This window comes from Pygocentrus nattereri, chromosome 28, assembly GCF_015220715.1.
Source record: "Pygocentrus nattereri isolate fPygNat1 chromosome 28, fPygNat1.pri, whole genome shotgun sequence".
Classification (NCBI taxonomy): domain Eukaryota; kingdom Metazoa; phylum Chordata; class Actinopteri; order Characiformes; family Serrasalmidae; genus Pygocentrus; species Pygocentrus nattereri.
This window is the reverse complement of record NC_051238.1, coordinates 23,401,913-23,514,614: the sequence shown is the minus strand read 5'-3', so window position 1 is coordinate 23,514,614 and position 112,702 is coordinate 23,401,913. Positions and strand designations below refer to the sequence as shown.

The following is a 112,702-nucleotide window of genomic DNA, read 5'->3' as shown; positions in this document are numbered from 1 at the left end:
TCGTAGCTCTAGTTCTAATGAAGCTAAATTTGGACTCCAAACGTGTCTTGGATGATCAACTACATCTGGCGTAAGTGGAAAATTGCGTAAATTAAAACGTGTTCAAACTTCCAACTGCTGACAACACACTATCTGAAAATGTCCTCATATGCATTACCAGATGCTGGCTAGGATTATGCCAAGACACCATAAATTACAACTAGCTCACCAATGAAGTAACCAGATTTACAACTTAAGTTTTAATCTCTCCGTACAGTGTTGCTGCCCTTTTTATGGGTTTCTAGGAGGGAGGATGAATGATAATTGATGACTGTCTTTCAACTGTTGCATGTGGCTCACTCCATTACACAATGAAAATACTGTACTGCTCCATCAAGTTTTCCACAGGCCTGCTGTTAACGGTCATTATTGTTTTAGACTTTACAGTATTTAACTGTATTTTGGAAAAACGGTACACTACTGTCAGAATTCGACTGTATTTTTACCGTGATTTATTACTATGAGGGAAAGCAACAGAAATCTCTCCATTGAGCGGTTTTATTCAAGCAGGCAGTCTCGTGCGACTGCTTACTAAACGACTGACTGCAGCTCCGAACTGTTAGCCTGAACTATGCAAAAATATGCACCTTTCCTCATTAAACCTGCTCATCAGACTCTGTACGTCGTGATGTTATGGACAGGAGAACTGGAGCAAGGAAAGGATTTCACTCATTCAGTAAACCATGCAGGTCATTCAGTGGAAAGGAAAGACGCAGACATGTCAGGCGTAGAAAATAAGCGGCGCAAGGTTATAAGGTGCATTCTTCAGTGTTATTTATAATGCAAACATACACTCTCAGAAAAAAAGCTACGACACTGTCACTGGGGCAGTACCCCTCTTGTCACTGTGGTGGTACCCTCAGGGGTACATCTCAGTACCTTTAGTCAAGTTGTACTGACTCCACACACCCTGTCTCACCTCCAGGCCTTTTATTTTAATGTTCTGATTTAAAACATTTGTTTATGAAAAGGTACAAATGTCTACTTTTCCACTAGGAAAAACTCATGGACCTTAAAACCACTGTTGTACCTTTGAGGGTGAACTTACATTGTTTGTGCCTTGATGAATGAATCACGTACCTGCATGGTGCCTTTATTTGTAACAGTGTATACAGCAGGTAGGAGTAGAGTGGCGTTGAATTATTTATTATTAATTAAATGCAATTTAATTATTGAGATGTTAATGAAGTCATTATGAGTGTTTTGATGGAATAAAGTAAATTGTAGAGAAACTTACCCATTCAGATTTCTTTACAGTGACGGTTACAGGAACCAGGGATGGCAATGGCAACAACACAAGGATAGCCTTTTTAATGATTACCCAAAATAACCAGTGAGCCAACAAGTGTCTTCTGAGTTTTTATGTGTAATGTCAATAATGCTAAAACAGGGGTAAATTTACAGTAAAATCACTTTAGGACAAAAGTTTATATCACAACTATTCAAACCAGTGTTTCAGGCATCAAGCAATCCTGACTCAGCAAGCTTCTCTAGAATTGTGCATTTTACTAATATCAGTGGAATTCCCCTTTAATACAAATCGCACATATAAAAATACTTAAGTAAAGAAAGCAACAGGCCAAACATCTTCAAAATGGATCATCTTTGCTTTATTGTCTTTATGTTCCTGAACATGAAATATACTTTCTCCTTTACCACACAAGCCAGATTAATATTTGTTGTGCATGTAACAAAATAATTAATAATTTCAAATTAATATATTAATATTTAATAAACATTGTACAGGACAGACGATACAAATAACATACAATGTAATTTACTGATCAGTTACAATTAAGTATGTGGCAAGGACAAGATGTTATTAGATTACATTAAAGGGCACATACCTTTCATTTCTCATGCATTTAATTCTTGTCCTCATATCTACTTACAATATTTGTGTGGTTTTGTCTTCCAAAATGATTCAATTGAGTTTTACATGTTTTTTACTGTGCCTTTAAGACTCACATATGTAAATAAGCTCTGTTCTTATTGGCTGATCTGTATTGTGCCTCCCTCAAAAAGCAGTCCAGACTGGAACACTCCTTACTTCAGTGTAAATGGGGGGGGGGGGCAAACTACTCTAGGTAGTACTGTAGATAATGTGGACTTCAGCAATGTTTGCATATTACATCAAAGCTTTTTATTTAAAAATGAATAAGGACAATTATGTGTTCCTTATTATGGGCCCTTTAAGCTTTGCCGATTAGTGGATTGAGCTTCGTTCGGTTCATATAGTATACAAATATAGTATCTTTGTTCTCTGAGAATGGTAAAGATAAAAAATAGTAATGAAATTCCCGCTGATATTTCAGGATGTGGAAAATTAGTCCCACACCCTAGTGTACAACGTTCCTACAGGATACTGAACGTTTTCACTGCCTTTTCTTTGATTCAGTGATCTCACTGGTTCCCAGCCTCAGTCCTGTCGTACCTTTGCCCATCATATTCTACCACTTTCTGTGCTCTAACACATCTGATTGAACTAATCAGACTCATCTAATTAAGAAGTCCTTCCTGACTTAAAGTGGGTCCCCACTAAAACGTACTCCTGGTCTTCCCTCTATCATTAGGCCGCATATCTTTGCTCATTATGTGAAGCTTCGCAGCTGTGCTTGTCGGAGCTCCTGATTGTAATGTTAAACACAGGTGATGGCAGGATGACGGTGGGAGGGCGGAGGCAGTCTGACCTCCTCACCCTTTTTCTGGATGCTGCTGGAAAGCTCTTCAGGAAGAGGGTGCAGTTAATGTGATGGGATATCCTGATACCGCCACTCCTTTTCCCTCTCAGCCCCATTGTTCCCACAGCCCCAGGATGCTCCATGATGGTGGAATATTTGTGCAGATTGCTGACAACAGCATGGTCAGTGCCAGGTACTGATGCGAAGTTCTGTTCAGTTTCCTGAACCGACTCTTTCAGTGATTCATTAATTCACCAGTGAAGTCAGCTGTATTCACGTCCTCAGGTTCAATCTAGCGAGTGAACACTTCTCACTGATAGGGCTGGAAGGCAAAAAACCACATAAGAAAAAGAAACAACTGGCATTTTAAATAATGATTGTACATAATGGGCCCACATCTTACATTATATATATTTTTGGTTCTATGCTGTTTGTTCTATGTTTTTGGTTCCATGTCAAACTCTTCCAAACTCATCTCTTTATCTGTGCTTACATTATGTCAGCAGATGACAAACTGGATGTTCCATTATTTCTCAATTAATAGAATTAAGGGCACCACAGTAACGGCAGCGTACCCCAACAGCCAGCAGAACGTTCTGTCAAGAGTTCTGGAACATTCCTCCAAAAGCAGCCATACTTTTTACGATCAACTCCAATTTCTTTATGCCCAAATCTTTTTGAGTTTTATTATCTTATTAGTTTTTTATTGTAACAGAAAACAATGTTATTAATTCATCAAACCGCATATGAAGTAAATTTAAAATAGACACATCATACTAATGTATGCAATTAAGTTTAACGATGCATTTGAAATACTGGAAATCCTTCACAATATATATATATATATATATATATATATATATATATATATATATATATATATATATATATATATATATAATTTTATATATATTCAGTGCAAAACTGTAACAAGCAATAATAAATAGTATGCTATAAATACATATTACAGATATATTACCATATATCTTTCATTCCAAGTTCTTTTTATCAGTCAGTACCGATGGCTAAAAACATTCAGCATCCATGTACTTAATTGACTCAAATTATGCACATTATAAAATCACAACACAGATTGGCTGAAATGATCTGAGTCAATTGACAGATTGCGGATCGTGGGTTCCATGATCTATTCTAATTGCTCACACCTAGTCACCTAGTTTTTAATTAGCGCTGATTGGCAGACCCTTCACAAATTAAATAAGGCACAAAACATTCAACAAGCAAAAATCAAAAAATTTAGGACAGGGCAAAAAAGACTGGTAAAGTTGTGTAAAGTTAAAAACACCTGAAGACTAATTGGCAACAGGTCAGTAACATCACTAGGTAGAAAAAAGAGCATCCCAGAGATGCTGAGCCGTTCAGAAGTTAAGATGCAGAGGGGTTGAACAATCTGTGAAAGACTATGTGGGCAAATAGTGCAACCTTCAAGAATAATGTTTCTCAATGTAAAATAGCAAAGAACTTGAGGATTTCATCATCTACAATACACAATATCATTAAAAGATTCGGACAATCCAGAGAAATCTCTGTATGCAAGGGACAAGGCCAGTAATAGCTAGCCAAGATCTTTGGGCCCTCAAGTGGCACTGCATTAACAACAGACATGATTCTGCAGTGGAAATCACTACATAGGCCCAGGAACATTTCTGAAAACCACTGTCTGTAAACACAACATCACTGCATCCTTAAGCGCAAGTTAAAACTCTACTATGCAAAGAAGAAACCTTATATAAACTGGACCCAGAAACGCCTTCTCTGAGCCTGAGCTCATTTGAGATAGACTGAGGCGAACTGGAAAAGTGTTCTGGGGTCTGCCGAATCAAAATTTTAAATTCTTTTTGGAGATCATGGGCACTGCATCCTTCAGACCATCAGTCTTATCAGCACACAGCTCAAAAGCCAGCATCCATGACGGAATGGGAGTGCATTGGTGCATATGGCATTGGTGACTGGCACATCTGTGATGACGTCCATTCAGATGACAACTTTTTCAAGGAAAGCCCTGCTTATTTCAGCAAGACAATGTCAAACCACATTAAAGCAGTAAGTGTGCTAAACTGGCTTACCTGCAGACCAGACCTGTCACCCACTGAAAACATATGGCACTTTACGAAACAGAAAATACGACTAAGAAGAGAAAACCCTGAACTGTTGAGAGGGTGAAATCCTATGTCAAGTAACAATAGGAAAACATTTCACTTTGAAAACTACAGCAATAAGTCTTATCTAACATGCAGGGTGTTTTTAATATAAGGTGATGCAGCTCAGTATTAAACTTGCTCCTGTCCCCACTTTTTGTAACGTGTTACTGGCATCGAATGCAAAACGGGACATATTTTTCAAAAAATAATTTCTCAGTTTCAACATTTCGTATGCTGTCTTTGTACTATTTTCAAATAAATATAGAGCTTAAATGATTTCTACACAATTGCATTTTGTTTTCCTTTGTATTTTTGCACAGAATCCTAACAAATACATAAAAACAGCAAACAGCAAGCCTACACACACACACACACACACACACACACACACACACACACTGTGAGCTCAAGCATTATGTAAGGTAACTTATAACTACTAAAGTACTTCTTTACTACTTAAAGTACTATTCAGTTGGCATTAGTTTTACATCAGAATGTGGAGTAATGTAATGTGCATGACCAATTTGCACACGGTAAGAAAATGACAGAGATGGGAAAGGCTACTAAAAATGTATGTGCTGTCGTCACACCAAGAACATTTCAAACACAATATATTTGGCTACACAATTGGAAAATATGTCCAAACATTTAATTTAATCGCAATTTCATTCACCCTAACCATCTACCTGGATGTTTTAAGTAAATGCTCATAAGCTGTGGTTATGCCTCTAGTTTGTTCTATAGTAGGTAAACTCAGAGTCTTAGAAATAAAGTTTGCAAAAAGTTCCTAAAACATCTTTACATGTGCCTAAAATCACTGAGAAACAATGGTAATACCTTTCCTCTCCAAGTGAACTATTGTTGTCCAAATAATAAGTCCAATGTAATATAATTATTATAATTATTATATTTTCAAACAGCAGATCAGAGGGACAGTGAAGGTGGAGCAGTTTGGAGATAAAGCCAGAGAGGCCAGGTTGAGATGGTTTGGACATGTGTTGAGGAGGAATAGTGGATATATTGGGCAAAGAATGTTGGAGATGGAGCTGCCGGGTAGAAGGAGAAGAGGTAGACCTCAGAGAAGGTTTATGGATGTAGTGAAGGTGGACATGGAGATGATTGGTGTGAAAGTAGAGGAGGCAGTGGATAGGGCAAGATGGAGGCAGATGATCCGCTGTGGCGACCCCTAAAGGGAGCAGCCGAAAGAAGAAGAGGATGATATTTTCAAACAAAAAAGTGACAGTACAGATTTTCCAGATAAGAATACGTTTATAGAGCTCATAGCTAATTAAAATGCTGGACCTTCTTGAGCTCCTTCAAAAGGGCTACCTTATTTAGAGTTCAGGTACGATAAACACTTTGGAAGTGAGCGGGGTTGGTCAAAAAAACAAAAACAAAGGAGGGTCAACAAAACAAATCGACAGCTATTTCAGCAAGAGACAAAAGCAAAGGCATTACACTGCCATCGGAGTCCACTGCGGTGCTGGTGCAGGGCCAGGATCTCGCTGTGAGGCGCAGCAACATCTCACTCAGATGAATAAAAAAGGGCTGCATATTAAAGGACACAGATGGCATGTTAGCGCGAGACTTCAGCTGAACGACAGCGTGTCCTACCCTGTGATGTTATGCTGTTGTTTTTTTTTTTCTTTGGTCGCTCAACACTAGTGTTACCTCCCTTGAATATCACTTCTGTGTCATTATGTGTCATTGTGGTTTGGTACAGAAGGCATCTCTCACAAAGACTGTGTGGCTACAGCCGGGTGGATTTTTTTCCCCCCACCGAACATCACAGAGAGGGCCTCACTTCAATAGCTTTCTGGCACTGCCCTCCTACCTCTGATCCTGTAATTATGGCTTGCCAGAGACATTAACGTAATAAGTCATTGGGGCAGGATAGAATAACAGTGTAAGCACACTTCAAGGGGAGTCAAATGAATACAGATTTCAAGCATAATTGCATGAAAAATCGCTTTTTTTTTTTGCTTTTAGTTAGAAATGTGGATTTAGATCTTTTATCTGATAGTGCTGCTCCACAGTCAGAAGGCCTCAACTTGACTTTTGCATCCCTGCGTATATGACAATCAGTTTTATCAACAATTCATTCAGCTACAAAAGGGAATAAGGTTTTGTAAGCCAATGGCAAGATGTCATTTGTTAAACTGAACCAGTGGATAGGCCTCTGAGCCGTCTCTTAAATGTTTCAATACTGCCCCCTTGTGTAGACCCATGCTACAGTGAATAAAGCCATTCATTCAAGGTCAATAGCAGGAAACATAACCTGATGACCAGTCCACACTACCATCTGATTTTGAGACTGTGTTGGTGTGAAATGGAGTACTGACGTATTAGTGCAACAAAATGAAGCTGAAAGTTACTGTATTTTGACAGCAACAAGCAGAAATTCCCGTTTTTTTAGCTATTCAGGCCAAAGTCGTGACCACAAATCATAAAATAATGGCTTGAGATATATTGCTGCCCAGCATGCCTTGACCATTTATAACATCTGTTAGTTTTCTCCAAAATTAAACGCTTCTCAGGTACAGTACTTTTTTCCTTTACACCAAAACTCTGAAAAGCATTTGTCATGAATGCGCAAATAAAGGTTTAGCAAATGTCTGACTTCCAAGTAAATTCCCTAAAGAAATTTTTCCCACTTACTATTACAAACACCTGACGCAACTAGACACCCTACATTTGATATCACTGTATGTTTCACCCATGCCAACCCATATGAAAACAATTCAAACTTTTTTTTAAAGGTAAAATATGAATTTTGTAGAGATTCAGAAGCCTGTACGACGTCATGCTGTTGTGAATGTATGGGTGCAATGCAATGCAATATTTATTCTGGATCATAAACTACATCTTTAATAGCTCAGTGACCTACTTCTGACCAGACAACTGTTACACCAACTGCCACAGAGAAAATGTCCTTAAACCATCTTAATGTTGATGGCATGTCAGGCCCTTCATTATTCATAGGAAGGCTGTCTGTCCCATTTATTTCAGCACCTCTTAATTGAGCTTGAAATGCCCTTTCTGCACTTCCCCTGTGTCAAAGCCCCACCAAGGGTACGTGCACAACGTCAGACAGTATACAATATTTAATAAGCAGAATACAGACTGAAGGTTCCTTCAGGGTCATATCCAACACCAAAATTGTTAATTGTATTTACAGTACCCCCTGCATAATTTCATATATACTTTTTGCAGGTGCTGGTTCTGATTTAATGACTTACTGCATAATTAGGATGTGATGACTCAACATTACATTTAGCTTAACTCAATCAAATATATTAACTATGGTTAATGTTCAATGCAATATTTAATTCAACAGATACAATGCATATAGAAAAGAGGATTAACTGACTAGTCAAGTCTCATAATTAGAGACATTCATATTTATATTAAGTAATTATCATGCTGCTATACCATATTGAAAGAACTCCAGCTAATCTAACTGGCATTATTTATTCGTGATTTTGGCAAAAGGTTCAAGTATTATGTCATGTGTAATGTATGTATGTTGTGCAATAAATACGTTAAATGAGCTCATTTATATATCAAGTTATATAATATATACTATTTCCTACTGGAGATTTACTGGAGAATTTGCATATATTTCTGCTGACCACATTCATGACTGTATTTTTAAACTGAATAATATAATCACTGGTGCTGCTTCATGCAAAATAAGGCTGTAAGACATGCCACTCTCTTACTCTGTGCTGCAGCACCCCACCAATTAACCTTCCAGTTGTGAAATGTCCTGCAGCACAATATGCTATTTGGGTTAATCTGGGAAAGGTGTCCTTGACTCTTGACAGCATGTCTCTATGGAAACAATAAACTCTATAAAGACACCAGAAAAGCAGCTGGAATTTCAGTTAAAACCTATTTAGATATTTATTTGGATTTTGTCTGGTGCTGTTGGCATCTTTGCTGCTTGGGTGGTCAACAGAAGACCAGCACAAAAAAAGACTCCTGGAGTTACAAAGTATGGATCATTAAAGTTAAGACTCCTGCGTTTACTGAAAATGTAACTGGAATTGACCTCTATCAAACCAGAAGGCATACTGCAGAATTATGAGTAGGATTATAGTCTAGGTCCAGTGATGACTTGAATGAAATCGGTTGATCCAACATATCCTTAACCAAGCAATTTTTGACCTACTTCATTCAGTTGTTGATGATGCTTTTATATGTGAGTAAGATTTAGGCAAGTTCACTTACATTCTATGATCAATTATTCAAAGAAAAGAGGATATACACTCAGCGGCCACTTTATTAGGTACTTGCTTGTAAAAGGTTGGACCCCCTTTTGCCTTCAGAACTGCCTTAATTCTTTGTGGCAGACTTTCAACAAGGTGTTGGAAACGTTCCTCAGAGATTCTGGTTGGTTATTTGAGTTCCTGCTGCCTTTCTATCATCTGGAACCAGTCTGCCCGTTCTCCTCTGACCTCTCACATCAACAAGGCATTTTCGTCCACACAACTGACCGCTCACTGGATATTTCCTCTTTCTCGGACCGTTCTCTGTAAACCCTAGAGATGGTTGTGTGTGAAAATCCCAGCAGATCAGCAGTTTCTGAAATACTCAGACCAGCCCGTCTGGCACCAACAACCACGCCACGTTCAAAACCCCTTAAATCCCCTTTCTTCCCCGTTCTGATGCTCGGTCTGCACTTCAGCAAGTCGTCTTGACCACCTCTACATGCCTAAATGCATTGAGTTGCAGCCGTGTGATTGGCTGATTAGCTATTTGTATTAACAAGCAATTGAACCTAAGTGGCCAGTGAGTGTATCATACCACACTATGGGCATCTCTTTGTTTTAAATAGCCAAAAACATAGCCTACATGCACTTGAGCTGCAGTAATTAATCATCACCCCTCAGAGGTTAAAAATGTTCTTCCTGGTCCAATTTTTTTTTTTTGGACTACAGTCTTTCCTGCTCCAGTCCTAACCCCTCTGGATGAATCTGAAATAGCTCACCTATGCTTTGAAGGATTTAAAATATGGTCTCCTGCACCCACACAGTGCAAATTATATCTAATAAACAGCCATTTGGGATTCAGCCATATTTATATAGTTCCATAAACAAATTGTGTATTATTTTGGTGTAGAAACAATAATTTCATTACTTACATAGGACACTATTTAGGGTGTAGCAAGCCATTTGAAATTCAGCCATAGTGTTGTGTTACCCCTGCTTTAACACACTTGCGCCATTTAATTACCTAATTATCAATAGATTCTTGCAGCAGGGATAACACAGTGCAGTGCAATGGCAAACTCCAATATTTGAACTGGAAAACTACATTGTTTTTCCATCCACAGTAATGCATACAGGAAACAAAAAACTCAGGAATAGTTACACTGCCTTCAGGGTTGAGAACCTGGCATAAATAATAATGACTTGGCTCTCAAGTGAGAAGCTGGAGCTCAGAATTGCATCACATTGTTTAAGCTAAACTGGGAGAAAAATCTAGACGCCTCAATGAAAAGGAGTATTGTTAGCAACATTAGTGATAGGATATGTTGCCCTCTCAAAACAGTTAATACAGTAATGGTGACAGAAACCAGGGGTCATAATGTCTACAGCGCAAAAATGCCCATTTTATTTACTTTCCAAAATGACCAGTGAAGCTACATATGCCCTCTAATGTCATACATGCAGTGCTAATAATGGTTTTATAATGGTGAATAATAAATATTAAAATGTATTCATTTTCATTCTTACAACTAAGACATTGCCTCCGGAAACATTAAGGAAGGGGAGAATATTTACAAATCACTATCCGGACTAGAGGAACTATTAATGTCCACTTACAGAGGGACAGACAAAAAAGGGACTATGTCAAAAATGATGAGGAGGTGGACGCATATGCGGATAAAAGCAAGATTTATTCGGGGCAAATCCAGGGTCATGGTCATAACAGTCCAGGTTCAACAAGCCAACACGGAGAAATGGAGGGACAGACATAACGGAATAAACACGGACTGAAACACACAACGGAGGCCGGAATTACGAAACACTAGCATGCAAAACAGCACAAACAATACATCCAATGCAAAGACCAGCTAACACAAGGGGCAAACACAAGGCTTAAATTCAAACAGGGATAATGACAGAAAACAGGATACAGGTGGAAAACACAGGTGGCAACAACCAGGGACGGAGTCAGAAAACAAGGGGGCAGGACCGGGAGGTAAACAGACGCACATGGAAGACGGGGAGGGGCCAATCGTGACAATATGATGGAGGGAGATTTTACTTACTTACTGAAAACTTTCCTACTAATAGCAAAGAAAACGATAACCACAATGGAAAGATAGGGTTAAAAAATGTCTTTATTATGGAGAAAATCACAGCAAGATTACAGGCAAAAACAGGTCATCATTACTACAAGCAATGCCGGAATAATTGTAACCTTTTCCTACTGTTTCCGAGCTTGAGGTGCAAATGTGTTGCTACATGATGTTAGAACTATTAGCCTCGATTGGCCCAGACTAATAGTCCTACTCCAATACTGACACAGATACTTCACACAAAAAGTGGGAATTCTTTGTACTTTAAATAGTAAAAAATAGTAAATATGTTTGCCTCAAGGTGAAGGCTGCGGCCAAGGCAGGAGGGAATTTGTTAGTGCTAGTATGAAGGGTAATCTTCAGTGCTCTGACATGCAAATTTGAGATGGTCTGAGCAGACGGTTAGACACGCGTCACGGCACACTGATGTAAACAATGCGCCAGGTTTAAATCCAAAATTCAAAGACATTCATTTAAATTAATATTTTAATATAAACTAGTGCTGCAACATCTCACCACTTGTAACTGTTTTTTTTTCTCCAAATGCCGTTTACAACAGCCAAGAAACGCAAGCTTCCTTGCTGCATCCTTGGCTCGGAGACACGTCTATGTACCTTAACCATGAGGATGAAGACCTACAAGCTCTGCTGAGGAAAAACATTTGAAACACATCTTAGTATAATGGACAAACCTAATGGACAAAGCCGGGCCTTTAGCTTTAACAGTCACAGTAGGAATGTGGAACGGAGCCAATATTGGACACTCTGAAACCCAGCTGGCCCTTATCATGCGTGCTAGCTGGGCATATCTACCTGATTAGAGTGGACAACAACGACAAAACTAGAGGCTTTCAGGTAGCCTATCAGTGTAACAATGACGGATGGCTGACTGGAGAAGACAGGCCCTTTCCCCTGCAATATGCTAGTGGCATGCAAGCGATGCAACCAATTGGCCTTTAAAGAATCTGCTATAAAATTGAATTAATATAAAGTAAAGAAGATGAAGGGTTCACCTTGAGGTCCTACTTTTTTTAGCTTCACAGAAACTTTTACAATTATAAAGAACAATATTTCTCTAGGATGATTCCTGACCATACAAATAACCCTAGGATTCCTTTTCAACCAGTGATAGTCTCTTACATCCCTCACCAGTGAGAGGACCGTAGATTATCTGTCAAAATGTGAAGGCTTTGCCTTGTTTCTCAATAAGTTAAAGTTAAAATTAGCTACCTGTCCCCTTCATCCAGTCCCAACATCCTTTTCTAAGGGTGTCTTTGAGAGTCTCTGCTCTGGATATAGTAAATGCATTGCTAGAAACTGCTTTCCAGATCTACAAGACCAAATTCCAGAGAGTAATTTGGACAGTTTTAGACCAGTCTCTGGTGGAAGGATGGAAAAGCGGTAAGTTCTGCTTATGTGATGCTGACCGTTTTGTTGTCTACCAGGTCTTGCACAGTTGTTAGGAGTCCCATTTTGTCAAACTTTTAATAATATTTGAATTTTGATATTGAAATCTTCTGTTTTTAATTATTTTCTTTTTATTTCCCTTCCATTAGACCATTGGAATAAATGCAAATAAATGTGAAAAGTAGCAGAAATTTCTTGTTTTCAGAAAAGCAGTGGATGTCTTGTGAGTGAGTTTGAAGACCAGCGTTTGGCTCAAGATGTCTCCTAAACGCCATCGCATGGTTTGGGCAGCGCACCTGATTTAACTTCATTACTGATTTGCAGAGCCAGGCACTGAATGATATTGCAATTATTAATGAGCTGCCAAGAGAAGAGATTTGCAAATGATTAAATAAACACATTGACAAATGCAAAATCACTACTTATTGTATTAATGCAATTTATTGCTGAACTTCATTTGCTCAGTTTTAGTCAACTGAGAAAATTAGATTTCAAAAAAACTGTTTATTTGGACAGAAAATACACTAAAACACTATATGAATATTAATACATTAATAAAAAATACACTAAGATTAGAGTATTTGTACATTGCTGTAAATTTGCAGATTGTTGATAGCTTGTATTTATAAAGGCCATTTTGACTGGTATGTAAAGTAAAGGTGGTCTCTGACTTTTGCTGCAGTCAGTGATGTGTGAATATATTTAATAAAGAAAACAACATGATTCTTTACATTTCTACATTAAATAGATTTTGAGTTATTTAAAGTCAAAACATGGTGTAATGATCCAAAAAACAGTTTCATTAAAAGACTGACATTCTTCTAAAATAATCCTTAACCAGTTTGGCAGGATTGTGCCATTGTTCTTTGCCATTGTTCATTGTGCATTACTGTTCTTTAAAAAATGATAAATGTGGTGAAGTAATTTTGTTTTTATCATAATGAAATGCAAAGCAAAGCAAAGCAAAATTTATTTATATAATGCTTTTTACAACAGATGTTGTCACAAAGCAGCTTTACAGAACAATCAGTATTACAGAAAGAAAAGAAAAGAAAATCCGAACCCCCATGAGGAAGCCAGCGGCAACGGTGGCAAGGAAAAACTCCCTAAAGGGGAAGAAACTTTGAGAGGAACCAAGACTCAGAAGGGGAGCCGATCCTCCTACAGTCGACAGCAAACATTGTCTGCAACATCTGTCTGCAAAGTCGTTTTCATCAAAGTCAGCATGGTGTGATCAATATGCAGAAAGCTGTGTTGTTTAATGCGGTGGTCTTCAACCCTGGACCTGGAGATCTACCTTCCTGCAGAGTCCAGTTCCAACCACACTCTTGATTGGCTTCATCTGATGCATCAGTGTTAGGTAGCATTTCTGAAGCAGTTTGGAACTAAATTCTCCAGAACCGCAGAGTAACAAACTCTGCTCACTTGCTGCACAGCCAGCATTTCATTCTCCAGCTCCTTGTTTAGTTCCAGCCAGTCTGTAAAGCAGTTTACAGCCCATTTTGTTTAGCAAATGCTTGATTTCGGGCTAATTCCCAGTTGTTTAGGTGTTCTTCTGTCACAGCTTGCTCAGTGGCAATTCTGACAGTTTCAGAATTAAGTGTAGTCTCATCTTCAGAGTCTGACCAAATCAGCTGTAGGTCAAACGTAATGTAAACTGTCCATTTTCTGTTTGTGTGCAAAGTAAGAAGTCAAAGTGTTCAAATGGCTTGAGCATCTCCTACGTCTGGCAAAGTCGTTGCTTAGCAACAATGTCTCAGTGGAGTGATACAGTGTTAAGTTAAGTTAAGTGATACTTTTTTGATCCCACAACCGGGGAAATTCCACCTCCGCATTTAACCCATCCGTGAAGTGAAACACCACATACACACTAGTGAACACACACACTAGGGGGCAGTGAGCACACACTTGCCTGGAGCGGTGGGCAGCCCTGTCCACAGCGCCCGGGGAGCAGTTGGGGGTTAGGTGTCTTGCTCAGGGACACCTCAGTCATGAACTGTCAGCCCTGGGGATCGAACCGAGAACCTTCCGGTCACAGGGCCAGATCCCTAACCTCCAGCCCACGACTGCCCCAACATAGTGGTGAAAAAACACTAGAACGCTTATCAACCAATCAGCTTGCGTGGCTGGAACTAACTGTTGTGTAAAGTATTTTATATCACAGAATAGACCCCTGAATATGCTCATAGTTGTGTGTAAAGTTCAGTGAGTATTTTAGAAATATCAGAAAATGTGACTTTTTATGGCACAGCAACACTTATTCAGGTCATTCAGGAAAAGTTTCAAGATTCATTATTTATGCAAAAACTACTACATTTTGAAAAAAAGTGCCAGAATGATAATGCCTGTCAAATTTGATTTGAAATGAAAATTTTGGGTGGTACACAGTTAGACCATTAATTCCAAAGCCCATTGCAGAAGCTCATAAATGAGACACATCTTTTAATCTCTCATAATTTTATGATTGGACTCCTTCAAGTTCTACTGTTCTTACATGTTTAATATAGTTTTATTTTTTAATCAAAATAGCTGCCATCAGAAACATAATATCTATTTCAGTTCTAACGCTATGATATTATTAGTATTCTGTATTCTGAGAGGTGATTTTTCATAGTAATAAGTGAAATTTGTTTGAACGTTATTCTCAAGTGGGTTGAAGTCTGATTGTTAGGAAACTTGTTTTTTATTTATAACTGTGCATAGCACAACTTCAACTTCACAGCTTCCCAATCCTGCTGTCTCATGACAATAAATAAGAGATTTGTCTGTCGCATGACTTTGCCAAAATGGAAGCTGAACAATTGCTATTCTTGTTTGTGCACTCATCTCAGCTCTCATTTGTGCAGAAAGAAGAAAGAAGGCAATGTTCTGATCATTTTCAGACTTCACTTTAAAGTATTCTTGTGGTGGAGATCTTGTAGAGTCCCTTGGAGGAAAGTCTGACAAAAAGGTAACCTATATTTGGTGTATTTATGTATTATACACCAATCAGGCATAACATTATGACCATCTCCTTGTTTCTAACACCTCAGTGTCACTGCTGGACTGAGAATAGTCCACCAAGCAAAAATATCCAGCCTGTGACCATAGATGAAGGACTGGAGGGTGACCGTCACAAACTAGTAGATGAGCTATCGACTCTTACTTTCCATCTACGAGGTTGTCTGACAAGGTAGGAATGTCTAAAAGAGTGGACAGTGAGTGGACACAATGTTTAAAAACTCCAGCAGTGCTGCTGCGTCTCATCCGCTCAGACCAGCGCAACACACACTAACACACCACCACTACGTCAATGTCACTGCAGTGCTGAGAATGATCCACCACCGAAACAGTACCTGCTCTGTGAGGGTTCATGGGGGTCCTGACCATTGAAGAACAAGGTAAAAGGGGGCTAACTAAATACGCAGAGAAACAGATGGACTACAGTCTGTAACTGTAGAACTACAAAGTGCAGCTATACAGTAAGTGGAGCTGATAAAATGGACAATGAGCGTAGAAACAAGGAGGTGGTCACGATGTTATGCCTGATCGATGTATAATATTATCACCTACATTGCTGGGAGGTTTGGGAGATGGGGTGTCCAAAGGTCCGAGACCACTGGTGAAAATGCTTCAATTTTGCATTCCTTTCTACAACCCCAATTCCAATGAAGTTGGGACATTGTGTAAAACAGAATACGATGATTTGCAGATCCTCTTCAACCTATATTCAATTGAATACACTACAAAGACAAGATATTTAATGTTCAAATGGATAAACTTTATTGTTTTTTGCAAATATTCACTCATTTTGAATTTGATGCCTGCAACATGTTCCAAAGAAGTTGGGACAGGGGCAACAAAAGACTGGGAAAGTTGAGGAATGCTCAAAAAACACCTGTTTGGAACATTCCACAGGTGAAGAGGTTAATTGGAAACAGGTGAGTGTCATGATTGGGTATAAAGGGAGCATCCCTGGAAGGCTCAGTCGTTCACAAGCAAGGACGGGCGAGGTTCACCACTTAGTGAACAACTGCGTGAGCAAATAGTCCAACAGTTTAAGAACAACGTTTCTCAATGTGCAACTGCAAGGAATTTAGGGATTTCATCATCTACAGTCCATAATATCATCAAAAGATTCAGAGAATCTGGAGAAATCTCTGCAAGTAAGCAGCAAGGCAGAAAACCAACACTGAATGCCCGTGACCTTTGATCCCTCAGGCAGCACTGTATTAAAAACCCACATCGTTCTGTAACGGATATTCCCACATGGGCTCAGGACTTCAGAAAACCACTGTCAGTGAACTCAGTTCGTCGCTCCATCTACAAGTACTAGTTAAAACTCTGCCATGCAAAGCGAAAGCCACATATCAACACCTTTGGTTTTCTGTATTGTTGGCTTGTGGCAGCTGACAGCTTTTATTAAAGCTTTTTTTATTAAAAATAAAATTCAAAATTTTATTACAGAAAATAATAAAGGACCCCGTCAAGCTTAAAACTGTCTTATGGAATGTCCAGGACCCCCTCAGCCTCTATTAAAACCCTGGCCTCCTTTCAGTTTGCTGGGCCACCATGATTGTTGTTGTTCTGTTTGTTCTCGTCTCGTCCATCTAGATGTTCCTCTTGGGCTCTCATTGGCTAGTGCTCACCCCCGTTCTTGCTGTTTCAGAAATCTCTGCCAATAATTTCAAACACTGTCTGAAAATATCACACAGTCTGTGACAACTCACAGAACCTCTCACAAACAAGCAGGTGTTACACTTTACACACACACACTGAAGTTTAGCAGAGATAATTTCCCAACCTCACAATTTTGTTGTCAGCACAGCATTAAATACTGGGGCCCATATACTCTCACAGGACACTTTATTAGGTACACCTTGCTAGTAAAAGGTTGGACCCCCTTTTGCCTTCAGAACTGTCTTAATTCTTCATGGCAGACTTTCAACAAGGTGTTGGAAACGTTCCTCAGAGATTCTGGTTGGTTATTTGAGTTCCTGTTGCCTTTCTATCATCTGGAACCAGTCTGTCCGTTCTCCTCTGACCTCTCACATCAACAAGGCATTTTCATCCACACAACTGACCGCTCACTGGATATTTCCTCTTTTTCGGACCGTTCTCTGTAACTAGAGATGGTTGTGTGTGAAAATCCCAGCAGATCAGCAGTTTCTGAAATACTCAGACCAGCCCGTCTGGCACCAACAACCACGCCACGTTCAAAGTCCCTTAAATCCCCTTTCTTCCCCGTTCTGATGCTCGGTCTGCACTTCAGCAAGTCGTCTTGACCACCTCTACATGCCTAAATGCAGTGAGTTGCGGCCGTGTGATTGGCTGATTAGCTATTTCTGTTAACAAGCAATTATGTACCTCAGTCTTTTCTTCATTTGGTACAGTGGAACAATGTCACCTCATAGAGAAATTGCATTATAATTTAGCTAGATTTATTAATCACTCTGTAGAAGCTGTAAATGGCATTAACAGTGAGTGAACTGCTTTAAGCTTGATGGCAGGGCAAAACAGGACTGCTCTGGACTTGTTGGAGAAGGAAGGTGGGGTATGTCATGTATGTCCCACCTAACGATGCTCTGGAAGGTAACATCACTGTGGCTTTAAAGAAGATGAAAGATGTTGCTGAGTCAGTGGTTAAGGATGAAGTTATGGGTTCGGTGTGGGGTAGTTGGTATGGTTTGTTTGGGTCTTTAACTCCTTACTTGTCTTTTATTGCACCTACTATTGCTGTGGTTTTGATTCTGGTCATTTGTGTTCTTTGTCTTCTTTCTTGTTTACGCTCTTTTATCAGGCAAATTGTAGATCGTAGCTTTAACTATTCCTTTGCTGTCATAGCTGATCCCGCTATGTACACTGGTGTTGCTTGATCTGTACTTTATCGTATGCAGTGACTCCATGATTCCTTTGGAATCAAAGGGGGGACTGTTAGATCCTAATGTATATATACAGTGCATGCTCCTGATCAACGCACAATTGATCATGACTATATCATGACCTATGGGGTTCAGGCCTGTGTCACACAGAGGCCTCAGCTCATTTTTGCGCGTCTATATGGTCAGTTGTAACTCATAGTGACAACGTTATCTGATCAGCAATGTTCTAACACTTACCCGTTGTTTAGGCTCCATGTCCTTGGGGGCCCTTGTCCACCTATAACTCTTGTTTCATCCAATCCTCTCTCTCCATTGTCTTGTCGTATGATCATGCGGTGGTCATGCCATTTAATATAATATAATATAATATAAACTGTGCTATTCTCATCAATAAACGGGAAAAGCCTTCCGAGTACAGACCTAGTCTCTGTGGTCAGTTGAGTTTCCCCCAGCCGGCTGGACTCTCAGGAGGACGGAGGGCTTCTTCTACGTTCACAGCTTTGGTATTAAGGTCGAACCATAGAACCTAAAACCATCATCAAATGGTTCTAACAAATATAAATGCTGTCACATGCATTTACGTATGAAAATTGTAAAAAAAAACAAAAAAACAACTGCATTTTTTGGTCTAGTGTTTTAGTCATTATGCTATTTAACATTTTAAGTCTAGGACAAAGATTGTGTTGAATATGGCATAAACATTATTTAGAAGCATATAAAATGAAACAGATTGCATTATTGTGAGTCCAGCAAATGCATTTGAATTTTTTTAAAGATTCTTTTTGGCCACCTTGACTTTATTTGTTATCAACCCATATATATTTATATTTTTTTGTTTATTTAACCCCTAATACTAATACTACTACTAATTCAATTCAATTCAACTTTACTGTATTATACAATACAGGGTGGTACAGTATAACGAAACACTATGGGGCTACTTTTCCAGTGCAGTAATAAAAGATGCATAGTAAACAGTGCAAAGACAAAAGACAGTAAGAGACACACAGAATGTGCAGTCAGTAGGTACAGGTATCAAACGTAGACAAGATGTGCGTAGGCAAGTGTTATAGGTGTACTGGACGTATAGACAGTTAGTTAATAGTCAGATATTCATGTGTATCAGGTATATAGACAGAAATGTGCTGGTGAACTGCAGTACAGTACAGTAAATGCAGAAGCACTAGTGGTGTAAACAGTGATCTGTATATAAAGTGTACAGTGCAGGTAGAGAGTAGCAGCATAATGTTCAGGTAACATCTTAAATAAACAGTAACAGTATAAATATATAAATATACTAGAAATAAGGCCAGAGATGAAGTGCACAGCATACAGTCCTCTGAGCTAGAGGAGCTCAGTGTGTAGTGTGCTGGTTGATCAGGCTGATCACCCATTATAATAATAATAATAATAATAATAATAATAATAATAATTCATCAGTGAAAGGTGTGTTTAACTAGTCACAGACTTAATGTACCTTTATAACAATAATTCAGATTAGAAGACTAAAGTAAATATTAATCTAACTGACGTATTATCTATAAATCAGGCTGAATGGCAGTGGTGGACAGTAACTGAGTAAATGTAATTAGTTTCTGTACTTAAGTAGTTTTTTCGTGTATCTGTACTTTACTTAAGTTTTTCCATTCTGGGCGACTTTTTCCTTTCACTCCACTACATTTCAGAGTCTAATATCCGACTTTTTCCTCCTACATTTTGAGAAATCTGTCGTTCCTTTTGGTTTCTGTGTGTATAAAAACGTAACATGTCAAAACAAAAGAAGCGCAAAGCCAGAGCACCAATCAGGGCCCAGCGGTCACTTTGTTCTGAGCTGGTTTTGACCTGTTGGTCATACCGACCCAGTGCAGCACGTGGTTCAACGTCAGCGCAGCAGCGTAAAACTTTGGGAGAGTCTGTTCAACATAAATGATGAACTAACCTAACTTTGTGTAAATAGAGCTCAATATAGAAATATGTCCACATATGCAGTCGAGACTGACGTGTTTCTTTTTTTCTGAATTCATACAAACACTTTCATTTTATAGTAAATTAGTTTTGGTTAGTTTATATTTATTTGTGATCCTGAGTTTATTCAACTTGTAACTAATTTACAAAGTAATCTGAAACTGCCACTCGGTTCTCCCTGATGGAAACTGTTTACCTTCAGTGTTTTGTGCTTCTGATCATTTTAATAGACGTCAGCGTCACTAATTAATGACGTTCTATTAAAAGACTGGTTTACCAAGAGAGACGCTGGAGGACTTTCACCTGAAATGAGTTCATGAAGCCAGTCTGGTTATAAAAATGATAACAGGACCAGATCAGAGCCAGAATTACTCTTTTAGTACTTTTACTTTATACTTAAGTACATCCATCCATCCATCCATCCATCATCTTCCGCTTGTCCGGGGTTCGGGTCGCGGGGGCAGCATCCTAAGCAATGAAGCCCAGACCTCCCTTTCCCCAGCCACTTCCACCAGCTCTCCAAGGGGGATTCCGAGGCGCTCCCAGGCCAGCTGGGCGATATAGTCGCGCCAGCGTGTCCTGGGTCTTCCCCGGGGTCTCCTCCCAGGTGGACTCGCCTGTGACACCTCCCGAGGGAGGCGTCCAGGAGGCATCCTAACCAGATGCCCGAACCACCTCAGCTGGCTCCTCTCGACGTGAAGAAGCAGCGGCTCTACTCCGAGTCCCTCCCGGATGACCCAACTTCTCACCCTATCTCTAAGGGAGAGTCCAGACACCCTGCGGAGGAAACTCATTTCGGCCGCTTGTATTCGCGATCTTATTCTTTCAGTCATTACCCAAAGCTCATGACCATAGGTGAGGGTGGGAACGTAGATCGACCGGTAAATCGAGAGCCTTGCCTTATGGCTCAGCTCTTTCCTTACCACAACAGACTGGTAAAGAGCCCGCATCACTGCTGACCCAGCACCAATCCACCTGTCAATCTCCCGCTCCCTTGTACCATCACTCGTGAACAAGACCCCGAGATACTTGAACTCCTCCACTTGAGGCAAGAGCCTATCCCCGACCCAGAGAGGGCTCTCCACCCTTTTCCGCCTGAGAACCATGGTCTCGGATTTAGAGGTACTGATTCTCATCCCAGCCGCTTCACACTCGGCTGCAAACCGATCCAGCGAAAGCTGACGTTCGCGGCCTGATGTCCCCAATAGGACCACATCATCTGCAAACAGTACATTTGAAGGTAAATACTTTTTCTCAAGTGGAGGTCTAAAGGGTAATATTTTACCTTGGGTGTCTCTGCTTTAAAAGCACGGCGCGGTATTTGGGCTGCTTACATACTAGTAACCTCTTAGCCCAGAGCTCAGAACCTCGCACTGGATCAATCAGTCATTCACAGTCAACTTCTTGCGCGTCGCATAGTTATCAGCCGAGAACTCCAACGACCACAATGCACTGCGCTGGAAACACCTCGCCAAACGCCTTGTCCACATCAGAGCGCAGCGAGCTGTTCCTGCCGCACACGATGCGATGAGTGCAGCCCGTAACTCCCGTCATGGGGGGGTACACGTTACTGTTACACACAGCCCGCTGCCCTGCGAACTCGTGAGGTAAGACCTCGGCGTTGCACCTGCCCCTTCGCGGCCTTGTGCATGGTTCCTGTCCGGGGTCTGTTGGCTAAAGTCAGCCAACAGAACACAGCAGAGGCGGGTCTGCGAGGATATTTTCAGCGTAGTCAGCCAGCTAAGCTACCAGTACCAAGGCTTAGGTAAGCACCAGTTGGCTTTCCAGGAGCTCGCTCGCTAGCTAACGTTAGTATGACCACGTCTCTGTAAACAGGTGACACAGAGAGAAGCGACATCGGTCAGCAAGGTTACAGTGATCATATTAACTTGTCAGCACCCTTTTGAAGCGGCACAGTAGTTGGAGCTCTGCTGTTATTATTGGTGTTGACATCTACCTGTCTAGCTAGCCAGCTGCTGTTTTGGTCAGACGAGTGTCACACCCGTGGATCAACCCGCGGGGCTGCTTTGCCTCACCGGAGCTGCTGAGCCGGTCAGTGACCGACCGAAACGGCTAACCAGAGCATGGCGTTCTTTAGTTTAGCACGCCCGGCTGAGTAGAGCGACCTACCGGGTCTGAATGAAGTGTCGGTAGCTTGTAGCTTGTAGCGCTGACAGCTAACCTAGGCTAGCTACGCTAGCCATCCTGACGCGAAGCTCGCTAGCCGTTTGGGCAAAGTAATAGTTTAACTACGCTGCATTGCTTGACGTTAGGTAGCTGGCTAGTTTATACAGGTATTTAGGTAGCTAATGTTCGTCGTGGCTGTTCAGTGACACAGAACAGTTTTCAGCCTCTTGTCAAATTCATTACTTTAGCTGACTTAGCCGGAGTGCTATTCCAGTTAGCAGCGCCGTCACGTCATCACGTGATGTAACACACGGCGCTTGCCTGTGTAGTTTCTGTGTCGATCAGCTTCCCAACTCCAGTCCAGGAGCCGCGTAACCTGCAGCCTTTAGTCTTTTACCTGCTTTTGAACGCATTTAGCTAAAGAAGGACCTGATCACGGACGTATGGTGCGACTCAGGTGCTGGGAAAACTCAACTCTGAAGGGCGTGTGGGCAACAGTAGCTGGAGTTGGGACCCACTGGCCTAGACAGTTGTGTCCAAAACTTATTATATAGTCCAGAATATATTATAGTTATTATTATTATTATTATTATTATTATTATTATTATTATGATGATGAAGAAAGCTGTTGTAGTCCCTGTAAGACAGCTTGGTAACACTGGCCTAGACAGTTGTGTCCAAAACTTATTATATAGTCCAACATATATGTTATTATTATTAGTTATTATTATTATTATTATTATTATTATTATTATTATTATTAATATTATAAAGAAAGATGTTGTAGTCCCTGTAAGCTAGCTTGGTAACTCTGCTTGATCTGTAATTGTGAATCTGTTAACATTAGTTTAGAACAGCCCTGACAATGTTGAGTCAAGCCAGAGCATTTTTTATTTTTTTAACGGATCATTTTAGTCCCAGTCGAGGTTGTTTGCCCATATTCTTATTATATAGAAAGATAGATTTGACAAAGAAAGGTGGATGTAACAAAGTCATGAGTTGTTATATATGTGCCAGCTTTGTGTTTATTGATCTTTTTGTTTAATCTTTTAGGCAGATATCAAGGACACAGTTGTGGAAGACCATGACATTGCTTGGGTTTCTCTGTGATGTCCGTCAGTCTTTGGATGCAATTTGAAATTTAAGCGTACTGAGGACGATGAATCTACACCAAGTGCTCACTGGGGCTGTCAACCCCGGGGACAATTGTTTCTCTGTGGGGAGCATAAACAACGTACCTTTCACGGTAAGGAAGCCTTGTGGCTCGTGGGATACGCTAAATGTGAATGTGATTCCAGAGTAATTGCACAGGGCACCATTCCCACAAGCTGTTGCTCTGAGGATTTCATTCTGCTGCGTGGACAGAAATCAATATCTGTCTATTTTCTGTGTCTCCGTCCTCCAGGCTGTTGCCTAGGTGACTTTCTGCCCATTCATGACATGCTTTGCACAGTCATCCTTTCGAGTACATTTCATTCTAGGCCATACGTTACTCAAAGGCGAGCCTCATCTGTAACATGCGTTTTCATTTAGGTAATGGTGGGTGTCTTCAGCGATGCTCTGCTGTGAAAGTCAAAACTTTCCACTCTGCTGAAGAGCTTTTTGCTAATTTTGTTTCTGTGATGAATATTTATGACCGTGAGGGCAGTTCTGTGTTTTTATTTATTTATTTATTTATGTATTTATTTATTTATTTTTGCTAGATTTTTCACTTGTGTGTATCAAATAAACATTCATGTCGTCTTTGCTCCTGTGACAGGCCTATGCATCTGGTTGTGACATTGTAATCTTGGGGAGTGACTTTGAGAGGCTTCAGATCATCCCAGGTGCCAAACATGGGAACATCCAAGTGGGCTGCGTGGACTGCTCTCAGCAAGGGGGCCAGGTAAAATTCTTGTTTAATTCCTTGCCGTGTAACAGGTGGGTGTTGCCTGTCACATTTTCTTTATATAACCAGTGCGTTAAAAGGCACCAAAGTGCTTTTTAATGTGACTTTTCCTGGAAAGAAAAATTGCAGTGTTACTTCAGTAGTTCCATAGCTAGGACTTTGCCTCATTCAGCAGATAGTCAGCAGACTATGGTCATTCAGCAGATAGTCATTTGGTCTTATTTTAGGCACATTGGGAACTTTACTCAAATGGAGCTTTTGTTTGTAAGAAAAGTAGCTCTACAACCCTCATCAGTGCAGAATTTAGGCTTGTGATTGGTGATTGCTTGGCAAATCACCACTCTCACTGTAGCCCCCAGTGACAGCACCCGCACTTTGAAAAAATGTTTACTGTTTAATTTCATGGGAATCTTAACAAGACACTAGTATTCTGGCACATGCGCATAATTTAACTTTTTAAACGTGTTGGGGGATGTGCATTCTGACCAGACTTGATATTTGAGTATCCGTGAAGGTCAGTGAACAGATAATCAGTCGACCACTGTAAAAGAAAGGGAGCAAAAAAGGAGGAAAATGGACAAGGGACAGTAATGTAGGCCTCACATTTTTATTTGACCGCGGTGTTGCAGAACTCCGAGGAATGCATTTAAAAACCTGTTTAAGTATTAAAAAGATACCTGAAGAACATTGGTAGTTTTTCACAATGGATGAGAAACTGAAATTGCCTCCTCAGATGAGCTGATGAACTAACAGAGCTAACTGACACAACACTGGATGTTGATGGAGACACTTGTCCTCTCAGGTCAAATGTCCTTAGCAAAGTCTTTGTGATAAAATGAAACGGATACCCAGATGGCGATTTCGGTATTCGAATGCTGGCGCTTTAAACGGTTAACCAAGCACTTGAGTACCTGTGCACATCCCTCCTCTGGACTGAGTTGATATTCATAAATAACCATTAGAAATAGAGTACAGCAAAGTTGGCTAACTACCACTGATCACGTGCTTTTGTTGTTGTCAGAGCAAGAATTAGAAGTGGCCACTGTCTTTAAAAAGCGACTGTAAACACACGGCTTAATGGAAATGTTGTGGTCCAGATCATAAACACATTCAGTGAATTTGTGCAGGGATCATACGTAGGCCGTGGTTACCGCTTTGGATTGTGTTGCCTGTTAAAAGACATGAGATAAGATGAGTGATACATGGCCATGGCTTATAATAGACATAAGCCAGATGTGTCACTCTGTCTCAGAGGTGAGTGGCTCAGTATGACTCATTCTTGCGTGACGGTGTTGTATCCTTGGCAGGGTCTCCCACGTTAAACCTGTACTTGTACGCACTTGCTGCCATGTCAAACAACAAAAGAAGGAATTAAATGTAGTATGAAATTACATCGTATAATCAGGATCAGGATTAGGGATTAATTCTGTGAGAGTGCTGTAGGACAGTCATTGTGACTAGCTCAGAGCCTTGAGAATAAGCCATTATTCAGAGCAATCATTTTCCTCTAAATAGCACAAGCTGTCCATTAATTCAAGAAATGTACTGGCTGTGTTTGTGTACTAGTTTATGTTGTGCGCATTTCTCATGAAATTAAAATTGTTTATCGTGACACAATTTTATTGAAATTGAGGGATGGCGAAGGTTGAGGCTGTGTTAGTGTTTAACACCTTTTAAAAGCCATTTGTTTCATTTTGTTGCCAACAGATAGCTGCATCCTATGGAAACATTATTTGCATATTTGAGCCTATGCAGATCAGCCCAAAGGAAAAAATACAAACGGTGAGTTTATTGTTACAACCAGATTTACAGTGATGACCCTTTTTGCATTTCTTGTGCTGTATTGACGCACATTCCGTATTAAATTTCTACAGAAGCTGAATTACCATTGGCAAAAAACTGGTCAGTTCGTTTTGGAGTCTATAGCACACAACCTTGCTTGGAATCCCACAGGTACACGAGTGTCTATGTATAGATCTGTCAGTGTTTGCTTTCGTTCCTTTAAACCTTTGTCCATTTTTGTTTCTCTTGTTTACACGTCTGTAGGTACTAGTCTCTTGACTGGCTCAGGTTGCTTACAGTTATGGTCCAATGTGAATTTCTGCTTTAGTGCTGAGGGGGAGACGAGTAGCGATCCTCCGTGTTCATGGAGGTGTATATGGCAGTGCAAGTAAGTTGTTAATGGAAGCGCTTGAAATTTGCATGTGACTGAATCGTCTAGTTTGATTACATCTGGGGTCATGGTGCTGTTAAAGTTTCTGCATATTGCCTTTTATTGTTGTAGGACTGCTTCACCTATTCAGCTAATGAAGTTTTCTCCAGGCGGAGAATTTTTTGCCACTGCAGGGCAGGTTGGTACCCTAACCTCCTTCATATTAAGAAGCTTGTAGCATGTTTGCTATTCACAGTAAACCTTGTCTGAGAAACTTAAGGGTCATCTTGCATTTAGGATGACTGTTTGGTGAAGGTGTGGTACAGCACAAGCAAGTGGCAGTCAGATGCTGTGAAGCTTTTCTCTCCCCCTGAGCTTGGCTCTCAAGGGGAGATGGACTTCTCCTTCATCTATTTGGCTCACCCCCGTGCCGTCACTGGCTTCTCCTGGAGGAAGACCAGCAAATACATGCCCAGGTTTGAATCCACAGGTTTTATATACAAAACAAAACCAAGGGTTAAAAATGCACAAGCACATTGTGATGCATCAGTCTAAAGGAGGTTATTCAGCTGCAATGATTTCAGAGCATTACAATTGATTTTACTTTTACTGTGTTCTATAAATGTGTGATCATTTTTGGGCCAACATAGATTTTCAGAATATTCCAGAAAAACTTTATTGTATTTTATCAATATAGTTTACAGTGTAAATACATTCTGAAGTCACATTTTATATTTTCACATTTTTACATTCTAAATGATCTAAAATCTATGGACACACCAAATGCAAGTAAAATTTGCTGGTGGAAAATGCCAGTTCACTTGAAATGGGAAGGATGTGGGGACTTCCCTTCTGGTAGTAGTAACTGGTTTTGTTTTGCGTCGAGATCATCTAGGTTAACTTCAACCCTCAAAAGAGCGAGCTGTGGTATCTTATTTCTGAAAAAGACTAAATGGATAACTTGCTTCCGAGTTAACATAATTACTTATAGCATACAGTTGCAAAAACGAGTTAAAGCTGCTCCGAATGAGATTTTTTATTTTTTTTGTTAAAATGTAAAAATGTCACAATTCAGTCAGAAAAAAACGCATGTGCATGCTCTGCTTTCTGTTTCCCTGTGAAGCCTGATTTTGGACTGTCATTTCACTTTTTAATGGCATACACACTGGCTCAAAAAGAAGGTCTGACTTTTGTCTTTAATGCAAAATGCAAATTAAAAGTCTCCAATGCAAATTAAATCCTCAGATGACATTTTGTTCGAGTTTTTGTTCGAGTTCTCTTTGAATCATCAGATTCATCCACCTGGGGATGTCCAGATTCCCAAAAGCTACATAGTGTAGCTATGCAAATTGCACCACGTCTCGTCCACCCATACTGATTTTTGCACCGCCCATTGAACACGAGGCAACAGTCTTAATATTGCTTTCTTAATTGTGTCCTAAATAGAGACTTCATGTTGCGTGGAATTGTTTCCTAAAGAAATCAGTCAAAGTGAATTGTTTTGAGGTCAGAGAAACACACATCTGCAGTCATACCAGCAAGTCAATTAAGCGGCTTCCTCTTTGCCTCCAGGGGTGCCGTGTGTAACGTGTTACTGACCTGCTGCAAGGACAGTGTGTGTCGGCTATGGGCAGAGACCCTGCTGCCTAGCGACTGTCTGCTGTCTGGACTAAGGCACAATCACAGCAGCAGCAACAACAGCGATGCACTGAAGTCCAACAACATGAAGAAGGCCTTTTGTAATAACAAAGGCCAGAGTGGAACACCACTAGAGGTGAGTCACACCCCTCCCTTTGATCAAAAGACTGAGTAAATGTAGTCGCATATTGGATAATTTATACAGTTACCTGTGTAGAAGATTGGGGCCAAGCAGACTTTGCTTTTATGGCTGAACTGATCATGTCAAATTATGCAGTGGACTTTCAAAAGCACAGTGCAGTTTCTTTCATGTTCTTTCATGTCTGTGTTATTCTACAGAGAAGCTGATTTATAGCAAAGACCGTCTGATGGCTTTTGTTTTTTACTATCGCTGAGATTTCACTTTTATGTTGGAAGTCAGAAAAGAGCTTGTTTGCACTAAAAGGACAGAAATGGATTCATACACTCCTGTGCACAAAAATGGGCCAAGCCCAAAATGGCAAGTGTTTCATGGTCTTAACAACAGATCATTAAACAAATAGACAAAGTATGGGATATTTTTCTCTTCAATTTCTTTCAATTTTGAAGACTTGTGAGTAAACTAGCGGACAAACTTACAGAATTAAGTTTTCCACACAGTGTTGATGGCTTCAAGCAGTTGAAAAGCTTTGCCAGGCTAGTTTGTTTTTGATGTGATACTAAATATTCTCTATAAAGTTTAAATCTGAACTCCAATCCAAAAGCATCAGTTTGGCTTGAGCCATTTATGTTTTCACGGGAGTGTAGTTTTAAGCAAAAAGTTGGCTATGGATGTGGCATTTTTAGGAATTCTTCAACATGAACCTGAAAAATAGAATTGACATAATATATAGTTTTTTTTAATAAGGGTCACAAAGTCCTATTGGCTGTAAACTAAAATAGGAGAAAGTGTTTCATAATGTTTTCTAACTACCTAACATAATAATAATAATAATAATAATAATAATAATAATAATAAAAAAATTACATATGCATACTATGTTTTATATATATATATATATATATATATATATATATATATATATATATATATATATATATATATATATGGGTTGCTGGAGCCTATCCCAGCGGTCATTGGGCGGGTGTTTTATATACTCAGTTTAATTTTATGACACTCTTAAAAGTGATAGCAGTGGTATTGAATGAATATTGAAGATTTGGTGGAGTAATTCCATTAATTCTGACACCACTATTTATTCTCACCATTCTTTATCTACCACTATGTTCTGAGTTGAATTCTTGAAGGCAGATTTAAGTAACTGTCAGCCTAAATTAGGTTAATGCCTAAGTTAGTTATAGCTAAATAAAACCATGCCCACTCGGTGTGCTGTTAACTGTTCATGCTGCACCAGGTTTTTCGTTTGAATGGTTCTACTTACGTTCCACACTCTATTTTTGCCTTTAATAACGTAAGCATCAACCTAGGCAAATATTATGTAACATGTTAGGTAACTGGCCATAGCGTCATGTGGTTGAGTAAAATCTCACTAAGATGTAAATATTTAGCCTCGGAAAAATGAATATTTTCAAGCTAGATGGATAGTAAATATGCATCAGGCCATATAAAGAACTATGAAGATGTGGCTTATGGGCTGCTAGTTTAAAACCCCTGTTTTTTTTAAACCCCTTAACATACTGATTCAAGTAATACACCCCATTTCCAAAAACATTCAGATGTTGTCTTTGTACTCTTTTCAATCAAATATAGGCTTTAAATGAGTGTGCATCATTGCATTCTGTTTTTATTTACATTTTGCACAGCTTATCAAATGTTGAAACTGAGAAATTGTGTTGTTTTTCGCAAAATATGTGCCCATTTTGAATTTAATGCTGGGAAAACATCCAAAAAAAAGTTGGGACAGGGCACACAGAAGGCTGGTAAAGTTGTTTGATGTTAACAAAAACACCTGGTTGAACATCTCTACTAATAAGGTTAATTTGGCAACTGGTTAGTAACATTATTGAGTATGAAATGAGCATCCCGGAGAGGCTGAGTCTTTCAGTAGTAAACGTAAAAATAGCAAAGAATGGGCATTTCATCATGTACAGTACATAATATCATTAGAAATCTCTGTATGCAAGGGAAAACTAATATTGCCTGGCTGTGATCTTAGGTCTCTCCGGCATCTTTGCATTATAAACAGAAATGATTGTGGAAATCAGTGCATGGGCTTATGACCACCTCCAAAAGCCACTGCCTGTGAACACAGTTCATTGCTGCATCCACAAATGCATGTGAAAACTCTACTGTGCAAAGAATAAACCATGTATAAACAGGATCCAGAAACGCTGCCACCTTCTCTGGGCCTGAGCTCATTTCAGATGGATTGAGGTGAAATGGAAAAGTGTTTCCGTGGTCCGATGGATCAAAATTTTAAATTCCTTTTGAAAATCATGACCTTCATATTCTCCTGTCTAAAGAGAGGAGGGACCATTTGGCTTTTTGCACAGTTTAAAAGCCAGCATCTGTTATGGCATTAGGATGAATTGGTGCACATGGCATGGGTAACTTGCCCATCTACGTTGGCACCACTACTTCTGAATTATAAATACAGGTGGTGGAGTAGCATATGCTGCCATCCACAGCTTGTTTCAGCAAGAAAATGCCAAAGCACAAAACAATCAGACAAAAGAAAAATGGTTTTATTAAGTTTTCATTAAAACTGTACTAAGATACAAAAATTGTGTCAATAAAAATGTCAAAAAGTAGTCCCTAAAAAGCAGTGACTGAAATTAATATATCTGGTTTTAATGTTGTCTCTAAAAAATTCTAGTCATTGGCAGTGGCAGACTGGAGAAACATAAGGCCGGGTTATAAGGACATGGGATGTGTTAAATTTAGGGGTCCTAACTTTGATGTAATGGGAGGACTGCATATCATACTTGGGTACAGATTCTAGCTGCAGTAGCTGATTTAAATAAAGTGGAGAGTAACCAAGGAGAACTTTATAAATAAGCATACACTAGTGCATGTTATGATGAGAGAGGGCAGTTTGACCAGCGGGAAAAAAAGCAGTGGTGCATTCTGAATGGGGGCTTCGCAACAAATCAGATAGCAGAATGAGGAATTATGTTAAGCTTTTGAAGCGTTCCTTTGCAAGCCAGTCTATAAACAAGGAAAGAATGGACATTTGAACAGTCATCCATTTGGCAGCAAGTGTAAAAGAAGAATGATTTATATAGAAGACTAAGTTTTAGTTAACCCTTGATTGCAGCATGTTGATAAGGTGAGAAAAGGAAGGTGCCCTGTCTTACCAGATTCCTAAGTGCACGCTCTAAGGAGGTTCCATCTCCAGTCAGAGGTTAAATAGATTAACGAATATTGCTGGACAGTGTTGTGTGCAATCAATGGCAGATGCTGTGTGAGTAAAAACTTTCAAAAGGGCAGTAACATCCATAAACTGAACAGAAACCAGACCGTGCGGTGGAAGTTTCTCCAAAAGCTTAGAAATGCATGATAAAATGGATACAAGCCTGTAACCGTTTAGTCAGCCTGATCGCCACCCTTAAACAGAGGACGTACAGTGGCTGCCTTCCAGTCTACTGGTAATTAAGCGGTTCTAATTGAAAGATTAAAAATCTCTGTTAAAGGCAATGAATTGGAGCTGCAGTGGTGAAAAAGACGAGCAAGTCTGTCTGATTCAATCGGCTTTTTGGCTTCCAGTGTGCAGTTCCTTTAAAACTTTTTTCTGCAAAGGGTTCTAACTGAGAAGCTGCATGAAAACGTTGTTTTTCGTTATGAAATGAAAAATACAACAAAGCAGACTCTGCTGAGCAGCTGAAATCCTGTTAGAAGTAAAATAAATAAATAAATAAAAAAAAAATCACTTTCAAAACTACAGCAGTTGGTCTCCTCAGTTCCTGAATGCTTACAGGGTGCTGTTAAAAGAAGAAGTGATGTAACACAGTGGTAAACATGGCCCTGTCCCAACTTTTTTGGCGTCAAATTCAGAATGGGCTTATATTTTTCAAAAACACAATTTCCCAGTTTCGACATTTGATATTTTGTCTTTGTACAATTTTCAATTAAATGATTTGCACGTCATTGCATTGAGTTTTTATTTACATTTTGCTCGGAATCTCAACAATAATAATAGAATAGGCGAAAGCGTTTATTATTTTTTTCCAACTGGTAAACAAGCGAAACGTGTTTTGTAGGTATGTTCAAAGATGCTGGTCTGTTCTGTTTATTTCACTCAGCTGAACTTGACTGAATCGTGGCGAGGGCCGATCAGGTGCGCGGCCCAGCTTTCTCACACAGGGCTGCTACCTCATCAGCAGAACAAGCATTACACCCACAGGGCCATCACCCCTCATGCCAATGCTCTGTGCCACTTCCACATTGCTGCTAGCATCAACCCGGCGACAGGTAAGTGCAGCATCAGCTACTTTTGACCTCAGTGTCAGTTTCAGATCCCTTTACCCTCCATCCACTTTCTGCACTTCAGTTTTCATTAAATCCAAGCTACTTATTTTCATGATTTTCTTCTTTTAGCTGTAGTTTTTGTGATGTGTAATGATGAACTGGTGGAGAAACAGTGGTGGTGGTGTTTTTTTTTTCTTTCTTTTTTTTTCTCTCTGTTAAGAAGTTTTTGAAATGGCATTTTCTGGCGTTTCTTTAGTTCAGTGCGACTTGGGTGGGACTGAATTTGGTGCAAGTGACGGATCAACCAAAGTACCAATAAGCATTAGAGATATGTACACATCAGCTACTCATGTTCCTCTCCCTCACATAAAATGATGGGTGTTCTGCTGCTCAGAGACCCAAACAAAACTCCCAGCAAGTACATTTATTAAAGCTTTTTCACATTTGTTAACTGTGCTTTTATGAAGTTTTATTACACCAGTGCTGTAGCTTACCTAGACACTGCTTCGTCCTTGTGTTAGTCACCTGTTACAGGATCCTACTAAGAGCGATTTTAGCTTCATTTAAGAGAGGTTGATAGGCGTGGTCAGCCTCAAATAACAAATATAACTATGCCGAATCATAACGAGCTTGTGCGATCTCCATTTCAGGAACATGGCCCAGCAGTTAGTTAGATAGCTATAGGTTATAGATATAATGTTAGTGCTGCTTTTGTTAGTTAGTTTTCTGTCTGCTTGTCTATTTTCTATTTTCTATCTGCTTGTCATAAGATGTAAGCCTAAAATGATCATTACAAGCTTGTTCTCTGTTTTGAAGAGCGAGAAGAGCATTTATCCATTACATTTTTAAATATACTATTGAATTGTATTCGTTTCTTGAATTTATCGCTGGAAAACACTTCTCTGTGGCATGTCTTCAATACTAAAAAAAAATAAAACATTTTGGAACCATGTTGGCAGGGTCTTCAGCATTACTGAAGGGGGTGTACTAATTAAAAGAAGACAAAAAAATTGAAGGAGGTAAATGGTAACATTTTAAGAAAGGACTGCTGAGTTAATGACTAATGAGCTGGTCTTGTGAAATGAATTCTCTCCACAATTAGTCTTTCAGTTATGTATCTGAGGGAGATGTTTGCCTTGGTGACTAGGTCCAAAGCTGGACAGATTGCCGGAGTGTGCGAGGAAGTTCTTAAGGTGTGGTTCTACCACCGTGACCACACACATTTGAAATGTCAGCTGAATTTCAGCAGTGAGAATTCTGGAATAATTTTCTACCTAGTGCTGAAGTGCAGATCTGCTTGAAAGTTTAAGAAGTCCAGTGGTCTTGTCAGCGAATATAATTCTGATTTTTATAGACAGCCCATAATTTTATTTGTAAATATGTTAATTTAGATGTCAGGTAGATCTGCGTGTTTGGTTATCTAGTGGCAAATATGCTGTGTTAATCCAGATATCCCGTTGCTGCCCTCCATCTCGTCACTGAGTGGATCAGATGAGGAGGAGCCTGGTGGACCTTTTACTGTCCATTGGCTCAATAACAAAGAGTTGCACCTCACTCTCACCATGGAGGTGTTTCTTCAGCAGATCAGGAGCAGTTTGGAGCAGCAGAACCAACCACAGGCCAGCCAGGCTGACGAAGGTTTGTACTAGTCATGTATAGAGTTCTCACGTTTGATGCCTTTTGAAGACATTTTCTCAATACGTGGTGTGTATCATGATATTTTATGTTTCTTTAAGGACTGACGGTAGATAATTGTCTTTGTACTGACAGTAAACACGTATTGTGCTGTAGTTTATTACGCTAGTGGTATCTCCCTTACCTCGAGTTGATGGTTGAGTTTGAGATCACCTTTAATAGTAGCTCATCTTACATTTCAGAATAACCTTCCACACATTGGTTATCTAGATCAGAGGTTCCCAACTACTAGGCCACAGACCAGTACCAGGCAGTGGATCGTTTAACAGTGTAACTGCTGAAATCTGCTATTTTCATACTATAATATAACTAATAATAGTATTCAAGATTTTTTGTTTTTTAATTTTTTATTTAAGGCCTAATTTTTCCCATTAAATTTCATGGACATCTCGCAGTAGAGAATCACCGGGAGTGCCCCATCGTCAAATATATACCAATTTAGGAAATGTGTGCTCCCAGTGTGAAGTATTTCATGCAAGCCCCTCTGTATTCAGTAGCATTAACATGAGCCACACTTCGCAACCAGTGCAGCAACTTTTTGGCATCATCAACCACCAAGCAACCCCCGCCCCTCCACCATCCGGTCTGTGAAAGCCATTGTGTGTTGGACATTGGTGCACACTGTTAACAAAGGTTGGGAACCCCTGGTCTAGATGTTTGGGGCACACTCTATAGCGCATGACGGCATGTAAGCCAACACTTCTGTGTTGAACCAAGTAAAATAAAACTTTCTTCGTTCACGGTACAGACTTTGATGAGGAAGGCAATGCTGTAAGCCCTGAAGACAAAAAAGGAGAGGTGAACATTGATGCAGCCTCCATCCCTCTTCCCAAAGCTGCGGTGGAACATCAGGTGGATGTGTTGCTGGGTGACTGGAACAGGGGAGCAGACATGCTCTTCAGCATCCACCCAATGGATGGCTCTCTGCTGGTGTGGCATGTAGACTGGCTGGATGAGTATCAGCCCGGAATGTTTCGTCAGGCACAGGTAGGGGAAACTGGTTACTTATTTTCTTATGTACATTATGCCAGTAGTCCTCATGTAAAATGGGATTGTTAGGATTGTTTGTGTTTTAATTTGCCTGTGTTTGCTTAGTGACTCAGTATTTTCATCAGGAAACATCTTAGTCCCCTAAGTAGGGGGTTGATGGGTTAAGGATGCCAGCAGAAGTTATTTAATACACACATACAGGCATATATTTGTTTTTTAAATTCACTTTGTTGCCTCATCATGGCTTGTGAAATGAATTTCTTAGTCGTTGTTCCTTTTTTTCGTTTTTGGGCATCACTGGCTAAAAGCAGATTCTGCTGGCACAATTCTTCACAGTTTTAAGGCTGGGATTTAAGTTTTATATATATATATATATATATATATATATATATATATATATATATATATATATATATATATATATATATATATAGTATAATATATATAAAATAATATATATAAAGTGGCTGTGAGAATGAAAATATATATTCATTCTCACGGCCACTTTATTATGTACACTTGTTCAGTTGCTTGTTAACACAAATAGCTAATCAGCCAATCACAAAAGGGGGTCCAACCTTTCACTAGCAAGGTGTACCTAATAAAGTGGTGTGTGTGTATGTATGTATGTACGTATGTATGTATGTATATAGCCAAAAGTATTCAGTCACCCATCCAAATATTCCACAGTCAACTGTCAGTGGGATTATAACAAAGTGGAAGCGATTGGGAACGACAGCAACTTGGCCACAAAGTGGTCAGCCACATAAAATGACAGAGCGGGATCAGCGGATGCTGAGGGGCATAGTGCGCAGGGGTCACCGACTTTCTGCAGAGTCAATCACTACAGACCTCCAAACTTCATGTGGCCTTCAGATTAGCTCAAGAACAGCTTAGAGAGCTTCATGGAATGGGTTTCCATGGCCAAGTGGCTGCATCCAAGCCTTACATTACCAAGCACAATGCAAAGCGTTGAATGCAGTGGTGTAAAGCGCCGTCGCTGGACTCAAGAGTAGTGGAGACGTGTTCTCTAGAGCGACGAATCACGCTTCTCTGTCTGGCAATCCGATGGGCGAGTCTGGGTTTGGTGATTGCCAGGAATCGGTACTCGTCTGACTGCATTGTACTAAGTGTACAATTTGGTGGAGGGGGGATCATGGTGTGGGGGTGTTTTTCAGGAGTTGGGCTCGGCCCCTTAGTTCCAGTGAAAGAAACTCTTCATGCTTCAGCACCAAGAGATTTTGGACAATTTCGTGCTCCCAACTTTGTGGGAACAGTTTGGGGACGGCACCTTCCTGTTCTGACATGACTGCGCACCAGAGCACAAAGTAAGGTCTATAAAGACACGGCTTGACTGGCCTGCAAAGAGTCCTGACCTCAATTGGTTGTGACCTGAATTAGAGCTGAGACTACGAGCCAGGCTTTTTCATTCAACATTAGGGTCTGACCTCACATGCGCGTCTGGAAGAACGGTCCAAAATTTCCATAAACACACTCCTAGCCCTTGTGGAAAGCCTTCCCAGAAGAGTTGAAGCTGTTATAGCTGCAAAGGATTGGCCAACATCATCTTAAACCCTATGGATTAAGAATGGAATGTCACTCAAGTTCATATGCGTGTGAAAGCAGACGACCGAATACTTTTGGAAATGTGTGTGTGTGTGTGTGTATACGTGTATATGTATGTATGTTGTGTGTGTGTGTGTGTGTGTGTGTGTGTGTGTGTGTATGTATGTGTATATATACATACAATTCATGCATTTACAGCATTTCGAAGCATATATTTTTCCCTCTCAAGCGGTCCCTATGACCCTATGGCAACTGATTTTCTGATCAGTTGTGCACTGTGTTGTTCTCCTCATCTTCCCATCACAGGTGTCTTTCGTATCCCGAATACCAGTTGCCTTCCCCACTGGTGATGCCAACTCGCTTAGCCGTAGTGTGGTGATGTACGCCTGCAACAAAAATGTGGACCTGGCCATCCAACACGGCCGCCAGCGGCCCGCGGGCTTGCCCCGCTCCTCCTCAGTCTTGATTGGACTAGGCCAGAGCAAGCCATGCTCCAACAGCCTCCGCCTGAGCATTTTCACCCCTAACGTGCTGATGATCTCAAAGCATGCAGACGGTTCCCTCAATCAGTGGGCAGTCAGCTTCGCTGAAGGCTCAGCATTCTCGACTGTGCTAAGTGTTTCACACAAGTCCCGCTACTGCGGCCACCGCTTTCACCTCAACGACCTAGCCTGCCACTCACTACTGCCCTTGCTACTCACCACCTCGCACCACAATGCCCTACGCACCCCTGAGGTGGAAAACATCCTGGCCCAGTCCTTACCTGGCCCCGCCTCCTCGGGCCGGAAGACCCGTGCAACCCTAAGCGCTGTGTCCCAGGATCCAAATGCGATCTATAGTGAGCTCATTCTGTGGAGGGTTGACCCAGTCGGTCCTCTCTCCTTCTCAGGGGGCGTGTCTGAGCTTGCCAGGATCAACTCCCTTCATGCCTCGGCCTTCTCCAACGTGGCCTGGCTCCCAACCCTCATCCCCAGCAATTGTCTTGGTAAGGGTATCTCCTCTTTTTTGTGACCAGGCTCACTCACTCACTTACTCATTTGCTTTTAGCAAGCTGAAGGGGAGCTATTACCACTAAATTTACTTTTCTATGCACAATTACGCACAAGGGAAGTGTTGTTCCTTCTGTAAGCTTCCCTGTACATGATGCAAAAGGCTTCAAGTGGCCTACATAAGCGTGCAAATGCAAAATGCATTCAGTACTTGAGTTGCAGTTGTTTAAGACAGCTGTTTACTGGTTTTGGAAATGTTCACTTCATCAGAATAAGGATATTTCAGCTATGGTGAGGAAATGACCACAGGCAAAGGAGTTCTGTGTATGAGTGGCACTTTTCATCTTTCTTGTGTTGTAAATTCCTGGAACATTTCCACATGAGTTCTTGTCTAATGATTGCTCATTTATTTTGTGTTTGTAAGGTGTATATGGCAATTCGCCAAGTGCCTGCTTTGTCGCAAGTGATGGCCACTTCCTGAGACTGTATCAGGCAGTTATTGAAGCCAAGAAACTGCTGAGTGAACTTTCCAATCCTGAAATATCAGTAAGAACAAGCTGTATATCCAGTGTGGCCTGCTGACTAACTATGATTATTAAAAAAAAAAAAAAGCCTCAAGCTTAATTTGTTTTATTCTGTTCAGAAATATGTTGGGGAAGTGTTCAACATCATAAGTCAACAGTCTACTGCAAGGCCAGGTTGCATCATCGAGCTCGATGCCATTACAGACTTTGTACGTACAGTATATCCTCTCACACTCACATAGCAGTCACATAGAGTAAAGAACTATACAGTAGTTGTGGTAAATATTGTTGTGGTTAGTTTCTTGTTTGAATAGATAATTATGGCACTGTTCGACAGAAATTATAGTTTATATATGGGCCTTTGAGCCCATTTGCCACTGCTTAGGCTTTACGCTGCTTCTTAATGTCTTCACAGCAGGGAAAGGAGATCCAACTGTTACATGTATTTGAGGAAGACCTGATCTTGGGAAATGAGAAAAATGATGAGTGTTCACAGGAGCTCCCGCCTGCCGAGACTGGTAGGGAGCCTTTTAGAAATTCCATCTGATCTTTGCCAACCTTCTCTTTGACCCTGTGAAATTGAAAATGCCCATGTCCTTCACTTAGTCTCTAGCCCGGTACTCTTCTCGGCACGTTTCTTTCTGGTGGTGATTGAGTTTACCCAGAGCAGAAGATCGCTCCTGCATATGTGGCATCTGCAGCTGGCAGCGGTTCCTGTTGCTATTGGTGCGTATGTGATTTTTACACTGAAAACAAGCTCTTTGTAGTTTGCCCAGTAGCCGTTTATAGAGTGTAAACACATTTTTGCTGACTATTGATGCAATTTTTTGCAAAGGTTGTAACAAGGTGTTTTTTTTGTGATTTTTTAAATTATTGTTTTTATTTTTTTTTCAGAGGAGACCTCAACCCCTGTTGATAAAGACACATCAGCTTCGTCAGCCATCAACAACTTCAACTTTGAGTCTTTCAGCTCTCCATCATCCCAGAGATCTAAGTTGAGCAGGTCCAACCTGCGAAGTGCATGTCGCCTCACTCTGACCAATGAGAGGGTTTTTAGTCAGGAGCTGAGCCTTCCAGAGGGAGTTGAAGTTATACGCGTAACTCCAGCAGCAGGTGTTGACTGATGCTTTTTGTCTCTGGCCAGGGCCATCCTAAAATAGTGAAGCATATCACTTGATGTTTTGGAGCTCCTCTTTAGCATGCAGAGTATCTGTTAACCACAAATCAGTTTTGATTAGCTAAGCAATTTGTTTTATTATGCATGTGCCACAAATGATTCAGTGAAATCTAATTGTTGTAAGGAAACACGATTAAATCCCTTTTGCATTCATTGCAGGCCACTTGAGCTCATCATCCTTGCAGCCAGCTGGACGAGCTCCGTATCTTCTTGCCACGTCATGTTCTGATGGGACTGTGAGGTTTTGGAGTTGTAGCACAGCCTCTGACAATGATGCTTCTGATGAAATTGCACCTACCTACTTCTGGGAAGAATGGCCTTTACTGGTGGAAGAAGGTCTAGCTAATACCAGTGCAGTGAGCGTTCCTGGATGGCCAGTGGGCGTCAGCTGCTGCCACACTAGCCGAGTGGCTGTGGCCTATAAGGATTTGAAACCTCAGGGACTTGCTAAGGAGCCCCTTATTCATGTGAGTTTATTCCAGTGCGAGTCCACGGGGGGGTCCCAGTGGATGCTGGAGCAGACTCTTAAAGTGGATAGTTGGGGAAGTATTCCTAACAATGCCTCTGATAAACACCTGATTGTGCCAAACTTCCAGGATGGTTTGGTGGGGCATAAGGACTGTTTAGGCACCAGTGGTAAAAGTCTTGTTCACCTAGATTGGGTTTCTAGAGAGGATGGTTCTCACATTTTGACTGTAGGTCTTGGATCTAAGCTGTACATGTACGGGCCACTTCTGGGTAAACCTCCGGAGCTGGGCCTGTCGGACAGCACCAGGGAGTGCTGTTCCTCCCGGCTTGTTCTGTTACGTGTAGTGGACTTGGTCTCCTCTGTAGAGGGCTCCTTACCCATTCCAGTGTCCCTGTCCTGGGTTAGAGATGGTATTCTGGTAGTGGGCATGGACTGTGAGATGCATGTCTACTCCCAGTGGCAGCCACCAGCTCCAGCCAAATCAGCACTGACCACATGTGATACAAATGTTGGCAGTGTTAGCTCACTTATAGCAGCAGTGAGGCAAGAGGCGGTAAGTCTTCAGCCTCCTAAAAAGACTCTCACCAGGTCTATGACCAGTCTAGCACAGAAACTTAGTGGTAAAAGGACAATGTATGACCTTCCAGCTGAAATGGAGGACTACGGCTTATTTGAGACTGCACACCACCTGTTCCCCACCCTTCCTCAGTATCATCCAGTGCAGCTTTTAGAGCTGATGGACCTGGGAATGGTGCGACGAGCCAAAGCCATCCTGTCTCATCTGGTCAAATGCATAGCTGGAGAGATAGTGGCTCTGAAGGACACCTCCATCAACCAGGAGCGGCGTTTACGATCCCTCACAATCAGTGCAAGCGGCAGCACTGCCAGGGATCCCAGAATGTTTAACAAGGCAGAGAATCCAGACTACACGGAGATTGACTCCATCCCACCTCTGCCTCTGTATGCTCTGCTTGCTGCGGATGAAGAGACAACCCCCAAAGCCAAAGACAAAGCGGCCAGCATCAGTGGAGACAGTGGCCACAGCTCCAGTCGGACAGACACCTACGACGAACTTTTCCAAGCCACCACCATAAGCATGGATGATGTGGATCCTTTAGATGGTGAGGAAGATGATTCTAATGCCAAAGTCATCGATCTGTCTCAGTATAGTCCAACTTTCTTTGGCCCAGAGCATGCTCAGGTTCTGTCCAGCCACCTGCTTCACTCCAGCCTGCCAGGCCTGACACGAATGGAGCAGATGTCCCTCATGGCCTTGGCTGACACTATCGCCTCTACCAGCACAGACATCGGGGAAAGTCAAGGGAAAAGTCAAGGTTGATACCTTTTGCTTACTAAAAACTTACCTAGCTCCAGGACTGAAGGGCCATGCACTGAAGAAAAAAAGTTCTTAAATTCACACGAATCCAAAATGTAATCAGTTACACACAAATGAAATATTATTAATTTTAAGTATGTATTAAGTAAGTTTTTATAGTGTGTAACTTTTTCATTCATGTTGAGCCAGTGTACTTATTTGAATCAGGTACATTTAAAGCATTTTTTTTTTCCAGTGTAGTGCAGTTTCCCTGCTTAGACGCAGCTTTTTCAACTCAACAGTTAGTTACCAGGGGTCATATTACAGAAACCTTAAGTCTAAAATTTTATCTTATCTTGTCTGTTTAGTCACCATGACAGAAGCTGTACAGAACAACCGTTCTTAAGTTCATAATCTCATCCTAACTCCTGATAAGAAAACAGTATTACAGAAACATCCTAATTTTCTAAATTCTGTCCTAATATTATGACAACCCCAGAGATGTCTTAACATCTGTTTTAACCGTCATTGTTTTATGCAGTGACAGGCAGCAAAGTTCACTGTAACTGACAAAATGACGTTACATTTATGTACATTGAGAATGGTGCTTTGACAAAGGAGTTTCAAAAGCATTTCAAAAGCCTCAGGCACTTATTACCTTTGTGTGTTAATGTCAGTAAAAACTTGTCAGATAAAATATTACAGTGATGGTGAATAATGAGGAGACAGAGCTGAATGTTTTGCTGTTTATTAGGCTCATTCAGCTAAAGCGTTTGGGGAACTGAAACTGGGGAGCTCTGATAAAGTGCTTTAAGTTCATTGCATTGTAGTTTTGTTTGACCTGTTTTTACATTAGTAATGGTAGCTGTCGGAGTAACTTGACTGTTTTGATTACGTGTTTCAGCTGTCCGCGTATGGTTGGTTGCTAGGTAACAGACATGATCGTTGATTATCGATTTTGATTGACTAAGGTAACATTTTCTAACTTTTAGATAAGATGCTGTAAGTGTCCTAAATTAAGACAAGATTTGCTTTTGTAATATGAATTTGTGAAAAAAAAAATCTTGAAAACAAAACTCATCTCGACCCGTCAGATCTTAAATTCAGGTCAAATGACGAGGTTTTTGTAATACGGCCCCTGGTTTCAGTTATCAACACTAAAGAGTAACTAAGTCTCTCAGAGGAAGCATTTCAAATCAGACCAATTTTAATGACTCTGTATGCATCTAAAGCAATGAAAAGTCATTATTTTTGAGTCTTTTTTTAGCTCTGTCATTTATGATTTTTTTTTTTTTTTTTTTGCCATTTTAAAAATGTTCTGAAAAATTATAAATTGTCTAATGTCCCTCTTAGAAACTGAGAGAGAGGTTCAAAAAGCAGTCGTTTTCATTCTGCTGCAGCTCAGACCAAATGTTTCCGCAATGAGAGGTGCAGGAAATTTTTATCAATATTTTTAATTTCCATTACCATTTTAAAGTTCTTTGAAAAGACTTAAAACTGAAAATGCTATTTTTGATCATTTGGTCCGAAAATTTTTCAATGGCCAAAATTCCAGTGCGTCTCTATGAGGTGAGTTTGAGCAGAGAGTTCATTGAAATTGGACGTCCTCGATTAATATCAGTCTGCTTCTCTTTGACTTTGACTACATACTTTCTAAAGGTGCTTAACCAAATGTCATACCGTAAATCAGGTGGAGAAACGCTGGATGAGTGCGGTTTAAAATTCTTGCTGGCTGTTCGTTTGCATACCTTCCTGCTGACCTCGTTACCTCCAGCGCATCGTGCACAGCTCCTGTGTCAAGGTACAGTTGCCGAGCCAAAGACCGTATGCGGTGTTTTGGTTCTAGTATTTTGGAACACAAGTGTTTTAATTGAAACGAAACACTTCAGGATGATTGTCTTTGTTTTGATTTGATCGTCTCATTGAGGGACGGCTTTGCTGTCGCTTCAAATGTTGCTTCACTGGGTGGGTTGTGCTAATTTGAGGACTCGCAGCTATACACAGCAGTCAGTACTCCTCATTTCTGGCCTACAGGATTGTCTACCTGTCACTACGCCTGGGCGTTTCACTCTGAGGCTGAGGAGGAGCTGCTCAATATGCTTCCTGCCATGCAGAAAGGAGAGCCCGCCTGGCCTGAGCTCAGAGGTATGGGTGTGGGCTGGTGGCTGAGAAGCACCAATAAGCTTCGCAGATGCATTGAGAAGGTTAGTGCAATCAAAACAGTTGATAAAAAAAAAAAAAATCTTGTATCTAGATTTATTATTTTTATTTATTTATTTATTTTAAATATGTAGTTTTCTCTAATGAACATGATATATCTGGCTGAGAAGCTGTATTTTAGGTACCTTATTATGTGTAAATTACACTTTTATGAGTAGGAATATCTTTTTATTCCTGCCAGTCATTGAATCACTTCCGTCCTAATTCCTACCAGGTGGCAAAAGCATCTTTTCAGAGGAACAATGATCCCTTGGATGCAGCCCTGTTCTATTTAGCTATGAAAAAGAAAGCTGTGGTTTGGGGACTTTACAGGTATGCCTTAGCTAAACTCTTTTATCTTACTGTGAGATATAGGATGAAAAGCTATCTTCTGTCTGCGTTGTTTAAACTCACCAAGAACCTCTGTCATCTGAAGGTCCCATAAGAATGTGAAGATGACAGCCTTCTTCAGTAACAACTTTAATGAGGACCGATGGAGGAAGGCTGCCTTAAAGAATGCGTTCTCTCTGCTTGGAAAGCAGCGGTTTCAGCACTCGGCCGCCTTCTTTCTGCTGGCAGGCTCCCTCAAGGATGCTGTTGAGGTAAAAATGTCCTTAGGACTGTCATTGTTTTAGATAATACAGCCGCCTTTTGCAGTGATGCACTTTACCCTTTGAATTCAAGCAGGAAATTAGATCTTTTATTATTTACTCAAGCTCTCAAGGTAAAGACATTTGTGCTTTTGCTTAGTGTGTTTTAGGCCCCTTGCTGCTGGAGGATTGTTGTCAGTAATGACATGCCGTTTGAAAAGTGAATGACTTGAAGGATATTTTAACATGGCTGTAACTGGGGGCAAAATGTGCCACGAAGTTGAACTTTTTGGTTCTGTGTAAGATGTGCTTTGCATGTGTTGTCTGTTGATATTGCAGGGAAAAGTGCTAAGAGGTGTCTTTGTGTGAAGTTTTATCCCCTGTACCTATTGTCTTTGTGTCCTTCTGTGTGTAAACATCAGCAAGAAATCGTTTCTACTAAACTACTGCGCCCTCTCTCAGGTTTGCCTGGAGAAGATGCAGGACCTCCAGTTGGCCTTGGTCATTAGCAGATTGTATGAGTCTGAGTTTGAGACATCTTCCACCTATAAGAAAATCCTACAGAGGTATGTGTTGGGTCAGGACCACCAGATCCCAATGCATCAGGATCCATTTCTGCGTAGTATGGCATACTGGGTTCTAGATGATTACAGTAGAGCCTTGGATACTTTGCTGGAGCAGCCCAACCCAAATGTTGACGCTTTAAACCAAGGTAAGAATTGATACGGTGTTACAAATTTTCACTTTTATTTCTAAAGCTTAAAGTTACTTAAATCTGTAATTGCATTCTAATTACATTGCATGTGTAAAGTAGGGATGTGCCGATGCGATACTCGATTTCAGACAGATACTGAAAAATACCCCTGGATTAGGTATTAGAAAAAATAAAATATAATCTGATATGATTCATTAGCCTAAACTATGACGTAGGTGCTTAACTGAACCTTAAGCGAGGTGTCCCAACCAGGCCTGTCAATGAGAAAACAAAACCAAACAGACATTTGATTGTGAAAATTAATATTTAAATGTGACAAAAGCAGCATTACTGCAATTTTCTGCTCTGCAAGTTCTTCCCTGTGCCTGGGCCACTGCACCGAATGCACTGTATGATGGACAGGAGTCACACAGCATCGCTTTTGTGATCAAAAATGAAATGTAGGTCCATCTGATAATTCAACAATCAGATAATTCAACAAAGGCTGTGTGGCAGACGGTTCACAAGCCGTCTCGGCTGCAGAGAGAGTGATTTATACTCCAAGCAATATAAAAAGCCCTGTGCTGAAATACTTCAGAGTAGTGCTTGAAGGTCTGTAGATGACAAAATTGTGAACCCTTGAGAGAAAGTTGTATAAAAAGTTGTATAAAAGTTACGTAAGTTACCGTTAGCCTACTGTTCCAGCACTAGCAACCTGAGTGCACATCATATGCACCCAAATGCATCTGATTCAGTTCCTCCTCAAAGTCCTATTCCCTCTGTTAAATTATAGTTGCAGGCACATGCTTCCACCCAGCACTGATACGATGCACTGAAAACAATGGAAACTGAAACAATGGAATGCAATGAACACACAAACAATAGGAAGTGAAATGAGTGAAAAACGTTTATGCCTCAATTTAATAATCCAGTCAGCGGTAAAGCAAAGATTTACGCTTGAACCCAACTAGTTGCACTGTGGTTTGGTGCTGATTTCTGCTTAGCGAATATAAGTTCCTGAGGGTTCATGAACGTGAATTTGGGGGGCAGCTGAATTGGATGCAGTTCTGTTGTTGTGTTAGTTTGCCCTCTTATGGACAGAATGCACAAAAATGGATATTCAAATGGTTCAAACCTGTGTGCTCATCGTTTTTGTCAGTCTTGACGGTCCTTGTTATTAGAAGAATGAGCAGCATGTAGCTGAAAAGTGAGTGAGACGTATCAGCAATGCGATCATCAAGTCAGATGTGTGGAGTTAGTAATGCAGCTAACTTGATATCATGTGTGATAACTACTGTACTGTGCATTTTATACTGGAAATGTGATTTTTAAGTTGTAAGCTGTGGTCTGCATTACAGCCTGTTTTTGCTAGGTCATTGAGTGACACATTTGCACAAATTTGCGCTTAAAACTTTGGTTAAGCATCCAGTGTGCATCCAGACAGATGTATTATTAACAGCTTAGCTGTTTGAGAGGGGAAAAAGATTGGATTGGTATCACTATCTGCAGATACCCAAGGTTGCGGTTTCGATTGCGGTGTTTTTTGAACATGAAAAAGTGGCATCGATCCATTTTGTGCTTTTACAAAAACATTGAAACCTGTGAACATGAGTTATCTGTTGGCGGAACTCCTGCCTGATTCTGTAAATAAGTATTTGTAGGTTTTTTTGTCATTGCTGTGATGCAGAAACCCTGTATCTCAATTTTTGATGTTTGTTTGTTTGTTTGTTTGTTTGTTTGTTTTTTTTTTTTGCATAATTTGAAAATGGTTATCTTTTGCATTGTGCTAAAATGATGACTGGACTAAATTACTTGGGGGGGAAAAAATCTTGTTACATTAACATCCATTACAGGATTTAACAGCATGTGTTTGTCACCTTTTTTAAGCCACTTAAATGGAGTTAATGGATTAAAATGGAGTTTGGTAAATCTGGCAGAGCATCTGTTTTGTTGTAACTTGGGAGTGAATGTTGGGGTACTCGTTCAGAAATAGTGTTCAAAGTCTGTAAAATGCTGTACAGGCCAGCCTTACTGGGACCTTAATGTTTTTGTGGGCGTTTTATGTTGTTTATGTTTATTATTTCTTCACGTTGTCTTTCTCAGTGTAACCATGTTATTTCTTGCAGGAACCACTGCCGTTTCTCCTTGCAATCCAGAGGTTTTCAACTTCTACACCTACCTCAGAACTCACCCGCTACTGCTTCGCCGCCATTTCGGCTCCTCAGACAAAGCTAAGGTGGGATTGACTGCGGAAGGTCGCATGGCTGACTCCGTTAGCCTCATCGAGAGGAGACTGTTCTTCACAGCTGCTTATGCTCACTTACAAGCCGGTTGCCCCATGCTAGCTCTAGAAGTCCTCTCCAAAATGCCCAAAGTTGTCAAGAGATCTAAGCTGCTGCTCACTCTAGAGAAGCCTTCACCTTCTTTTAGTGGTTCCGGCAACTCAGCTGGCCAGAATGGCAAAGACCAGGCCTCTGCACTGGACTGGTCCCAGCCTATGCTTAATGGGCTCGAGTCCATTTCAGACACCTTCTCCTCTCCCAGAGAAGACCACAGCCAGTCAGACTCTGTGCTGAGCTTCGACTGGAGCCAGCCGTCTATGACCCTGCAGGATGAACCATTGGATTTGAAGTGGGACAGTGACAAGGAGGACTCTGAAGATGAAGAAGCTGGACTAGCCATGAAAAACATCAAACCGGAAGATTCCACCGTCATTCCTGACTGTGCTGACTCTACCTCTGCTTCCACAGATGTGGTGGACAGCTCCCTGCTTCTCTCTGAAGACATCCTGGCTGCCCGCCTCAAGTTTAGCTCTTGTCTGAAGATACTCACTGCTGAGCTGCGGACGCTTTCCACAGGGTACGAGCTTGACGGGGGCAAGCTGCGCCACCAGCTGTGCCATTGGTTGGAGCGGGAGGTGGTCGCCCTTCAGAGGTGCTGCGGTTACAACCCTTGCCTCCACCAGCTTGTTGGCGGCATTTCGGCTGACCTCAGTCAGGTTGGTGGTAGTGAAGATGAGCAGGAGGCCCAAGGGGCAGCTGAGCAGGCCAGAGCAGTGCAGCACAGACGCAGACTCTGGCTGAAGAGGAACCAGCCTCTGCTACGCATCTTCCTCAGCTATTGCAGCCTGCATGGCTCCCATGGGGGAGGGCTGGCCTCTGTTAGGATGGAGCTCATTCTGCTGTTGCAGGAATCCCAGCAGGCAAGTTGCTTCATCAGACAGTAGCTGCGAGCACTGAGTGATTAGCTTGTATTAATGAATTGGTGCTTAAAATAAAATCAAAGCAGAAATTAAAATTGTAGAAGACTTCTAGAAGAAAAGAGATTAACTTGTGGAGTCCCTTGGCCAATGGTTCAGCATAAAATTGCCATTTTATTTTTTTAATCAGCTTATTTTTTTAGTTGTTTTGCCTTTTTAATATTCTAATTTGCAATAAATTTAATGCTTTATTTTATGCTATTTGACCACTTTGTTCTCTAAATCAATCAGTTTTATGGTTCTACATTTATTTATGTATATTTGTATCTTCCTGTTAAATTCTACTCCGTTTTCAGTGTCTTGCTTCTGGCATGGGATAAATTAGCCATATCGTAATTACAAAATAGTGATAATACATATCTTGTACAGGTTAATGCGTTATTATACACTACTGTGAAAAAAAACAAAAACCATTAAATAAATCAAGTCAGAAAGGCATTGAGTTTTTCATTTCAGCGTCTGGGAAAATGTAGATAAGCGTGTTTAACAGAAAATTATACAGAAGCCAACAGCTAAATATAATTATTTAAGTAAGCCTCATCATCCTGCATGTCCAAACTTTACCTTTATTACAGTTTCTACCTACTTAACAGTTTTTCAAAGAAATGTGCAAGGATATTTTTCCACACCTCCAAAGTTCAGTCTTAAAAGTTGGTTGCATTTTCTGCTTCTCACGATCCAAATAATCCCAACACCTTCACGGATGTTGACGTCTGGAGTCTGAGGTTCTCTGTTGTTCTGAAAAGACCAACAGCCAGGATTTTAATCTTTTTTATTTTCTTAATATTGACTTCTTGTCAGCTTCACATCCTTTCAGAGCCAAATTGAGAACACTTGCAGAATTTATGAGGACTTCTGCCACAACCACCCCCCCCCCCCCCCCCATACTTGCACTTATTTTCCTTTGATTTTCCCTTTCCTTATGCAAGTGGATTATCATGCATCCGATCTTTAGAAAAACATAACTTGCACTTAACGACTGTTTGACAGGAAAGTAAACAGAAGGGAGGTCTCAGACCTTAGACCTAAGATGGGACACGGGACTAAGCAGGATATAAAAAGGTGTTGTAATTTACATACCACTGTCTGGCACAAGATTAAAACATCGCCTCTATAGTCTCAATAGACTAATTTATCTTGGAAAGAGTTTCAGTTCTAGAAAACTGCTCAGAAAGTGTTGGTAATGGGCAGAAGTATGACAGTTCCAGCACTGGCTGACAGATGGAGCTGAAACACAGGGCTCTGAGGAACCTGTCCTCCTTCCTGCAAAGCTTCAAACAAGCAGCCAGACGCAAGCGCCGTCTGAATACATGCAGCGTCAGGCCCGGCTGTCACAGAAATCAGCGGCCTCCTTTGATTAATCCTAATTGACTTTCTGTTTCTGTCTCCTGGTGCTGACAACAGGGCTTGTGAAAACTGAGTTAGCAATAGTGGAATTTATGATTGTTGTTGTTGTTGTCATTGAATATGAATTATCTATGTATTTTTGTGCCTTTTCCAGCATAGTTTTTTTTTTTTTGTTTTGATGAATTGTACTTTCTAATTTATACATATTTATTTATTTCCTTCAGGATGACAGTCCTCAGCTTCCTGTTCAGCAGCAAGCCTTAGTTCCTCTCCTGCTGGCCTGCACAGCCAGCTCCAAAACGGTTGTGGCCAATCCCATAGTTCATCTGACCAACCTGACACATGACATCTTGCACATCATTAATGCACTGGACTCCCCTCCCCACCCAGATGTCATTAACAATGAGGTAAGGTGGTGTTCCAGAAGATGCATGTTTACTAAGCCAGGAGACAAATCTCAGTTGATGTACTTTGAGGTTCTAGTGTAGTTTCTGCTAGCACATGAAATTCAGCGTCAGTTTTAAGTACTGTTGACAAGCTCAGATCACAGGACACATCTAAAGTATGTTTGTATTTTATACTGGAGGCACTCTGACCACATTTCAACTTTGGTTGTTTCCAAATGGAGTACATAGTGGCTTTTCTTGGTGAAGAAATGTGTTTTTGATGTTGTTGCTGCTGCTGTTGTTGTGATAGTGTGTTAAAAGCCCACTTCAGGTCTCCTCTGGCTGCTAATTTATTTTGAATGTCTGCTCTGCTTTCAGATCTACGTGATGCACACGCTGGCAGCCTCCCTGTCCGCCTGCATCTATCAGTGCCTCTGCGACAGCCACAATTACAGGTGGGTTGAACTCTGTGGTCCACTCTTCTCAGCCACAAAATTGTCTCTTGGAATAGAGCACAGTGAGAAGAACTTGAAAAACGTTATCAGCGCTTTTAGTCAGGCCTGTATTTTCTGACCCACTTTTAGTCCTTCTGTTGCTGCTGACTCGAGTTTTCAAAAGACTTGATATTCCTCTTGTTAAAGTGCATCTAGCAAAACTCACAGTGACACAGTACAGAGGTTTCAGACTCTCAAGTCGGTTTTGCTGTGAGGCTCGTGAAGAGCAGTTGACCTTCGAATGTCAGTGTCATGTGATGCTTCAGTCCCTTTGGCTGGCTCATAACATTTTTCAAGGGAGTGGATTTTCTTTGACGTGTGAATAGTATTTTTGAGGATCTCTACACATGTGTGTTCAGATTAAATGTTAAATCTCCTGTTACAACTAAGACTTATGTCCATTGTCCTCAATTTGTCTATAGTATACCATAAGGAATATAACTAATGGGGATACTTGGTAATTTGATAAACTTGGTCTTGGCAGTTAAATTCTCTCTTACACTAGAAATGTTTTTTTTTTTTTTTTCCCCCAGTCATATCAACCAGTTCACAGGAACAGTGTACCAAAGCATCCTCCTTTCCCATCAGCACCCTGTGCGAACCATCAGCATGGATGAAGCTGTCCTTCCCAACACCTCACCAGCACAGTGGCCTGGTAAACTACAGCCATCAGTTCTTTTTGGATCTATATAACCTGGATGGCCAGAACAGTTTCAATTCCTGTTCCAAGTCCAGGTCCTTTGATTTGTTGGGCTAGTAAACATCATGGCACGCTGAAATTAGCTTCAGGTACAAAGGTACAAACAATAAATGTACCCTCAAAGGTACAACAGTGGTTTTAAGGTCCAGTTGTAAATGAATGAGATTTTCTCAGATGTCTGTATTTGTACCTTTTCATAGCCCAAATGTTTTAAAACAGAATATTAGAATTAAAGGTGTGTGGAGTCAATGCAACTTCAAAAATATAGTTGCTCTGCATTGTTGTAGTTATTTTCCTTAGCTAAAGTTACTGAGGATGTACCCTTGAGAGTACCACCCAAGTTACCTTTATTCCTGAGTGTAGCTGTGGCCTCAAAAAAATATGCTTGTGCCTAGACATCTCACCAAATTTCATGTTCCTGTGTCTTAACTTCCCATAGGTGCTCTATTTTTTTTTCTTTTTTCTCTAACTATTTCTGTGATCCATGTTGCCCCCTCCAGGTATCAGTGCTTTAGTTCGCCTCCTGAGCGCCGCGGGAGAGGAGAACCAGCCGAGTTTGGGGGTGCTGCTTTGTGAGATCCTCACTGCCGTCTACCTCAGCTTGTTTGTGCATGGCTTGGCCACCCACTCCAGCAACGAGCTCTTCCGCATTGTGGCCCACCCACTCAACAGCAAGTTGTGGGTGGCTGTGTTTGGTGGTGGAGCTCGCATTCCTGTGGTGGACAAAGCCAGTACACCTCCAGGTTGGTTTCTGTAACTTTTTTTCTATGCTAAGCATTGTGTAGTCATGCTTCAGTAGGTTACAGAGTGAAATTGTCTTGTTTAAAGACTGGGAAAGGCCTTTTCTGATTATGTGTCTTGAAAGTGGTAGGTACGTTTGGTAAAACTACGAGTGCTTTTGACTTGGTTTCTGGGGCAAGCTGTTGGTGAGCTAGTATAACACTGTGTGGCCGTATGTGAAGCTGTTTAGGTCTTTTCACTAGGCCAGGGGTGTCCAGTCTTATCCACAAAGGGCCGGTGTGGCTGCAAGTTTTCATTCCAAACGAGCTGGAGCACTCCTGGTTCCACTTGTTTAATCGATCGCTTAGTTTTCAAACAGCTGATCATGTCAATCCTTCTTTATTGGAATGAAAACCTGCAGCCACACCAGCCCTTTGTGGATAAGACAGGACATCCCTGCACTACACGAATGTGTAGTGGTGTGGCCACTCGTGTGGGGGCTGTGATAGGCTCGAGCACATTTGTGATGCAAAAAACTGCTGCGTAGCGCCCTATGAGTCACTTTTTTGGATGTACTGAGAAAGTCTTTGCTTACAAATGAAAAATGTAAAAAAAAAAAAAAAATTGCTCTTTAATAACACATTTGATACAAATAGCAGTCTGTATAACTTTGATACCATCCAAGATAAGTTAGGCATTAAAAACTCATTTTTAGTGCAGGTTTTTTTTTTTTTTTTTTTTTAAATCTGCTGATCTTGTTGCTGTGCTAGTTGTTCAGCTGCTCCTGTGCTTTGCTAATGTGTGTAGAGGAGAGGCTCAAATTCCTTATAGCTGTAATTTTGTCAGAATAAACATATCTGCTGTTTGTGCTGTTAAGGTTCAAACTTTATAGAGAACCAAGTACCAGTGCAACAAATGCCTGCTCCAGTATTCAGATTATCCGGACCAGACCTTGGGACAAACAGTCAAATTGATATTTATTGATCGGGGAGGGGGAGGGGGGGGGGTAATTGATTTGGTGCCTGGTGTAGCACAAGTACAGAATATTTCTCATAGCACAAAAAGAACTTTGCCATTCAGGTGCTAGAGGTGAGGTGCATCAGAGGTGTTTCAGCTTCTCCAACACTGTTTTCCTTTTTGTTTGTGTCTCTAGCTCCCGTACATTATTAATGCACGTATTCAGAGTCTCAAAGCTTGTCCAGTAAGCATGTTACTGTTGCCAGTGACAGTTTGTGTTCATTGTGTTTGTGCCAGCCATGGCAGAGAACCAAGAGCGGAAGCAGAGGCGCTTTAGGATGCTTTCTTCCAGAAGCAGCTCCAGGGAGGTGCCAGACAGCCCTGCCAGCCCCAGCCCCAGCCCCATAGTAGAGCAGGAAGCATCTGTCTTTAAAGAGCGTTTTGTGCCCCCTGAGCTCAGCATCTGGGACTACTTCATTGCAAAGGTACAGATGTGTAATGTTTTAAGCAGTCTTACCTATATTTTTAGCTCTGCTATCTTTGCATGGCATAAACTCTGTGCTCTTCATTTGTGTGATCTCCCAAAGCCTTTCTTGCCACCATCTGCAAGCTGCGTCGAGTATGACTCTGAGGAAAGCCAGGAGAGCGAGGATGAGGACGAAGAGGAAGAAGACAAATTTGCAGATGCATTTGACACCAATTCTCCACTTGAAGAACATTCCAGCAACAACTCGTACAGGTCTGCGGGGCTATGTTTTTTAACAGTGGGTCGTTTTATTTTGATGTGATAGTCATTGTGAATGTGTTTTTTCCTTTCTACTCAGCTGGTGTTTGATGCGTTTGGCCATGGTGCAGCTGGTGCTGGTTAACTTGAAGTCGTTCTATCCCATGGCTGGCCATGACTTACTGGGTAAGACCTAGGATCACTGGATTCTCACAGTGCCAGTGCACCATTTCCAGTGTTCAGTGAATTTAGTCTCCTAGCTTGTGCGTGGAGGACTGTTGTGGTTAAAAGGTTACAACTTTTAGGGAGCGTAAGATTTCCTGTTTTCTTGTCTCTAGTGAGAGATTAACGTGGTAGGATTGTTTCATGTATTTAGGCTATGTGGTGTGAAAGTTTAAGTTCTTCAAAGCACAGCAGGCATGGTGAGATTTTTTGATAAACCCTTTAAAGGGTCTTTATAATGGAACACCAGATTCTCTTTACTGTATTGAAATCAAATACAGTAAGGAGATTTTTACAATCATAAAAAATATTAAAGTTTCAATGTGTAGTTCAGTCTTCATTTTGGAAACTAGGGTGCAAAAATAGCTTGTTTTGGATTCATTGTTTTAGTAATTTCATGAAAAGCCAACACGTTTATGTAGCTAACTCGAGCTATTCTTATTGCATCGTTGTGAAGTTGTTTAAATGCAGTAGTTTTCAAGTATTTGTTGTCAAAAAGGTCATAGAAATGTTTAGAATGAGATGTTGCGGAAAAGATGCTTAGTCAGTCAGTAGACTTGCTTCACAACCATCTATGATTTTCACTGTTTGATAAGCATCATGGGATATTGTGGGTAAGGGAGTTTTTATTTTTGGTTTATTCTCTGTTGTTTGTCTTTCAGATCTGCCTGTGTGCTCCCCTCTGTGCCACTCTGTACTGAAGACTCTACAGCGTTGGGAACAGGTGTTACTAAAGCGACTGGAGATTTTTGGAGGCCCTCCATCTCAATATATTTCTACACAGCCTACGGACGACACCATGGCATCCGGCCCTGCTCTTCTCAGACACAAGGCTTTGTTCGAGCCCTCAAATACACCTTTCAGGTCTGCTGTAGTAAGGTGGTCTGGATCTTTATTGATCACCGAGTCAGGCAGCTATGGCTTGAATGTGTTCTAATGGCCTGCATGCTTTGGTCCAGTGGTCCTGGGAATACTAGTGCTTTACATATATTGATATTCTCTGCTTTATCACAACTAATCCAATTATTCATCTAATTAAAAAGCAGGGAACATCTAGGACTTGGGAACTGCTACTTCAGGCTACTTAAAAAGTTCTAAAATAAAACTTACAAAATAGTGGAGCAGTTTTAGAAGATGTCTGGTGTGAGCAGGGTAGGGTTTTGGGGAAAAAAAAGATTCTAGATTTTCTAAATATTTTATTTTTATCTGATTATCTTTGGTGAACTGCTAATAATGGTGCACGTGTATTGACAGTGCATGGTAATCACACAGGTCCCGGCATCATTCTGCTCTTCCTGTTAAGAGACTGTGGCAATATCTGGTTAAACAGGAGGAGGTCCAGGAGACTTTCATCCGCAACATCTTCACCAAGAAGCGAGATCAGAACGAGGTACTCGTCAGTCTGCATGCTTTCTTATCTGTATGGTCAAGAGTTATGGCATGGTTTTGGTTAAATAAACAAAAAAGGTTTTCAGAGATGCAGTATAGCTACCTAGACTATATCCCCGACTTTTTTGTTATTCAATACTGACATTTAACAGATTAAACATGCAAAAGAATTAAAGAGAATGTATTCCCGAAAGCTGGGTCTACTCTACACTATTTTAGTCTGGTTTTAACACCGATTTGCCAATTGGAGGCGTTCCAGTGTTTTTGACAACCCAAATGTTTGCGAGTCTGGTAGTCTGAGATGGTCAGTAGTGTAATTGTGCGAATGATTAAATCAACAGCTAATGATGGAGCGAGGAGAAAGAAAAGATGAAGAGACGTGTGTGCAGGCTGCGTGTACAGCGAGGAGCTGCTTGTTTAGGCAAAGAGTCACTCTCTTCACAATTTATAAGTCACCTGTCAGTTTGCTGTGAAATATTTCTCCAGCTTTCGCTGTGATGGTGTTTCTCAACACAGTATTCATCCCAGTTGCGCTTACATTATATTATACATAAAGGCACAAATGGGTCTGGTGCAGTTTAGCTTCATTTGTGTCACGTGATAACGAGGTTGATCTGGGATTTAGAGTGCTTTTTCATAGCTGAAACTCATTATATACGTTATACCCTCTTCTTTTCTTAATCCTCTGGCGTGCGTCCTCGTGGAAAAAAGTGTGATCTCCAATTTTGAAACATTTCAGTCATGAATTTTAAGTCATGTATTATATACCCAGCTTAAAGAGCATTTTTTTGTGTGCCATCACTTTTGACCATTTAGTACTTTTTATCTGTTGGTACTGAGTATTCATAATGAATGCCCTTGTAAATTGTGTGTAATTCGTTTAACCTGTTTTTGGCTATTAACAGTCTAATTCTACATGTTGATCTGTCCCATTCACTTGCATGTTTCACCACATATCTTTGTCTGATGTCTTGTGACTTTTTTGATCGATTAAGTCGGTTGAGGACTGCACTGACAGTATGAAATATTCAGTGATGGAGGAGCCGGGCCTCAATCAGGTACTGCTGGTCAAAACCTTAAGGAGGCATTATGCACTCAAGCTTGGTGTTAGTGTTTACAGAAATCAGTGTGTTTTTGTTGTGTGTTACATGCAGGTTCATATTATATTTGTGTTTGCTAGGAACATTAGGAAGTTTGAAGTCAGTAGAGGGTTTAAAGGGCATGCTTAATCTTAAGTTTGCGTGCATGTTTACAGCACCGACAGCTACTATCATTGACAAAGTTCAGATCTTACGTAGTTACGTTTATCTGAGGGGCCCCAGTTGATGATTACCTTTGTGTGGGTACATTAGCGCACCATGAACCTACATCTCCATATCACTGTTTTAATGTGCAGTGAGGCTCACAAGCATAAAGCTAACAAGAATATTACATGCATACATTTTGAACACGCGTATTTTCTGGTGCGATTATTGTATTTTGCAGGTTTCCAAACACTGCAGAACAAAAGACAATGAAACATTTAAAAAGCAACTGATTTTGAAATCAGATCTCTGACTGACGTCCTGCAATTTGAGGTGTAATGGAGATTTGATCAAAGCGCAACGGTACAGAGAGTCTAAACTTTAAAAAAGATCTCAAACGCAAAACAGTTTCTTGCATACTTTTTAATAACTTGAAATTATACAGTTTTAATATTTATTTCCCCTCTTCATTTGAACAAATGTATCAAGTTTATCTTATATCTTATCATATTTTCCATACGAATATTATAAGTTGCCTGTGTACTTTTCTGAGGTGGTGCTGTGGATTGTTGTAGAGTTCCCAAGGCAGAGTAGACCTCATAAACCAGACAGATAAATCTATGTATTCCCAGCCTAACCAGGTCTGCTAGACAAGATTGAAACATATGAACCGTCAGTGTTATCGCATAGGATTGTACTGCCCCTTTCTAACAAGCATACTAAAGCAGATAACCGCCCTTTATCCTGCATCCCCCACACCCCCCCCGCCCCCCGAGCCACGTGCAATGACGGCAGCTCTCATACCATCAGTTGTTCACTCTTACACAAATGTGAAGATTACTGTAGTCAGAAGTTAAATGTTAGTGCCCTGGCAAGGCCTGAAGATGATTCCTCTCATTCCCACAGATTGAGGCAGATCTGGGTTACCCTGGAGGAAAAGCGCGCATCATCCACAAGGAATCTGACATCATCACGGCCTTTGCCATCAACAAGGTGCGGGGATGGCAGGCGAGAAGCGGTGACATTTTCAGATGAAACAGTGTTCAGCTATTAGCTCAGCGGAGTGGGTGAAGTCTTAACGAACTGTGTTATGCGTTCGCAGGCCAATCGTAACTGCTTAGTAATCGCCTCCACCCACGACATCCAGGAGCTGGACGTATCCTCCATCCTGGCCACTCAAATACTGACGTGGGTTGATGATGAGGCAGAGACGGAGGTGAAAGGGTAAGCCAGGTCGAAAGAGTCTCATCCGCTTCTCCAGTGGGAGAAATGCTTAATTTTGGAAGCTGCCTTTAAAACACGAGAAAAAAAAATTATTTTTGTCAAAGCTGCACTGGCAAAAAAAAAGAATGTGTGATGTGAACTGTGGGTGGATGGAGCAGTGAGGAGTCCCACAGCAGGATCTGAAACATTGGTTCAGATCTTCTCTTCATGACCATTCATCATGTTCTTAAACAAGGCATGCATTATCATGCATCTCAAGCGGAGCTGCAAGATAGTACTCATCTTTTTTTTTTTTTTTACAATCAGTATTTAGCCGCCACATTATTAGTGAACTTTAAAATGTTCTGATGAATAAAACGTAGCCTCAGTGTACTTAATTCTTGCTTTTGTCTGATTAGGGACTGTTGTGATTTCACCATGACTTTGGATAAATATGGATTTATCCAAACGTATTTTGTTGCAGTTAGTCATGTAGTTCAGTTTATGGAAATGGGTCATTTAAAGATGCCTTATTATAAAAAAATAGGAATAAATTGATGCATAGTATTTATATATAATAGGGCTTTCAGCTGGGCTCAGAATCATTTGCTGAATTTGGCTGCAGTAAATGACACAAGGGGTGCATCTTTATAAGGACATGGACACAGTATAAAAAAATAAAAATAAGCACAGCAGCCTTAATAATTTGAATGGATGTTTACATCTACATTCAACAGTTTTTTGGTTTTTTTTGTTGTTGTTTTTTAATATTCATATTTTATTTTCACAGCCCTAATATATACATGGATATATGTAAATGACAATGTAAAAATCAGCTACTGCTTTTGAATGCTTGGATCTTGTAGAGAACTACAGTTAAATATTTGCTTCACCCGGAATGGCCAAATGTTCTTTATATCCATCAGGCCTTGCCGCCCAGTAACCACTGTTTACAGTAACAACACTTCTTATCACTTCAGCATGAATGTGTGGGTTAAACTGCTGCATGCTGTATTAAACTAAGGTGGTCATGTATGAATATGTTTATGCTTATGACATCAGGACATATTTAAATGGGCTGTCTTTGCCCCTTAGTTGCCGTGTTGCACTGTATAAATCGGGGCCTGAATGATTCTGAAATTAAGTGTTTATATAATGCATCAAACTTTTTTTATTAAAAAAAAAAGGGATTCCTTGATATGGATCTTTTTAAATGAAACAGCAAATGGTTGTCCAGTCTTGCATGCCTCATTTGGACTTGCATTGTCTCTTATGTATTTTAGAGGCGACGACTTCTTGGTGGTCCATGCCCGGGACGACTTCAGCACTTTGCATGGCACCACGCCCTACACCAACAGCAGCCCTGGTACTCCCATTAACATGCCATGGTTGGGCAGCCTCCAGACAGGCAGAGGAGCTGCCATGGTGAGCTTCCCATAATGGTCCCTTCCTTTGAACCTCTGTCTCTCCACTGCCACCTCATTCTCTTCTGCAAGTGGGACTTGTACTAATCCTGTGGTTTTTGTATAATAATAGGGTTTGGCATGCAGTGTGCCTTATGGGTTGTCACGGTTTCGCATTCATATTAATGTCTTTGGCCTTAAAGCCTTAGTTGAAATGTCAAATAGAGCCTAATTTTATAAACCATGTCTCCTTAAGCTATAGTTTCTTTTTGGAACTAACATAGTCTTTTGCCCCCTTATGTAGCTTATCAAACGGAACATTAACAACGTGAGGAGGATGACGTCCCACCCTACCCTTCCGTACTGTAAGTGACACCAGGCCTTTCTTGCTGTAATAGGATGACAGCGAACCCCGCCAATGAGTTCCCCTCATGTGCCATGTATGGGCTAATCTTTTTCCAGTGTGAAAGACAAATCCGCTTAAATAGTCTCATTATCCTCTATGTGCGCGAATTCTGGGTTCTGGGATTTTTGGATGAAATTACATAGGCTGCTCAATAGGCAGTATTCTTCAGTGTGATGCCTGGGACGGTGATGGCAGGATCTTCTCTTTGACTGCAGACCTAACTGGAGCTCAGGATGGCAGCGTGAGGATGTTTGAGTGGGGCCATTCCCAGCAGATCACCTGCTTCCGGAGCCCTGGCAACTCCAGGGTTACTAGGATTAGATTTAACTATCAAGGGAATAAGGTAAGAGAATATATGTCTCCTGTGTTTTAAAGAGCGAGTGCGCCAAAGGTGTACAGTTTCCCCCCCTTATCCCAAATGCAGTTAATCAGCCAAGACATGTTTGGTGTCCAAAACATTTTTTTTTTTGTTTTGCACTTGAGCTACAAGACTAATGTAGCTATCGAATCATGGAAGCATACAGACCACCAGTTATCATTGATCAAACTGCATATTGAATCATATTGCTAGGCAGTAAGGTTCAAAATGTGTATTTTTAAGCCTTTGGTGATTGGGGGGGAAAAAGCAAAAAATGCCTTCAGGAAACTTGCATAAAAAAAACGAATAAAATATGTGGTGTTTAATGAGGCACTGTAATTCACAATGTTGCCTAATTTTGTGTATTCAAACAATAATTGTGAATTGTGTTGTAAATAATATATACAATGCTCAACCCTGAAGAATAGCCTCGGGCCACACCTGGTTGTTAAGCAATTTTAGATGAACTTTCTTCTTCACAACATACATTATAGCCATTTGTCTTGGCTACTGTTTGTATGTCAATATCAACAGTATTCTGTAATGTAGTATCTAGATTTTTAATGTTCTTGTCTTACATTTTGAGTAATAAATACCTTTTTCTCCTAGTTTGGTATTGTTGATGCTGATGGAGCACTTAGTCTCTGGCAGACAAATACATCTGGAAACACGCCAAAACCATACCTGGTAAACTGAGTGCAATCATTTCCATCATTTTAAGTGAAAACACTGAGATATTATTTTTAATATGCTCTTATGTTCTTCTGCAGACTTTGCAGTGCCATAATAAAACGGCTCACGACTTTGTGTTTGTGGGTTCCTCCTCTCTCATTGCCACTGCAGGCCTTTCCACGGATAACAGGTACACATTGCATGACTGGCGCTGCAACTTTTCACCCACAGGCCATAAGATCACACCTTTGCCCTGTTGTTTTTTCTTTATACGCTTCAACACCTTGTTACTATTCAGTCCAGCAGAGCAACAGAAAGCAAACTTTTCTTCTCTCTCTCCTCAGAAATGTATGTGTGTGGGATACTCTGGTGCCTCCGACTAACAGCTTGGTTCACGGTAAGTTAACAGAAGCACGGCTCCTCTGTTATACAAACAGCACGCACCCTCACATGAGCAAGCACACAGAGTCACATCTGTCTAAATAAATCAAACTCCGAAACCTCACTGACTACGTCTGCGTGATTACAGGCTTCAGCTGCCACGAGTCTGGCGCCACTGTGCTGGCTTTAGCTCCTAAGCAGCAGCTCCTGATCAGTGGCGGGAGGAAGGGCTGGATCAGTGTGCTGGATCTCACCCAGAAGCTTCAGCGCCAGAGCTTCCAGGCCCACGACTCGCCTGTCAAAGCTCTGGCCGTGGACGCCACCGAAGGCTACTTCATCAGTGGCTCAGCTGAAGGCAACATTAAGGTAGGAATTTAAGGCTCGACTGAATCTGGGATGGGTTGCGGTTTTTTAACTTGAAGGTCATTTAGTATGATAGTCTACGTTTGGCACTTGGTGTACTTTGGTAGCTTACATTAACCGGTATCAAATGATCAAGGAGATGTACTGGGCTAGTTATTAGGCCTGGCTGGTAAAATAATGATCATGTCTTCGGTATTTGTAATCCATGTTTGAGGTGTTTTTGATAAAGCGATGACGCCTTTCTGTTCCCTAAATCTGATATTAGCAGAAAAGGCTTAAATTTTTATTTGCATGATAGGAAGTTTAGCCATTCACTCGTAGCTGCAAAAGCCAGTTAGCCAGTTGTGACAGGTAGGAGTTGTGATAGACCAGGATAAGCCCATCTGTTTGTGGTGTTCAATATTCAAGATACTGTTCAGACCTTAAACTGAGCATCAACAAACATGATCAGTAGTTATCGATCAGTTATTGAATTATATCGAACGTGTGTGTGTGTGTGTGTGTGTGTGTGTGTGTGTGTGTGTGTGTGTGTGTGTGTGTGTGTGTGTGTGTACCTGTTTATATAATATATACACACATACACTTAGCATATATGCACATGTATGTGTAGTTCTACAATACAGACTGAAAATCATCTGTTGCTCTGTGTGTTTTATCCCCCTTTTTACTCTGTTCTTCTGTGGTCAGGACCCCTGCAGGACCCCCACAGAGCATGTATTATGGCGAGTCACTCTCAGGACTGCAGTGACAGTGTGTTTGGGTATGTTGTGTTGGTGTGAGTGGATCAGACACAGCAATGCTGCTGGAGTTTTTAAACACCTCAAAGTATAGTTCAGCAAGTTCACTAAAAATATCCAGCCAACTGGGTCCTGTGGGCAGCATCCTCCGACCACTGATGAAGGGCTAGAGTATGACCAACACAAACTGCTGCGGCAGATGAGCTATTGTCCATGACTGCATCTACAAGGTAGACCAACAAAGTCGGTGTGTCTAATGGAGCAGCCAGTGAGTGAATACTGTTTATAAACTCCAGCAGCACCTCTGTGTCTGATCCATTTGTAACAGTGCAACTAACATACCACCACCATGTCCGCGTCACTGCAGTGCTGAGAATGATCCATCACCCATGTAATACCTACTCTGTGGTGGTCCTGTGGGGGGTCTGGCCATTGACAAGCAACAGTAGCAACAAATGGACTACATTCTGTGATTGTGTGTACATATATATATATATATATATATATATATATCTAGTGTATGTGTGTATATATGTGTGTGTGTGTGTGTGTGTATGTATATATATGTGTATATATATATGTATATATATATATATATATATATATATATAAAATCAACTGTGTTGCCCAGCCCCAATGCAAACAAAGATTGTTATTTATCAAATAATCCTAAAGACCTTGACCTGTGTTGGTTTAGCAGTGCATTTGCTCATTTGCTGGTTTATTGAGCAGGTATGGAGCATGTCCACCCAGTTCCTGTTGCACACCTTCCCAAATGAGCACGCCCGGCAGTCACTCTTTCGGAACCTGGGCACAGGTGTCATGCAAATTGAGAGCGCTCCGGGCAATCACGTCTTCTCCTGCGGGGCTGATGGCACCATGAAAATGCGGGTTCTCCCTGATTGCTTCCGCACGTACAGCAACAATATGAAGAACGACGTCAGGTTCATCATGTAGCACATTGTCAAGCATGGAACCACTTTTGCACATGGTAAGACGAGCAATATGAGGCACTGGGGTGGGTTGAGGGCAGGGGGGGGTGGGTGGGTGTTGTTTGTGGGCATTTGAAGACCTAATCAAGTTCAACACTTGTAACAGTGAGTGTTCATTGTTACGGAAGTCTGAAAGACTGAGTAATACAGCAGGAACTGAATCATTGATGATGAACTGAATCATTGATTGATGAAGAAAAGAAAACGTTGAATCATTGATTGATGAAGAAAAGAAAACGAAACAAAAACCCCTGTGTGTCCCTTGAATCAGGATCCAGGCTAGAATCATTGCATTTAAGCACAGCATAGGAAACATTCCCTTCTCTTCTTTTTAAATATATTACATCGGATATTAAATCACACTCAGACATATTTAACAGAAGTAAGCCTTAAATAATCACTATTGCTAAGCAGTGTTGTGATTGTGGTTTAGACTAAATTAGTGATAAGTGTCCTTATATTTATACCTAAAATACATCAGACTTGGACCTCAGTGACACCAGAGACTTATTGTTTCAAGTGAGGTTTGTGAACTCATTTTCATTCTGTGGCTTAAAGCTTTGGATCCCTTCTTACATTTACCTGTGTGTACTAGTGTCTGCTTGTATCCTTAATAGTGGTATGAGCAAGGTATTGTGTATTATTAAGAGGAAACAGTATTTAGTTAGCTGAGGGCTCGTCAACTGCACATTCTGAGCGTGTACAGTCGTTATGTATTTCAACATAGGCAATCATAGGTTCAGGTTTTTAAGTTTTTTCTCCAAAAAATTATGAGTACACTATAACTGTAGTCACTGTAGGTGCAGCATTTTCCTGTCCAGCTCCTGGAATGGCCCTGCACTGCATATTTTTCTGCTTCTTTTCCTGCCCTGTGATACTCATTTTAACCCAATGAAGGTTTTTTTTTTTTTTTAAAAACAAGCTGAAGAATTGAGTCGTTTTGTTGGGAGCAGGGACAATGCTATAGTTTGCAGGACAGGGGTGCCAAAGGACCAGGATTGATGAGCACTGCTCTAGTGAGAAGTGTGAAGTGTTTTTTTTTTTTTTTTTTTTTTTTCTCTCTTTTCTCAAAGCACTTTGTTTCAGTAGAGTTAAGCCACAGAAATATATAATGTATCTGTTAACTAGAAGAATCATTCCATTATCAATTTATAATAAATGCTGTTGCCTCCAATGAAAATATTTTGCAGATTTTGGTCCACTGGTCTCTGGCTGACAGCCAATTGTCTCTAGATTTGCTTGGAGAGGTGATCTTCAGTGCCAGTCTTGGAGAACTACAGTGCTGCACAGATTGTTCCCTGATTCAACACCTCTGCTAATTAAGTCTTTAATGAGTTTGTGTGGTTGGGGAGATCATTTAAACTATGTCGTGCTTTGGCTCTCTAGAACTGGGAATGAGCTGTGCTGTGCTAGAGTTCTCTTTAGGAGTAGCAGAACTGAGTGATGTCCTGTCTCCGTCATGCTGCCAAAGTCAAAAGCTCATCACTTCTATGCCTTTAGCTTATCATTTTGCGACTTGTTCCTAGAAGTGAAGGTAATGGGTGCATATTGATGGCCCACAGTGAAGTAGTTAGACTGATTTTGTCAGCCTAATTGTTTATCAGGACTGATCTGTAGTCAGCCTTTGCACAAGAATCAACCTTAATGGCTGTAAAAATGTATATTAGCTTTATTTTGGGGGAAGTGAGTGAGAAGAGTGTAATAAATAATTTTATTGCCTATGTAATATAGAGTACCTTGATTAAGTACCATACAACTGCAGTCTATACAAAACATTTTTGTTTAACCCAAGGCATATTTATCACTAGCGTGTCACTCACGGTGGCTTTTTCAAGTAATTAAAGTTTGGCATACTCTTGTTCTTAGAAATGCCTCCAAGCCGTCTCTACCCCCCTCTTCTTTTTAGCTATCGCCATGAGATTGACCCCATGCACAAACTTCGCACACTGGTGTCTTTCATGTACATTTTAGACGCAGTAATATTTATCTCCATTAGGGTTTTTTTTAATTTAAATGATGGAAAAAATACCAAACTAGAAAACATCTATTTCCTTAACAAGATGGAAATAATCAGCTGTAGTTGTAATGTGTAGCTTCTCAAGCTTTTCTCTAACCTCTGAAATGTGAATATACACAAATAAATCTAATTTTATAATGAGTATAAAGATTATTGTAAATTGGAGTATGTAATATACATCTGATGTAATGGTATAATAAATCAACTTGGTGCAACATTTACAACACGTGTGTTCGTATAGTTTTTGTCCTTCAATGACTTGTGTAAATTCTCTACAGAGCCTGTTATGTAGCATAAAAGTGAGATTTATTACAAATTAACAGCACATATTAAACATATGCAGTACTTTTAATTACACATAAAGGTAAGGTCATGGTAAGTAGTATTAGCATCTTGTGGTAAAACAGATTCTCTATGAATTATTTTTAAAAAATTTTTAAAAAGTTTTTTTAATTGTCAAGTCAACATTAGGCCTGCATCAGAAAGATGCAGAAGAATGCATTAATTACATCATTGAAAGACATGCTGCCAACAGAGAAACCATGTGTTCAACTGAAAGCGAGAGAGATCGCACGATTACCTGACCAGGCACAAGTTATGGTTAAAATCAGGTCAGGTCAACTGTACCACGTTACACAAACTGTGACAGTGTAATACAGTATGGCATTAAAGATCCTGCATGTTTTAGCTACATTCTCCCTAACATCTTACCCAGAAGAAATCAGTTATGAGAGAACAACTCTATGTTCCAAATCTGAGAAGTTTAAGTCAGAGCTTTGTTTTGATTTGGATTTTGTAGAAAATATTGGGCACTCTCATTGCTATGTTAGATTTTAGATCTCATTGCCCAAAATGATCCTAGAAATGACTATCACTGATGCAGACTTCCTGACACACTCACTTTTATGGAGGGTGCATCTGCATCGCTCTCAGGCATTGGATGGGTGGAGGCTCACAGCTTGGCATAATCCTTCAGTATCATCTCCAGCTTCTGGCTCATCATGATATTCCCTCTGACCTTCAGCTTGCCAGCAAAAAACGCCTATGGGAAAACAAACAAACAAACAAACCCTCATTGATCTCTGAAAACCAGCATTAATTCAGTAGATGAATGATGACATTTGCACATCTGGGTGAATCAAAGTTCATTTTCCCCTGGCCGTTCAGAGACAAAAACAAATGCTGGACCGCCAATACCTTCTGAGGGTTGAGTTTCCCCATCACCACTTCCATGAAGTCCTCATCAGCTACAATAAAAGTCACATCAGCCTTGCCAGTATATGGACCCTTGTGGAGGGCACCATTTCCCGTCTTCAGATCTATGGCTAGATGTACAGATGATATCAGTGATGTTGGGAAAATAATAACAAATAAAGAAGCTGATCGTACACTAACGGGTATAAAAGATCTTTTGTTGTTCTGCAGTGCAAATTCTCTAGACGATATCATGCATAACTTTGTTTACTTTTATATTGCTGACAACTTAGACTTACTCCACTGTGCTGCTATCTTTCCTCCTTTCGTGATTTCCCATCCAAAAATACCATTAACTTTCTTCACAAGTTCAGCACCAAGGTCTTTGATCCGTCGGCCAATCTCAGCAAACACTAAATCACTCTGAAGACCCCCAGCCTATCAGAAGAGGCAGAACTGTGATTATATAACATTCTTTCCAAGTTCAACAGACACAATGATTTGTATCTTTTTCTTTAATCATTTCCATCTTCAAGAAATAATGTTAACATTCAAAAGGAAATGATGCCTTTTACCTCTGCTGGCACTGCATTAACGGAAGCACCTGGAGCTGCATGTAAATCTATATATGCCCCAGACAATACCACAGCTCCTGTCTCCTTGACCTAGACAGCCAGAGCAAATCAGTGAATGATTGTGACAGCAGGGATTGCACGTATGATGAAACAAGAACAGCATTCCCTGTAGCTCGTTTTAGTCCCCTTCAGAGACCACATGTTTTCAAAAAGAAGCAAGTTTCTTTAACCACTTCAGCTTTAGGCATTATTGAGTTATTAATCCCAGGGCACATCACCCAGTAACTATTATGAATTATTCAGTAACTACTAAGAAGCCTGTATGTATTATGTTTTGAGAGGGAGTGAGGAGCCTAGACCCAATCGATCCTAAAGAGCAAACCAAGCAATAGAAAAAGATCAAGCAATTTGGGTTTGTTAGTTTGAAGTAGACAGAAAACGTGATGAAGCGCTTGCTCTCACTTTACACAGTAGGTGGATTCTGTTCCCCTCTTTCCACATTTCTGTCTGAAGACGCTGTCCTGGTAGCACAGGCTTCACAAACCGCACCTATCCAGAAAAGGGCAGACGGAAGTTGAAAGCAATTCTAGATAAATTGCAACACAACACTGAAAAACAACAACCATCAAAGAAAATGTCATAAAAGCCAAATAAGTGTTAGGGACTGACAAAGTTTGTTACTGATAGCAATTTTAAGGAGCATAAAATGTTGACAACCATTAACACTGGCTTTTAAATGGAGTTTGATACGTTAGTGTTAAATAAAATGTTTAAAAGTTGAGATACCTCAAACAAAATTGCTACAGTACACAGTAATGCTAAAATCATCTGTTTGCCTTACCTTAATGGACTTGAATCTGGAAACATCATTGCCAGCATACTGCTTCAGAACGTGGCGGGCAGCAAATCCAAAAGAGCACAGTCCGTGCAGAATTGGGGCTTTGAAGCCTGAAATTGTAGACTGGTGTTTAACCAAGCTTACAAGCTTTTGACAAGCTCACATTAGCACAAACAATATTACTGTAGTTGGCTCAGAATATGAACCTATCAGAAATCTCACCTCCCATTGCTGCAAAGCTTGGATTTATGTGAAGTGGATTCCAATCACCACTTAACCTGTACAAAGCAGCCTGAAATGTAGAAGTACAGCAATTGACACCGAGTTAAAAAAAGAGATTCCTTTCCTTATATTTTACAGTACTGTGCAAAAGTCAGAGGCGACCCTTGTGTTAATTTCTAGGGAAAATGACCGTCAAGCACAGATCTGATCTTAAGATCTGAGGGAAAAAAAACCCCACAGGTCATTCTGTAGATCTTTCAACTGTGAGAAGACCATTCAGCACTAAGGGTCTGAAAGGATCTGTGCCTGTCAAGAAGCCATTACTGAAAAAATGAAGAAAACGTGAGAAAAATGAAGAGAACACAGAGCCTAGACATCTGCAATCTGAGACGGACTTTTATGGACTGCTGACTAGAAACGTGAAATTAGAATTGGAGATCAAAAGAAGCAGAAAATCCAGTTCAGAATATTTGTTTTCTTCTCCCAAAAAGTTCTCATTTTACAAAGTTTTATTCTGAAAACAACAACATACATCTATAAGTTTGTTTGCTATTAACTGAAGATGCAAGCTCGTTTCATCTTAAATGCAAATGCCGAATACAGGGTTCCACCGCCCCCCTGTTCACACTTCAGAGGATGCCACTTCTAACATCTTTTATACCATTGCATACGAAATCCTTAGAGAACTTCAGACATCCAAGTGTGCCCCACATCTTCTTACGTGGATCATGTTTACCATCATTCCCTCAGCCTTTTTGAACTGGTGTGATGCCATTGTAGCCCACCATTATCATCAAACTCTTACCTGATCTCTAGAGGTTTCGTCTTCCACCACCGCATCTGGCGCTCTGTTTGGAGCAGGAACTGTTGACTAGGGTGGAGATGAACAACCATTTTCTATCAAGAAACTAATGCTAAAATCATTTACAAAGCTAGAACACAGAATGTTTATTACCACAGCTTTATCTGAAGATCTCTTTCCTCCAAAACCTCCTGCACCAACAATGAACACTGAGAACTGATTGTAGCATACCAGCTCTTGGTTGCTGTATGTGTGAACTGCAAGAAAGAAAAGAATCATAAATTGCCTGTTAAATCAGTTTGGTGTTATTTTTATTGCTATTTCTAGCATAGCTCTTGAATGCAGGCCATCTCAAATTAGTAGTTCTCATGTACATGCCTGATTAAATACAGTAAAATGGGTAAAGAAATTCACCATCCAAGAGTATGACTGCACCAGATCCCTTGTCGAGAATATCTGCTATTGATGCCTTTGAAGTGAGTGTTCCTAGAAAGGAAACATTAGTTACAGAGACAGTCAAAAGCAACAGCAACTGATTATAAATGTCTTGGGGAAAGCAGCCTTACCTGAGGTGGGCAATGGTTTGTACAACTCAAGGTACTGCTCTCCATGCAGAAGCTATGGAAGAAAACAAGATTAAAGATTCTACTCACTTTGCAGTACAGCTATGATTCATATACATGATTTACCCAGTATGGATGTAAAAACCCTATAATTCGGGTCAGCGTGAGCCAGAAATCATAATACATTTACTTTCTGCAGAGCAGAAGACGCTTCGGCAAGTAAACGTTTTCGATTTAATGGAAGATGATGTGGAAACAGGTTTAAAATGATCAGGCCTATAAACAAGTTACACAGTGCAGAGCCAGAACAACTAAAATTATATCACTGTCTGAATACTTATGCATCTCACTGTAATAATGGGATGGAAGCAAGAATGTGCAAGAATGATGAAAGAATCCAAGTGGGCCCCTGTGCTCATCTATTCAAGCAAACGCCTTAATGAGATACATAGTAGCTGCATGCATATTACAAATCACACAGCTGGAAAACATTGAGAGGTTTTCTGTTGCTCACCCTGGTGGGGTCAAAGCTGAGCCCTGGAACAGAGCTGAGACCTCCTTCTAGCATAGAGCTTTGGGCTGGGATGACACCAAAGGTGGGCAGGCAACTGAAGTCATCATGGCCTTCGTAGAGGAATTTGAGTTGATCTGGATCCTTGGTGGACATGCCCACTCCTAGAGCATAGAGGATGCAGTGCATGTGGGTGTAGGTGAAGGTCATTTGTGGAAGCACCTTCCCCACAGCCTCTGTCTACAGAAATACAAGGATGAATGTCAACATTTTAAGCATTAAAAAGCCTGAATAATCTTGGGCTCACAGACTGTTCAAACTCGAGGCAAAGGCGCATAGATCTTTTGGAAAGTGTAAGTACGAGTAGGCAATGGTAAAACCGCCACATGGCATTGCGAAGACTAAAGTTTAATACAGTACTGTGCATTAAAAAAACCAAAAATATGCTACATACTTTGACGTATGTTATTGATTACATTACATGCGATCTTGGAAGTGATCACACTTCGATGCGATGCTCCATGTTCCTGAATGCATCAGCAAGCATTAGAGAGGAGAAGCATTGCAACACCTGTCCGGCGCCTACCTCATCGCTCCTACGCAGGCATAGTGGCTTGTTCAAAGCTCCATATACTTAGTAGCTCATTGCAAGTTGTTTTGTTCAGACTGCGTCGTCCTAACGAGTTATTACAGAATATTCAGTGTCTCTTTTGAGTGAATCTCCCTGTAGCTTCCATTCTTTTGAGGAGACTTGGAGGAATATTTTTCCACACCTCCAAAGTTCATTCTTAGAAGATCTACAACAACCAATTTCAATTACACATTTAGACTCATCAGTCCATAAAACCTTACTGCACATATCAGATGTCCAGTTTGGTGTTGTGCAAATTTGTGCATAATTTTCTCACAGTGGGAAGATGGACAGAAACACCTGTGTATTTTGGTGTAGATCTGAAGCGAGAGTGGAGCCTGACTTTCTCCTCTCATAGATGAAAGCTTTATGTACTGTTTCTACAATAGTGACAGTTTCGGTGGTCTACCAGGCGGTCGTTTTGACTGAAAATGAAATAAATGAATGTCTTTTGCACAGTATCTTAAGTGTAAAAAACTGGCCGTGCATGCATTTAAAGTATTGTGGATTTACAGAAGACTGAACTCACAGGGTTGATGCCAGATCCGGTTGAGGCCATAGCGCTGGTTGGATTGGCTAGAATTCCTTCCCCATCGTCCACTTTTGACAGCACCTCCACCAGTGATTGCAATGACTCTTAATGACAGATCGCAAAGGGATGGGATATTAACTCTGCCACCCTTCTCATACAGATAAACAAAGCAACATGTTCTTCCAATAAGGCACAAACAACAAGCACTACAAAGCCATGCTAATGAGCCTTCTTCCAACTCTGCCGCCTCCATGCAACACACCCTGAGGGAAGTTACTGCGAGCAGAAGCAGAGAAGAGAATGTTGTGGCCTTCTTGACTTCTTTTTCTTCTGACCTCCGTAATTTGTAATCTGCTTAATCATTCTTTTTTTAAAAACCTGCTTAAAGATCACTGATGGAAATCACCATGTACTTGGATTATGTGTAAAATAGCAACATTAGTTCAGAAACACAAGTAGGCCAAAGAGTCATGGGTTAGCCCACTTCAATATTTACCTTGTATATTAGCTGGTTTTGTGGCGTCGGTAAAGTCACATATCTGGTCCCATTTGTCCCGTACATCCTCTGGGCTCATGTTCTGGTTCTTATGCCGGACAATTTTGCCCAAGGTCCTCTCCCACCGCACTTGACCCACATACAATTGAAACATTTCATTAGGGCAGTGGTCAACAACCCTTGTCTTGTAGATACACCTTCCTGCAGAGTTCTGTCACACCAGCTAATTAACCCATTCAAAAGTTCTTCATTGGCTAGATCAGACGCTTACGTGGTAAGCTGGTGGGAAAGCAGCATGTCAAAGACACAGGTCAAAAGGAAAGTAGATCTCCAGGAGGAGACTTGGTAGCCACTGTATTAGAGCCTAAAATTTCTTACACATTCTAACAAAAATATAGACTTAAATGTAATTTCACTTACATTTACCAATCCAGCCAGCTCCAACCTAAGGAGAACAGTAATAAGAAATGTCTGGAATTGGCAAAATCAATAGCAGTGCATCAAAAACGAATTAAATTCACCACCACACACCTCAAAAAGGCTCCCATTCTCCTTACATTCCTCATGGCACAGCCAAAGAACAAGAGGAGCCACATATTCTGCTTTCAGTGAGTCCAAGAGATCTGAGGAAGAAACGAGCACCACACACTGTCACTCACAATTAGGAGAGCACAATAGGCAACTCGGAGTAATACACATTACAGTGCTTAATATCCAGATTCAAAATGGTCTATTCAGCCACAAGCAATGAAAGGTTATTTGACACTTAGAATCATCTCTTGGTGCTTTTCTTTGTTCTAAAGAGAACAGCAAGTGGCAGCTGCCACAGAGGAAAAAAACGAATAGCTGAGGAAAGCAAAGAGGATGCTGCATCGCTTACAAAGCCTCGTCAACCTTTGTCTTTCTGTTACAAAAAAAAAGATGCCAACCAAACACTTAAAACTGTATTTAAAAAAAATAAATAAATAAATACACACACACACACACACACACACACACACACACACACACACATAAGCAAACTGAGGCAGACATACAAAAATTTAATAAAAATACATGTTTACTGTGCTGGCAATCCATGCCTTAACATTTTTTGTACTGCAAAGCTTTTACAAAACTGAGCGTCAACCAATATTTCAGTATATTTCAGAAAAGGACCTAACCTGGTGGCATGACCGTCTGCGTGAGACGTGAGCCTGCTGTTGGGGCGATGGTATTGCAATGGATATTGTACTTCTTTCCTTCAATAGCCAAAGTGTTGGCCAGACCCAGGAGGCCTAACTTGGCAGCGCTGTAGTTTGCCTGACCAAAGTTACCATAGATCCCAGCAGCTGATGAGGTCATGATGATTCTGATGTATTGGTCAGTGGTGTAACAACACAAACAAAGCAAAAACAGAATTATGATCACCAGTACTTAATGCTATTTCCTTTTAGTAGCAAATCTGATATTCTGCACTACCACTTTTATGACATTACCTCCCAAACTTTTGGTTCTTCATATGATTCCATGCTGCACGGGTGACTAGGAAAGAGCCCCTCAAATGCACTCTATGAATGAGGTCTGAAAACAAGAGAAAACTCATTGAAACAGTTACTATTGGCCAATCAGAATCTGCATGATAACAGGATCGTTGTCATTATAATAATAAATATGTACCCCAGTCCAAGTCACTGGTTCTAGCGAAAGAACGATCACGCAGAATCCTGTAGAGAAATAAGTAGGATGAGGGGGAAACGTCTGTATATAAGCAATCAAAACTTAACCTAAATGAAAACTCTATCAGTAAATCTATAAAAATTATTTCAGCCTCACAGCCAAGTTATTAACTTACCCAGCATTATTTACCAAGATATCTGGAAAGGAAAAACATATTAAAACACAGTAAGTGACAGCAGTCTCCTAAAAGTGTCCACAGAATGTTGTTTTTAAATCTAAGAATTCATTATGTTCATTTCATACAGGATTCAAATCTAATTATTCAATTAACATATTTCATTGCATAATTACATTAAGATTCATCTCAGGTTCCAGTCTGAACCTGCACCTTATATTTGTTTCAATGTAAACGAATGAAAAGTAGTAACAAAAATATAAAATGTTCTACTTACAAACATAAATGTGGTAAAATTTGCATGTTCAACATCTCCACGTGTTTCCACAATTAATATTAAATTATACCAAGCTTTTATCACCTCTGGCAATAACTGGGACTTGTAAGGACACTACAAAGCCAAATGGGGCAGGCTGTTTACAAACTGATTCAGAGCCACTAGCATAATGAGAAAAAGACAGAAATACCTATTCTTCCAAATGTATCCAAGGCTGTTTGGATTAGCTTTTCACCGTCCTCTACTGAATCTGTGAAAATAAGCAATTACACACATGCACGAAAACAAATTAACAAACAGTGTATATATTTTTTTTCTTCAGCCGAGTCTTTGATATCCAAAATTTTGGGAGTATATTACATAGAATACAGTATAATACACACATTCCTAATCCCAATCCTGGGGACCCCTCATACGCATACCTTCCATCATCTAACACACCTGATTCAGCTCACTAATTAAGCTGCTTACCAGCTGTGTATTATACAGTAAACTCAAAGTCAGTATAGGGTCCCCATGACTGACTAAACCACAACACCAACAGTAAAAAATCCTTATGACGTGCAGAGTTATGCATACTCACCATAATTTGCCACAGCTTTGCCACCCTTAGCTTTTATCTCCTCTACCACTTTATCAGCAGCCGCTGAACTCTTCCCACCTCCTTTAATATCTCCCCCTAGGTCATTCACTGTGTGTGAAATTGAGGTCACATGGTCAGACAAATGTCTATGAATAAAGGGTCTGGCTAAAATAATATGGAGTGAACTAACTTAGAATAAAACCCACCAATGACAGAGGCTCCTCTCTCACCAAAAGCCAATGCATATTCCCTCCCAAGGCCTGGAGGAAAAAAAAAAAAAAAAGGTCACGTTGCATCTTGTTGTTTGTATTTGGCACTGGGTCTTCTTGACTGTTTACACAAAAACATGCATCTTCACATGAATAATTGGGGCTCTGATATGCGAACACGAACACACACACACACACACACACACATTTTCTAAACCGCTTATCCTTCTGGGTCACAGGGGTGGTGTTGGAGCCTATCCCAGTAGTCACTGGGTGGAAGGCAAGGAACTCCCTGGACAGGTTGCCAGTCCATCACAGGGCAAACAGACAGACAGACACACACATTCAAAACACTCAGTCACACCAAGGGGCAATTTATCATGTCCAGTCAGCCTAACTGCATGTCTTTAGGCTAGGGGAGGAAACCGGAGTCCCCGGAGCAAACCATGCAGACATGGGGAGAACATGCACACTCCACACAGAAGGGACGCTGGTCGCCCGGCAGGGGATCCGAACCCAGCCCATCTTGCTGAAAGGCGACAGCTCTACCCACTGATGTAAACAGACATTATTATTAATTACAGCCCTCATCAAATAATCGTAGAGAGAGGGAATGTCATTCTAAGATTTTGCAAATATTAGTTGAATCGGTTTCTAAAGCTAGTTAGGTGCAGTCTTAAAGGAGATGGTTCTTCAAGGGTTCTTCTACAAACTACAGTTCTATACAGAACCATGAACACTCACAGAACTGTTTGCATGCTTGGCTTCTTTGTACCATGAAAGGGTTCTTCAGACTTATGGACAATGTGCTGTACATGGTTCTATATAGAACTTCTTTGAAAAGGGTTCTTCTACTGTTACATTGTTCAGCTTGTAGAAGAACTAGAAGAACCCTTTTCAAGAAGGTTGTCTGTAAACCCACATACGACACATCCTACATCAAATCTGCAATTAAATAAAGAGAAGACAGAGGTTCTTGTTATTGGCAGTGATTCACAAAAGAATGATGTTCAGACTTATTTAAATCAAATGAATCTGAAGGCCAAACAATGTGTTAAGAACTTGGGCGTCACTTTTGATAATGAGCTCAGCTTTAAATCACACATCATGACTACATGCAAGACAGCTTATTTTCACCTTAGAAACATCGCTAAGGTCCGAGATATGCTCTCTCCTGCTGATAGTGAAAAACTTGTCCATGCATTCATCACATCAAGGTTAGATTATTGCAACGCTGTTTTATCTGCTCTCCCAAAGAGCTCTATCTCTCACCTACAGCGAGTTCAGAATGCTGCTGCAAGGGTCTTGACCCGGAGAAGAAAGAGAGATCATATTACACCTGCACTCCACTCACTGCACTGGTTACCTGTCAGTTTTAGAATAGATTTTAAGGTTCTGGTGATGGTTTTTAAATGTCTTCATGGTCTTGCTCCTCTTTACCTCAGTGAAATGATGGTGAGATATGTTCCTGTCAGGTCTCTCAGGTCTTCAAACAGTAATCTACTGGTGATTCCTAAAACCCGGTTAAAGATTGGCGAGGGTGCTTTTAGCCACTATGGCCCAAAGCTTTGGAACTCTCTTCCTGAGGAGCTAAGAGGCATTACATCCCTGTACAGCTTCAAGAGTAATCTTAAAACCTTCCTGTTTAGATCTGCTTTTAGTTAAGAAACTTTTGTCTGTTCTATCTTTTTCATTTTATCTTTTTCATTTTTTCATTATTTTATTTTGTCTCCTTCTATCTTTATTTCTTTTAATGTGTTTTGCTTATCTTTGTTTTCTTTTTATTTATTCTGTAAAGCACTTTGAGTTGCATGTATGTATGAAAGGTGCTATACAAATAAAGATTATTATTATTATTATTATAAAGTGAAGAACCACTTCACAATGCAGAGTACGTTTTGTAGTAGTATGCTTTTTTGTGTGTTCATTGTTCTACGTAGAACCACTGTCTTTACTAAGGATAGTTTAAAGAACCATCTTTTAAGAGTGTACCACTAAAAAAATCATCACATGAAAATGCACAGTATTACTCGTCTGAGCCCAATAACCTATTACCTACTGCAACTTGCCCTTTGCTCTGTACACATCATTTATAGCTGTCTCTGCTGCAACGTTGAGAAGCTAACCTGCCTGAAAACTGTTAAATGAAGTCTGAATGTCTGTTTGACACATAGTACATTATTTGAGATTCACTCATTGGACATAACTTATTAAACGGACGTTGTGACCCAAATATTAGCATTTAACATGTGATTTGTTTGTTATGTTGCATTTTATTGCAATAAACTGCACAACTCAACCTCATCAGATTGACAGAATTTTCATGTGCATGTCCACCAGTGTCCTTTCACTACAATAGCCAGCATAACACAACCACTGAGAAACCCTACGTGGGGTGGGGGGGTGCCAGAATGTAAGTACTGGAAACACAAATTCAGAATACAAAATTAAGTATCAGTGTTCAGTACAAGTTACAGTTTCTAAAGGTGGTATTAATGACACAGGTACAATGGTTATCAGTGGTTGTTTGTTAACTGTTTTAAAAGCAGTGCAGGGCATGTAAAGACACTCTACAGAAGACTGGACTCATGGTAATTTACATACACACTGTTAACTGAAAACCTCATATCTTCCCACTCTAAAGTTACATTTGTAAGATTTTCTTATTGGGATGCTGCGAACTGTTTCCTTATTTCAGGAGACAGAAGTGGGATTATAGGAGCACAGTATATTCGGTATTCAGCCATCACTACTTGTTCAAAGTATTCTGCCCAAACCTGCTAGCTCGGATCAGGGATACAGCATTACCCTCAATCAGCCGTCAACCTCAGTCTTTTCTGTGTGCTAAAGAAAACATTCAGCCTGCTTGCAAAAAAAAAAAAAAAAAAAGCCGAACTCCCTCAGTATCCACCTTAAAGCACCTTTCAAAATGTATGTCTACACTCACTTTATTACTAGTGAAAAGGCTGGACCCCCTTTCGCCTTCAGAACTGCCTTAATTCTTCATGTCATACTTTCAACAAGGTGTTGGAAACGTTCCTCAGAGATGTTGGTTGGTTATTTGAGTTCCTGCTGCCTTTCTATCATCTGGAACCAGTCTGCCCATTCCCCTCTGACCTCTCACATCAACAAGGCATTTTCGTCCACACAACTGACCGCTCACTGGATATTTCCTCTTTTTCGGACCGTTCTCTGTAAACCCTAGAGATGGTTGTGTGTGGAAATCCCAGTAGATCAGCAGTTTCTGAAATACTCAGACCAGCCCGTCTGGCACCAACAACCACGCCACGTTCAAAGTCCCTTAAATCCCCTTTCTTCCCCGTTCTGATGCTCGGTCTGCACTTCAGCAAGTTGTCTTGACCACCTCTACATGCCTAAATGCATTGAGCTGCAGCCGTGTCCTTGGCTGAGTAGCTATGTGTGTTAACAAGCAACTGAACAATAAAGTGAACCAGGTAGTGAACCACTACCTAATAAAGTGGCCGGTGAGTGTACCTTCAAGACATTATTTCTAGTGATTAAACCACTAAATCTTGTTTTTGAAACTACTCCAGCACCGCTGTGCAGGGCGAACAGGCGTGTTTACAGCAGATGTAGTGACGGCGGTCTCTTTTTATTTTAGCCGGCGTGTCCCTTTAAGTCAGATGGCTAACTTCATAAACAGCTCACAAGCGTTGGCGCTACCTGCTAGCGCTCTGTGTCGTTTGTGCAGCGTTAAGTGTCAGTCTTGCAGCTTTCTTGTGCTTCTTTTCGGGATTTGCTGTCAGGCAGTGGCGTTTCTCATTCTTTCATTACCGAAAGCCTAGCTAACTGTGACTTTCTGCGTCCCTGCTAACGAGCCGTTACAGTTAAAGGGTAAGCCAGCTAGCGTTAGCCACTAGCAGCAGGCGCAGATAGCTTTGAAGCGAAGTCCCACCAAATACAAGCCCCTTCTGAGGTCTGACCACCGTCTTCTCGACTCACCTCCACCAGCCCCCGTGATAAGAACCACTTTTCCAGCGAAGGACAGAGGCGCAGCCATGGGGAACCACTGCAGGCGGACGGACGGGCACAGTGGCCGTTAGTTTACCTCGACTCTTCACCTACTGCCTGCAGTGCGCGTCACCGCCTCACGTCATTTTAGCAGCCAATCAGAAGGAGCCTGTGCCGCTTTGGTCCAAGCGCTGTGTTGTACACCGTGTGCGTGGTGGTTTGCGTCCAGCAGCTGTAGCATCAGCTGGACGTCTGAGGTGCAGCAGTTTGGGTTAATGCAAACAGAGGTGGCTAAAGTAGCCCAAACCCATCCTTAAACAAAAGCATTTAGTGAAGTAATTACTCAGTAATTACACAATCACTAAGTAATTACTGAGAGAAGCTACCAAAAAACAAAGAGCAATAATAATCCAGTAACATCAAAAGTACTGAGTGAGTTCTCAACAGACCTGCAGCAACTGAAAATACATTTGTTAGGTTCTTTTGTAGCCTTTTGGGATCCTCTTGGCTTAAAATGAAACGATAGGCCTAAAGTGAGGAAGTGATGGCAGAGTGCTGTCCAGGTGCCCGGGTGCTGCCATCCACAGAACAGAAGGAAAAGACGTCAGGAACTAAATTTGAATGAGGAAAACGAAGACAGTAGATTCCCTTTAGCACAGATGTATTTGAGTGTAAAGGTTAGCATTTGAAAGTACTCATAAAAGCACAAACACACACACACACACACTCCAAGCCACTTCTCCCTCAGGGTCATTGGGGGGGTTGCTGGAGAAGAAGGCAGGACAGGTCACCAGTCTGCAGACAGGCAGACACACACACAATCACACCTAGGGGCAATGTAGCATGTCCAATTGGCCTGACTGTGTCTCTTTGGACTGTGGGAGGAAGCCCACACAGACACAGGGAGAACATACAAACTTCACACAGTGACGATCCCGGTCGCCCGACCGGGGAATCGAACCCAGGCCCTCCTTGCTGTGAGACGACAGCGCTACTCACCGCGGTACAAATACATCAAAATGTTTTTTAATATCTCATAAAATAGCAGTGTCCCTGTTGTCACTGTTGGCATTTTAGTTTTAGCTTGTTTATTCTGTTTTTGCACTTTATTCATGGTGTCCAGGTCCTGATATTTAGCAGCAGTCTATTGCATTTGCTGGGTGCTTCAAATTGTTTTCAAAGAACAGATTAAATTCTATAAATATTAAGTAAATTTTATATCATTTGCAGCACTATATAAGATCCCCCCTTCATTCCCCAATTTTATCTTACTTATTTTCCAGTCAAAACAGCCTTTAAGTGCAAGTTGTTAATTTTTCAGGCGATATGTCTGAGAAGATTAGAAGTAAGATTATACATACATAAGCAAGGGGAAATTCAAATGAAAGTCAGTGAAAAAAACAGAAGTTTCAAAACTGGGGAAATGGAGCTCCTGACAACCATGCAAGACCTAGTAGACCACCAAAACTGCCACCATCGGATAAACGTCTGTGAGAGACAGGAGAAATCCAGCTCCACTCTTCCTTCAGGTCTTCCAGTGTGTGAAAACAACACTATTGGTCTGAAAGAATGTGTAGCAATCAAAAAGCTGTTGAGAAAAAAAGAAAATGATCAGGTGCTCTCAGGTCAATGAACTGGCCGCTCCAGACCTCAACATCACCGAATGTGTTTGGATCGAAAAGGACAGAACGTGTACTACAGTCAAGGTTAGACACACTAAATACTGAAAAATATATATATTGTTGAGTCTCTTGTCTGATTTTCTGTTAAATATTACACTCACCGGCCACTTTATTAGGTACAGCCATTTAATTGCTTGTTAACACAAACAGCTAATCAGCCAATCCAGCCGATTTCCACACACAACCATCTCTAGGGTTTACAGAGAACGGTCCGAAAAAGAGGAAATATCCAGTCAGCGGTCAGTTGTGTGGACGAGAATGCCTTGTTGATGTGAGAGGTCAGAGGAGAACGGGCAGACTGGTTCCAGATGATAGAAAGACAACAGGAACTCAAACAACCAACCAAAATCTCTGAGGAACGTTTCCAACACCTTGTTGAAAGTCTGCCACGAAGAATTAAGGCAGTTCTGAAGGTAAAAGAGGATTCATCCTTTTGCTAGCAAGGGGTACCTAATAAAGTGTCCTGTGAGTGTACATCTTGTTTTTCTTAATGCTGGGAAATGAATAACTTAACGGTACATAAGGGCCGTTTTAACTGGAATTTGAATAAATGATGTGCACAGTCTTGTATGTAATCTGAGTCAAACACAGCCAACATGTTTCAATTGGGCCTCCGCCACGTGCATAATCATCTTGTCAGAATTTATGAGGATTTATGAGGGTGGGGGGTGGTGGGGGGTTGAGGTGGAGAGGAAAAGAGAGCAGGGCAGGACAGTCCACTGGCCATAGCATGTGATCCTGTCCCTTTTAGACCTTACACACTCATTCTCTCTAGCCTTTGCTTGCTGCCCTGCAAAGATGATGTTCCTATTTTAGCCTAACAACTGTTCCTCTCGTCTATTCCTCCAGGAAAACATGGGACATGACCCGCAGTGCTGGGCAGACCACTGACAGTGAGCAGCCCAGAGAGACGCTGGATTAACGTTAGTGTCACAGTTTGCTCTGTCAACGCTTTTTCCTCGCTCAACGACAGTTTATTGGCGATTCACGACTTTTAAAACGTGGCGTTTGTTTGAGGAGCCTGCTGTTCGACCCGTAGTCCACAATGTGGGCGAATGCGAGTCGTTCAGGAGGAAAATAACAGGGAAAAGCGGCTTGTTCCAGTGAATCACCCCTGAATACATTTTCCTCACGAACGCCACTTATTCACGGTTCCACTGGGCTACTCCGACCCCGAAAACGGGGCGAAATATAGAAAAACGACTCGTTATTTGCTGTCAACCCGATATTTTTGCGATTTCTCTCACAATTCAGGAGCGCGACTCGTTCCAAAATGCATCGCCGTGTGTGCGCATGCGCGAGTGGCAGGACGCTCCCCCCCCCCCCCCCCCCCCCCCCTCCCCTCCTCCTCTCCTCCTCCTCCTCTCCTCAGCTTCTCCTGCAATGTGTGTGAAGGAGGGAAGCGGAGAGGAAAAACACGGCGTTAAAATGCGCGGAGAAAGTGCGCCGAGGGCGACGCGAGGGTAACGGCCGCGCTCCTCTGCGATTCTGGGGGGCTCTTCTCGAAGCATGTCAGGGACGGCACATGGGGAGTCGGAGGGAGTCTCCAAAGTTCAGGTGAAACGGCAGATCAAGACCATCGTGGAGGATCTGGAATGCATCTTGGGCGACTTGAAGGATGTGGCCAAAGAGCTGAAAGAGGTCGGTGGCTCAGACCTGAGTGCTGAGGGGAAGAGACAAGGCGAAACAGTCAGTGTGAGGATTTCTCTCTGATAGCTACCTGTGCGCTAGAGCGGCGGGCATCCTAGAACAGCTGGGCTTGTAATGAGGTTGATCAGATTTGCAGTGCGTGTAGAGATCCTGCACTCCTGCCTGCTAACCGAGGCCTTGACTCAGACCGCCACTCTGCTTGTTGAAGGTTTCTCTTAACTCCTTGAAGGGATGCTGAGTGGAACGTGTCGCGGCTTTGTGTTGAACTGTCATTACACTGACCGGCCTGGTAATGAAACTCTGCGTAGCCCCGTTCAGGTCTGGGGAAGGTCTGTCACTCAGAGCTCACCCCGTGTTGACAGCTGTCTGTCTGGAGCCCCTCGCCCGTGACGTTACGTAGGGTTTAGGATAGGTTGATATTACGTTCAGCCAAGTAGTGCTTTGTTTTGCCTTGTTGTAGTTTAATGTATGACGAGAGCACGTAGTAGTTGGCACGTGTTATGTTACATATAGTGATATCATAGCCTTGTTATGAGGCCAGAGTGAATGAAAATGAGCTGCCACACTAGGCCTGTTGTACTCCTGCCACTATGGTTTAAGATGTAACACTTCCACATATCTATCTATCTATCTATCTATCTATCTATCTATCTATCTATCTATCTATCTATCTATCTATCTATCTATATGTGTGTGATGTGTGTGTGTGTGTGTGTGTGTGTGTATAAAGAGAGAGAGAGAGCGCAATGTTTTAGTAAACCAAGACCACTACACGTATGGAAGCTTACCCCTAATGCACTGAAAGTGGATTGTGCTGCCTGCCATACCCAGCATGAAAGCAATAATCTAACAGTATTCAGCACTGCACAGCCTTCATATTGTTTTGCTGGCAAAGATTATGTTTAATCGTACCGTAGAGCCACATTTGCAATGCAAATGTCACTTGCCCACTTCATCCTCAGTGTGTAGGAAGACAATGTACAGAACGTTGTAGAAGGAGGGGCAAATCCTGCAAGCTTCTAACATCCCAGCGTTATTATTATAGCCAAAGATCTTATGTAATTGGACAGTAACAAATAGAATGACCCCTTGAGACAGTGAAACTGCTTTGACGCTTGACATCACTGAAGTATTCACAGCAGATGTCTTGTTATGAGCCATTGTTTCTGAAGAACACTTGCGCATCGTGGTACGACCCGATGTGGCTGATGTCGTATAATATTAGATTGTAACACGCAGAACCCCTAAACTATTCTTGCTTTGCTACCACACGCTTAAGAATAAGGTACCGAAACGTTCTTTGGAGCAATGCCGTCGAAGAAACACTTTTATCTCCCTAAAGGCCGTATTCGAAATTAGGTGCGTTAAGAGAACCTCCACATAAATTAAAAGGATCTGAAACAATTGACGCATTTTCCCTAGAATTGCACCTTCCAGATCCAAGATTTTGTCTTTTTCTGCTTTTTTAAAGGTTGTGCATGAGATAGACTCCCTGACATCAGACCTACAGCTGGAGGAGGAGATGGCCGACAGCTCGAAAACAGACACACTGAATAGCAGCTCCAGCAGTACCACCACCACCACTACAGCCTCCAGCATCGAGAAAATCAAGATCTACCCTGAAGACACCTTACTCCGACCTCCGTCCGTTAACCCCGGCGTGCTCACGGTCCTGAAAAGGCCCCATCCTCCTCTACCACCTCCACGTCTGACACCACTCAGGGCTGGGGACCACAGCAAGAGCCTGTCCTCAGGGAACCTAGCCAAGGCTAACGGCACGCTCATGCGGAATGGTGGCTTCCCCACCAAGCCCATAAACATACCCAGCAGAGACTCGGCTTGTGGGCCTAAAAGCGTGACGGAGAAAGAACTGACACCAATGCCTCTTTTGAGGCACAAAAAAAGCCGGTGTCCCCAGGTGACACGGGAGCGGGTGAGGTTTAGTGAAAAGGTCCAGTATCACGGCTACTGCCCGGACTGCGACTTACAGTATGACATGAACAACACGGATATGCACTTACACACGGAATTGATCGACACCAAGCTAAGCCCTGTCCATCAATGCTCCTCTTTGGCACCGGCCCACGTCCTGATGGAAAATGGCGGCCTGAGCCTCAGTCATAGCTTTCCCCCTTCGACTCCACCTTTTGTGCCTCATCACCCGACTCAAAAACCACAGAAAACCATTCTACGCAAGTCCACCACAACAACTGTTTGATATATAAGTCACCCCTGAATTGACATTTTGTAATCTTTATATTTTTTATTTGATGTCATGAGCACTTTCTACTCCAGTGAAAATGGATTACCTGAAGATTGATAAAAAAAGATAAGGACAGGGAAAGAGGATGAAAGTGACGTCTGGCTTACTTCACCGGAACTCCAAACGGAGTAAGTGAACGGTGAGTGCTTTTGAATAGACTCAAAGCCTCGAAGAGAATCCATTCTATTAAGTCCCAGAAACATCCATTAATGCACTACATCTGTGGAAATAAGAGACAGGCAGAGAGAAAGAGACAGCGAGAGGGGAAAGAGAGTAGGGGAGGAATATGAGGGGATTGCAAACACTGCCAAATCAGTGAAGCAAATGCATGAAACATAAATACGTACAACGGTCTATTCTGCTGCGCTGCCATTGTAGTTTTGCTTTGTTTATTCATCCTGGACTATGGAACAAATATTGGCCAGTGGGTAGCGGTAGGGCAGATTAATGTGGTGAATTCGGTCCGAAGGGGAAATAGTCACAAAATCAAATAACGCCTTAATCAAATCTTGCCTTAATCCTTTCACGTGCCTATCTTCTCACATACACAGCTATTTTACAAATCATTTGGAATCATGTCAGGAATTGTGAATTATATATGAAGTTTCAGATGATGTCATGTATAGAGGGACCTTGCGTTACATGCAGAATTCACTCAGGATGATTCTGACCTCGAGCCAGACACTGCGGTCATAAAATATTTATGCGGTCTCATAACAATCCAACTTGCCTGTGAAAACAGGACATTTTTTGAGGGTGGTGATCTCCATTACAGCTCTATCCTAGGTGTCGAATTGAACTCTCACATTTGATGAGGGCACTCTGACATCTTAGGCAGGTGTCCAAAGGACTTCATTAAAGGGATGTGTAACACCGTCTAAGTCCCTGGACCATGGCCATTTTTGTCAGCCTTCTGTTTCACTTTAGACAAGACACTTTCATTTGTAAAGGGGGCTGTTTAGCTCTGATGCCTGCACTTGTGCTTATCAAAGTTAGACATGTGACCATTTAATCGACGTTTTTCCATATCCTTCAAAATGGTAACTTGACTAGAGAAGGAAATAACTTAAATCTTCTGCTCCAATGATTCTGATGTCATCATGCATCTCTTCTTTTATCGAATATTAACGTAGACAGATTTTACTCTAAGTATCTGTGGACTGTTTCTTTTAGTCTATTAATCATGAAATTGGAAGCGATTGGTATAAAATAAAATAAAATAAAATAGAAAAAGAGGAACTTATAGTAGGGATGCACCCATATGGGAATTCTGTGCTGATGCTAATATCCAATAGTGAAAACCTATCCGCCATAAAAATGAATTAACATAGTGGGGACGATATAACTGGATCAACTTTACAGAGAAAAGCATATTTGGGTTCTTGAAGTTTTGCCTAAATGTTTTGCTGTTCTTGAGTATAATGAATAAATCAATCAAGCAGTCAATCAATCAATCAATCAATCAATCAATATCAAAATCGGTTTGAAATATCATATCTAATTATTTGTCTGATGCTGATAAATTTGTAAACCTATTATCTGCAGATCCTGAAATGCTTCCACTATCATTGTGCATCCCTTTACATTTTAATGTAAGTTATTGTAACAGTCTTTTATTCTAAATCGTTTGGAACTATTTCCTTTAGTCCATTCATCATAAAATGTTCACACAAACGGGAATGCACCAATATCGGAATTCTGGGCTGATGTCCGGTATTTTTCATGCACGTACAGTACTGTGCAGAACTCTTAGACACCCAAGACACCTTTTCAAAATCTATTTATTTGTGTAGTTTGTGTTTATTTGCTGAGAAAAGTGTTAATATTTGAATAAACAAAATTTATACAATATTAATTGATAGTTTTATATATATATATATATATATTTCCAAGCCTCTCCTCGAGGAAGCCCAGTATTATATGTAGTTAAAAAGCAGCTCCTGGTTTGACCAATCAGTGCTCAGTAAATTGAGCTCATGATGTAATTGATGATATTAACGAGTCTCTGTGGCGGCTGTGAAGGTGTCCAGGAAAAATATAGACCCAAGAAATTCTTGTTACGTTTTATTGTTTTTCTGTTTATTTGAATTATGAATACGACTTTATTCTAACGTATATTGTGATAAACTCACTGCTGAGGTCAGTAGTTTAAACATTTGCTTAGATGCCTCAAACCTTTGCGCAGTGCTGCATCTGCCGATGCTGATACGTAAACATTGGTAAAACAGAAATTGGAACAATATTCCTGGATTAGCATTACAGAGAAATGCAATATTTATTTTTAGAGAGTCACAAATGAAGTAAACTGAGTAAGAGGCGTTGGTCAAGTCTAACAATCTGTCCAATGGTGGTCATTTTTATTAAACTCTGATATTCTGATATCATTTGATATGACAGCAACAATGTAAACATGCCCCGTAAGATCATGGCATTATTATCATTATACCATGATTATTATGGAATTATGAAGGCGAATGTTACAGCATTTACATTTATATAAACCATTTTTTTCTAAGCCAAAATGGCCTTATGGAGGGTTTTATAAGTGAGACTTGTGTAGTAATGTTTACATAGAGAAGCTGTGCGCAGCCAGATGTATGTAAATGTATGTGCTACTAACACTACATTCTAATGAAACAGGATGTTTATCAAGTCAAGAACATGAAGACACCCCACCCCCATTTTAACACTGAGAAAGAACGAAGGAGAGGAGAGAGTGTTCTAGTGCTGGGGGTTCAGGAAAGCAGGCATACCCTAGAGGAAGATGAAAATAGCAGCTTCCACTAATTAGAGAAATTAAGCAAATACTGATTACAGAATTTCACTGTGGCTTTGCATCAACTCAAGGATCAGTTCATTCAATTCAGCCTAACACTTTGAAGCCATTTAACATGTTGTGAATTGTCAGTGCCACATTGAATTCCTCAAGTGTTGCCAGTATAACCCAGTGCTTTCTTTCTTTCTTTCTTTCTTTCTTTCTTTCTTTCTTTCTTTCTTTCTTTCTTTCTTTCTTTCTTTCTTTCTTTCTTTCTTTCCTGTGAGACAATGAGCAGTGAACATTTCTTTTACCACTGGCACATTTCTCCCCTTTCTTTCAGTAGAACCCGTAATATTATTTGACTGACAGAATGACTGAGAGTAGATCTGACATCTAGTAAAACTCTCCTGGCTTCATATGGCAGCTTCTATTACCGGAAAAGGTGCTCTGTAAAACTTAAAAAGGTCCTTTGCCTCACTTCGTAAATGACTCCCAGAATGGTCGTTCTTTTTGGAGGCGTTTTTCTTATATAGTATAGCACATAAGACCGTTTTCAATAACTGTGACCACATGTTGGCCTATGTAGGTTTTATTTGAATAATTATTAGAGATGCGCTACTGGGTATCAGTATCAGGCCAATATCAGCAGGCGTTGCTGGATCGGGTAGCATTAAAATGATCAGATTCTGTCACAACTGGTCTAAAAATTGCACGGTCACGAAAATTACCCATGGCTTTTAAACGTAAAGTGAAGAAAAGTAAAATCACATTATAAGCAACCACATGATAACGTTATGTGATGGCAGTAATGGTGGGGCAGTGGTAGAGGTGGGCGATAAAGAGGTGGCAAAAAAAACATCACGGTACTACAAGACATTTTCACGATGCACAGTATGTCACAATATTTACTCATTTTTTTCTGACATCTGGTTATGGACGAAAGAGAAGGAGTGGTACCACATTTAAAAAAAAAAAATCTCAAAGTATGAATATGCATGATGTTTATTCAGCATTTATGCGCCTTTTATTATGAAGCAGTGCACCTTAATCAAATTAACCAGGACTAATTATGCACTCTTCTTCTAGAAGTATTGATGTGATATGCGTGACATACTCAGCGAGGCACGTTGTGAGGTAGCATTAAATATAATCTGATAGCCAAGCCCTAGGTGGTGGAGATTTTGAATAGTTTGAAAATGGTCTATAAATATATATAAATATTGTTGAAAATGTTTAGCTTTAAATTTGAATAGTTTTTAAAGAAAACTTCATCAACTTGATCATCTACTTGCATGCCCTCATGCTTTTTATTCCATTAAACTTCAGATAGGCTAAAATCAAAATCTAAATACAGTGTTTCCCACAAATAGTCTATACTTAGTTGGCTTCCCCAAGTATATTTTGTCTCATTTTAACAAATACCATTTCTATTTTGTCCCATTTAAAAAAAATACAAAATGTTTAAAATGCATATTTATAAACAAGGACACACTTCATGTAACACAGTATGCAACTTCAGCTTCTTGTGTTTCAATTTCAGTTTGTGTGGTAGGTTAGTGTAGTGGTTAACACCTCTGACATCTACACTGTAGAATGGGGTTCAGTCCCCACCCGGGTAAGCACCCTACACTATACCAATAAGGGTCCTTGGGCAAGACTCCTAACACCACCTTGGCCTACCTGTGTAAAATGATCAAACTGTAAGTCGCTCTGGATAAGAGCGTCAGCCAAATGCCATAAATGTAAATGTAATTTCAAAAAGAAATTGGCTGATTGGAACAAAAATCTACACGATTGTGCATCTCTACTTCAGTACGACTGATATTATATAGTGAATTAGTGACGATAATCACTTTTACTTGCAATGCTGCGTCTCTAAAGGATGATGATGAAGCATTAAAAGCACATATCTTGTATATGAAGGCCTGACAAAGCAGAATGTCAGGTTTGATTTGTATTTGTTCATGCTCTCTGCGATCTGGAACAGTGATAAAGTCGAAACACACAGGAGTCTTTGCTGGGTTCATTGATGACATTTACAGCTCTTAAATGACAACTCTGACATTCAGGCAAATTACCCCGTGTTTCACTATTGTCTGATGGGCTGCACGTATAATAAGACAGTTTACAGTCTGTATATTGCTCCCTTTAAACTGTAAAGGACTCCAAGAACAGCCACGAGTTCATGTGGAAATATATATCTATCCATGTGTAGATTTGCAAACGGAAGTCTGGTATTCAGACCTTCATGCAGTCTACTTTTATTTCATTCTTTGTTTTATTCAAACGTGCGCCTTTTTGCCTCGCGTGCAGATAAGCAAATCAGTTTTGGCAGTTCTTGGTTAATGGCAAGATAAAGATTTGTGTAGAGGGAGCTGGTCTTACACGAGCGATAAGAAATTATAGAAGCTTCTGCTGCAATTGTCAGAACCTGTTATTGTCTTTTTAGAGAATACCATCCCATAGAAACCCTCGCTGTATATCAAACATGATGCTCCCCTTCCTATTGTAGGCTTCCTTTGCAGATTAAAGTCTATGGGCCTCATTCCCCAATATCTTCCGAGGTTTTTTCTCAAATTTATTGAGAAATGTCCCGAAAAAAGTCTGGATCAGATTCATGATGTGTTCTCAAACCACAGAACTGTTTGCACCTTTGTGCTCGAGTGTGTGTAGATGCTGTAGAGATATGTCAGTGTCTCTGTGAAAGCTGCGTAAGTGGGTTTTCAGAAGAAGTTTGTTTTTTACGAACGCTGGGTGAATGAGGCCTAGAGTGAATTGGAAATCACTCGTTTCCCATGATGTGACTGTATCAGGGAGGGTATTGGAGCTGAACGTCTTCGCTCAATGATAAGTGAGGTTTTAGGGAAGGATGGGTGAAACGTGATATTCATTGTATCAGACATCGAAACTCAGAAGACGATTAAAGGCAAAAGTCATTGTATTTTGATGGAAGTTAACAGTCTTTTAAGTGATATGGTGAATTGTGGCCAATATGACTAGGAACATGGGGAGTCTAAGCCGGGATAGACTAATACAATCTGAGCAACCGAAGGTTCATTTTGAAGTCGGGATGGACTGATCCAGGATCGATGTCCTGGTTGTGATGGAATTGTAACATTACATTATTTAGTAGCCTAATTTGTCTACTAAATTGATCGAATTACTTATTTGCTCTGTTTCTGTTTAGTTAAGATGTGATGTGTAGTCACAGCCTTATGTTACCCTGCACAGAATGAAATTAAACGAAAGAGCACTGGCATTTCACACAATGAAATTAGATTAGAGAGCACTGGCATTGGATCGGCACTGGGAATTAGCTGCTATCCAAATCACTATCAGGAGAGAAAAAGTGGGATCAGTTAATCCACAGTGTACAAAGTGAATAAGGCTTAATAAGTGTGTACGTTCCAAATGCATGCTTCATATAAGCTGCTACTATTAAAAACAATCTAATTCTCTAAATGACTCACGTCTCACCGTGAAACGAGGCAAATATGAGATTATCTGCCAGAATTGCCACGATTGTGACATCTGTAGGTTTAGGTAAATCAGCAGAGTGTGTTGGTGGGAGGACTAATGTCAGCATATCAAGAGTGAATCAGAAACAGTTTTATTCGACTGTACAGAAAGGTCACAGCCAATGACTTTCTCTGCAGACATGACAGCACGCTGTAGTGTGCCCTTGTAGCAGACGGCATCAGTGCCAAACCAGACAGTGATGAAAAATGCAATGACACTTGGGTTGGTAGTACAGTAGAAGTACCTTTTTTCCACATTTTCCCAGATTGCAAAGCAAGTTCAGTTATTCTTTTGCTTTCACTGGGATGGAAATTATGTTCATATTTCATACAGTGTGATGTAAGAGATATTTGCAGTCATTTCCGCTGTTTTAGTGAGGCTGAGCTGTAGATTATTGATCAAAATACAAATCAAAATACAAGATGTCCCAACCTCTAGCCTCAGACTTTTTATGTAAATTAGTTTTTAATGTAAATGAGCTTTTTTACATTGTTGCTTTATTTTGAGGAATACAAAATCACATCTAAATACAGTGTTTCCCACAAATAGTCTATACTTAGTTGGCTTCCCCAAGCATATTTTGTCTCATTTTAACAAATACCAATTTCTATTTTGTCCCATTTAAAAAAAATACAAAATGTTTAAAATGCATATTTATAAACAAGGACACACTTCATGTAACACAGTATGCAACTTCAGCTTCTTGTGTTTCAATTTCAGTTTGTGTGGTAGGTTAGTGTAGTGGTTAACACCTCTGACATCTACACTGTAGACTGGGGTTCAACCCCCACCCGCGTAAGCACCCTACACTATACCAATAAGAGACCTTGGGCAAGACTCCTAACACCACCTTCGCCTGCCTGTGTAAAATGATCAAACTGTAAGTCGCTCTGGATAAGAGCGTCAGCCAAATGCCATAAATGTAAATGTAATTTTAAACCATACTTGCCTCATTTGAATTTTCAAGTCAGTCAAAAGAATACTAGGTGAGTCTGGATATCGCTATATATTAGAATGCCCCCTTAACACCCCCAAGTCAAATCTCCCCCCAGGTTTGTTTCAAACATGTGAGATACACCAGAAATGCTTGGCAAACCTCACACACTAGGGCTGTCAAAGTTACAGTCGATTTTTAACACCGTTAATGCTTTTTCCTAGTTTGGCCCTTGAACCATTTGTAGCCGTGCCTGCACACAGTATGTTTCTATGATAGAATACGCAACTGTAGCTCTCTTAAAGCAATACCTTGTGCAGCTCACTGGAGAGCTGTGGATAATCAGCGAGCAGCAAACTAACAAAAAAATAACAAAGAGGAAATCAGTGAGCAGCAGTCCACAAACTGTAAGAACAACAAGAAGTTGGTTACAGTCGTGGAGCCTCTGGAACCATTTGGAAAAGGGAGCACTGTGCTCACCCATTTTCAATTCATGCGTTCATATGATGAAAATAATGTTATTGAATTATTTAAAGTACAACCCCAATTCCAGTGAAGTTGGGACGTTGTGTAAAACACAAATAACAACAGAATACAATGATTTGCAAATCCTTTTCAACCTATATTCATTTGAATACACTACAAAGACGAGATATTTAATGTTCAAACGGATAAACTTTATTGTTTTTTGCAAATATTCACTCATTTTGAATTTGATGCCTGCAACACGTTTCAAAGAAGTTGGGACAGGGGCATGTTTACCACTGTGTTACATCACCTTTCCTTTTATCAACACTCAATAAGCGTTTGGGAACTGAGGACACTGATTGTTGAAGCTTTGTAGGTGGAATTCTTTCCCATTCTTGCTTGATGTACAGCTTCAGCTGCTCAACAGTCCGGGGTCTCCGCTGTCATATTTTGTGCTTCATAATGCGCCACACATTTTCAATGGGAGACGGTCTGGACTGCAGGCAGGCCAGTCTAGTACCCGCACTCTTTTACTACGAAGCCACGCTGTTGTAACACGTGCAGAATGTGGCTCGGCATCGTCTTGCTGAAATAAGCAGGACATCCCTGAAAAAGACGCTGCTTGGATGGCAGCAGATGTTGCTCCAAAACCTGTATGTACCTTTCAGCATTAATGGCGCCTTCACAGATGTGCAGGTTACCCCTGCCATGGGCACTAACACCCCCCCACACCATCAGAGATGCTGGCTTTTGAACTTTGCGCTGAAAACAATCCGGACAGTCCTTTTCCTCTTTGGCCCGGAGGACACGACGTCCCTGATTTCCAAAAACAGTGTGAAATGTGGACGCGTCAGACCACAGGACACTTTTCCACTTTGCGTCAGTCCATCTCAGATGAACTCGGGCCCAGAGAAGCCGGCGGCGTTTCTGGGTGGTGTTGATATGTGGCTTTCGCTTTGCATGGCAGAGTTTTAACTTGCACTTGTAGATGGAGCGACGAACTGAGTTCACTGACAGTGGTTTTCTGAAGTCCTGAGCCCATGTGGGAATATCCGTTACAGAATGATGTCGGTTTTTAATGCAGAGCCACCTGAGGGATTGAAGGTCACAGGCATTCAATGTTGGTGCTCTGCCTTGCTGCTTACTTGCAGAGATTTTGATGATAGTAAGGACAGTAAATCCCTAGATTCCTTGCAATTGCGCTTTGAGAAATGTTCTTAAACTGTTGCTCACGCAGTTGTTCACAAAGTGGTGAACCTCGCCCGTCCTTGCTTGTGAGCGACTGAGCCTTTCAGGGATGCTTCCTTTATACCCAATCATGACACTCACCTGTTTCCAATTAACCTCTTCACCTGTGGAATGTTCCAAACGGGTATTTTTTGAGTATTCCTCAACTTTCCCAGTCTTTTGTTGCCCCTGTCCCAGCTTCTTTGGAACGTGTTGCAGGCATCAAATTCAAAACGAGTGAATATTTTCAAAAAACAATAAAGTTTATCCGTTTGAACATTAAATATCTTGTCTTTGTAGTGTATTCAATTGAATATAGGTTGAAAAGGATTTGCAAATCATCGTATTCGGTTTTTATTTATGTTTTACACAACGTCCCAACTTCACTGGAATTGGGGTTGTAATAAAAACATTCTGATTATGCTTATTTTGTCCATAGCTGTAACAAAATGCTCTGCTTTTAAGTTTAGAAAATCTTTCTTTAGGGTCAAATTTACACAAGCGAGACAAATGCAGTTAACCCTGATTAACTACACAATGTAATGTGATTAATCGTGATTAATTCTTTGAATCATTTGGCAATTGATTTCCTATTTTCTAATTTATTTCCTTATTATGATGTCAGCGTTCATCATCACTCAGGTATTTAAACTGCCTTTGCAAAAGATTTTTAACATGTAAAACTGTCTCTGTTTCAGGGCCATCAAAGCGCACTCTGATGAACCTGAAATAGAGTGTTGCAAAATGTACTCAAAACTTTTGAAACAGCTGTTTTATGTAAACTAAACCTATAAAGATTTTTCTTAATTGAGAAGTAACTGTAACTATATCTAAAGAGGGAATTGTCTCCCGTGAGTTTTGTCGGTTTAGCAGTTGGTGGGATATTGTGAACATTGTGTTAAAGAAAGATTGCGTGGGTTTCTAAATTGGTGAGCTGGTGACAGTTAGAAGTGGCTCCACTTTTTGAACACAAACCCTCTTTTTCTGATTTCATTTCTCAGGTGAAGCAATCGTGACACATGCTGTAATTGAAAGTATTTGTTACGTTTCTGCGGAAGTGAAAGCACAGCAAACAAATGATGTTGTGAGGATAGAGAGCAGTGTTTCTCTCCAGGGTTGACAGCCCCATTCATATCCCCTTCTCCAGCTTCGGTCGGCTTTCAGAGCCGATGGCAGGTCAAAGCCTCGTTGGCTTCTGAGAACAAAGCTGCTAAGAACCCAGAGGTGTTAAATTGCACCTAGAAGTGCTACATGGAATCTCTTGACAAATTTGTTTTAACAGTCTCAAGTCGTCTTGTTGGATGCCCCCATTAAAGTGAAAAATCTGATAAGAGTGTAGTAAATGTAGTGTGGCAACATTGCTACAGTCGTCATAATTGGCCTGACACTTAATGATAACATTGATATTTAGTTCCTTTGCTGTGTTTCTTTGGCCTTTACATGCACTCCATGATGACTTCTTCAGTGTAAGTCCGAGCTGTGTTGCTTATGAAGAAAGCTTTAAAATGAAATCTGAAAGCTGTGTGACATTATCAGAATAAGGTCATAAAGAGAAGAGGCCTCAGCTGTTCTTCCAGAGGTAACGCAAGAACAACAGAAACTCCTTACTAGCACAGCTGTATAGGTCTTTTCAGGGAAAGATTTGCTCAGATAGAAAAAATCGCTCAAGATTTTATGGCAAATCAGTGACGCAACACTGTAAGCAGTGGAATACATCTGGAGACATAAAGACATTCTCACAGCAGAACAGAACCTAAACCAGGAGTCCAGACGTATGTGCATATGGGCATTTTGCTGCTGGCAACATATGCTCATCATGGCCTCGGAGGGTGGGCGAAAATTCATTTATTACATTTCATTAAGCTACACGAAATTTCGTTACACAAAACGATGAGCTCTATTCAGAAACTGGCCATTGGTGACGTGCCAGAGGACGGCTGATACACATTGCGCAACATATGGGCTATAGTCAAGGTCAGAGCTTCTAATAATGTAGTGCTACACCATAAGAGTCTTCAAGCAAGACTCTTAACAATGTGCTACATTTAGTCAACATTCAAATTATAGAGCTCAACACTTGGCGGCTGACGCCTAGTTATAGTCAGGGTTTGTAGCTATTTTTATACGTCTGTTTTTAGTGTGCATTACATTTTGAAAAGGTGGGATTCTGCATACAGCATACTTACAAGAACTGTTCTAGAATACTTACCCATTAAATGAAAAAATAGTCTTTAATAAAACATCAGTCCTTGCTTATGAACTACTTTAAAAGTGGCACACATGTTCCTCTGAAGACAAACTCAACAAACAACTTCTTTACGAACACCAATCCAGTTATTTATCACAGCGTTACTGAGGTCTTTTACGAGTGTTCCTTGGTGCATTTACGAAGTGTCCCACTTTTGCTGAGTTCATGAAACAGGCATCGCTTGAGGCAATGCAAGACTGAGTTGACTGAGTTGATCAGTTGACTGAGGCAGGCTCTCTGAGAGAAAGACGTTATTGTAAGAGCGTCATTAATGTTTACAGAAAAATTACATAAAGACAACTGTCAATCAGTAACAGTGAGGACCAGTGTAAATTAAGACTTTTTCCTTTGCGGCATATACATTAAACACCTGAAAATGTTTTTTTTTTAGGTGTTGTGACAGTACAGTACTGAATACGTTCGGACGGTGTATTCAGTATTCAGTATTGAAGATGTAAGGAGTAGAGGTCGTAAAGGTGGATGACTTCAGATATCTTGGGTCAACCATCCAGAGCAATGGACAGTGCAAAAAAGAGCTGAGGAAGAGGGTGCAGGCAGGATGGAGTGGGTGGAGACGGGTGTCAGAGCTGATGTGTGACAGAAGGATAGCAGCAAGAGTGAAAGGGAAGGTCTACAAGACAGCAGTGCGTCCTGCTATGATGTGCGGTTTGGAGACTGTGGCTCTGTCTAAAAGACAGGAGGCTGAGCTGGAGGTGGCGGAGATGAAGATGCTGAGATTTTCGTTGGGAGTGACAAGGATGGACAAGATTATAAATGAGCAGATCAGAGGGACAGTGAAGGTGGAGCAGTTTGGAGATAAAGCCAGAGAGGCCAGGTTGAGATGGTTTGGACACGTGTTGAGGAGGAATAGTGGAGATATTGGGCAAAGAATGTTGGAGATGGAGCTGCCGGGTAGAAGGAGAAGAGGTAGACCTCAGAGAAGGTTTATGGATGTAGTGAAGGTGGACATGGAGATGGTTGGTGTGAAAGTAGAGGAGGCAGTGGATAGGGCAAGATGGAGGCAGATGATCCGCTGTGGCGACCCCTAAAGGGAGCAGCCGAAAGAAGAAGAAGAAGAAGAAGAAGATTCAGTATTCACTATGCAGCCATTACCACTTTTTTAATTGAACTATTTCGTTCTAGTAGACTTAACTGATATTTGATGGTGCTGAACTGGGATGTGTCCAGGGGCCGTAGCGAGTATCTATTATGCACAGTGAGTTGATGTGTGAGGCTTAGGGCCCCCAAATGTTCAGAAGCAGGAATATATATATATTTTTTTGCACTGTAACTTTTTGCTAAGATAAGAATGGTTAATGATGCTTATAAGCATTAGAAATGTAGGCTCAATTAAATTCTGTGTTCACTGTCTGAGAATGCCTGGCTTATACTCATGGCAGACTTCTACAGATTTTAAATATTAAAATTTTAGCATTAATGCAAAGAACATATACTTGATAATCCCAGGAAAGATTGTGCTTAATGTGTTTGTATTTAGTGTAACAGTTAAAACACTTCTATCTGTTGAGAATTTAAACAGCGTTAAAGTGTCTTTTCTTAGTTGCACATGTCATTTTTAGTTTGTTCACTTTAGTCTGCTTACTCAGCAAATATTGCTGTTGCAAAATCAGGCATTTTAACCTGCAGAAAAGGCACTGATGTCTTTGCGAGGATAACGGGGAAGGGATAAAGGATACCTGTGCACTAAATGCTAGTACAGCTGTGCAGGTGGGTGGAATCCCTGTGAATATTTAATAAAAAGCCAACCTGTGCACTCCCCCCTCCCCCTTTCATTATTTAGTTTTTCTACTTATTACTGTCATTGTTTAAAATATGTCTGGTACTAGTTTATTTATTTATTAATTTGCTCAGTCAAATCTATTTATATTCATTTGTCATCATTAGTAATGTCCAGCACCCACAACATGCTCTACAAAGTGCACATTATTCCCCTAGATTTGGCTTCATGATGTAACAGCAACTTTTTGCCTTCAGGGGAATTTTTTATTACATATATACACTATTTAGATGCTGGCTGATCATCAGTTTTGTTTGGCTTTTTAAATGTCAGCCATGAAATCAGTTGAATGTGAATTTGGCTGTATTGGTCAATAACGCTGGACAGTGTAATCCAAATGCGTAGATTAGTCCGATTTGGACTGCAGCAGAATTTTGTGGAACGTGAAAAAATTCACAGCTGTGAGACTGCAGCAAAGGAACGTTACAGATTAATCAGTTATTTATCAATTAATGATAAAAGCCCTTCTCTAGTCTGATGAGGGTGAGGTTGACGCTGTGCCCACTGTAAAGATGTCACAGTATAAACCGTAGCATTCTAACTTGGGCTGTGCGTGGAGTAGATGAAGGACCTGAGTGTTGCTTGATGACTAAACATTTGTAAAATCATTTGTCACGAGCTTTAGAAGATAAATAAATGGACACGGTTTCACAGTTTCATCGTGATGGTTTGAAATAAATGTCTCGCTGCTGGAGTGGCATGACTCTCATCTGCTTGTGATAAGAGATTGAATCTTTTCCTGCTCTGAGACGCCTCCTTAGAGACAGCTTGCTTCTCGCAATGCACTTTTACCCAGTGTGGGAGGAAAAAATCAATGTCCTTCACCACTCCCGTCCCACACACGACCATCTTATTTTTACTCAGAAAGCCCACTGTGCTCACATCAGCCAGAGACAGCTGCACCTACATCAGATTATTTACACACGGCATGTTGACTTTACATGACTACTAAACGTGTATAAAGGATAAAACTATTATTGAATTATTGAATGTATGGTGTAAATTGTGGATCTTTTGACAGACCTTGGGTTTGAGATCAGCTCCGTTACATCGCGCTACATTACTTTGAGAATCACAGTAAACATTTGTTCAGGGCTGCTTTAGACTTGATTAAAGTGGAAAAAAGGGAGACATACATAAATGCCATACATTGGTACCATCGGTATGTCGGCTTGCACAATGCTGATATTGCCTCTAACAATCAGCCAAGGTTGTATTATGGAATGGGAGCACCTGGCCAGCCGTAGCTGAGCAGGTGACATTCACCTGTTCCAACAGATGTAAATACCTATGTACAAAAATATTGCAGGCATTTTTAACCTCATCACATGTGTTTTTGTGTTGCAGTATGTTATTCTATCCATATCAGGGAGCCTTAGATCATACGAAGCATGCTCCATATACCCCAGTTTTCATATTCAATGTTAATCTCATATTCCCTTCTATTTTGCCAGTTCAGTCCTATTTTGCCTCGGTCGTGATGCTCATGCTAATGTGCTTCTCTTGTTTCCCCTGCAGGTCCCTTTGTACGGCAGAAGAGACACCATTCGCAGACAACCTACTGATCACCTCAATTTCGTCATGTGATGCACAGCGAGGGCTCACCGCATCTGACAGAAAGCCCTCAGAACCGCTACCGAATAATTTACAGCCATTGGCCCCAAAGGCACCGTCTTAGACGTAGGGAAAAGTACGACAAAAGTAGGAATCATGCCGTAAGAGCTTGCGACTTACGGCTACCGAGCTGAGTCATCTACAATTAGAGGCTATGTTTAATCATACTGTACACGGGGGGATGAAAATGCTTTTTTTTCTTTGTGTTCTTGTGATTCCACCAGGAGTGGCGTACTCTTGGAATTGCAAAAAAAAAAAATCTCTTTGAAATTCCAGAAAAGATGTGGTAAAACGAAACCTGTGACTACTTATCAAAATATATTTTTTCATCTATATTTGTGTGGTTATCGGCATTCTGTATCACTTCGGTCGCAGAAACGATCAACCCTAGAGCGACCCCAAAACGCCGTCATTTTCTGTAGCTTAAGTCACTGTTGAGAAGAGTGATATATTATTGCTGCTATAACAGTCAAAACATGGAACATGGTCAACTTTAACGTGATGCCTACGCTGTCTAATTTGGCTGTTGTAATTGCTATCATTATTCTGAGAATAGGAGCTTTCCTTTCAGTTAGCTTTGTATATCATGGTTCACCTCTGAAAGATATGGATGAGACATATGAGACAAAAATGGGAACTTAAGTGTCCAAACACAGTCTATGTTTTATAAAGAGGATTTTGAGATATAAAAGAGCATATTTTTGATATTTCTTGAGATGATTTTAATGACGATTGCTTTCCTTTTTTGCTGGACTGTAATCTCTGCAGGGCATATATTTACATAATTTATTTATGTATCATTCAAAGATATAGAAGATGTCTGGAAATTTTCTTATATTGCGGAGGTGTGCTTACGTGAGGTTGTGTTTATAAAACCAAACAAGTTATTTTATGTGTATTCCCTGACAAAAGCATTGGAATTCTAGTCGGGCCTGCCATGCATTTTGGGAATATATACTTAGTGTCCTCTTATTTGAAACACATACCTTGTACTCCAACTCACAGCTCTAACCACCTTATAGGTCCACTATACAGGTGTACAATTACAGATTGCATGCGCAGTTTGTCAGCCACCCTCTACCCCATTCATCATTGACCAGTTTCTGACCACAAGGCCTCTGCTGACCAGATATTGCTTGGATGACGGACTGTTCTTAACACTGACATGTTAATGGCATGTTTCAGACACGGCAGTGTTTTTTACATGCATTAGTGTCGCTCGTAGATTGAGAGTAGTTTGTTAGCCAAAAATATCCACCCAAGATGAGCTCTATTCAGAAACTGGCCGTTGGTGACGTGCCAGAGGACGGCTGATACACATTGCGCAACATATGGGCTATAGTCAAGGTCAGAGCTTCCAATAATGTAGTGCTACAGCATAAGAGTCTTCAAGCAAGACTCTTAACACTGTGCTACATTCATCTAAATTCTATTATTGAGCATTTATGAAGCATATTATTAAGCAATGTAGTATATACATATATATATATATATATATATATATATATATATATATATAATATCGCTGTCAGAAGAAAACCTCATTTCTCCATTTTTGATGTTTTTCAGTTTTTGACATAAGTTGAAAATACCTGTTACCCTTTACATTGTGTGGAAATTTCATAAAGAATGGACCAAAAGAAATCATCCAAAATGACTTGGAAAAAATTCTGGTTCCTTACATTAAAAGTAAAGGATGCTTTGTCCTTCTCCTTTAAAGTTACTATTTTGGAGATATGAGGTTTTCTTCGGACAACAGCGATATATATATATATATATATATATATATATATATATATATATATATATATATATATATGTGTGTGTGTGTGTGTATGTGTATGTATATATATATATATATATATATATATATATATATATATATATATATATATATATATATATATAGTGGCCAGTGAGTGTATAAATGTGCTAAAATATTTCAGATACAGCCCACGTTTCACGTAACCCCAAGACATGCATTTGCACCTGATGCCTGATACCACTGTTCTATTTCCAAAAATCTATTTTTGATAACATGCAATGGTGGCAAGCCATTTACCCCAGTTACAAATACTTGGCAACCCTTCTCAGAGCGTTACTGTTGGAAAGATCAAGTGAGCAGATCATTACACTGTGGTTTCTTATGTGTTATCTGGAGCTAGTGAAAACATTGATGAAACATCCTCCTGCCATTTTTCGTTATTTTATGGCTGTATTCATCCTCTTCTGAGCAAAATGCCAGATGTAAAGATGAACTAAAGAACATGATCAACTAAAATTAGACAACCGTTAAAAATACCGAAACATTTGTGGGGTTTTAAGACGTCGTCAATCTTTGCACTTTGCACTGTAAATGGAAGTCTTTATACAGTGGAAGAAGCATCCACTTTAAAATGTGAAATACAGAGTGATTTCAAATAGATTTGGCCTCATCTTTGTCTGTGTGTGCGTGTGATTTGTTTTCTATTTAATATTTTGCTCCTGTAGACTTTAATAAAAGAAATGCTTTTGTGAACCAAAGGAAAGGCAGGGCTGTGCAAAGGTCGCAGAAAGCCCTTCATTTATAGTTAAAATGGCCATAATGTACAAGTTATACATTTTTCAGGAGGTATTTCTGAAGAGATTAAATATAATATGCCTGCATAAGGATAAGATGTCAAATGAAAATAAGTGAGCATGGGTTTCCAAAACTGTTGGCGGGAAAAAAGTGTTCAAAAAAGTGATTTAAGGTTATCTGGGAAAATGGGAGTTAACAACAGTGCAAGAGCTGGTAGACCACCAAACTCATCAGATTAACAGTACTTTAAATTCAAGACAGTTAAGCTCCACTCTTGCTTCAGGTCCGAAAAAATCCACAGGTGTTTGGCCATTTTTCCACTGTGACGTCTGGAAAAATATCTCTGTAGATTTCTTTGAAAAACTCAAAGCACATCTCTCAGAAAGACGTAATGATGTTAAAGAGTGAGTACACGAAATACTGGGAAAAAAATAGTTAAAGCTTCTGTAGAGGAATTAAATGAATAACCTGTATTTAACGGCCTTTTTTGTCTCCCAATTAAATAAATAAAGCATGGTCTCTGACTTTTGAACAGTGCTTTATGCAAAGCAGAGAAAGACCACCTGGCACTCTTAATGAATCTTTGAATAGTGTTGTGGTTCAGTAGCAAGCTGTCTTGTCTACAGCAGGCCAGGCGAGAGAATTGGCTACTTTAACCATTGTAATGAGTGAACATGGCACAAGATGGCAACCTACACTTGTTGTACTTCCACTCAAGGGTTCTAAAAGTATTTGCAAAGGCAGAACGTCTTGCCTGCTCCATGCAGACCAAACATGAGGGAAGTCAGACTTGATCATTTGCATGATGTGTCTCCAGATTTTTTTAGTCTCCAGTCATTAAATACCTACCATGTTCCTACGGCTGAACTACATCATCCAACCCTGGAGGACAGGCTGCTGTCCCTGGTCAAGATTATAATGAGTCTCAGTGAGAATAGCTCTGAACTAACAGTACCTCGAAAACAGTGCAGCTCAGACTCAGTCATCAGTTCTGCCATTAGCAGGGAAATAAATGATGTCTGCTGAGACAGCTGAGAGGTTATTTAGTGCATATTACTCATCGACTTCATGATATTCCCAGTTTCACTTGCCTTGGACACCATATGACGAGGTAGCATGAGTTAAGTACAGGATGGCACAGCACAAGCTGTTTGCATTTACAGGGTCTTGGCTTCAAGGCAGTGAAACGTGAGAGAAAGTCTTTCAGGTTTCAGTCAGAAACACCAAGGCTGTAAAATAAGACCTCTTGCAAATCTGCTTGAGAACATGGAGCGGGTGATATCTTGTAAAACGAGGGCCTGCAGCAGTATGTCGTTATTTTGAGAAAATTGAAAACCATCACCAATGATGACAAAATGAGCTTTATTTGTGAAATGTGTTACAAATGTGATATAGATGTGCAGTACTTGGCATCCATGTATGGAAAATTAGAACATTTTCCTTTCTTTTCTCTCTTCTTCCATATGATTGTAATATTGTAGTTCTTCTTCAAGGTAATTTCAAGTAACTAGTAGGACATGAGGAAGCCATAAATAAAACTCAGGTAATGTTTTCTATGAACGTCATGTTTTGTAAGCACCTATAAATGCATCTATAACATGTTATAATGCATTCATAAGGCATTATAAACATGGTTATAAATATTTATAAAATGAATTACACTGAATTACACTATAGCCATCTTTATTACAGATTATGAATTGTTAATATAATGCATTATAAGTAGTGTTAATAACATGTTATACTGTCCGTGCCAAAGAAGTCAGTCCCAGCTGGGAGCGTGTAAAGTAAACACAAGTGTAAAGTTTTTTTTACGCCGTGAGATTTCCAGTATTTTATTTCTCACCGCTGACGCTGTTAGGGCTGCTTCTTCGGGGCTTCAGTCCTGAGTATTCAGATGCTCCAAGCAGGATGTCCAGCCTAGAATCACTGCTATAATGTGCTTTTCTTAACCAGTGCTCTCACTTTACATGTTACATCACAGCACAGTAAACCAAGTACCCATCAGCCCGTCCCCTGAACCCCCTCTGACATCACACTGAGTGTGAAGTCACTGTGGAGTGAAGGCCTGGAGAGGGAGAGGCGGGATAGTCGACCCTCCCTGGTTCTAACATCAAACACTAGAAACCTTCACTCTATTACGTCACTACACTACAGTAATGCTAATTTCTGCTAGCATCCTATTGGATATGCAGTGTTAAGTTAGCACCAAGCTAACAGTGGTGTATGAAGCCTGTAATGAGCTTTATTGTGTTTTAGTGTTTCAGTAAATCCTTCAGTAAATACTTTAAGCTGAAGCCTCACTCTTCACACTGGAGGAGGCTTCAGTCCAGTACACTTCACTTTACTTAGAGCAGACAAATACAACTTATGAGCTCTTATAATCTGTTATGAACACAACTTATGCATTATGTTAACAATTCAGAATGCATAGTAAGCATAGCTATAACATATAATGCATTTTTATAAACATCTATGATGCCTTATGAATGCATAATAATGTTCTGAATGTGTTTATAGATGCTTACAAAGGTGACATTCATAGATAATGTTACCAGCTGACGAAATATTAGACATGTACAGAATGATGAACGGAGCAACAAAGACAAAGAAACTTGTATAGGGTCAAGAATTAAGCTGCTATAAAATTAATATTTATCCATCAGACCTCAAAAGTGGGGCTCAAAGGCAGATAACTCGACGCAAAATAGTGTATGTCATTTATAATTTAGTATCTTATTGTTCGCAGAATGTATTGACTATTAAAAACCTTTTGGTAAATAGTTTAAATAAATAAAAGAGGATTTCCTCTTAAATAGGAAATAAAGCAGAAAATGTGTAAAGTTCAGTCTTTGAAGTTGGTTGCATTTTCTGTTTCTCATGATTCTAATCTGACGAACTAATCCAAACACATTCAGTGATGTTAAGGTCTGCACTCTGGGGTGGTCAGTCCACAGTTCTGAGAATATCAGCAGCTTCTCATTTAGCAAAATTGGCCTGTCCCACTTGTGCGCCACATCCTTGGGTTTGTTCTGGCCCAGTTTATGACTGGAGTCCTCACCCCAGATCTGGCCCACACACTGTAAAGTGAGTAGAACTAATGGATGTGAGCAAAATCTGGCCCAACTACATTGTTGGTTCATTGTTGTTAACTGGGTTTACACTGTTTACTCAAGTTTTACTACCTCAGTAACTGCTGTGTTTATCTGACTACATAAACTCACAGATCACAGCAAGTTAAATCTTTGCACCTTATTCTCACTACCTAATGTCCAGAGATGTGTGTTGTGTCTGCACTGTCCTGTCTGTTTAAAGTGTCTGTTTAATTGTATTTATTGTACAACATGCATGCCGACAAATATATAACTGGCCGACAAATATAGACACGAGGCGAAAAAACTTAGGAAGCTGTCCGGAACCATCCCGGATTTTGGCCCGCATGCCAAACATGTGCCCGGTGGTCAACCAACCTCGTGTAGGAAAGCCGGAATCAGCCCAAAACTTTCTGTTATCTGGGTTCTTTTTTATTTGGTCTCTTTTTTTTCTCCGTAACGGCTTCTTGACAGCATCATTTAAGATGTTGTGCTGTCTCTCACAGTGGAAGGATGGACAGAATCACCTGTGGATTTTTACAGATCTGAAGCAAGAGTGGAGCTTAAAAAGCATTGCCATGAAAATATATCATGAAAACACTGAGTGGCTCGACCTAGGTCAGTATTGTAAAGATAATCGAATATTCTCTAGAATATGATTATACTCACTTGCACAGCACTTTCATAAATTATTGTACTTTTAGCCAAACAATGTCCTCCAGTTCGCAGCCTTGAAAGTATATTTGCTCACAGCTACTGTGTCTTGTGTAAACAGAGTGACTCTGTGTGAGCACTTCTTTTGTCAACTGTCTACTAGTCCCTAGCAAATGAGGCAAGCTCTTGAGTTGTCACCGTGACTCTGATTTTGAGTTAAAATGTGATTAAAGTCTGTCAGTCAGTCAGTTTACGCTGTATAGGAGCCACTGCTGGGAAGAAGTAAGCTCTTTTCATGTGCTCCACCCATTCTGTTGTGACAACAATGCTCTTTTCTGTGGTGCTGGAAACTAGGTCTGTGCATGCTGAGTGCCACGTTGCTTCACACACTGTAAACGGAACCAGCTGAGATGCTGCTGTCGAACTGTCAGTGTGACGCATGTGCCACATACAGAGAGATTCCATTCAACAAGTGGAATTTCTCTCATTAGGTTTTCGTGTGTGCCTCGGTTGCCCTGCTGCTATTGTGGCATTCAAAGAGGACACTGCTGAGCAGTCTTTGATTCAGAACAGATATGAAGTGATAAGTACATCATAGTGCATGCATACTAAAATTCAGCTCATCAAAATGCGAAAGTGCCAAATCACACTTCCACATTTCTAGTACTTTCAAGTGGTTCAGGAACAACTTCATGTACAGAAGTAGGAACGTAGGCCAAGTTCCCCGTGTTTGTGTAGTTAGTAATAATAGATGGAATGATCTGGTGGTGTCTTAGTTTCCATGTATTTTATATGTCCTGTGGGGGTTCCTACCAGTCTGTATCCCTGCGGCGAGCCACCTCATTATTATGGAGATTAAAGTGCCGGGGTCAACGTCACACACCTGCAACTAATTGTAACGCAACATGCACACCTTTATATTCGTAGGAAATACCTTCAGTGTGGTAAACTACTTTAACTTTGATCTTTGCACAGCGTATAAAAAGTGTCTCGTTCAGTAGATTCCCTCCCTTTTTTCCTACATGGAGAGCCGTTAAATCAATAGAACATGTTGGCTTTGTGCACGTGCGCTAAAAGCCCATTCCAATGGAGGAGAAAGGATCTGTCAGGACGGCTACAGCATGTATAGCCAAGTACTGCCCAAAGGTACTCATATTATGAAATTCAGTAAATGATCTGCTGTCGGCCAAGGCACATTTCGTGGTGTCAGAAGATGTGAGAAACAGTTTAATTATAGACTCGCTGTTCAAAACAGCAATGAGAAAACAAGAAAGTACACATTTGCAAAGAACAGAGAAGGTCTGGAGAATTTCCCTCTAAAGTTGGGGCTGATAAAATGGTTCTATACGGGTTCTTGAGTAAAGATGATGTCTATATATAGTCCTCTGAACACATCCTGTAAGGCATGTACCAATATAGCAACTGTGGGCCGATGCCGGTATCTGATATTTATTCATGTACATATCTGCTGATACTGATTCTGATACATAAACATGTATAAAGTGCAGTATTGGGGTATTTACGCTTAAAAAAACCCATTATTGATTACTAATTAATCCTTTCACACTTTAATGAGATTGCTTACTTATTGCTTCGTGGAAAAGCAGTCTTACTATTCATTACTTTTACTTCTGTATTACTCTGGAAAGTACAGAAGTACAGAAAGTACTGGAAAGTACAGAAGAAACTATAGTAATTATCAGTACTTTATTTAGAAAGAATTAAAACAACATTAAAAAGGTTTACTATCCCTGTCAGTTATAGTCAAAACAAGTCAAGTCAAAGCTGACAAAGCAGACAGTGGCAGGAAAAAAGTCCCTAAGAGTGGGAGGAAGAAACCTTGAGAGGAACCAAGACTCAAAAGGGGAACCCATCCTCCTCTTGTCGGCATTGGATAGCAAAGCGATAACACAACAACAGCAATATGAATAAAGCATACGATTTTACAATTCATATAATATTGAATATAGAGAAAATGAAAAAAGCGGTCAACGATGATGGATGGATGAAAAAAGAAATCAGCTTTTCATTGGACAGAAACATTTATTTATTACTCACATGACTTGTCCTTGCATGTAATTATTTAAGTTACACTAATTATATTAATTATCAATGTGAACGTTAGCATTATTAGATTCTCTGACAGTCACTTTTTATGTTGCTTTGTGCAATTTACATACAAGGAAAGGATGCAGATAATCCATATAGAGGAAATTAGAATTATAATAATAGAAGTATTATCATGAAAACATGTGAGTAATAATGTAATGTTATTCTTAATAAGTCAGTAGCCTTACATCACAAAGCACAACACAAAGCATCTTGAGCAGTGGAGACGTGTTCTCTGGAGTGACCAATCATGCTTCTCTGTCTGGAAATCCGATGGACGAGTCCGGGTTTGGTGGTTGCCAGGAGACGGTACTTGTCTGACTGCGTTGTACCAAGTGTAAAGTTTGGTGGAGGGGGGATCATGGTGTGGGGTTGTTTTTCAGGAGTTGGGCTCGGCCCCTTAGTTCCAGTGAAAGGAACTCATGTTCCCAACTTTGTGGGAACCGTTTGGGGACGGTCCCTTCCTGTTCCAACATGACTGCACTCCAGTGCACAAAGCAGGTCCATAAAGACGTGGATGAGCGAGTTTGGTGTGGAAGAACTTGACCGGCCTACACAGAGTCCTGACCTCAACCCGATAGAACGCCTCTGGGATGAATTAGAGCGGAGACTGTGAGCCAGGCCTTCTCGTCCAACATCAGTGTCGGATCTCACAAATGGGCTTCTGGAAGAACGATCAAAAATTCCCATAAACACACTGCTAAACCTTGTAGGAAGCCTTCCCAGAACAGTTGAAGCTGTTGTAGCTGCAAAAGGTGGGCTGATATCATATTAAACCGTATGGATTATGAATGGGATGTCACTCAAGTTCGTATGTGTGTGAAGACAGATGACCGAATACTCTTGGCAATATAGTATATCTGTTGTCGATTTGTTTTTAAGCAAATATCTGCTGAACAGTGTTTTGTTGTTATTACAAGTTATAGAACTTTTTTTACTACTTAAATTAGCACCTGCAGGGTTGAGCAAACCCTTACTAAGTAGAATTAACATCTGAAGTATTGAATTAACAGAGCTGAGTGAAAATATACTGCATTGAAAAAACATGCACAGTGTTTAATTTAATGCACAGTGTTAGGTGAACAGTATAGAAATCTACATCTTAAATGAACACCCATTATGCTGAATTAACTGCTGAATACACACCTACAGTGGTTATTAATCTACATCAGTAGTTCTCAGTGCCAGTCCTGGACCTGCTTTGCACATCCAAAAAGGGTTCAGCAATTGTTCCAAAACAGAAATTAATTGTTTGGTTATTTTATTTCCTTTATTTGATAAAATATACAACCCTTTTGCTGAGACCATGGAACGAAGCTTTGACATTCAGGAGGCAATATTCCCATTTACATGAATGTAGTGATTTCACTAGGAGACAATGTCCTCTAGTGTGACAGCAATAAAATTAAAAGTACCTGAAGGCAATGCACCCTATTAGTGTTGCTCATAATTAGCACTCGTCATCATTTATCTTTGTTCATAATTATCATAATTGAAACATTATCTGTTGTAAACACCGCACTCAGCTTGTCAGAGCTATGCAAGCTTAAAAAACTGTCCTTTTCAACAATGTCAAAGACTGAAGTAAGGTTGCTTTCTTCTCCATGAGGCAATGTCACAGGAAATCAAGGTCTACCTGCATTTTGAAAGAAGAATATATTATAATGCCTCACTGCATAATATTAAAAAGCAGTTTCTTGTCATAGAAACATACTAAAAGTATTTGGACACTTTAACTGTTTAGCTATTGACAGACTTTGATGAGGTTTGCTTCATTAAACATTAAACATGTACAAAAGTATTTTGGATGCAAATCTGCAGATGTCTGCAAACAAAAGTAATTAATTAATTGACCCTAATTAGTCCCACAACGGGGAAATTTCACCTCCGCATTCAACCCATCCGTGAAGTGAAACACCACATACACTCTAGAGAGCACACACACACACTAGGGGGCAGTGAGCACACTTGCCCGGAGCGGTGGGCAGCCCAATCCGCAGCGCCCGGGGAGCAGTTGGGGGTTAGGTGTCTTGCTCACAGACACCTCAGTCATGTGCTGTCGGCTCTGGGGATCGAACCGGTGACCTTCCGGTCACGAGGCTGGTTCCCTAACCTCCAGCCTATAACTGCCCCGGATTTGTATGTATGGCACAAATGTCCAAATATTTTATGGGGCCAATGTATGTATATACTCAGTAGCAGCCATTAAACAGTATTAACCACAACATCAAAAATACAATATGTGATATGTGACATGCCTTTTGCTCTGCAGCAGAGTAGCATCTTGTACAGGGAGGACTGTTCATTTGATTTGAATGGGGGAAGGCCTATGAACCTATGAAGGTCCAAATTTTATATATGACCACTTAAAAACCCTTAAACATAAGCCAGATGCTGGGCAGCAGGAGAGCTGCAGAGACATGAAGTTTCAGCAGAGCACAAGCTTTGGACATGAAGCTACATTCATGCAGTCTTTTGCCTCCTGTGGATCTGTATATTTTCTGTTTTAAATAGCGATAAAGTGTTGACATTGCTAAACATACTCAAGGTTACAAAACAATTTGAAACCTGCTGGCTCTGGGATGGTTTTCTAACCAAGATGTCCTTTCCTGAGAAGTGTTGAGGAGTGCTGAGGTTAGAATGAGCTTCTCACCACAATAATAGGGCTGCTTGCCATTAGGGTTTGAGAAAAATATATGAGGCGTGCTTAAGAATTTCATATCTTACAGTGCTATTCCATAGAAATAAACAGAACTGTCTGACGAAGCTGGAACTGCTTTCCCAATAAAGTCACAGATTCTGGAAAAGGAGGGATGATTAAGTAGGAGTTGCACCATCTGAGAATCACTGAACTGTGCTGAATGAATATCTAGAGTGTTGAACGAACACCTAAAGCCTGTAGAGTTGAACAGTCGTCTACTGGGTTGCTAAACATCTAAAGCATTGAATTTAAAGCACTGGATGAACAATTACAACATGTTAAATGACCTTTAGCAGTAGTTCCCAATCCCAGTCCTGGGAACCCTACGCATATTCCCGTGATTGCTAATTCATTTCTAATAACCTTTATTGGACAATATTAAACCTTGAGAGTGCATGTTAGCTAGCTTATTTAACTAATGTAATTTTAGTAATAAATTTAAAGACACATTTATCACATCTTATCCAGAGTGACTTACAATTTTAAACATTTTATACAGGTAGGCAAAAAGGACTCTTGCCCAAAGACTCTCATTGGTATAGCATATCGTATTTGCCTGGGTGGATGGGGAATCAAACCCCAGTCTACACAGAAGGCAGAGGTGTTTCCCACTACACTATACCAGGGTAAAATTTGGTCAATAAAAAGACAAACTTAAAGTAATTGCTCAAAAAGACTCTCCCATGCTGAATTATACCTAGAATATCTAGTAATAGTGTAAAATTATACTTACTGTGCATTAACAGAACTGCATTATAAAATCACAACACTTCTGGATTACTCTTATATCTTCTAATGGGCAGCTCATATGTGCTCTAATGCACACCCACAGTTCTCACAGGACCCTCAGTTTTGCTACATTTTGTAGTACAACATGTAAATACATAGACATACACAGCAAATCTGCCTAGGTGGTTTCTGATGGCACATGCTTTAACGTTCATGCAGACTGTTACATAGTTAAGAGAACAATCACACGGTTTTTACACCTGTCTAGGACTGTTTATCCGTCACACCATGAACTGAACATCACATTACAACGCTTTGTACACAACGCTTATACCAGTCATTAAGACTTCCAAAATTTTTATTAATGCAATAAAAACAGAGCATTGCTGGCATTTAATTCAAATGGGCATATGTTTTTCAAAAAACAATAACATTTCTGTTTTAAAATTTGACATGTTGTCTTTATACTATTTTCAGTTAATATAGGGTTTAAATGATTTTCACATCATTGCATTCTGTTTTTATTTACATGCCCACATTTTTTAGAAACAGGGTTGTAATCATAACATAATGGGATTAATAAGCTCACTGAGACACATGAACTTTAGATGAAAAAATAAGCAAAATAAGCAAAATAAGCTCTCTCCCTGCCATCCTCGCAGAGGTTCGTTGCCAGAAATAACATTAATTGGCAGTTTTATGTTAGGGTGGAATAAAAACATACAGAGTTGGATTTACAGTATGAATGAACACCTATAATGGTAAATAAAACTCAGTGTTTAACACTGAACACTAACCGTGCTGATTATACACACATATTGTTGAATTAACATGTAAACTGCTCATATAAGTCCAACTGCCCAAATATCAATAGCATAGCAAAATCCTCTGTTGAATGAGCTCGGCATTTAACGAACCGCTTATTTGACATTTTTCAGTAACCCATCTAGTTGTTTACATTTACGGCATTTGGCTGACGCTCTTATCCAGAGCGACTTACAGTTTGACCATTTTACACAGGTAGGCGAAGGTGGTGTTAGGAGTCTTGCCCAAGGTCTCTTATTGGTGTAGTGTAGGGTGTTTACCCAGGTGGGGATTGAACCCCAGTCTACAGCATAGAAGGCAGAGGTGTTACCCACTGCACTAACCAACCACATTGTTCTTTTATTGTCCAGCCGAAGATTGCAGATACTGTAGATACTCATAGAATATTAGCTAACGTGTTCTATGACCATTTAAAATTTTCCAAACATGCAAAACAGACCCAAAGCAGTACATATGCTAGCTAGCTAGTTTAGCTCAAAGCTCAAGGAATGACAATAGGTAGCTCTGGTAGCCAGTAAAAACTGCATAACATGACATAATTGCATAATAAGAATGTATTATTGTAACGCTGGGGAGCGATGACAAGGCGGACGCATACACTGAGAGAAGCAAGATTTATTAGGGGCAAATCCAGAATCAGGGTCTAAACAGTCCAGGGTCAAAGAGCCAACTCGTAGAGAATGATGCACAGACATGACAAAGAGGAACACAGGATAAACACAAAAACAGAGACTAGGAAAAAATAATGGAGGCCAGAAGATACGACACCAAACAACACAATACAAAGACCAGCAAACTAACAGGGGAAAACACAGGGCTTAAATACAGGAACAGGTAACAAGACACAGGTGGTTAACAAGAGGGTTTACAAGACACAGGTGAGAACAATCAGGGGCGGAGTCTAGAAACAAGGGGGCAGAACAGGGAAGAATCAAAACAAGGAAGCACATGGACAAGACCACAGGGTAAAACACAAACACATGGAGGACTGGGAGGGGCCAATCGTGACAATTATGCAATTGTGTCATGTTAGGCATATTATGGTTATTCTAGTACTAGAGATGCAATACTAGCCACCCTATAATGAAGCATGGCTAACCTTATGGTTACCACAGTAAGTGGAAGTGAGACAGCCACCATCAATAAAGCATCAATTACACTTTATTGTGTAAATGCCACCTCCTACAAGAGCCTGCTGCTGCATTTAATAATTAATGTATTGTAACAACTTTAAGGATTTTATTTATTTATGGCATTTGGCTGACGCTCTTGTCCAGAGCGACTTACAATTTGATCATTTTTTTTTACACAGGTAGGCCAAGGCAGTGTTAGGAGTCTTGCCCAAGGACTCCTATTGGTATAGTGTTTACCTAGGGGGGATTGAACCCCAGTCTACAGTGCAGAAGGCAGAGGTGTTAACCACTACACCACCCAACAGCCACCAAGGATGGGTGGAGTGAGGACGCTGGGAGTAGGTGTGGAGACGGAGATGTTTTATTTACACACAACACAAAAACCACTCTGCTTTTCAGCCCACAGAAAAATGAAGACGAGGTGCCCGCTGGGGCTTTTCAGTCTCCTCCTTTCTTTTCTTTTGCCTTCATTCCTTAGCTTAGCTTAGCTCAGCTCTGCTCTCCCATCGCCACTTGCCTCCTTCTCTCTGGGCTCAGCCACCTACTGAACAAAGAGAGGCAATAAGCAGGCTGGCAGAAATAAGGCACAGGTGAACATCATCAGCTACTTAGCCTGCAGGATCAGCCCGACTGGCTCTCTGTCCTGCATTCGACGCTTGGCCACACCCCCTTCTCCACAT

The 112,702-nt window shown here is 40.6% G+C and overlaps 3 protein-coding genes across 7 annotated transcripts; 2 read left to right on the top strand and 1 right to left on the bottom strand.

Moving 5' to 3' along the window:
• Positions 1-21,874: 21,874 nt before the first annotated feature.
• dmxl1 (Dmx-like 1) lies at positions 21,875-62,828 on the top strand. Of its 3 annotated transcripts, none has more exons than XM_017721832.2 (45): positions 21,875-22,031; positions 23,605-23,797; positions 24,311-24,436; positions 26,147-26,221; positions 26,314-26,392; positions 26,486-26,609; positions 26,724-26,790; positions 26,889-27,067; positions 28,164-28,365; positions 32,472-32,640; positions 34,087-34,275; positions 35,081-35,319; positions 37,195-37,873; positions 38,302-38,423; positions 38,521-38,610; positions 38,817-38,919; positions 39,008-39,127; positions 39,296-39,514; positions 39,738-41,381; positions 43,053-43,163; positions 43,397-43,566; positions 43,797-43,894; positions 43,998-44,163; positions 44,614-44,863; positions 46,972-48,047; positions 49,676-49,858; positions 50,216-50,292; positions 50,865-50,986; positions 51,532-51,774; positions 53,006-53,193; positions 53,296-53,447; positions 53,533-53,618; positions 54,317-54,518; positions 54,927-55,044; positions 56,039-56,101; positions 57,194-57,280; positions 57,390-57,511; positions 58,774-58,915; positions 59,198-59,258; positions 59,515-59,642; positions 60,267-60,344; positions 60,428-60,519; positions 60,674-60,726; positions 60,859-61,076; positions 62,543-62,767. In XM_017721832.2, exons 2-45 carry the CDS (start codon positions 23,711-23,713, stop codon positions 62,765-62,767), a joined length of 9,024 nt encoding a protein of 3,007 aa, XP_017577321.2. In that variant the 5' UTR covers positions 21,875-22,031; positions 23,605-23,710. The 3 variants fall into 3 exon arrangements, with proteins under 3 accessions (XP_017577321.2, XP_017577320.2, XP_017577322.2); XM_017721831.2 differs by having other exon boundaries at positions 21,878-22,189; positions 62,543-62,828; XM_017721833.2 differs by lacking the exon at positions 56,039-56,101 and having other exon boundaries at positions 21,878-22,189; positions 62,543-62,828.
• Positions 62,829-65,106: 2,278 nt separating this feature from the next.
• hsd17b4 (hydroxysteroid (17-beta) dehydrogenase 4) lies at positions 65,107-78,185 on the bottom strand. Its single transcript, XM_017721829.2, has 24 exons — positions 78,050-78,185; positions 74,084-74,137; positions 73,878-73,985; positions 73,485-73,544; positions 73,018-73,039; positions 72,843-72,889; positions 72,662-72,746; positions 72,347-72,534; positions 71,715-71,806; positions 71,604-71,628; positions 71,184-71,312; positions 70,685-70,791; positions 69,528-69,764; positions 69,017-69,068; positions 68,865-68,936; positions 68,604-68,707; positions 68,454-68,519; positions 67,649-67,718; positions 67,430-67,536; positions 67,051-67,137; positions 66,589-66,678; positions 66,313-66,451; positions 66,017-66,144; positions 65,107-65,861 (listed from the first exon to the last, which is right to left on the bottom strand). Exons 1-24 carry the CDS (start codon positions 78,105-78,107, stop codon positions 65,772-65,774), a joined length of 2,217 nt encoding a protein of 738 aa, XP_017577318.1. The 5' UTR covers positions 78,108-78,185; the 3' UTR covers positions 65,107-65,771.
• A 2,411-nt stretch (positions 78,186-80,596) lies between these two features.
• On the top strand, positions 80,597-99,679 carry prr16 (proline rich 16). Of its 3 annotated transcripts, none has more exons than XM_037535712.1 (3): positions 80,597-80,663; positions 82,862-83,792; positions 98,124-99,679. In XM_037535712.1, the coding sequence occupies exon 2, from the start codon at positions 82,913-82,915 to the stop codon at positions 83,606-83,608; it is 696 nt and encodes a 231-aa protein (XP_037391609.1). In that variant the 5' UTR covers positions 80,597-80,663; positions 82,862-82,912; the 3' UTR covers positions 83,609-83,792; positions 98,124-99,679. The 3 variants fall into 3 exon arrangements, with proteins under 3 accessions (XP_037391609.1, XP_017577336.1, XP_017577335.1); XM_017721847.2 differs by lacking the exon at positions 80,597-80,663 and adding an exon at positions 81,125-81,381 and having other exon boundaries at positions 82,862-83,781; XM_017721846.2 differs by lacking the exon at positions 80,597-80,663 and adding an exon at positions 81,125-81,381.
• The last annotated feature ends 13,023 nt before the right edge of the window (positions 99,680-112,702 follow it).

Excerpts from the sequence above, each read along its gene's own strand:
- dmxl1 (XM_017721831.2), top strand. The coding sequence starts at position 23,711 with ATGAATCTACACCAAGTGCTCACTGGGGCTGTCAACCCCGGGGACAAT. Across the intron at positions 50,293-50,864 it reads TGCGACAGCCACAATTACAG|TCATATCAACCAGTTCACAG; the intron begins GTGGGTTGAACT and ends TTTTTCCCCCAG. Across the intron at positions 53,448-53,532 it reads TCCAGCAACAACTCGTACAG|CTGGTGTTTGATGCGTTTGG; the intron begins GTCTGCGGGGCT and ends CTTTCTACTCAG.
- hsd17b4 (XM_017721829.2), bottom strand. The coding sequence starts at position 78,107 with ATGGCTGCGCCTCTGTCCTTCGCTGGAAAAGTGGTTCTTATCACGGGG. Across the intron at positions 68,937-69,016 it reads CAAACCATTGCCCACCTCAG|GAACACTCACTTCAAAGGCA; the intron begins GTAAGGCTGCTT and ends TTTCCTTTCTAG. Across the intron at positions 66,145-66,312 it reads AAAGATAGCAGCACAGTGGA|CCATAGATCTGAAGACGGGA; the intron begins GTAAGTCTAAGT and ends CTGTACATCTAG.
- prr16 (XM_017721847.2), top strand. The coding sequence starts at position 81,250 with ATGTCAGGGACGGCACATGGGGAGTCGGAGGGAGTCTCCAAAGTTCAG. Across the intron at positions 81,382-82,861 it reads TGGCCAAAGAGCTGAAAGAG|GTTGTGCATGAGATAGACTC; the intron begins GTCGGTGGCTCA and ends GCTTTTTTAAAG.